This window comes from Sorex fumeus, unplaced genomic scaffold, assembly GCF_029834395.1.
Source record: "Sorex fumeus unplaced genomic scaffold, SorFum_2.1 ptg000008l, whole genome shotgun sequence".
In the NCBI taxonomy this organism is placed as follows: Eukaryota; Metazoa; Chordata; class Mammalia; order Eulipotyphla; family Soricidae; genus Sorex; species Sorex fumeus.
Genome location: NW_026606065.1, coordinates 3,375,752 through 3,519,930, shown reverse-complemented (window position 1 = coordinate 3,519,930; position 144,179 = coordinate 3,375,752). Strand labels below are relative to the sequence as shown.

Sequence of the window (144,179 nt, the reverse complement as noted above, 5' to 3'; positions counted from 1 at the left end):
ATGTCCCAGGATGTCTTGGTCCCACAGTGTCCACTCCACAATGCCCTGAACTCTCAGCGATCCACCAGTCTGTTTCTGGAATTCTGCTATCTGTTTCTCATTGCTAGGGGTACTTGTATCACTGTTTTGTCTTTGTTTTTGTTTTAATCTGTGTGTCCATGAGTCTGTGCTGCCCTTTGCTTCTGCCTTCCTTCTGTGTGTGGCTGTGGGGCCAGAGGAAAAGCTAGAGCAGGAGAGAGACTAGCTTTATCTCCTACCATACCGTTAGTTATTTCCTCTGCCCAACTAGTTACTCCCGTAAAGACAAGTTCCCTACCCCCCCTTAACTTTTAAATCATTTTATTTTAGGCACCAAGGCTTATAATAGGGTTTTATTGTTGAGGTTTCTTGCATAAATCATTCCAGCACCATACCCTCTACCGGAGTGTCCACTTCACTCAGCCATTATCCTGCAGTCTTCCCCCTTTCTATCCTCCTTCTTCATCATCTCTCCAAAAGTATTTAAAATAGCACATTGGATTAACTAGATAACTTGAAAATTTCAGCCACAATATATGGCCCAACATTCCTTCTATTTGAATTTGTATTGACCCTAGCTTTTCCTTAAGTCTAATCGCTGTCTTACTATGGAAGTTAAGAAATGAGGCAAAGTTTATATCTACGGATGATGTTCTGCTAACTTTAGTATCTCAACATTTGAGGTTATGGAAGTCTTTCAGAATCGCAAATACTTGATTAAATTTCTTTATTAGTAACAAAACTCTAAGCTTCTCTTTTTCTATGACTTAACAGAATCAAAGAACTTGCACTAATAGTCTATTTAAGTTACAGACACCAAATCTATTTTTTGACTCATTCATATGTAAATTATCTTCACTTCAAGGAATGGTTTGTGGAAATTTTATAATCTCTGTGGTTTTATAAATCATCACAGGAAATGATTCCTCATGAATTTTCTGAAATTATTAAGTTTAACATGATTAATGCCCATTAAAGGTTATTAAGAACTAAACATTATAAATATTAAATAGCCATTATGATAACTACTGACATTCATTCATAGTCATTTTTGCAATGATAAATGCTGTGAAAGGTCTCAAAAGGAAACAAAAAATATCAAAGTTAGGGTTGCCACTTTAAAGAAACCTTGAAATTCAACCAGTTTTCACTGAACAATTTTTCAATCTCACCACCCATTTAGGAGGGGGAATGTGAATTAGTCAACAAGCAACTTCTTGTGGTTTGTTTGACCGTATTTTTTTCTCATAGTCTTTTTCTGGACTTTAGTTGTAATATTCTAAGACTTAAGTAGGAGCCATGAAGTTAAAATAAGAGGGAAAGAAATGACGGTGAATTTTTTTAGATTTTGAAAAGTTTACCTTCCAATTCAAGAGTAGGAAAGAAATAATACCACCTTGTTAATAAAATAAATGTATAGAATTGATGTCGGAGGATCCCACAGGTGGCTCACATGAGTGGGGAGGAGAGAAAGACAGTCACTTTCCCCCCATCCACCTCTACCACCCGGGACCCAGGTTTACTGGGTTCTTGTCCCACCTCACAGAAAAGAATGTCAGGAGCAGACAAGCAGTGAAGTAAAATCGATTTTATTTGGAGGTTTTGAATGGAAGGAGACTATAAAACCCAGCTCCCGGAAGAGAACAGCACAGAGTCTCCTGCCCCTACGCCTGGCTGTCCTCGCCAGGGCCCCTTGGAAGGGGGCGTGTTGAGTTTCCGTCCCCTCCCTGACCAGAGCTCCGGCAGCCAAAGACCTCCAGAACCAGCCACACCATGCTGAGACCACTCTCCACATGCATGAAGGTACTGGCAGAGGAACAAAGGCATGCGGGTCCCGGGGCTGAGATCTCCAAGCCTACTCAGATCGGGGCTGAGCATCCTCTACCCAGATCCTCCATCTTCCAGTAGGTGGGGTCACACCCACCACCTGGCCCCCTGACGCCGTGTAATCCCATCAAAGGCCAAGACTCAGAGACTATAAAATTCAGCTCCTGGACGAGAACAGTGCAGTCTCCTGCCCCTGCGCTTGGCTGTTCCTCGCCGGGGCCCCTTGGAGGGGAGCGGGTTGAGCTTTCCTCCCCGCCCCGACCAGGGCTCCGGCAGCCGAAGACCTCCAGGACCAGCCACCACCATGCTGAGACCACTCTCCACACACATGAAGGTACTGGCAGAGGGACAAAGCCACGCGGGTTCCGGGGCCGAGATCTCCAAGCCTACTCGGATTGGAGTCGAGCATCCTCCACCCAGATCCTCCAAATTCCAGTAGGCGGGGGTCACACCCACCACCTGGCCCCCTGGCACCGTGTAATCCCATCAACGGCCAAGACTCAGAGACTATAAAACCCGGCTCCTGGAAGCGAACAACAGGAGGGTCGTGATCGTGATTGTGAAGGGAGGGAGAAAGGGATAGTGGGAGAGAGTAGCAAGTGCTGTGCTCAAGAAAGAACCCCTTCACACATCCCAGCATTAGAGAGGAAAGCATGAAAGTACACATCTCAAGAGGTGAGATGCAGGTGACACATGTGCTCGGGCACCACATGTGCTCGGCCACATTGGCACAAGCAGCATATGGGCTCTGGCAGCATATGCGTGCCCTTCCTTTGTTCAAGGTGGCTTTTATAGGGGTTTTCCAACATGCTTCAATGTGGGGCTTCCACCTAGGCAAAAGTCCTCTGCTTAAGATGATTACCAAGGAGGGTAGGGTTGGGAGTGGAGGTGTCTTCTTTGAAATTCCTTTTCTGGCCTTTTGTTTCTGCTGGAGCTTCTCTGGGTCTGTTGCTGGTGCCAGGTGAGGGTCTTACTGGGCCTCCGTTCCTGTTTTCTGCAAGGCTGACTTTTGAAATTTCAAGGCTATTACTTCCCAGGAAATTTACTGCCATTGCCTTGGGTGGGGGCCTTTCCTATCTGCCTCCCTTTCTACATCAGTATCACTCCTGCTCCTCTGCATTTTGAAAATCTACCCTTTTAATAGTCAGAGTTCAACAAGGAGCCCAGTCAACTCTGGGATGCTATAACAAGCAGCAGAATATCTTGAGCCACTTTTAGAATCCACAAGCAAAAGGAGCCCCAGACAAGATTATGTTTGTTACCCATTTAACGACATTTTAAAAAGGTGACAGAGACCAGAACAATGGAGCAACAAGGTACCAAAAAAATGTGAATTAATTCTGATCACTTTTCACAACTAACTTGCATCTTTTGCCAAGTTTGCCAGGGCTGAATTGAGGAAACTGATTATCACAACTCCTTTATTCAGAGGACAGCTTGGAACTTAGATGCAGCTTGGAAAAGTCAAGAATAAATCCAAAGGGAGATAATTTTTCAGTCTTTGCTCCTCATATCTTATTAGACACATGTTAAAATAATCACATCTTAAAAAGAATGCTGAAAGAAAGGGCAGATGTTAGAGGAGGAAGTCTCTGCTCAGAAATCTGGGATTCTTATGCAAGGTCACTGTGTATAAGTAGCCTTTCTACTCCTTGTCTTCCTTCTTCCTGAATATTCAAAACAGCTATCAAATTCAAGGTCAGAGTGATCTGAGTTTTATTCAAATGAATTCAGCTTTTGTGCAACTTTCTGGGAAGGCATTTTCAGGAAAACATTTTCTTTTCCTCGGCATTACTTGCTTCTGAGAGCCCAGGCTTTCACTGATTTAGCCAATTATGAAACTAGAACTAGCTCAGAAATACAACAGAAAAGTCATGAGCTTCTTAAGATAAATTTGAGAAACAGACAGTTCCCAACTAGATGTAGAGTCGCAGGTTCATGTCTAAGACATCCTTCAGAACTCACAATATCAACTTTCCGAAACCAGGCACTATGCTCATCATTTAGATCCAATGGTGTGCATCATATAGCAAGTTACTACCATACTAATCATATTCTAAACTTTTTTCATTGAGGTATTATAGTTTGCAGTAGGATTGAAGTCATTATCTTATTTCAGGGACTACCCCTGGCTCTCTGCTCAGGGATGACTCCTGTGGGGCCATAAGAGGTGCTGGGGATCAAATCAGGCTAGGCTACATGCATGCAAGGCAAGACCCTGACCTCTATACTATCCTTCTCACCCTGGATTTATTGTTTTATAATTGAGCTAAAATCCAGCCCCCGGACGAGACCAGTGCAGTCTCCTGCCCCTGCGCCTGGCTGTTCCTCGCCGGGGTCCCTTGGAGGGGAGCGGGTTGAGCATTCCTCCCCACCCCGACCAGGGCTCCGGCAGCCGAAGACCTCCAGGACCAGCCACCACCATGCTGAGACCACTCTCCACACACATGAAGGTACTGGCAGAGGGACAAAGCCACGCGGGTTCCGGGGCCGAGATCTCCAAGCCTACTCGGATTGGAGTCGAGCATCCTCCACCCAGATCCTCCAAATTCCAGTAGGCGGGGGTCACACCCACCACCTGGCCCCCTGGTGCTGTGTAATCCCATCAACGGCCAAGACTCAGAGACTATAAAATCCAGATCCCGGAACCGCACGGCCGCATTCATGGCCACGCGACATCTTATCAGGACATCTTTTTATGACATCTTATCCTACTTTGGACAACCTGGCAGGCTACGGAATGTAGCCTGCCCACAGGGCAGAGTCTGGCAAACTCCCCGTGGCGTACCAAATATGCCAAATACCAGTAACAATGATGGGTCTCATTCTCCTAAAGAGCCTTGAATATAATCTCAGGGCTAGGATGAAGGAGACGTTACTGGGGCCTGCTCGAGGCAATCGACGAATAACAGGATGATGAATGAATGAATGAATTGAGCTACTGCACCATTTCCTCCACCAGTGTTTCAAGATTCTCCCACAGTTCTTTCTCCTATCAAACATTCCCCTCAGTTCCCAGATCTATTGATCATGTTTCAGGATTTGTTTCCACTGGAGAAACAAATATCCAATCCCTTTCTTTGCTTTTTTATACCCCCATTTTGAGCAAGAGTATCTAGTATTTATCTTTCACTCTCTGACTCACTTCACTTAGCATGACACCTCCCAGTTCTCTCCAAGTTACAGCACACTACAGAATTTCATCTTTTCTTGTAGCCGAATAGTGTTCCATTTTATGCATATATCACACTTTTCACAATTTTTTTCATCCACTGATCTTTTGGAGAGGCACTTGAGTTGTTTATAGATATTATTTATTGTGAATAGTTTTGAAATGAACATAGGTGTACATGTAGTTTTGGATTAATGTTTTTGTGATCTTAGGGTAGGTTCCCAGGAATGAAATCATAGGATCATTTGGAACTTCTATTTGTCATGTTTTGAGAAGGCTCCAAACCATTTTCCAGAAATACTGAGCCATGCAACATTTCCACCAAAAGTTAATATTCTAAAACTTAATCATCATACATTCTAAATCTTTAAGATTACCAGAAACAAACGATCTTACATATCTTGCCTTGATTCAGCGATAAGATCTGGCAGCTTAAATCCTGCTGCACCAAAGGATACGTGCACATTTCCAGTGTGCATCAGAAAAAAGTCCAAGCAAAAGCTAAAAGGCTAAAAGAGTAGGGGTGAGTACAAGGACTTGGCTTCTGTTAGGTAAGCAGTTGCAGTAAAATGAGGCTCTTGAGGAGTGAAAATCGGATAAAAGTATAATCAGAAGCCTCCAGATCTGCAAACTACAAGGCCAATACCTGGTCAGGACTTCAACTGGAATTCGACAGAGACATTCTTTCTTGGGTGCGGAGGAGGAGAAGGAGGGCTTAGGTGAGGGTGAGGGAAAGAATCAGATGAGAAAGGCAGAGCCAGAGAGTGAAATGAAAGTTTTGAAGGCAGTGACTTCCTGGCGTAATGGTTCTTTAGCGGCCAAAGAGAATAGCGGTGGTAAAGATCTTTTTGCTATCATTAAATATGAAGGTTTATCTAAATGAAGCTTATTTGCAGTTCAGCTCACAACTGGATCCATAGCTCATGTCTAGACCTCAGATTCTATTCTGATGACAATATTTTTGATCTTTAACTAGCACATCATCTCAATGCAAGGTGAATATTTATCCTTTCACTTGAGTACTGAAGCGGCTGGTCAGCTTTTGGAGCTTCCTAGACTCTAGTCAAAATGTAAGAACATATTCTAGAACCAAATTCTGTTTCTCTTTGGCCAGGTTGAGGCAAATATTCTCCATTTTTTTCCCTCTCCCAAATCATAAAGAAACACTCCATCTGAACTTTCTTTGGTCTTGGGAAAATTTGAATATATGCTAATGATGGCAGAGTGGAATATTTGGTGACAGCAATCTTTAACATAGAGTGATCATTAATATAGAGAGAGTTGGAATCAAGTAATACTACATCAAGAGGAGGAAGTAATTCTTTCCATTCAAATGTAAGCGAGATTTTAAACAAGAACAGCTACATTGGGAAGCTTTCTGGCCATCATTCTGAGTACAAATAAATATAGTAGATGCTTGAACATATCGAATACCAAAGTTTTCAAAATGTATTTCAGATTTAAAGTTTGCCCTCATGTAAGCAGTTCTACATCCATATTTTCTACCAACATCTATAATAGTTTGGTTGTCTAGGTTATCCTACCAGGTCAAAGTAGTTCAGGTCAAAAGTCCAAGAAATTTGGATTTCTTTTTTTTTTTTTTTTTTGCAACTAAAAATGTTCACCCACATGCTTATTTATACTGCCTGGGCCATATGGCTTTCCTTCCCACCTCCAGCCCACAGAGAGTCTGTTTTAGGGGATTCCCATATGACAGGAAACCGGTTTTAGGAGTAAGAAATAATATCAGTGATAGATAAGGTCTGAGCCTTTTCTTATGTGACTTTCACAACTTATCTTATCCTACTTGTAACTCAACTGCTTCATCTTTAAAATGGGGATTTACCAGTCTTGTATATTTCTTATGAAGACTGTAGCACTGTCCTCCCATTGTTCATCGATTTGCTCAAGCGAGCACGAGTAACATTTCCTTTGTGAAACTTGTTGTTACTGTTTTTGGCATATTGAATATGCCACAAGGAGATTGCCAGGCTCTGCCGTGAGGGCGGGATAATCTCGGTAGCTTGCCAGGCTCTTCAAGAGGGATGGAGGAATCAAACCCCAATCGGCTGCAAACAAGGCAAATGCCCTACCCACTATGCTATGAGGACTGTCACTGTCCTCCTATTGTTCATCTATTTGCTCAAGTGGGCCCAGTCACGTCTCCAACGTGAGACTTTGTTGTTACTGTGTTTGGCATATCGAATATATCACGGGGAGCTTGCCATGCTTTGCTGTATGCTATGAGGACTAAACCATGTAATCTCAGAAAATACATTGTATGCTTTCAGACAAAAACCTATAAATCGCTTGTTCCTCCTCCTTCTAGGATGCCCCTGACAATATGAAGGCTGCTTCTTTGATTCTCTAAAGTCTAATCCTCATAGCCCATCTTCCACAACCTGTCATTAGTCCATCTGGTTTTTGAAAGGAAGACATTTTATTTATTTTTAATGTTGTGGGTTGATATTCAGGCCCCAATAATGCTCAAACCCAACAGTACTGAAACGCCATACAGGGCAGGGATCAAATTCACTTATGTGCTCTACCTCGTAACCCATGTCATCGGTCATACCCCAATTTTCAGGACCCTATGAGAAATGTGTGTTTACAAAATTTTCTTTGGGGACTTAGTTATCCAGTCTCCAGAGTACAAGGGGACTTAGTTATCCAGTCTCCAGAGTACAATGGAGATATCACCAGATGTTTCTCATTACCTGGAAAAAATCTTAAGATTTCAGCTCATCTGTAATACTGTTGTGTGCTACCACCCCTAAAACTATGATTTACTAGATAGTAGTTTTCTTAACCACAGGCCAGAATCTAGGTTATAGCTTACCTTTCTGTTTTCTACAGTTTGACTTGCATTTTATCAGACAGCACTCAGAGTAGTAGCAAGGGACTGCAAATCTGTCATGCTTAAGCCCAGGACACTGCTGGTCAAATACAGACCCTAATGCCTCTGCTGGAAAACTGCTATAACAAAATCCACATGGTAATAGGGCCAAGCTTTAGGTATGGAAAAAGGACAGTTTTTTAGGATATTCTTTTGTGTGAAACACAATTTGAAGACACAATATAGAGACACAGAACTTGAAAATCACTCTGTATATGGGATACCCAGTATTTCCTAAAAGTAAAGAATACAACCTCAAACTCTACTACAAAGCAGTAATAATTAAAACAGCATGGTACTGGAACAAAGGCAGAGCCACAGACCAATGGAACAGGGTTGAATATACTGACACATCCCACCAAATATATGATCATCTAATCTTTGATACAGGAGAAAGAAATGTGAAGTAGAGTAAGCAAAGCCTCTTTAACAAATTATGCTGGCAAAACTGGACAGCTACATGCAAAAAAATGGGCTCAGATCTCTACCTAATACCATGTACAAAAGTAAGATCAAAATGGATTAGAGGCCTCAACATCAGACCAGAATCCACAAGGTACATTGAGGACAAGGTTGGCAAAACCCTCCATGATATTGAAGCGAACGGTATCTTCAAAGATGATACGCCACTGGCCAAGCAAGTGAAAACAGAGATAGACAAATGGAACTGTGTTAAACTGCACCTCAAAGTAAACAGTGACCAAAATACAAAGACAGTCTACAGAATGGGAAAGGATATTCACCCAATACCCATCCAACAAGGGGTTGGATATCAAGGATATACAAAGCACTGGTTGAAGTTGCCCCCCACGAGCGGCTCTCCAGCACGGCCACAGCCCCAGAAGCACAAGGACTTAATGCAGAACCCAGCAGCTTGGAGCAGAAAAGTGAACGGACTATGCGTTAATCCAGACCATCATGTCTGTCCGGAGGGGAAAGGGTGTTGCCCCAGTCGCCTTCTCCTCTCTGGAAAGAAAGATGGCGGCCGCATGGGAGCCTTGTGGACAGCAGGTATGAGCCAGGGGAGTGGGGGCGACTAAAACCTCATGGGAAGGGGGGCGTTTCGGTCCGCCCTTCACACCCTACCGAGGCCACCAGTTGCCCCCCACTAGTGGCTCTCCAGCACGGCCACGACTCCAGAGCACAGAAACCAATTTCTTAACTATCTGACTTTCAGTAGAAATACTTCCAGGGTCAATAAGTAAAATAGCAGAAATCCAAAACCAACATTTAATTCTTGAACCCAGCTGTAGAAAGCAAATCACTTCACAATGCTTTTTCAGCATGTCTGATTTGGGGGGGGGTAAACTCTAAATAATAGTGGTGAATCTTTTATTGAAACAATGAATCTAATCAAAGCAGATAGAGTGTTAACTAGAATTCATCTGCCCCACAGGGACTGGGAGGGGTGGGGGGTGGGGTTTTATTGGGGTTCTTCATGGTAAAAAAAAAAGTATTGGTAAAGGGAAATGTGTTTGATATTTGCATGACTGAGACCTAAACCTGAAAGCTTTGTAACCTTTCCCACGGCGATTCAATAAATAAATAAATTAATTTTTAAAAAAAAAGCACTGGTTGAACTCCTGAAGAAGAAAACATCCAACCCCATCAAAAAATGAGGGGATGAAATGAACAGAAACTTTCTCAAAGAAGAAATCCTAATGGTTAAAAGGCACTTGAGAAAAACGCTCTACATTACTAATCATCAGGGAGATGCAGATCAAAACAGCAATGAGATATTCTCTCACACCACAGAGACTGGCCCACATCCAAAAGAACAAAAGCAGCCTGTGTTGGCGGGATGTGGTGAGAAAGGGACCCTCCTTCACTGTTGGTGGGAATGCCAACTGTTTCAGCCCTTTTGGAAAACAGTATGGATGATTCTCAAAAAAGTTAGAAATTGAGCTACCATTTGACCCAGCAATACCACTCCTGGGATTATATCCCAGAGAGACAAAGAAGTACAGTCGAAATGACATCTGCTCTTCTATGTTCATTGCTGCACTGTTCACATTAGCCAAAATTTGGAAAAAAAACCCCGAGTGCCCGAGAACAGATGACTGGTTAAAGAAACTTTGGTACATCTACACAATGGAATACTATGCAGCTGTTAGAAAAGATGAGGTCATGAAATTTACATACAAATGGTTCTACACGGAAAGTACCATGCTAAGTGAAATGAGCCAGAAAGAGAGGGACAGACATAGAAAGACTGCACTCATCTACGGAATGTAGAGTAACAGAATGGGAGTCGAACACCCAAGAATTGTTGAGATAAGTACCAGGAGGTCTGCTCCAGGGCTTGGAAGCTGGCAGCACATGCTGGGGGAAAAGGCAGCTCAGAGAGAGAAGGGAACACCAAGTAAAGGATGTTTGGAGAACTCCATCGGGATGCGAGATGCGTGCTGAAAGTAGACTATAAACAGAACACAATGGCCACTCAATACCTCTATTGCAAACTACAACACCCTAAAGGAAAGAGTGAGCAAAAGGGAATGCCCTGCCACAGAGGTAGAGTGGGGTGGGGGGTGGGGGGGGCCGGGAGGGCTACTGGGAGCATTGGAGGTGGAGAATGGGCACTGGTGGAGGGATGGGTACTTGATCATTGTATAACTGAAACCCAAGCACAAAAATTTGTAAGTCTACAACTGTAACTCATGGTGTTCCACTAATAAAAAAAGGAAGAAAAGAATAAAAATCACAGAAAAGCACAAAATTAGACTGCATACTTATCTTGCATTTCAGCCCAAATTTGTTATACTCGTAGTGTATGCTTTCATTTCAACTTGAGAAAGACATTCAATGGAAAAAATGGTATAGTTGTTCAAAATGTTAACTCCTTTACCTTAATATTCCTAAATGTTATTAAACAAAACGTCTCCCTTTCTTTTTGTCAAAAAAATGTCTGATCTCTGCATGGAACTAAGAGAAAACAGCGCCTGTCTATCTGCTTCTTGGGAGAGTTGAAGGTGTATTTGGTTTTTCTGTAAGTGATTAAGGGGCCTCTGAGTGTTGTAAATCATGCAAGCCTTGCATGCCATGCCCTGCTCTCTTCACAGCACTCAGCTGATCTTTTCTCACAGAGTTGTGACCACTTCCTCCTGAGGCCCTGCCAATGTGCCACTGCTGAGAGGTCTGGATGACTTGATGAAAAGTAAACAGTAATGTCTAAATAAATACCTGGCTCTGAACTACATCTGAACCAATAATAAGGGTGATGAAAGCCTTAAATCCCAACAATAGAGCATGACATCCTCTTCTGAAGAAATTGGGGAGGTTTAAAGAGAAAAGGCATGAGTTTAAGGTTGATGATTGAGGTTTTATTTCCTTTGCTATTTCTCTGCTACTTCCTTGACGGTTAAAACTCTAAAAGCCAAGTGCATATTCTCTCCTTTCAGTCACCTTTTCAATATTTTTGAAGTTTCCTAAAGTATTGAAAAATGGTTTCTTACTTTCAGTTTTCTGTGGTAAATGCAGTGTCTGAATTTTGATTCCCCTTCTTTGGGATTTAGATTCATTTTTATCTGGTCTCCCAAAAATATTCTAATCTTGCATGCCTTAATCTTTGTTTCTTTATTTTAAATGCAATTTTCAAATAAATTTTAGTTCGTGAACCTTTTTTTGTTGTGGAAGCTGTATTTAATTGAATCACAATGTGATACACAGTTACAAAGCTGTTCATGATTGGGTTTCAGTAGTACAATGTTCCAACACCCATCCCCCCACCCCCCCAACCTGTTTCTATGGCAGGCACTTTTCTTCATTCTCTCTCTCTCTCTCTCTCTCACTTGCTTGCTTGCTTTCCCTCTCTGCTCTCTCTCATATGTTCTCGCTCTCTACTCTCTCCACATGATCTCTCTCTCATTATGATTTGCAGTACAGGTGCTAAGAGGTCATTGTGTTTGTTCAGGGCATTCAATATTTTTTGGGGAACAGTACATCTGGAGTAGCTCATTTTCACTGGGTGGCATCTTGAGTGGGGTGGACGTGGCTGCTAGGACTTCTGGAAGTACAGGGAGCTGGGCAGAGGTAGCCCATCTTAACCCCCAAGAAAACCTGGGAATTTCAGTCATAAAACCCACATGCCTGAATTTTTCAACAGATTAATATCTCAGTGAGATCTGTTCCAGGACAGTGGAGTCTGGTTGGGGACATGGTAGTGATTTTGGATTGTGGGAGCAAGTGGCTGTCAGGGACTCTGTTTGGGCAGGTACCAAGTAAACCTGCCCCCATTCAATCTACTCGGGTCATTCATCCTTGTGTAGATCCAAGATCCCTGTGGCTTTTGATCTCTTTTGAGATTTATTTAGGGTTCTCTGAAGCAAGGCCAGTAGAAGCGCCTATATGGTGGCACTCTGTAAGCTTGGTTTGTATGTAAGCTATGTACGTTGGTTTTGTGGGAGTGACTGCTAGTGCTTGCAGGAGTATAAGGAAGTAGGGAAACTTAGGTGTCTTCATTTTCATTTTCTACTTTTTGCCCTTTCTCTCTCCTACACTAAACAGGGGACAGAGATATTTTAGGCCCTCCCGTTGATCGTCGATTTGCTCGAGCGGGCCCAGTAACGTCTCCATTGGAGACTTTGTTGTTACTGTGTCTGGCATATCGAATACTCTCGGTAGCTTGCCGGGCTCTCCAAGAGGGGCAGAGGAATCGAACTCGGGTCGGCCATGTTGGCCGCTTGTAAGGCGAATGCCCTACCCGCTGTGCTATCGCTCCAGCCCAGATATTTTATATAAACTTTTAAAATTACACCAGGAACTGGAGAGATAATATAGAGGTTAAAGTATATGCCTTGTAAGCATCAACCCCATTCTATCCTTGATAGCATTGGTTCCATCTGCAGCATCACTGGTGTGGTTCAAAAGGTTCCCAAAACTCCCTGGGGTGGCCCAAGTATTCCCCAGAATCTCAGTGTTCCAAGAACAATGCATCCTAGGTTTCTCAATTGAATCATTGGCCTGGTTGACCAATATCAGTGGAAGAACTCCTGGACCTAATAAGCAATGATTTTTTTAAAAAAATAATAAGTTTTTGTTTACTTTGGAGCCACACCTAGAGGTGCTCAGGGCAGACTCCTGGATTTGTGCTTGACATTCACTCCTGCCTATACTCAGGGACCACACGAGTTGCTGAGGATTGAACCTGGTTTCATCAGCAGCAAGATAAGTGCCCAAACCACTGTACTATTACTCTGACTCCAAATAAATATTTTAAATTTAATTTAATTCATAAAAATAAAACAGTAAGTATTCTAATAGATGACTGGCTAATTACTAATTCCAAGTTTTAATCTTAGGCCACAACCCCCAAAAATATCACATAAAATCTTGTACTGACAATTCTTTTTTTTTTTTGTAGGAGTACTGCTATTTATTCAGCCACTGATTAGCTGATTGAATTGGGCATGAACTCCACCTTAATTTTTTTATTTATTTGTTCTCTTTTTATATTTATTTATTGAATCACTGTGGGAAAAGTTACCAAGCTTTCAGGTTTCAGTCTCAGTCATACAATGATCAAACACCTTTCCCTTTACCAGTACTCATTTTTTACCAACAAGAACCCCAGTATACCCCCCCTCCCACCCCTCCAAATGCCTGTGAGGCAGATGATTTCTACTTAACTCTTCTCTACATTGATTACATTCATTGCTTCGACAAAAGATGCACCATTATTGTTTAGAATTTCCCCCCAAACAATCAGAATTGCTGAAAAGGCATTGTGAATATTTTGTTTTCTATAGCTGGTTATGAGAATCATATAATGTCACGCGGCCACGATTTTGGATTTCTGCAAAGAGCCAGATAATTACGAGATTGGTTTCTGTGTGTCTGGTGTTATGGCCATGCCAGAAAGCCGCTTGTGGGGAGTAACTCGTGACTTCAGTAGGGCATAAAGGACGTGCCCCCCTTCCCATGAGACTACAGTTGCCCCATCAACGCCAGCTCATACCTGGCTTTCCTATAGGCTCTGAGGCGGCAGCCACCTTGCTGCCAGGGAGGGAAAAGGCAGAAGAAAGCAACACCCTTTCCCTCCTGGGGAGGCATGGCTCCATAGTTTAACACATGGGCCATTCACTTTTCTTCTGCAAGCTGCTGGGCTCTGGACTAAGTCCTTTTGCCTCTGGAGCCATGGCCTTGCCAGAGAGCTGCTTGTGGGGTTGTAATGACAATTCTAATAAAAATCCTATAGCAGTAAATCCATTTCAGACATTTTAGGAGTAAAAATAACTCAACTCCATTTCTTTTTCAAAGTTATTTTTAATTATTTGAGTACAGTGATTTATAATGTTGTTAATAGTGGTTTTCTGTGTACATAACTCCAATACCACTAACATCACCAGTGCTCCCACATCTGTCTTCCGAGAACCCCAATGCCCCTCTCTTTCAACCCCTCACTCATCACCATCATAAATTCAGTTCTGTGGATCAATCAGTTCTGTGGATCAGTTTTCCTATTGTACTGCTTTTGGCCCTTTATTGCTAACTGTGTATCTTTAAGTTTCATATATGAAAATTATGATTTTATATATGATATCATCTATAACTATCTTTCCTTCTGACTTCACTCAGCATGATATCCTTTAGTTCCATCCATGTAGTGTCAAATTGTATGATTTTGTCCATTCTTAGAGCTACATAGTATTCTGTGTGTGTGTGTGTGTGTGTGTGTATACACACATATATATAACAACTTCTTGATCCACTCATCCATAGTTCAGAATTTGGGCTTTTTCTATATCTTGACTACTGTACTAAGCTCATTGCTTTAGGAATACCTTTTATACTTATGACTAAAGACTATAATTCATTCGATTCGATAAGAAAACTCTTTCAAAATAAGTTTTTCAAATGTGACCACACAACTTTTTATGAATCCAGTGGCTGGGTTTGTTGGTTTTTTTTTTTCAGGGAAGAAACAGAAACGTTTTTTGAAATGAAACTCTTTATCCAGGAAGAAACTTAGTATAGGAATAAATTAAATATGACTTGATTTGTGGGTATTTCATAGAAGAACTGGGTATTTGTGTTTTTTATCAAGTGACAATATTATTACAAAGAATGTGGGAACTCCCATTTGTTTACAAAGCATTCTGACTAATTTAGGACCTATCAGGTTATAAATTTGACCATTTATCTATTGGCCATTACTTCTTTTTTTTAATTTTTTTATTTATTGAATCACTGTGGGAAAGGTTACAAAGCTTTCAGGTTTAGGTCTCAGTCATGCAAATATCAAACACATTTCCCTTTACCAATATTTATTTTTTGCCATGAAGAGCCCCAATAAAACCCCACCCCCCACCCCTCCCAGTCCCTGTGAGGCAGATGAATTCTAGTTAACACTCTATCTGCTTTGATTAGATTCATTGTTTCAATAAAAGATTCACCACTATTATTTAGAGTTTACCCCCCCCCAAATCAGACATGCTGAAAAAGCATTGTGAAGTGATTTGCTTTCTACAGCTGGGTTCAAGAATTAAATGTTGGTTTTGGATTTCTGCTATTTTACTTATTGACCCTGGAAGTATTTCTACTGAAAGTCAGATAGTTGAGAGCCGCTCGTGGGGGGCAACTGGTGGCCTCAGTAGGGCGTGAAGGGCGGACCGAAATGCCCCCCTTCCCATGAGGTTTTAGTCGCCCCCACACCCCCAGCTCATACCTGCTGTCCACAAGGCTCCCATGTGGCCGCCATCCTTCTTTCCAGAGAAGAGAGGGCGAATGGGGCAACACCCTTTCCCCTCCGGCAGACTTGATGGCCTGGATTGGCCATTACTTCTTTGCATCCTAAAACTGTTCTTGAACAAGGTAAGTACCTAAGTTGATATTGTTGCATAACATACTGTTACTGTCCTTTTATCTAAATATATAGATAATGTACATAAATTGAATATTTGGAAACTTTAGCTATGAATTCAGCTTTGAAAAGAAGTTTCTCAATTGTACCTCAAAAGCATTATACTAAAAGTAAAGTCATTGTGAATTGGTCTAGAAACTTTAAGCATCATTTTTCCATTTTTATAGGGATAATGCACTATATTAAATAGTTTTCTCTAAATTCTTTGATTACAGAAACTAATATTCTCTAAATGATGAAAAAGTGAACATGATTACAGCTCTTAGACTCATTCCCATTACAGCCCTTACTATTTACTAATTTACTTAACCCAGTTCATTTTTAAAAACTTATAATAAACACATAAAAGTTTTAAATTAAAAAAGCTATATTTTTCAAACTAGACAGACCTTATTTGATATTGCGTATCACACATTTGTTTCCCTCCTCCCTCCCTCCCTTCCTCCCTCCCTCCCTCCTTCCCTCCCTCCCTCTCTTCTTTCCTTCCTTCCTTCCTTCCTTCCTTCCTTCCTTCCTTCCTTCCTTCCTTCCTTCCTTTTCTCTCTCTCTCTCTCTCTCTCTCTCTCTCTCTCTCTCTCTTTCTTTCTTTCTTACCACCTTCTATTTATTTATTTAGTTTTGGCTTCTTAGGTCACACCTGGTGATGCTCAGAGGTTACTACTGGCTCTGCACTCAGGAATCACTTCTGGCAGTGCTTGGGGATCGCATGGGATTGCCAGAGATCAAACCTGGATTGTCTGTGTGCCAGGCAAATACCATCGCTGCTGCCCTAGTGCTCTAGCCCCAGCCTATCACACCTTTCTAAGGCAGCTTTCAGCTGGCCTTAATGACTATGTGCTATAAATGTACTTGTAAATGTATAAATGTTTGCTCTCTTCTGTTCCATGTGTTTGGAAGAACACAGCTAATAAGACTTGTATTTTCATCTCTGGCCCAAGCTTCTTTGATTCATGAACAATGAGATAGACCTGGATCTGACTTTATCTGAATGAAGTAGTCCTATTTTCAACCCTATGCCATCAGGATTTGAAACTAATTTTTCAAATGAGTATGATGAATGAGCTGATTATTCAGAAATGTGAAGTTACAGAGGTCGCGAAGTTGTGTTTCTAGGCCCTTAAGAGGCTTTATGCAAAACAAGTTATTTTGTACTGTCTGAGATGAGAACAAATCAGTAGCATATTTGCAAAACAATAGCCCACACTCTTTCCTCATCCACATGGTCTTTATAATGATCTAATTAAAAATTTTTGTTGACTTAAACCTACAATTAAGTTATAATAAGAAACTCCCATTGACTTAAAACTAGAAATCATAACTCTGATTTTGAAATACCAAGCATGTCTGCATCTCTCTGATGATTAGTGATGTAGAGCATTTTCTCATGTAATGAGATATCATTTCACACCACAGAGACTGGCCCACATCCACAAGAACAAAAGCAACCAATGCTGGCGCGGATATGGCGAGAAAGGGACCCTCCTTCACTGCTGGTGGGAATGCCAGCTGGTCCAACCCTTTTGGAAAACAGTATGGACGACTCTCAAAAAATTAGAATTTGATCTGCCATTTGACCCAGCTATAGCACTCCTGGGAATATATCCCAGAGAGGCAAAAAGGTATAGTCGAAGTGACATCTGCAATTGTTTGTTCATTGCAGCACTCTTTACAATAGCCAGAATCTGGAAAAAATCTGAGTGCCCGAGAACAGATGACTGGTTAAAGAAACTTTGGTACATTTACACAATGGAGTACTATGTAGCTGTTAGAAAAGATGAAGTTATGAAATTTACATACAAGTGGTACTACATGGAAAGTATCATGTTAAGCGAAATGAGTCAGAAAGAGCGGGATAGACACAGAAAGATTGCATTCATCTGGGGAACATAAAGCAACAAAAAGGGAGACTAACACCCAGGAATGGCTGAGATTAGTACCAGGAATTTTGCTCCATGACTTGGAGGCCAGCCACACGTTCTAGGTGAAAAGGAAGCTCAGATAGAGAAGAGAGCACCAAATGAAGGGTGTTGTGAGGACCATCCCAGGGTGGGAGAAGCATGTTAAAAGTAGTCTATAGACCAAACATGATTGCCAATCAATGCCTCTTTTGCAAAACACAGTACCCAAAAGAAGAGAGAGAGAACAAGGGGGAATACCCTGCCACAGAGGCAGGATGGGACAGGGGGGATAGGGGGTGGGGGGATGCTGGGACCCGTGGTGATGGATGACGGGCATTGGTGGAGGGATGGGCACTTGATCATTGTATAACTGAAACCCAAGCACAAAATTTGTAAGCCTATAACTGTACCTCATGATGTTTCACTAATAAAAAAAAAAACACCAAGCATGTTCTCAACTTGATGTTTATTATAAAACTGTTCAGAGAAGTGAAAGATGGTATTTTATACTCTTTCTAAACTTATTAAGAGTATATATTTTACTTATAGCCTTGGATGAATATTATAAATTATTTTCCAATGTGTTATAAAACCTGTCACTGTCACTGTCCTCCCATTGTTCATCGATTTGCTTGAGCGGGCCCAGTAATGTCTCTGTTGTGACACTTGTTACTGTGTTTGGCATATCAAATACGTCACAGGTAGCTTGCCAGGCTCTGCCATGCAGGCGAGATACTCTCGGTAGCTTGCTGGGCTCTCCGAGAGGGGCAGAGGAATCGAACTCGGGTCGGCCATGTTGGCTGCGTGCAAGACAAAGGCCCTACCAGCTGTGCTATCGCTCCAGTCCATTATAAAACCAGAGTAGACAAACATAATAAAAGACAAAATGGTATGGGCTGTGTCCCTGCAGTCCATAGATGTGAGCTTTCATGACTACAGAAAACAGGAACTCCAAATTAGGGAGAAAATAATGTCATTGACTTATAAATATTTTTGATATAAAGTTTATATATTTTCTTGTATAATAAAATGGACTTTAGAAAAAAATCGGATGCTGGAGCAATAGCACAGTGGATAGAATGTTTGCCTTGCATGCGGCTGACCTGGGTTTGATTCCCAGCATCCTATATGGTCCCCCGAGCACCTTCAGGAGTGATTCCTGAGTGTAGAGCCAGTTGTGACCCCAAAAGAGAACAAAAATCGGATTTTTGTTGCCTAAACCTTAAACTAACAGTAAAAAAAATGAAATGCCATCCTCCATTATCCCATCCAATGCAATTTATTCATACATAGAAAAACTTCCTTTCATTTATTTTTATTTTGGGAGATATTTTTTATGTTTTTTTTTCTTAAATCACTGTATCTCATGGGAATTCAATAAAAAATAAAATAAAGTATAAAAATACATTTTAAAATATTCTTTTAAAATTGAATTACCGGGACATAGTTGCACAGCTGCTCATGATTGGGTTTCAGTCATTCCAACACCTATACCTTCACCAGTGTATATTTCCCACCACTAATGTCCCCAGTTTCTCACCTGCCACCTTCCTCCCAACCTCTCCCCCAGGCACTCCGCCCCGCCCTCATTCTCTCTCTGCATTATGCTTTACAATATCGATACTGATAGGTTATCCTGTTTGTTCTTTTACCTATTTCTGCACACAGTTCTTATCCAGAGTGATCATTTCTAACTATCTTTGTCATAGTGGTTCCTTCTCTATCCCAACTGTCTTCTCCCTATCACTTGACTCAGGTTTCCAACTGTCGGCCAATCCTGCTGGCCCTGGTTTCTACTGTCCTTGGTTATTAGTTATGCTTTTCCATGCCAGGCACAAAAGTCATATCAACGGGGATTAAAGACCTAAATATCAGACCTGAACCCTTAAGATACATGGAGGAAAATGTAGGCAGAACTCTCCATGACACTGAAGCTAAAAGAATTTTCAAGGTTGAAATACTGCCGACCAAGCAAGTGGAGGCAAAGGTTAAAAAAAGGTCTGGGGGTGGGGGAGGGACTACATTTAAACTAAGAAGCTCCTGCACCTCAAAAGAAATGATGAACAAGATGCAAAGACAGCCCAGATTGGGAAAAATTATTTATGCAATACCACCTGATAAAAGGTTAATATTCAAGATGTATATGACATTGGTTGAACTTTACAAGAAAAAAACAGCAAACCCCATCAAAAAATGGGCAGAAGGAACAGAAACTTCCTCAAAGAAGAAATAAAAATGGCCAAAAGACACATGAAAAACTGCTCTATGTCACTAATCATCAGGGAGATGCATATCAAAACGAGACATCATCTTACACCAGAAAAACTAGCACACATCTAAAAGAACAAGAACAACCAGTGCTGGTGCAAATTCGGGGAGAAAGGGACTCCCATTTCTTGTTAGCGGGAATGCTGACTGGCCGAGCCTTTTTGGAAAGCAATATGAGCATACCTCAAAAATCTCTAAGTTGAGCTTCCATAGTCCCAGAAATACCACTTCTGGGAATATACTGCAGGGCCCAAAAACGCAAAGCAGAAATGCTATCTGCACTTTTATATTCATTGCAGCACTATTCATGGTAGCCAGAATCTGGAAATAACTCGAGTGCCTGATAGCAGATGATTGTTTAAAGAAACTTTGGTGCCTCTACACAAAAAAATACTATGCAGCTGCTAGGAAAAATGAAGTTAGGAAGTTCTTTTATAAATGGTTGAACATGGAGAGTATCATGCTGAATGAAATGCGTCAGGAGAGGGATAGACATAGAATGATTGGACTCTTGTGGGATAAAAAACTTCTTTCTAATTTTAAAAACTCACTTTAGAATTTGATAGATAAGAAATTATCTGTAGTGGAATTCATGCCCAATTCAACCAGCCTAATCAGTGGTTGAATAATTAGCAATACTCCTACATTTTAAAAAAATGATCTGTAGAGTTTTGCAACTTAAAACATCATTTTCCAAGAAACTCAAAACCTAAAATATCATTTTCCAAGAACCTAACAAAGATCATTTCTGGCCTGTCAAGATGACCACATATCATACTCTTTCTCTACCTCTTAGCAGAGGATTTTTACTCAGATTTAGAAAACAAGACAGTCTTTCTCATTTTCTTTTACAGATATGCAAATTTACTTTTATTTATATTCATTTTCTTTATTCTCTTCTTTGATAAAGAATATTCTTGTGCCCTTTGAAGTTTCTCCTTCTACTTGCTGGAATGCATCTCCTTTGCCTTTTTTTTTTCCTTTGTTATAATTTTATTTATTGAATCACTGTGAGAGCAGTTACAAAGCTTTGGGGTTTAAGTCTCGGTCATACAATGAAACACCTGTCCCTTCACTAGTGCCCATTTTCCACCACCAAAAACCCCAGTATACCCCCATCCCACACCCTCCCCCTACCTGTGGGGCAGATGATTTCCACATTACTCTCTCTCTACTTTGATCACATTCAATATTTGGACACCAGACCCACCATTATTATTTCGGATTTTACCCCAACACTCGACCTGGGCCGGTTCACCCCTCCTTAGGCAACCTGGTGGTCCTCCACTCCCGGAGGGTCACCATATTGATGCTGAACTTAGTGCGGACACCCGATCGGCATAGCGCACAGTGGGTAGGGCGTTTGCCTTGCACGCAGCCAACATGGCCGACCCGAGTTCGATTCCTCCGCCCCTCTCGGAGAGCCCGGCAAGCTACCGAGAGTATTCGATATGCCAGACACAGTAACAACAAGGTCTCCAATGGAAAGGTTACTGGGCCTGCTCGAGCAAATTGACGATCAACGGGAGGGCCTTTACCTTTTTTTTACCTTATTATTAGTGGGCTGGAGCGATAGCACAGTGGTAGGGCGTTCACCTTACAAGCGGCCAACATGGCCAACCCGAATTCGATTCCTCTGCCCCTCTCGGAGAGCCTGGGAAGCTACCGAGAGTATCTCGCCCGCACGGCAGAGCTTGGCAAACTCCCCGTGACGTATACGATATGCCAGACACAGTAACAACAAAGTCTCCAATGGAGACGTTACTGGGCCCACTCGAGCAAATCGATGATCAACGGGAGGGCCTTTACCTTTACCTTTACCTTTACCCCAACACTCAGATCTGCTGAAAAGGCAACAGTAGACAATTTGTTTTCTATTACCGGTTATGAATAACATATGGATGTCGAGCTTCCACTGTAGTGGTTGCACAATTTTGGAATTCCAAAATTTTAACAATTAAATCTGGAGGGATTTCTGCCAAAACCTGCTGGGTTCCGAGATTTGTTCCTGAGTTTCTGGGATCATGGCTGTTAAGCAGCTTGATCAGGAGCCAGAGGCCATTCATGGGTGGTGACCTGGGGTCTCATTGGGGCAGGGAGGAAAGGGCCGGCTCCACTCCCATCTCATGAGGCCCTGTGTGTCTTGTCACTGAGGGCCCAAACCTGACTATCCAATGGCCTCTGGAGGATGGTGGTCACCGAGCCACCAAGCAGGAGCAGGCAGAGGAACAACACCCTACCCCCCACTGGGGTGGTCCGGTGCTGGTAACCCATTGCGGGGACCAGATGCATCTCTGCCAAAAGCCGCTGGGTTCTGAGATTTGTCTCTTGAGTCTCTGGGATCATGGCCATTAAGCAGTTCGATCAGGAACCAGAGAGGTCTTGCCTCCAATTATATAGCTGAGCTGGAGGTGTTTTGTGGGTGTGTCTCCCACATACCTAACTTTTGGCTGTTTACTTTCTTGGTAAACTTTGCCCCAAGCTTTTGGGGTCTGGCCAAAGGCACAGCAGCAATTTTGAGGTACCTGGAAGTCTGAAGGTGCCATCAGGCTGCTGATGCACTCACCTCACAGGTACAGATTGACCTGCTGGTGGCAGCATACCACCTCTCCTTTGCCTTTAGAAAGAAATCACTTCTGGCCTGAGATGGGTAGAGTCATTTGTTCATTTTGTTATTCAGCAAGAAATTTAACTTTTACTGTGTGTCAACTACAATTCTGGGCACAAAGAGTAGAGAGTTGACATTATTCCTGTATTCAAGAAGTTTACAAATAAAATGTTGTGAATTGTTGCATCTGGGTGTATTTGGACTTTTATCATGTAGATTTCTTTTTGTATCCAAAATTGATCTTTAGAGAGACTAAATTTTATAAATAGCATTAGAATCATGTTTGCTATAAACAATAACAAACAGCTCAGAAAATATAATTCCTACAAATTAATAGCTTTTATATAACTTTTCTTTAAAAACGCACCTAAAATGCATTAAAATTCATTTTAATGAATTAAGAATAATTCATTAAAATTAATTAAAATAATAGTAGCACTGTCCCCCCCATTGTTCATTGATTTGCTTGAGCAGGCACCAGTAACGTCTCCATTGTGAGACTTGTTGTTACTCTTTTTAGCATATGGAATACCTCACGGGTAGCTTGCCCCAGGCTTTTGCCGTGTGGACGGGATACTCTCAATAGCTTGCCGGGCTCTCCAAGAGGAATCAAACCTGAGTAGGCCGAGTGCAAGGCAAATGCCCTACCTGCTGTGATATTGCTCGTCCCGAAATAATAGTATTAATTATAACTAAAAATAATAGCATTGAATTTTAACTTAAAGAACAGAGTCAAATCTTGGACATATTTGTGGAAGCTAAGTACATTTTATAAAGGTGCATCTATTTCTAATTTTTTAAGACTGTATATTTGACTTAAAATTCCCAGTAATCCTTTTAAAAGTTTTGTATTCCATACAAATGAATAAATTTACATTTTATTATTGAAAAATTATTGATTGCTTCTTATTCACTTGGTGAAAAGTTAATGTCATAACAGAGTGTTAACTTGGCACACTTAACCTGAGTTTGGATTACGTTAGAAAATAGAAATAGTCTTCGTGTCAATTTGAACTAAAATTAAATATATGAATTATGTATTGAGTTTTTATTAAGAGAGTATTTGAAATTACAGATAGCTTGATGTAATTTTTAATAAAATTGTATTATATACTCCAGGAAGGAATAAGAACAAAACTACTGTTATCTTCTTTTGTATCTACCCTGAGGTGAAGAGAGTTATTCAAGTGTTTTATCTTTCTGACAGAACTTTGTGCAGACAGAAAACTTCCCATGGCAAATACAAATGCTATAGAATTCGTACACAGAGTGTCTTCTTGTTGACATTCCACAAGAATGCATCAGAGTAATTTGAGCTGAGTGGAGATGAGAGTGGAAAGAGTTTTTCTCCAGCAGTTAAAAAAATATACAAACACACACCATTAAGCCCTATCATAAAAGATGAAGGGAATATGCCCTTCTGAAAGTTACCCAATATCTTTTTATGTATTATTTCTCTTTTGTGAAGAAAAGAGTTTACATACATAATACTGTCCCCACAGACACCAGTCTGTGCTAGTATTTGGGTTTGGAAGAGGAGTGTTGTGATGTGTGGAGCATCAGAGTCTCAGAGCCCTACACTTTGACATTAATTACAATTTTTGTTTTCACGGAAGATGAAGAAATCCAGACTATGCCATTAAAACATGCATGGAGTTAGTCATCTGTGTAGATAAGTAGTAACAATGAAGATTGTCATAAAGAATTATCTTGAGGGTAAACTTTGGAACACACTGCCGTTGGGGTAACAGCAAATCTTAATTTAATTTTTAAATTTTTTAATATAGGAGTACTGCTATTTAGTCATTGATTAAGCTGATTGAATTGGCTGCAAATTTTTATTCTTAATCAAAGTTTTAATTAAAAAATTAAATTTTTAATTAAAAATTTTTTCTTCTTTTTTTGCTTTTTTTCGGGTCACACCTGGTGATGCTCAGGGATTACGTGATGCTCAGGGATTACTCCTGGCTCAGTAGTCAGGAATTACTCCTGGCAGTACTCAGTGGACTGTATGGGATGCTGGGGATCAAACCCAGGTCGACTGCATGCAAGGCAAACGCCCTAACTACTGTACTATCATTCCAGCCCCAACAGCAAATTATTAAAGAGCCAATAATTATCCTGCAGAGTTTTGTTTTTCTGAATAACAAGAGATTGCAAGTACCATTAGTTGCTGCAAAGAATAATAGTGAGAGACTTAAGAATATGAATTGGGCATGTATTCCGTTTGAGTGAAAGTGGACCTGTTGCTGCATTTAGGTTAGCACAGTCCTTACCTGCGTGAAAACTCTTTCCCACCCATCCTGTCTTGGAGGAGAAAGCCAAAGGGTCATCCTAGACCAGACTATCCTTCCTCTAGTCAGCTCAAGCTGTTGACGTTTTACTACCAGACCGTTATATATGAGTTTTCACATCTAACCCCAATTCTTAAGTGTTCGTCCCGCTATTTTCAGTCTCTTCCAATCATTAGGACGAAAAGAGTACGGCTACGTTACCTCAACTGATTTGTACCCTTCCTACATAGCCCAAGACACAAACAGATAATAAAGATTTGATGATTTCAAATATGGTAGCATTTTAAGTCTTTCCTTTTTGTGTCCTCAACACAAACCCTAGTACCAGCACCATATCCTGTATAACATAATAATTATTCTATATAATATATTAATTATTAGGTGCTCTCTACCTCAATGACATTTCATCTCTCTGGCCTGGGAAGCATGGCTTAAAGATAGATCATGTTGCCAGGATCGTACTATTAGTCCAGTCAACCAGAGATCTATTTAAAAACATTAAGACTAGTTTCAAAGTCTGAAAATTCTCAGCACGACCCAACTCAACTCAACTCACTGTTCAACACTTAGCATTCTGAGTCGAATAACTTCAACTATATTTCATTGGTCATTCCGATCTCTTTCAAACTGTAAGGAGAGGAAGAGAGTAAGAAAAAGAAAAGCTATGTGTAAGTCATTTCATTCCCACTCTCTCAAACACTATCTTCTTCCTAATACAGTACGGTATGTGGAGCATTTCCTGCTTCAAGGACCATCAGAATGAGTAAGTGCAAAGGGTGTACTATATTATAATCAACTTTGCATTCCAAGCCAGAAGAGACCAACATAAGTTGAAACTGTTTAATTTATTCAGAAATTTTTCTTAAGACAAGGATTCTAGTCTTAGGATTTTAGGACTGGGATTAAGAGGGAGAAACAGAGACTCAGGACCAAAAGAATGGAAGATAGAAATTTTAGTTAGGAAAATATAGTTAGAAATTAATCCATTTGGAAGCAACTAAAGAGAAGTTATAAATCAAGAAATGAGGACATTTATATGAAGCTGGGGTTGGCATTTGATGAAGGTTATTAGAGTCCATGGGCAGAGATGTTTTTGTTTGCTTGTTTTGAGTTTTTTGGACCAGATCTGTGGTGTAGAGGGCTTACTCCTGGCTCTGTGCTCAGACACCACTCCTGGAAGTGCTGGAGGTGACTGTCATATGGGTTGCTGAGGGTCAAATGGGAGTGGGCTGCATGCAGGGTAAGTGCTTCACCCCCTCTGCTATCTCCCCAGCCCCAAGGGATTTGAACTTTATGCCTGAAGTAACTTATAAATAGTTGGTGCAAATATCGAATTATATATAGTCCTATTGGACCAGCCGGCTGGAAACACACTTCTAGTCTGCTTTCCTGACCCCACCTCCATAAGAAGTTAATTTGTATTGCACAACTCAGTCTTCTGGCTCAGACCGAAACATTTCATTTTTTTTTTAGAAATTACCAAAAATATTTATAGCTTGACTAAGCTAATTTAAAACACATCACCAAAGCATGCCATGCCTTCCATCCTCTGGACTGCAGCTGTGGGAGTGGCTGCACATCCCTAAGTCAACTGATGGCCCGGTCAGAAACTTGCTATTAAAAGTTTCTATTCAGAAACACTCTTGCACAGATCATATAGGATCTCTTTTCCTCGCCAGGTAACCATAGGCCACGGAGATGCCTGTTTCCGGTCATGTTTTCTTCCTAACCTAGACTTTCAAGGCATCTGTGCCTTGAGCAAGATCCTGAGCTCATCTCAGGGTGAGGTTTTTCATGTCCTGACCCAGCAAAATATTTTACCATTTGTTTCCTAATCCAGGAAAAATTGAGTCTTACCCTTGTATAAACCTAAAATTTGCCTTGAAAAAATGAAAGCAATTAAAAAAATTCTGAAAAGATTTCCTTTGTTCTGATGAGAAAATTCAACATTTGACCCAAGGCGACAGCCAACCCAGCAAGAATCCTGACCACTTTAAGAAGGTGGCCAAGTCTGCTATGCATTTCTGAGCAACACTCCAGACCTTTCTGTGTCTTCTTTCCCCTCTAGTGGAAGCTTTGATTATTATTATTATCCTCTTTAACACTAAGAGAAACAGCAGACGATTTTCAAATCTCCCAAGTGTATAAAGCCTACAAATTAGAATACAGAACGAACCCTTATTCTTCTGATTAAACTAGTAGGTTCCTCTGAGAAACACCGTTTTGTTATACATCATGAAAAAGCATGCAGATACAACAACAACAAAATCCTCTTTTACTCTACAATGTACTCAGAGAAAAGGAAAAAGAAAGGGAAGAGGGGAGGGGAAACAGTAAGTAATGGATCACCAGTCACGATCATTCTAAAAGCTTCTTAAAGCAGATGTCGATTTCACAATTTGCACTTGATACACATATGCCTCCTGATAAAAGCAAAGGGAGCACATTACAAAATCCAAAATTGTCATCAAGATAAAAAAAAACTTGCAAATTATGATCTTAAAATAAGCCTTTGGGAAGCCTGGGCAACTTCACTCATGAAGGCCCTGTTCCTGTTCTCTAACTCCACTAATCTTCAGCATAGTGAGGATGGAGTTCCTACGAAGTGGAGTGATGTGATGCATGACATTTAGCAGACGAGAAGGGCCCTCTCCAGTAATGAGCCACTTGGTTGAGACAGGGCAGAAAATAGCCTGAAATGAGTCACACCGTGGAAGAAGGTACAAGAGATGATTCACCAGGTCCAAAGGAAAATAAATAGGAGTGAATGGCTAGTATGCCTAGGGAAACAGAGTCCCAGTGGGAAGAGTTTATTGGTCTAACCACACGGAGCCCCTTCACTGAGCTCAGTGATGAGATGCTGCTCCTGGCAATGTCATGGATGGCGGTGCAGGAAGAGTTCTTTTGAGGGCGGTGGCACTGCAGTGGCTCCTGGTTTTTAGTTAAGGATCTCTGTTGCTGAGGGATACGTCTGCACTAAGTGCTCTTGAGTGTATGATGTGAAATGATTTATCCAGAAGATTCCATAGCTGGCATCAGATAAAACATTTGGAATCATTTAGATGGTACGTTACCTAGCGGCAGCATTCCCTCTCCAAAGCTAAATTTAAACCATTCCAGTCATTTCAGACGCTAATGAAATCTGTTTCTCATAGGATGTTTCTGTCTTGGAAACAACATGTGACCCCCCCACCCCCCACCCTTGTAAAATGCAAGAAAATTTAAAGCAGATAAATGACCCACCCTTTTACTTCACTCTCCAATCTCTCTCTCTCCTCCATTTCCCTCTCTTTAAAAAAAATAATAATATTTAAGACAAGAATAAAGAATACATGGAAGTGATAAAGTACTTCCCAGGACTGGAGGAGCTGGTGGCTGCCAATAGCTCACAAGCGACAGTGTTGACTGACTCATGCAAAAGTCCCAGAGGGATCTTGGTTCCCTCGGTTACTTTCTAGAAGAAGAGGACAGAAAATGGGGCATGATAAATATTCCCACAGAATCACCGTTCTACTGATTCCAAGGGAACCTCAGCTTGCATTGCTGTTCTCCATGCTGGAGTATAAATAAGCTGATGTCCTACGTTGCCAAAATCCTAACAGAAAACTCTCAACACACATTTATGCTTGCATACACACACACACACACACACACACACACACACACACACACACACACACACAAACACACACATACCATGATTCAAGATCCAATGGGAAAGTTTCCATAATCTGATTGAGTTGTCCTGTATTTGAAAAGCTTAAATATTGAAATACTACCAAAAGTCCTCCAATATTTCCTGGTTTAATTTAAAAAGTAAGATCAGTATGTGAATATTAGAATCTATATCTCAACTACAGAGTTCAAAGCACTTCAAAAATTAACTACCAAGTTTAAGCAGAACCCAGGAAGTGTTTCCACGTTAAGTTCCAACAAAAATACCCTGCACAGACAACGATAACCCAGAATGAAAATTTGCCCATGTTCATAACTTATTGTATGTCAATATGTAGTAGAACAAATTACTGTTTTGTATAACTTTCCAAATTACCTTGCACTGAGAGGCCTGCACAGTTCAATTGCAAATACATCTACAGAATACAACCATAGTCCTAGTAACAAAGATGGCATTGCCATATTCTCAAGACAAAGTATTCTACACTGGCTCCATCCTAAAAATTAGACTAGTATTTACAAACATCACTTGGGCAGACTTAGCCCAAAGTAAATTTCTCAATTACTCAATCAAAGCCAATCTATTTCTTGCTTGGTTACCACTGTCTTTAGTTAAAATGAAAAAAAGTTTGAGTGGTTGCCTGTTGCGATTTAGAATGTAAAGAGAACCCATGTTTTACTTTTTGATTAAAACACATAGTAATTAGCAGAACCTAGCAATGCCTACCTACTTCATTGTTCAAATATTTTTAAAGTACCTCAAGATACTTCATAGCAAAAATTATGAAACTATTAGAGTTAAATATAAAGCTAGGTACAACTACTATTATCAACTGAATAATTATCACTGTGAAGCAAATTCAAGCTTTAATAAGTAGAGAGCTTTACTAAGGGAATTACTCAGAGCCAAAAGAGAACACAGGTCTGGCAGATACCATCCGAATACTGTGCAACTGGTCTCCATCTCAGGTCTGGTCTGAATTTGTATAAGTAAGCAACACTTAGAAAGTGAATACAAAACGAGCTGTTCTGTAACAAACAAAAAGAAGACATCTAGTTAGTTTCTAATATTTCGAGTTCCCTAGCAAAGGCTGGTTTCCAATAAATTTGGTTGATAGATGGAGAAGCAGTGCTCCTAACTTCAGTGTATTCCCTTTTATCCTCTAAATCCTGGAGCTATCAGGACTCAGTACACACAGAAGCAGTCAGACATGCAAGTTTACAGGAGGTGGGGACATGGGGTCTCAGAGCAACCCCTTGACCTTACAAACTCAGTTCAGTTTTCTATCTGTGCTTGGGAATTTGAAAAGACCAAAGGTTATTTGAATTTCTTATCCTCAAAAAACAACCCAGTAGACATGAGGGCATCATCAAGCCCACTGTCTCTTGCCCCTTCTTCTAGAATCTCATAAACATGAAGGGCAGATTCAGAGTGTGAGCTTTCGGATATTATTTTCATGTCTCAATGCAGATCTTGAGAAAACAATCCATTGTCTGCTGTGCCTCAACTATGAGGTATACCTGTCAGGATGGAGATATTTCCAGGAAACCAAATGTAAGTCAGTCTCTCTCTCTCTCTCTCTCTCTCTCTCTCTCTCTCTCTCTCTCTCTCTCTCTCTCCCTGCCCACCCCCATGTATGTGTGCTCACAGGCATGCACACAACACATGTGGTATAGTCTTTGCTATAATAAAAATTCGACGTAGCTGCAGACGGTAGCACTGTAGGGGTGCCAGATTCCCAGTCCATCTTGCCATTCCCACACAGCCACGGCCATGGGGCCGGTGTGCATCTGAGTCAGGGAAGGGCCTGGGGCCATGGCCATCTTCCTTAGGACGCCTCTGCTCTCCCCAGTGCTCAGACCACGCTGGGTTGGAGTCTTGGGTGCATGACCCGGTGCTTCCTGCACACCAAGGCGGCGGAGGAAGAGGGCGCCGACGGAGGTACAGCCAAGCTCGGCCTGCGCACGGCTCCGGCTCGGGCTCGCACTCTGAGGAGACAGCGGCAGCCAGAGTGAAACTCGGCGTCGCAGCTTCCGAGCTCTCCGGCGCGCAGAGGGACACAGCCACGCGGGTTCCGGGGCCGAGACCTCCACGCCTACTCGAATTGGAGTCGAGCATCTTCCACCCAGATCCTCCAAATTCCAGTAGGCGGGGGTCACACCCACCACCTGGCCCCCTGGCGCCGTGTAATCCCATCAGCGGCCAAGACTCAGAGACTATAAAATCCAGATCCCGGACGAGACCAGTGCAGTCTCTGCCCCCGCGCCTGGGTGTTCCTTCCCGGAGTCCCTTGGAGGGGAGCAGGTTGAGCTTTCCTCCCCACCCCGACCAGGGCTCCGGCAGCCGAAGACCTCCAGGACCAGCCACCACCATGCTGAGACCACTCTCCGCACACCTGAAGGTACTGGCAGAGGGACAAAGCCACGCGGGTTCCGGGGCCAAGACCTCCAAGCCTACTCGAATTGGAGTCGAGCATCTTCCACCCAGATCCTCCAAATTCCAGTAGGCGGGGGTCACACCCACCACCTGGCCCCCTGGCGCCGTGTAATCCCATCAGCGGCCAAGACTCAGAGACTATAAAATCCAGATCCCGGAACCGCGCGGCCGCAAATGCGGCCGCGCAACATCTTATTATCTCATTCCTACTTTGGACAAACTTGCAGGCTATCGAATGTAGCCTGCCCACAGGGCAGAGTCTGGCAAACTCCCCGTGGCCTACCAAATATGCCAAATACCAGTAACAATGATGGGTCTCATTCTCCTAAAGAGCCGTGAATATAATCTCAGGGCTAGGATGAAAGAGACGTTACTGGGGCCTGCTCGAGGCAATCGACGATTAACAGGATGATGAAATGAAATGAAATGAAATAATAAAAATTAATTACCAATTTCTTCTATTCACATAGGTCATGATTTTGGTTTCTTCTGACAGTTTATAATATTTGCTGTTCCCTGAGAGTTTTCAATGCTCCTGGTCAAGACTGCATTGACTTTCTACAGAGAAATTAGGATATCTGAAAGGACATTGACAGTGTATAAGAGGAACTTTGAGCTATGCCCTAGGGCCTGGGCCTAGAATACAGGTCCTGCTTTGACAAAAAGTCAATATTTTATATATATATATATATATATATATATAATATTCAGGTTGTTGGGGCCCCCTGGCTGAGCTCAGGGCTTACTCTTGGCTCTGTATTCAGGGATTACTCCTGGCAGAACTCAGGGAACTATACGGGGTGCCAAGGATCAAACCCAGATCAGCCATGTGCATAGAAAACTCTCTACCCCCTGTATTATCACCCCAGTGCCTGACAAAAAAAAAGTCTATTTTATAATAAAAAACATGATGGAATTCCCACTTATGTCAGAGAAGCTCAAAGAGCTTCTTTTATTTTTAAAACAATTCTTAATGGCAATATACTGAAATAGGAACAGTTGTCAACTGCACAGTGCTTAAGCAGGGAACTGTTTGGCAGGCAACAAGAGCAGGAAAATTGAATCGCTGGGGTTAAATATATTTTATCATTTTCAGTTTAGGTGTCACTAGGCTGACCCGCCAAAGCACCACTCTATGCATCAGCACACCACATACTTAATTAAATATATGAAACAAAATTCAGAATCATCTTCCTGGTAAACTAGTATTGTAAGACTTTGGCTATTTTAAATCCAGTTATTTTTAAAAGGCAGTTATTGTGATAATTGGTGCCACTTGGAATTTTGTTCTAATGAAAAAATCGATGTAAAATGGGGGGGGGGGGGACGGGGGGAGGGATACTGGGACCCGTGGTGGTGGAAAATGGGCACTGGTGGAAGGATGGGTATTTGATCACTGTATAATTGAAACCCAAGCACAAAAAAAATTTTTTCCCCTTTATTTTATTTTATTTTTTTTAAAGTTGTAGATTTACAATTTTTTGTGCTTGGGTTTCAATTATACAATGATCAGATACCCATCCCTCCACCAGTGCCCATTTTCCACAACCATGGATAATATCCCTCCCACCCCCATCCCCCCATCCCCCCTGTCTCTGTGGCAGGGCAATCCCCTGTGTTCTCTCTCTCCTTTTGGGTGTTGTGGTCTGCAAAAGAGGCATTGAGTGGCAAACATGTTCAGTCCATAGTCTACTTTCGACATGCATCTCCCCTCCTGGGAGGATCCTCCAAACATCCTTTATTTGGTGCTCCCTTCTCTATCTGAACTGCCCTTTCCTCTAGGATACCCGGCTGGCCTCTAAGTTATGGAGTAATCCTCCTGGTGCTGATCTCAGCTATTCTTGGGTATTAATCTCATACTTTGTTACTTTATATCCCCCAGATGAATGCAATCTTTCTATGTCTATCCCTCTCTTTCTGACTCATTTCGCTTAGCATGATACTTTCCATATTGTACCACTTGTATGTAAATTTCATGACTTCATCTTTTCTAACAGCTACATAGTACTCCATTGTGTAGATGTACCAAAGTTTCTTTAACCTGTCATCTGTTCTTGGGCACTCAGGTTTCTTCCAGTTTCTGGCTATTGTAAAGAGTGCTGCAATGAACAAACAAGTGCAGATGTCACTTCGACTATACATTTTTGCCTCTCTGGGATATATTCCCAGGAGTGGTATTGCTGGGTCAAATGGGAGCTCAATTTCTAATTTTTTGAGAATCGTCCATACTGTTTTCCAGAAGGGCTGAACCAGTGGACATTCCCACCAACAGTGAAGGAGTGTCCCTTTCTCGCCACATCCATGCCAGCATCGGTTGCTTTTGTTCTTTTGAATGTGGGCCAGTCTCTGAGGTGTGAGATGGTATCTCATTGTGGTTTTGATCTGCATCTCCCTGATGATTAATGATGTAGAGCATTTTCTCATGTGCTTTTTTGCCATTCGGATTTCTTCTTTGAGAAAGTTTCTGTTCATTTCATTGCCCCATTTTTGGATGGGGTTGGATGTTTTCTTCTTGTGGAGTTTAACCAGTATTTTGTATATCCTGGATATCAACCCCTTGTCAGATGTGTATTCGGCGAATATCCTTTCCCATTCTGTAGACTGTCTTTGTATTTTGGTCACTGTTTCTTTGGAGGTGCAGAAGCTTCTTAGTTTAAGATAGTCCCATTTATCTATCTCTGTTTTCACTTGCTCGGCCAGTGGTGTGGCATCTTTGAAGATACCATTAGCTTCAATGTCATGGAGGGTTTTGCCAACTTTATCTTCAATGTACCTTATGGTTTCTGGTCTGATGTTGAGGTCTTTAATCCATTTTGATCTTACTTTTGTACATGGTGTTAGGCAGAGTTCTGAGCCTATTTTTTTGCATGTAGCCGTCCAGTGATGCCAACACAATTTATTAAAGAGGCTTTCCTTACTCCACTTCACATTACTTGCACCTTTATCAAAGATTAGATGAGCATATGATTGAGGAGAGATGTCAGTGTATTCAACCCTGTTCCATTGGTCTGCAGTTCTGCCTTTGTTCCAGTACCATGCTGTTTTAATTATTACTGCTTTGTAGTACAGTTTGAAGTTCGGGAGGTTGATTCCTCCCATTTTCTTTTTCCCAAGAATTGCTTTAGCTATTCGTGGGGGCTTATTGTTCCATATAAATTTCAAGAGTGTTTGCTCCATTTCTTTGAAGAATGTCATGGGTATCCTTATAGGGATTGCATTGAATTTATACAATGCTTTCGGTATTATTGCCATTTTGACAATGTTAAGTCTCCCGACCCATGAGCAGGGGATATCTTTCCATTTCCTCATGTCCTCTTTTATTTCCTGAAGTAGCGTTTTGTAGTTTTCTTTGTACAGGTCCTTTACTTCCTTAGTTAAGCTGATTCCTAGGTACTTGATTTTCTGGGGCACAATTGTGAACGGGATTGTTTTTTTCATGTTGCTTTCTTCTCTCTCACTGTTTGCGTATAGGAAAGCCATGGACTTTTGGGTATTGATTTTATAACCTGCAACTTTGCACAAAAATTTTTAAGTCTACAACTGTACCTCATGGTGTCTCACTAATAAAAATTAAAAAAAAATACTATAAACCTAAAAAATAAATAAATGCTAAATTTGAAAGTTAGTATTTGTATATCATTAAAACTATCATTTAAATAGTATCCTGTACAGGATTTTGAAGCACTATTAAGCAGCTGATGAAAACGGATCTTTGTAAAATAATTCACTCTCAATTTGTTACAGTGTGCTTCACATAAAGTTAGACATGCTGAATATCTCTAGAAATCAAGTTAGGCTGTAAGATAGCATTTTTAATGTGTATGCATTTGACTTTTCTATTATTCCAATGGGACTAACTTACTGCTATAAGTGATAGTTACATAATGTGAAGGCAGCTGCAGGATTCTGAAGTAAGTTTTCTTTATCTCAGGAATGGGAAGGAAAGGCAGGTCTAGGAATAAGATCATCAGTATTTGTTCATATGACCATTCAAAGTTCAGCATGGTCACTCATAATGGGAACATCAACTCAACCTACTGGGCTGCTCCCAGTATCCCAAGGTGTAGAGATGCAATAAAAGGAAAATGAATTCACTTTTTTTAATGAAAGAGAACCTCCCAAGCTCAGGGGATTGAGAGGCATTTATGGTGATACTCCGGAGTGATGAAATAATAAGACCGATTCTAATCCCTGTGCATATAAGGAATGAGTCTCTGATCACAGAACTATCTCGTAGGCTCTAGAAACTTTTACTTTATATTTTTTCCTGATATTTAACTTTTATGATTTATTTTTTTGATACACCATGAGATATGGTTATGAAGTTGTACTCGATTAGGTTTCAGTCACACAGTGTTCCAACAGCTGACCCTTCACCTTCACCAGTGTACATTTCCCACCACCAATGTCCTCAGTTTCCCTCCCACCACCCACAACCTGCCTCTATGACAGGCATTTTTCCTTTCTCTCTCTCTCTCTCTCTCTCTCTCTCTCTCTCTCTCTCACACACACACACACCCATTCTCTCCCTCTCCCTCTTCCTTTCCCTCTCTCCTTTTGGGCATTATGGTTTGCAATATAGGTTCTGAAAGGTGATCATGTTTATCACTTTACATACTTTCAGCATTCACTTCTTGTCCAGAGTGATCATTTCTAACGATCATTGTCATTAGTGGTCCTTTCTCCTACCCTGACTGCCTCCCCCTACACCACTTGAAGCAGAATTCCAACTGTGGAGCAGTCCTCCTGGTCCTTGTTGCTGCTGTCCTTGGGTAATAGTCTAATACTATGAGAAATTCACTTTAAAACTCTCTTCAAAAGGGAACAAGACAACTACTGGATCATGGATAATTGGAAGCCCAAGTACCAGTTAAGAATGAATTGACACCGCTTTATTTTGGATGGGTTATACTGAGGTGATTTTTTTAAAAGGTTTTTTTTTTTCTTGTTCAAAGAAAAAAGTCCTAATTTTTCTATGAGCCCAGTTACTTCATCTCTGTGCCACCATTTACTTTAGAGGACTATGAAACTTACCTAGAAGATAGAGGCAGTCATCCACACACCTCAATCCCATGTGGATGTTTTTGAGAGCTTTCTCAGGCTAACGTATAAACATTGCTGCTGTATTGGCCTTGATTTTGGTGCCAGGGCCTTGAAGTACTGGGACATAGATGTTGGGAATCAAACCTGTGTCCTTGCGCAGGAAAATAAATGCTCTATTCTTCTGAGCTCTTTACTCAATCCCACACGCATTTTAAAAAGTTTTATCTTCAAATAATCATAAACTGACTAAAAATTGCAAAAAAAAAAAAGTACAAAGAATACCAAACAAAAACTATCCTTCAAATCACCTTTACAAATAGAAATATAAAAAGTATAAAGTATGGGGGGGGTTGGGATGGGGAGGAAAAATAAATATAAAATTACAATTATAGTGTAATACTGACATGAAAAATTGATAATATATTTACTAGACTATTCATTTTCATCACTTAAACCTATAATCATTTGTGTATACATACCTCTTTGAATCTTCCTCCTTTCATATTATTTCACATCCCACAACTCTATTTTCTGCTATCTCTATACTTTTGCCACTTTGAGAGAATATGCACAAAGCTATACAATGTTTTTGTAAGACTACTTTTTCCACTAAACCTAAGATTTTCAGGGCTATCGAGGCTGGTGTTTGTACCAAATTTCCTTTTCTTTATTAATACCCCACTCACTATATGAATGGTTGAGGTAAGTTTAGCTGAATAATAGAGAAGGACTACTGCCATTGGGCAACAACAAGTCAAAGGTATCTAACTCAGAAATTAAGAAGTTTTACTATCATGGTTGGCAGATAACAGGATAATACAGAATACCCTAAAGACTCCAAATAAAAATCTCAGAAACAATCAAGCAATACAGCAAAGTAGCAGGTTACCAAAAATATACACAAAAATCGGTGGAATTTCTCTGCAAATGAAATAGAAAAGGTAAGTAAATAGAAAACGTAGCAAACCAACAACCATTTAAAGGAGTGTCGAAAAACAGTAAGTACCTGGCAATCAAGTTTAAAAAAAAGTGAAAGGGGCTGGAGCGATAGCAGAGCGGGTAGGGCGTTTGCCTTGCACGTGGCCAACCTGAGTTCGATTCCCAGCATCCCATATGGTCCCCTGAGCACCGTCAGGAGGAATAATTTCTGAGTGTGGAGCCAGGAATAACCCCTGTGCATTGCCGGGTGTGACCCAAAAAGCAAAATAAATAAATAGAATAAAAAAATAAAAACAACTGAAAGGGGCGGGAGAAATAGTAGAGGGCAGGTTCTTACCCTGTGAGACTGACCCGGGTTCAATCCCCAGCACCCCAGTTGGTCCTCTGCACCCCACTGAGTGGTCCCCAAACATAGAGCCTACAGTAAGCCCTGAACACTGAACCAGTACACCTTCAAAACCAAAAATTGTCATGGAGATTTTTATGGGAATTGCATTGCATCTCATTATATGTTGGACAAAAAATCATTTTAACAATACTGATTATCCTAATCCATGAGCAAGTAATGTTTCCACTTCCTTGTATCTTCTCTTCCGAAGTAATTTACATTTTTTTCATTACAATGGGTTTTATACCTCCTTTGCTAAATTGATTCCTAGACAATTGTTAAATTGATTACTAGATTAATGATACAATTATCCACAATCATAAATGGGATGGTTTGTATTTTTGGTAGGGGGGTCGTCTCCCAAGTGGTGCTCTAACTATTGTTTGGATGCTACTTCAGTTTGCTGATTCTATCACAGCAGCCTTTCTATCCTGTAAGACTTCATTCTAAAGATCAGCTGTGACTTTTTTTTAAAATTTTTATTAGTGAAACACCATGAGGTACAGTTGTAGATTTACAAATTTTTGTGCTTGGGTGTCGATTATACCATGATCAAATACCCATCCCTCCACCAGTGCCCATTTTCCACCACCGTGGATCCCAGTATCCCTCCCACCCCAATCCCCCCCATCCCACCCTGCCTCTGTGGCAGGGCATTCCCTTTTGGTTCTCTCAGCTGTGACTTTTATGCGGGCTCCTTTATGGCTAACTTTGGGGTTTGATCTCACTGTTCTCAGAATAGTATCTATCTCTGGTTCTTGCTGTTTTAATTACAACGTGCTGTGATGTTTTCGTTTGAACTTATTATTTAAAGTTTTGTTGTTGCTTTTGTTTTAGGCCACACCTAGTTCTCCAGGCTTACTCCTAGCTCTATGCTCAGGGATCATTTTTGAAGGGCTTAGAGAACCAGATGGTGTGATAGGGATTGAACCCCACCCAGGGTCAGAGGCATGCAAGGCAAACACCCTACCCACTGTACCATTGCTCTGGTCCCTTAAATTTATTCTTAATGGAATTCTAGGCTTCATGATCTTCAGACTGAGGAAGTTTTAGGCTATTTTTCTTGTCAAAATTTCTCCCTTAATCTCGCCTCTTTCTGCGGCCCTATTACGTGGATATTATTTTTCTCCAGCCTTCCTATAGATCTGATACTTTCTTCATTTTTCTTTTCAAATCCATTAACATCCCCCTACCAACTGTCCTCCTCTCTCATGACCTCCAATCTGACCCCCTACCAACTAAAACTATGATTTCAGTTTCTTGTTTTTTTTTAGGTTCTTCACGTAAATGAAGTTATACCGTATTACTCTCACTTAACTCACTGCAGATACTCTCAAGACACATGTCTCACCTCTAACTCTTATTCATCTATCAGCACTAATCTTGGCCACTGTAAACACAACAGTGAATGTAGAGGATTATGTGTACTTTTAATAACTAGGCTTTTCTTAGGATATTCGGAAATTATTTACTTGATTTTATAGTGTATTATTAATTTACTGAGGCTCGCACATGCTGTTTCCAATGTGACTGCAAAAATTTACATTCCTACTAACAGTGTATAAGGGTTTCCTTGTCTTCATATGTGTTAACACTTGTTTCTAGTCTTTTTGATAAGCCAATCAACAGGAGTGAAGTGACAATCTAATTTTGGATTTGATATGCATTTCCCTGCCAATTAGTGATACTGACATCTTTTAGTAGTATCTGTCATCTGTCTGTATACTTAAGAGTGTATACTATGATCGTCTGTCCATTTTAAGTTGGACTTTTAAAAAACTCTGAGTTCTGTAGTAAAGATTAACCTTCTCAGATCTATGATTTGCAAATATTTCCCATTCAGTGAGTTGCTTCTTCATTTTAAAAGAAAATGGTTCCCTTTACTGTTCAGTTTCTAAATTTGATAATCTATCATCAAATAAAGCTATTTTGCCCCTGCATTTGGGGATCAGATTTAGAAAATCTATTTTCAGATGAAGTAGTTTAACACTTATATCTTCTTCAAGAAATTTCATGGATTCAGACCTTGTAACACAAAATTTTAATACACTTGAGGACTCAAGTGTATTTCTTTTGCAGCTAGTGCTGTTTTCCATTTACAGAAGGAACTATCCTTTCTCTTCTATATATTTGGGATCTTTGCCAAAAGTTAATTGACTATAAGCAGATGATTTATTTCTGGACTTATTTTCCATAACATTGATGTTTTTATGTAAACGATAGTTTGAATTACCATAGCTTTGTAACGTAACTTGAAATCAGAACTCTCGATTTTTTTTCATGACTTTCTTAGCTATTTGTGGATCCATACAAATTTTAAGATTGCTTTCTATTTTTATGAAAAAATGCCTCTGAGATTTTGATAGAGGTATTTCTATTCATAAGGAAAAATTCTTCCAACACAGATGTCAATATAGTACAAAATATAGACACACACGGTAGTGAAATGGATCAAGATTATATTTTATTGCACATTTGCTGAAGTCTGATGCTTTTGGATCAAGCGAAACCTCAACTCTTGAGTTAGTTTCAACCACATTTCCATCAACTTAATTATAGCAGTAAATTGCCTGTATGCACCCCGAGATTTCTGCCCCAGGAACTAGAACATTAACTTGTCTCAATACGTCTAGGTACTGTAGCAAGAGTAAACATTTGTTTTTGTTTTAATTTAAGCACTCCAAACCAAATCAAACAACACAAACTGTGAAGAAAATCTATTCGTATGACCCAGGCTCTGGGAATTTTATAAAGGTAAAACAACAAATCCAACCTTCTAAACTATTCATTTCCTGTATGTATAATAAAACATTTATTTAATTTTTTAACACTTTGATAAACTGATCTGCTCACAATTATGATCCCCTCTCCACCAAAAAACAACCCACAGTGACTACAAGTCTTAAAGAGTATTATCTTGGAGCTGTTAAGAGAGCATGTTCATATTTCTTTTTCACTGCACGCCGTATTTCAATGCAAATTGGAGAAGGTACTATTCAAACCCAAATATGGCATTTAAGCATTTCAAGTTTTAAATAGATATAGAATATTCATCGCCTGATGAAAAGACACAAAAGCTGAAACATACTACTAAAACAAAGATAAAATGTTAGCCAGTAACAGATCAGAAATAATGGCAGATGTTTTAGGTTTATGAAGGTCAACATAATAAAGGAGCAACAGATACATGGCAAATCCTAAACTAATGAAGTTATTTTCAATTTATCACTTTTAAATCTTAGACTTCATTCAGGTTTTCCTTCTAACGCTATTCAGAAGAAACGTTTCTATTTAAATTTAATGTAACAAGTTTTTCCTCACATTTTTACATGAAATATAACTAAAATCACAATTTGAAGGATTTTTTTTAAATCACACAAACATTACACTTCAATTGAGAGAAGAAACTACATGTCCTTATTTCATCTAGAATGAATCCGATCTTTCTTGTCATATTTCTAAGAATTTTCTTTTATATTTTTGAACTACCGCAATCCATGAAAAACGCAACTCCAACTGCAAGGCAGACTAGCATCCATGCTTATTCCACATAGGTACTGCCAGTGGTCCCTGTGGTGTCCTTTCAACAACAACAAATTCATCAGGGTTACCAACTGCTTCGTAGAAAACCAGTAAGTCCTGTATTGCATGCTCTTCAATCTGAAAGAACAAAAAGTAGAAAGAATTCCTTTACTCTTCAAAATTATAAACTGTGTACAATTGTATTAGCTTCCCACCACAGTGACTCCTTATCACTGTCCTCCCGTTGTTCATCGATTTGCTCGAGCGGGCCCAGTAACGTCTCCATTGTGAGACTTGTTGTAACTGTGTTTCGCATATCGAATACGTCACAGGTAGCTTGCCAGGGTTTGCCGTGCAGACGAGATACTCTCAGTAGCTTGCCGGGCTCTCCGAGAGGGGCAGAGGACTTGAACCCGGGTGAGTCCAGTTGGCTGCGTGCAAGGCAAAGGCCCTACCGCTGTGCTATTGCTCCAGCCCTCTGGACTCTTTATAGCAGAATTAAATGAGGTATTCTGTTATCCTCTTGTCAAAAGTACCTGCAGCTTAATTCCATCAGATACTTTTATCATTGTACAAGTCTCTGGCTCTCTGGTCTTTCAACTAAATCTGAAATTTCTGTTTGTATGTTCTGACAGTGCTCAGCGGACCATATGCTGGAGAGTGAACCCAGACAGGCCACAGGCAATGCAAATGCATCATTCTGTACTATTTCTCTATGCCCTATATCTGGAATTTTGTGTATGCTTTGGAGATCACTCCCATCTTGGTGCTCAGGGCAGCCAAGTAGTGCCAGAGAGCAAACTGAGGCAAACAACATGTAAAGCATGTACGCTAACCTTTGAACTATTCCTTTAGTCTCGTAAGTCTGTGGAATTTTAATATCCCGCCACCACACACACACACACACACACACACACACACACACACACACACTACAACAAATTCTTTTCCTTAGAGATAGTGTCTATTGCCTAAAAGCTGGGCATCTCATTCAAGTGTAGAGCTCTATTGTTGTCAAGTTCTCTTCTGGTCAATTCCTTTATTTTACTTTGTCCTATATCTGTCATTTTAAAAATTTACTTTCTTTAGGGGCCACAGCCGGGCAGTGCTCAGGACAGAAACAAGCATTTAACCCCCTGTACTATCTTTCCAGCCCACCGACTGGTCACTTTTAAAAGCTAAAACATTATATATCAGGCGTCTGAAAATATTTGCATTATCACAATTGTTCTAAATAACTATCCAGAGTAACTTCTACTAACACTTCAATTGCTAAATGTTTTATTTTGCATTTACATTTATTTATTGGGCTGGAGCGATAGCACAGCTGGTAGGGCATTTATTTGCCTTGCATGCGGCCAACATGGCCGACCCCAGTGCGATTCCTCTGCCCCTCTCGGGGAGCCCAGCAAGCTACCCAGAGTATCTCACCGGCACGGCAAAGCCTGGCAAGCTTTTCGTGATGTATTCAATATGCCAAACACAGTAACAAGTTTCACAACGGAGACGTTACTGGGCCCACTCGAGTAAATCTATGAACGACGGGAGGACAGTGCTACAGTGATCCATTTATTTATTGGTTTTTGTGACATACCTGGCAATGCTCAGGGGTTACTCCTGGTTTGGCACTCAGGAAATCACTCCTGGTGGTGATCAGGGTGCCATAGGAAATGCTGAGGATTGAATCTGGGTTGGCCACGTGCAAGGCAAATTTCAAGTTTCCTACATAATGGTATGTCTCCAGCCCTGCATTTCATTTAAACTTAGTATGTACCTACACAAACAATTTTCTGAAGACCTAAGATGAAATGCAATATCATTAAAACTTCCATAATCAGGGGCTGGAGCAATAGCACAGCAGGTAGGGCGTTTGCCTTGCACGCAGTCGACCCGGGTTCGATTCCCAGCATCCCATATGGTCCCCTGAGCACCTCCAGGGGTGATTCCTGAGTGCAGAACCAGGAGTAACCCCTGTGGATCGCCGGGTGTGACCCAAAAAGCAAAAAAAAAAAAAAAACCAACTTCCATAATCAAAACTTTCTAGGCACATCACTTACCTGAATCAAAGCCAAGGGTTTTTCTCGACTTCTGATAAGAGCTGCTTCCTGTTGTAGTTCTTCTTCTACAATGGATGCAAAAGTGACTGGGGGTGCCACAGATGGAGTAGTCAATGAAGAAGACAGCCAAGGACTGAAAAAATATTAACAGTTTTCAATCTTCCAAACATTCTGCAGGAGAAATTCTAAAATACTCTTTAAAAAACTTTAAAACAAATTTTTTTTTGTTTTAAAAAATTTAAAACCAATTTTTTCCAGTGATTTATAAAGTCCCTAGAAACTTTTACATCTCAATCATTGAATGAAGAGGTGAAAAACAAAAAAAATGGATAACTAATGTATTATTCGGATCAATACTATAAAGAATATTTTGGAAAACAACAAAAAGTGGAACGGATCAAACAGCAATTTTCTGACAAAACTTTCTATTCAGTATCATTCAGTTTCTAATTTCTTTCAGAGTTAAATAGCAACCTAGCTTTAGAGGATCCAAAGCTGATCAATTAAACTTACTTGGGACTATCTAGGAGGGGTAAATCTAAGATACGATTGACTTTTGCACCTAGAATACCATGAGAAGAGTTTCTAAAAGACAAATGCCAAAATGGGAAATTCAAGATCCTAGGAACATTCTAAAACTGCTTATTAACAGAAAGACAGGGGAAGAATTATAAGCCTGACCCAGAAGACAAAAATGTACAACGTTTTCAACAATAACAAGTTACAATTAAAAATCATCTTGTGTTCCAATACTATAGAGAGCTTTCGTAGTTGAGAGGCCTGAGGTAACTCTGGTAATTCTCAGACAATGAGGTTCGATGTGAAGGCAGAGACTGCTCAGGCACTATGGCTCCAGGAATTACCTGGGATACCTCAGCAGAGCTGTGCAGGGCTGGACCTGATGATGGTTGGGTGCATCATAAATAAATAACATGCAATGAAGGAGACTGAGTCAGGGCTGACAGCATGATGAGCAGAGCATCATGGAACATCTGTGTTAGTTCTCTAGCCACTAGGATTCTTAGTTTTAATAACATTCTAAGGCCTGAAACTTGCTGGATATCTGGTATGTATATATTCAAAGTAACCTCTGGAATGCATTCAAAACTTTTCAACTCAGGTGGGAAAAAATTAAGTCCTGAAAATTAACTAGAAAACTTTACAAATAAAGTTAGTATAGGATGATAAAACTAAGCTAGAATGACTCTAAAATGAAAAAAAAATATATATATATATGTGCGTGTATATGTATATATACACATACATATAATATAAACATTTTGGCTGGATGAAGTCTAAACTCAGATTTCCTAGGTTAGATTCCTTGAAAGATTTTATAGTAAATCCAAGGTTAGCAATTTAGAAGCTTTAGAGAGGATTAAAGTGCAACAGAAAAATAACAGATTTAAGTAGTGCTCAGAAATCATCATAGGATTAGGGATCAGTCAAAGGGTTTTGACACTCTCAAAGACACACAAAAATAATGTAGAGCCAATAATCATTTAACTGTTAATAAGCAGTTTACAAGCTCTCTTCAAAAACGGCATGCCCCTAGCTTACAGGACTGAATGTTATGACTAAAGTATCCTATACAGCTTTTATAATAAAAGGTTAAGGAATAAGAGCTGAAGTACAGCAATTTATGTATTATGATTAATAAAAATGATTCATATTATCAGATTTAAGAGCTATAATAAGTCTATATAATAGGAATTACTATTCTCATTTCATATTACAACTGATGCTTAAAAAGATTCACAGACAAGAATAAAATCTGTCTCATAAATTTATATCAGAATTCTTTCAAGTAGTAATTTGATTTTCAATGAATAAATTCACTATAAATTTAACCCAATCAACTAATTCTTCCAGAATTTTATTGTTAAAAAAATAAAGCTATGATTAAATAAGTATAAAAATTTTCCACCTTTTAAAACAAAGCATTATTACACTTTAGGTATTTGCAAAACAGAAGAAGCATTCCCAGTAGACAAATACATATAATATTCAGCCATTTGAAAATAAAAGCAAACTAAAATCTTTTAAAGAATTTGGTTTAAACTAAAGAGCATCAATCTGTCAAATTTAGACTTTAAGAACACCAAATAACATTTTCCCTCTTATAGTTGGCTTGAATAAATTTTGTATTTTAATTATAAATTTTTACATTAAGATTAAAGCAGATTTAAAAACAAAGTGTTTCACAATTTCTTTTGCTAATTAGAAACAAGATCATATTTTCTGAACAGAATTACATAAGGGAACATTTAAGTGAAAATAAAAATAGAATATATAGCATTAAACAAATTCCATAGATGCCCTTTTCTACATTTTTTTTTTCTTTTGGGGTCATACCCGGCAATGCACAGGGGTTACTCCTGGCTCTGCACTCAGGAATTACCCCTGGCAGTGCTCAGGGGACCATATGGGATGCTGAGAATCAAACCTGGGTTGGCAGCGTGCAAGGTAAACACCCTACCCGCTGTGCTATCGCTCCAGCCCCCTTTTCTACATTTTAATACTCATAAATAACAGTAACCCATGGGAGGAGCTGGCAGAGACATCACATTTGTCACCATGAAAACAAAAATGTATGATTTATGACGTTTCTTGAGTCTCCCTATTTCTGTGCCCCTTCCTAAGACCATAAGTACAACTACTGAAAGTAGTTAAGATTCAAGTCCTTTTTCCACGGTCAAGTTTTCACATGGCCTTATATGACTTAACCCATCATCATTTGTTACCTTCTCAGAACTACTAGCCTAATTTTCAATTAATATATTCCTTATGATTTCTTTAATACTGTCATGTCGTACTTTATTTTATACTTATTGTACTATATTTTATTCTTACTCTGTCATTTAACTCTCCTGTGTGCAGATTCAGACTTCTAGATATCAAACACACTTAAGGTCACACCTACATATAATGATACTTCATGTATACTAAGGAGAGGACACAAAAAAATCATGCACATTTTAGGTAGCACATAGTTTGATAAATCAGTATTTTATCATATTTTATTGCTTTCTAAAAGTTGATTCAGGAAAAAAAAATAAAATCAAAAGTTTACTTAGGACCAGAGTGATAGGGCAGCAAGTAGGGCACAAGTCCTGCACGTAGCTGACTGAGGGCAGATCCCTGGCACCATATATTGTCCCCTGAAGCTTATCAGAAGTGAGCACAGAGCCAGGAGTAAACCTGGACACCACCAGGTGCAGAACAACAACAACAACAAAAAACCAATTTAATCATACATTTTTCATGATTAAAAATGAAATGAGGGGCTGGAGCGATAGCACAGCGGGTAGGGCGTCTGCCTTGCACACAGCCAACATGACCATCACAGGCACGATTCCCAGCACCCCATATGGTCCCCTGAGCACCGCCAGGAGCAATTCCTGAGTGTATGAGGCAGGAGTAACCCCTGAGCACCGCCGGGTGTGACCCAAAAAGCAAAAAAAAAAAAAAAAAAGAAATGAATTATTTTGTGTCTGTGATTAGTGCTTTAAAACATAAGCTATGACATACTCCTTTATAAAAAGGTTCAAAGTAATGCAATACCATATACCATTTTTCACAATTGAAACTCCTGATGTCACAGCACACTCTAGTGACCAACTGTGAAATCACAGATTCTTAATATTACAAGAGGTCCCTATCAAATATTTACCCAAAGAAATGTTACAAAATAACATAAATTATAAATGTTCATACCTTAAAGATCTACCCTAAGTACGTGATATATGATTTACTGTATTAAAAAAAATGATACTTTAAACAAAGAAGCTATTTAATTTATTCATTTAGTCTTTCACCAAATGTTCAGAAAGCACCGACTACATATTTAAAGAACACTAAGCATTAGATACAATGATACAGCTGGATATGGCCATGAACAAACAAACAAAAATGTTTATCCAGCATGAGGAGTGTCACTCAGAGTTAGAGCACCTGCTTTGCTCTTAACTCTATAGAAGGACCTGGGCACAATTCCCAGCACCACATAAAAAATGAACAAGTAGGGAACAGAGCAATAGTACAGAGGGCAAGGCATTTGCCTTGCACAAAGCCCACCTGGGTTTGATCCTGGGCACCCCATATGGCACCCTGAACCTGCCAGGAGTAATCCCTGGGCACGGAGCTGGGAATAAGCTCTGAACACTGCTGGTTGCCCTCAAAACAAAAACAGGAAAAAAAAAACAAAAATAAAGTTTAAAAAGTTTATATGAAATGGAGAGCCCAGCAAGCTACAATGAAGAACAAAGAAATTAATTTTTACATAGTTGAATATTTTTTACATAGTTTTATTCAACATAGTTGAATAAAATACAGAACATTAAAGAGTCATAATAAAAGTACAAAGTGCCTTGAAGTTAGAGGGAAATGATTCAGTAAAGGAAGTCAAAGTTCTTGAACAAACAGAGATTGAAAGAAGACTTGATTCAATCAACTGGTCAACAAATAAGTGGGAAGAAGAAAAAGACATTTGAAACACCGAGAAGACCAAGATAGCTAGGATAAGATTATGTTGAAAAATAAAAAGTGAAATTTTCAGGAGATACAATATAGGCCTTCATGAAATCTAGTGAACACTCTGGTGGGTGTGTGGTGCTAGAACACTATGTGCATATAACCAATCATTAATAGTATTATTAATCAGGGTGTTTAAAAAGAAAAATGAAAATTCTAGCCTTTGTCTTAAGACTGTCAACAAAACAAAACAAAACCTATTTTAATAAGGAAAGGGAAAAAAAAAACTATGGGAAAGACCTATCAAAAGGCTACCTGGGAGGCCAGAGAGACAGTAGTGGGAGGTAGGTTGCTTTGCTTTTGTGGGGTTGACCCTATTCAATCCCTGGAAACACGTATGGTCCCCTAAACACTGAGTGATGCCTGAACTCAGTCAGGAGTAAACCCTGAGTACAGCTGGGAATGCTCAAACTCTTTCTTCACAAAATAAAAAATAGTGAGGCCACCTGAGTGAAAGACTACAGCAAGTTTGATGCTAGTGTAAATGAAGCTTATTATATGGTTTTGAGAGATCCTAAGTAAATAAAACTAACATGATCTGATGACACACTGAATATTGGTGAGGAAGATGTCCGCAACCAAGATTTGTAAATATCATCCATCCAGGATGAAATAACAGGAAGAATTGAATTTTATGTGCCTTATGTACAGTTTCATGTTTTCACAAGAAGATTAAAGAGAACATTATGTTTGAGTCTGAACATAAAGCTCTAGGTATTTCTGAATACACAAATAGAAGGAAACCTCAAGCAGACCACTTGGGGAATAACTGAACGTGAAACTCAGATGATAGATGCGTACAAGTAATATAAGCTGAATTACTCTTAAGTGTATTGATGATAAATAAACAGAGGCTTATAAAATAAACGGGCTGGAGCGATAGCACAGCGGGTAGGGCGTTCGCCTTACAAGTGGCCAACATGGCCGACCCGAGTTCGATTCCTCCGCCCCTCTCGGAGAGCCCGGCAAGCTACCGAGAGTATTCGATATGCCAGACACAGTAACAACAAAGTCTCCAATGGAGACGTTACTGGGCCCGCTCGAGCAAATCGACGATCAACGGGAGGGCCTTTACCTATAAAATAAACAGCACAGAAAGAAAATAAAATTGAAATACGTAATCTTAAGTATTAGAATTGGATACAGGATTTCATTTTTAAAAATGATTAAGAAAAAACGAAAATCTGTGACTAGTCACTATCTAACATTATTTTCAGCAATGGAAGATTTGAGGTCACACACTGGTGCTCAGGGCTTACTCCTGGTTGAGAAACCAAATGAGATACCACGGATAGAAACCAGTTAGTCATATGCATCCTACCCATTGTACTATCCGATTACAATAATTTTGTTTTTATTAAATTTTTGTTTAGTATAAAATATTTAAGGGATTAGTACTTTGGGAGAATCCAAATTCACAGAATAAAAAAAAAAACCCATATTTTTCATGACTTCCAGCCCATTTTTATTGAGGTGCCATGATTTTTAGAAGCATTAGTAATAACCTGAAGAAACTTGTCCCAATACCATACCAAACACCAGAATACACCACTACTCTTCCCCATACCCCAATCAGTTAAGTTTCCTTCTGTAGGTCAATTATCCAATTCTGCTGTCTTTTGCCACTGGTTGCTCCCTTAATATGTTTCTTGCCGCTCCCCCCCCCCCCCCCACCTTTTATAAAAATGGGCAGGAACCAGAAAAACAGTTCGGTGGGTTTGCCTTGCAGACAGCCAACCTGGGATCAATCCCCAGCATCCCATACGGTCAGTCTCTGAAGCACTACCAGGAGAGATTTCTGCGTGCAGAGCCAGGAGTAACCCCTCAGCATCGCTGGGTGTGCTACCTCCCCCCCCAACAAAAAAGATATAATCATAACTTTTTGACTCCAAAATTCCTTTAGTATTTTTTTAAAAAGAAACATAAATAAATGTGACTAGTTTTGTCAGAGAAAAAAACTGAAGGTACCCAAAGGTATATTAGCAAGTAAAGATAAGCAGGCATTAGTCATACAATGAAATTATCAGAATTATCAGTGAAAAAACAGAATGAACTAGTAAAATAAATACAACTAAATGAGTTTCAAGATAAATTTATTTATTTTTATTTTTTTTTGCTTTTTGGGTCACACCCAGCTATGCACAGGAGCTATGTTCTGCACTCCTGGCTCTGCACTCAGGAATTACGCCTGGCGGTGCTCGGGGGACCGTATGGGATGCTGGGAATCAAACCTAGGTTGGCTGCGTGCAAGGCAAACGCCCTACCCGCCGTGCTACTGCTCCAGCCCCTCAAGATAAATATTTTTAAAGCACTTACTTGAAGATGCCACTGATATAAAAACTCTATACTGACAATTTAAGTAGCAATTTAAACAGACAGAAACAGATTAGCAACTATATAGGGAGCAAATTGAGCAAGACAGGAAAAGACAAAGAAGCAAAAAAAAAATTCTGAGAATGATAGCTTTATTACTATAATTATTCAAGTATATAGCTGATGATCTTATGAATGTTTAGATGTCAACTCTGTATATAAAAGAATTCACAAAAATGTGCTTATAGAATTTTAGAGAGTATTTATGAATACAAAGTTGTCACAAAACATTTCAAGACGGAAGGCATCTACACTTATTACCTTGTAACTTTAGGAGATGGGGAATTTTCAGTTCCTTTAAAGCATACTTTTTTGACATGATCTCCTGAACCATGGTCAGTAATACTTTGTTTTTCTTCTACTAATAAATCCCGGAATGACTTGGATGTAACTGAATGTATAGAAGTCGTCCTATAAAAGACAACAGAGATCATGATTAAACATTCATTTTTCAAAAGGTCACTACTGAGAATCACGGGAGTACAAGGATGAGTACACAAGAATTTTCCAATGCTCCTTGCCACTCTTACATTTTCCAATACAGTACTGCAATCCATGTTTAACTCATGAAAAGGGGAGCACACACCACCCACCACAGCAGGTACCCCCACGACAACCTTCAACACCCCCTGCTCCTTCTTCCTTCCTCACCAAGCCAGAAAAGTGCTGTGAGTGGAGAACCCACTGCTGCAGGGAGTGACCCTCAACCTCCACCCACCTCTCACTCTAGAGGGCCCCATCACCAAACCACGACGGCAGGTTTCACCAGAGAATCTCCATCTCCCAGCTAGTAGAGAAGCAGAGAGCTGAGTAACTGTTGTGGCTTTACACGGGTAAAAAGGTCACCTGTTCCAACCTTCACATATAACCACCCTACACAAGTTCTGCCCTAGTGAAACCTTCAAAATATCTGGCCAGAGACCAGGACTATCTAAGCATGGGAGCTGCAAACACCTCCTCGGTCAGTAACCAGGTCAAAAGCAGCCACCACCATGGACACCAGGTCTGTGAGAAGGAGCAGCATGTCTGGAAATTCTTGGAGACCAGCAACTAATGAAAGGCAGACTAGTTCAAACATGCTATGATTGTGGTCAAGTACCAGCAGATGTGAATCCTGAAGGCTATCTGGTCCCCCAGCTGCAAAATGAACACAGACACTGCAACCCAGGTCAGCACACAACCATACCCTCACTACTGCACATAATGAAACATGAAAAAGCAAAGAAATTCACCCGCACTAATGGAGGATGACAAAAACCTTTGAAGGATGTCAGGCTCAGACCTCTCTAATCTCCCTGATGTGAAATTCAAAGTGACAATTAGTCTGATCACTGAACTGAAAACAACAGAGCTCCACCAAGAAAAAAACAAAGTATGAGAAAACATAAATCAGGAATCACCAATTGAAAAGCAAAGTAGAATTTAAAAAATACAATGGAGCAAATAAGCATCAGAATGACAGAAGCGAAGAATGAGCTGATGTGCTTAAAAACCAGATGCAGGAAACCATACAAAAGGAAGGGGGAAAAAAAAGCATCAAAGATGTATGGTATACATCCAAATAACAATATCCAAATAACAAGGGCTATAGGGGTTAGAAAAGAGACTGGAGGAAAAAGTTTAGGAATGAAAAATTAGAAGTAAAGCTCCCTCAATCTGAGGACTAAGACAACCAGATATAGGCAGCTCAAAGAATCAGAAATATCAAGACACATCATAATCACAATCCTAAGAGCTAGAGACACAACTCTAAGAGCAGCAAAAGCAAAGCCAAAAACTACATATGAAAGATCCCCAATAGGGAGGGATACTGGGAACACCGGTGGTGGAGAATGGGCACTGGTAGGGAAATGAGTACTCGACCATTGTATGACTGAAACGTAATAACAGAAAGTGTCTAAGTCTGTAATTGTATATCATGGTGTTTCGTTAAAAAAATTTTAAAAATAAAAAACAAAACTTAATCAAGAACATTTAAAAAAATCCCCAATAAAAATTACAGCAGTTCTTTCAAATGGAATTCTACAGGCTAGAAGGGAAGAGTACAACATATCCAACACCCTAACAGAAACAGATATCCAAACAATACTTTATCCAGCTAAATTGTTATTCAAATTTAGTGACACAACCAACAACTTCAGTAACAAACAGCAGTTAACATTGCTCTGAGTCATTTAATCAACACTGCAAGATATACTAAAGAGATCGTTTCATATAGAAGGCCAAAAATCAACAAAGTGACGGTACAGAGGGTAAGGTGCTTGCCTTACATGAGACTGACCCATGTTTGATCCCCAGGCACTACCAGGGGATCAAACATTTGTTTCCCTGAGTACTGCCAGGAGTGATCCTTGAGCATGGCCGAAGACTCACTTCAGAACCCAGGCTTAACTGTATACTATAGAGTTACTTACTTTAAAAAAAAAAAGGTATACACACATATAATCATTTTCTTAAGATATTAAACCATAGGAGACATTTTTATAGCTTAATAGTATGATGTATTCACATTTAAAAGTTATCCATCTTTGGAAACAGAGATAGTATAGTCACTGAAAGTGCCTGCCTTGTACATGGCCAATCCTGGTTTGAAGCCCCAGCATTGCGTATCCCTGAGCCCAGAGCAAGAAGTAAACCCTACCCACAGCTGAGTGTGCCCTCCAAATAAGTTATTCATAGTTACTGAAATATAAATATATGAGTATACATATATATATATAATCAGGGATGTGTCTCAAAAGCTAAGTGCATGTCTGTGTTTGACCCTAAATTCCACAAAAATTAAAAAACCTGTAATAAACACACATACAAAAGAGTAACTACTTGCCTCCTCCTAAAAGCACACATATCTGAAGGCTTTTATTGGCAAACAAGGTTAACTGTGATATAAAGTTGTGCATTGTAAGTCAGTTGGGAGCACTGTTGGAAAATATACTCGAGAAAATCCATTGTGTATACTCGATAAATAGCTCATGTCTCTAAATATGTAATCTTTACTTGATCTGTATAAAAAAAGTACGACTTTGTCAAGAGTCACACCAGGGAATTCGGAGGCTACTGGACCAGGTAAATATCTTTTACCCTAAAAAAGTTCTCTTTTTATAAAGATACTCATAGTAATATTTTCTAAGAATTCATATATGTGGAAATAAAAATATACTCATAAACTATCTTAAACGTACATGTCAGTGATCATGCACAATGCTGACTCATAAAATGTCTACACAGATTTCTTTAAATAAATTCTATTATTCTTTCCACTGATCATGCCACAATTTGAAACAGAATCTGATTTCTCAAAACTTTACTAACTCAGAGGTTCTGGATATTTTCCATCTTAGCAATCCTGGAAACTTTATGGTGAAGCATTTGTAGTCACATAAAAATTAATCCAGACTTTGTTCCAGACCTAATGTAGCCTGAAATTTTGCCTTAATAAAACTTCTAGTTCAAAAATATTACATGTTTCAAGTTACATTACTGAAAATGTTTTTGTAATTTATAGGTTAGTCTAAATGGAATTTGGAAGAAGTTGCATTCAACATCAAGCAAAGCCATAAAGGTTGCGCATTCTTCGATATAAGATGATTGGTGAAAAATGCTGCGTGATATTTCCAAGTAAAACACTGCATAACAAAAGTGGCTAAGCCCCTTAAGTATTTAGTGTTTTTCCGAGTAAGATTTAAAATTCAACTGGTTAGAATTCACTTAATATAAGAACAAGTCACCTTTAATATTCAACACCAGAACTTACCAGCAGAAAAGATAGGCAGCAGAAAGAGAACTATTAACAGAGTCAATAAACAAGGTAAAGGTGTACTAGAAACAGAGGACTGATTTTTGATTTGCTAACAAATTCTATATTAAATTTAAAATTAAGATTAACACAGTATAAAAACATCTAAAGAAAAATTGCATAAGATGATTCTTACGATTTATCTTTTAGAAGAATTAAGAAAAATTGGGGTCAGAGTGATAGAACAGCGAATAGAGCATTTGTCTTGTACACAACCAACCCAGGTTTGATTCCCAGCATCCTATATGGTCCCCCAAGCCTGCCAGGAATGATCCCTGAGTGCAGAGTCAAGGAGTGAGCCCTGAGCACAGTCAGGTGGGGCCGAAAAACAAAACAAAAAAAGTATTAAGAAAAATCCTAGAGATAAATCACTATAATAAGATTCAATGACTAATTTCACATTATTATCCTTCTTCTAGAACCGTTATTTGAATTATTACAATTTTTCTTAGACATTTATAGGTGATATTCACATTTATACCATAGGTGTGTAGGTGTGTGTGATTAAAAATGAAGGGATACTTTCAGCCTCCCAGGAATTTAAGGAAATAAAATGTTCAATAATCAAATTATAATTATTTTCATTAATACCAAGCATAAAATTCCTGAATAGCACACAACATAGTATGTGAATACGTTTTTCAGTTTGGGAGTCACACACAGCAGTGCTCAGGGGCTACTCCCAGCTCTGTGCTTGTATGCTACCTGTAGTACTGAGAAGGTCAGGTGGAGCTGGTTACTGAACCCATACTTCCTACATGAAAAGTACGAACACCAGCAAGGTAAGCTGTATCTTTGGCCCTTTACATACATTCTTAAGAACTAAAAAATGTTTCCTGATCTCCGCCAAACTTTGAATAAAATTTATTTAACAAAGCAACAATTACATGCATTTGTTTAATTATTTATTTGGAGAAAAAAATATCTTACAAACACTGGTGGTGGGATTAGTGATCAAACACTGTATGTAAAAAACCCAACTATGAATAACTTTGTAATAAAATAAAATTTTGAAAAATAAAAAAAAATTTAAATTTTAAAATATATACATTACATGTATTTTAGATACCTCATAAAACATTAATATATATATAATATACATATATTTTACAGTTACTTCAGTTTATTGTTCAAGAAATACAAATAAAAAGCAGTATAAAGATTATAAAGACCTGAAGGGCCAGAGCATTGTAGAGTAGGTAAGGGCACTTTCCTTGCATGCAGTCAACCAGGGTTTAATCTCTGATCACAAATATGGTTCCCCTAACCCCACCAGGAGTGATCTGAATATAGAACCAGGAGAAAGCCCTGAGCACAGCTAAGTGTGGCCTCAAAAAAGAATCTCAAAAGATCATAAAAAAATGCTGAAATGATTGATTTTATAACCACTCTGACACTTCTTGTTTGATAATTCAGAGTAAAATAATTAGTGATGGAACACTATGTAAAAAACACAACTATGCTTAAAAACATAAATGTATAATAAATATCACTTCTTTCATGGTCACCAAATAGATTTCAAAGGAAAAAATACCTTGGTTGTACTTTAGACAAGGTTTATAGCATTCTAGAATATCTAGAATTCTCATTAATAAGCCTTTAAGTCTCTTTTGAAATTTAGATAGTTATTTCTATATGGGAGCCTAAACTCATTTTGCTAATAACCAGGGCTTTTTTTTTTCTGTACATGAGGGGGAAATAATTGGAAATTTAAGCAAAGCAACTTCTTTAATTCTTTCCCCTGAAATCCCATATAAATGAATAGAAAACTAATCAGAAAAGTATAAAGTCAAAGATGGGGAAAAAAAACAAACCCAAGGCTTTAATGCAATAGCAGAGTTAAAAGTAGTAACACTGTTAGAGGATCACTGTCACTGTCACTGTCCTCCAGTTGGATTTGCTCAAGCAGGCCCAGTAACATTGTGAGACATGTTGTTACTGTATTTAGCATATTGATACATCATGGTCATGGGTAGCTTGCAAGGTTTTGCCTTGCAAGGGCAGGATACTCTTGGTAGCTTGCTAGGCTTTCCGAGAGGGGCTGAGGAATCGAACTCAGGTCAGCCGGGTCAGCTGCGTGCAAGGCAAAAACGCCCTACCGCTGTGCTATCGCTCCAGCCAGTTAGAGGATCAAAGAGAGTTAAAAGGGTACTAGAGGAATGGCTCAGAGCTTGAAATGACTGTTTTGCAGCCACAAGTTCAAAAACTCAGTGTCCCTCATGACTTCCCTGCTCTATCAGGAGTTCCAAAGCACCAACAGGAATGCCCCACCCACCTCAAAAAAAGAAAAAAAATAACTGACAAATGATCTAGAGAAATAAAGGAAATCTGATTATCAATTTAACTAGTACAGTTACAGGAAATGAAGTTCAAACTCAAAAGATTGTATATTAGAGACATCTATTAAATACCAATCCCTGAAGCAGACATGAAGCAGACAAGAAAAATTTTGATTCAAAATTTACTTGTGGAGTAGTTGAGAATTTCAGATGTCCTTCCTTATTTCAGTGTGGTCAAATAATTGTACCTCTTTACCACGGCATAAGAAAAATTAAAGGACACTTGAAAGGAGAAGACAGTGAACTGTTGCAGATGATGTGAAATCCATGTCAGAAACCTCAGTCCTAACCATAACCTCTTTAGTCATCAGCTTCCAGAACACTGACAACCAAAAACACACCTCATCAGCAAAAGATACTCTGGGATCCCGGGACTGTATTGTGGTTCAACACCCAGAATACAAAAACATTCATTCCAAAGGACAAATGCACACCATTATTCATTGCACTACTTATCGCAGGTTATGGAATCGACATAGGTATTTAACAACAGACAACTGAATTATTGTTTATACAGATATGAATACGTATATATACATACACACACACATATATGTGTGTATATAGAGAAAGAGAGAAAGAGAGGGAGCAGAGTATTCTGTAGCTATAAGGAAGGATAAAATCATGCACTTCACTGCAATATGGATGGAATGGGAAGATATCAAGTCAAGTCAGAAGAGGACAAATACCAGATGGTATCTCTTAATCTGTGGAATACAGAATGACAAGATAAGGGAATACAAGGTACTAAAATGGGAATATTTAGATCACTCTTGAGTCTAGAGGACAGGAAGGAGAAGAAGAGGAAAGTAAGAAATCGGGGGGAAGGAAGAGGAGGACAAAAAATACAGGGGGGAGAGATCAGGGGCTCTGGGCCCATCACTGGGGTGAGGGTGTGGTATGTGAACTTGTCTATCTAAACCAGAGAGCCAACAAAACTGAAGGCATGAAATCTAAATCACAACAACCGAACTCAAAAACAGCTTGACAAGGAGGCAGACTGTCAGGGTGAGAGGGAACTCTGGGGGACTCTCCACACCCACTACATAAATAAAACAGGCAGATAAATACAAGGAAAGTAAAAGAGTGAAACATCAGTAAACTAGAGAAATTTTATGAGGAATACCTAATGTGAATTCTAGAGAAAACAAAGAAAAGTATCGAAGTCGTATATAAGATGTTCTTTGAAATCAAAAACACATTTCCCCTCATTAAACGTCCCTGTACCAAAGAGAAAAGAAAAAAGAACTCTTCAAATGATCCTTAATTTAGAACATTGTTCCAATCTGTCAGTCAAGCAAGGGGCGAATAAAGAGTTTCAGAGTAGTAAGAGTTTCAAATATCCAATTGTTTCAAATACAAATGTAAAGCATTTATCAGAAAACTACTGGATTTTATAACATCAAAACAAAATGAAACAGAAAAAAAAAAATAACAAATGGGGAGCAAACACTGGAGATATGGGGGGAAAAAACCGAAAAGCAAAATAAAACAAAATTCCCAGGATTACAGTGAAGTAAAATATCAAAACGACAGATTCTCAAAGCGCAGTGAGGAATATTCCTCCAAGAAAACAAAATTGGCAGATTATCAGGTATGTTTTACCATAAAGAAGAGCACTAAGTTAGAATTTTGGGAGGGAGATTAGTGACGAGTATCAAGATAGAAATGCTAAGACAGAGGGAGGGAAAGCAATCATATTCATATGTCTGCTGGGAAATTAAAAATCAGTCACAACAAAAGGAAGGTTGTGGTGCATTAGTCTGCTGTCTTTTATTGTAAGTCTTAGAGAACTATTACGCTACTGTATTTCTAAAACTGCTTATTTTTCAGTTTGATCAAATATTTTTTCTTTGAGTCTGAAAAGAACTTCTTTTGAAACTGATTCTGACTCCAAAAAAATACAGGAAACTATCCATTAAGCTGGATTCCCTAACTGAAGTAAATATACCATTGTTCATTTATCTTTTGTTTCTAAGTGAACAAAAACTAATTTAAGGCGTGCCTAAAGTTTTCTCACTAGAAAGGTCAAACGATCCAAATGTGATTTTCACTCAAATAGCAATACCTTTCAGTTCCAACTCAATGTCACAGTGTCTTCTCTATAAATCCTTCAGGAGCGGTAAACAAACCAGCTAACATACTGCCTTACCACAAGAAACCAGCATAGGCTCTGCATGTAGGAGGCATACACCAATATTCCGATGCTTCATATAAAACTTAAGATAGCCATTCTCTTGAGTTTTGACCTTTATTCTTTACATCCTTTATTCTTTACATATCTTGTGATCATGTTTTATCTCAACGAATGGATCTGAGAGTCACTGACTGAGTACCACTGTCCATATGTGCGTGAGCGATCTTTAATTAAAAAATAATGATTTTAATCCTGACAAAAATAGAATGGTTTCTTGAGATACATGGCAGTCTCTAAGATCTTCCCTCAGTTCTTATGTGGACAACAGGTTTCTACTGATCTCTACCTTGTCCATCACGCTCCACTACAGCTGATCTCAAATTATTATATGTTCGAAAGAAATGAGAGGAAGGGAAAGGGAACAGCAAGTATATTCTATTTTACATATTCCAAAATTGCTATGTGATCTTTTTTAGAGAATCTTAGGATTAATACTAACATTATGAAACTATTCTAATAGAGGAAATACTGGACATACCCTGTTGTTTTTTTTTAAATAAAAAGACATGACAAACTTGGATTTTTAACTACACAAAGACATTCATGATGCATAAAGAAAAGGACATAGAAATTTGGATGGTAAAAAAAGGTTATATTTTTCTTATCAAACTATTTTAAAATAGATTTTACTTATAAAATGTAAAGTTAAAATTTAAATAAAATATAGTTAGAATGCATTTTTAATTTGCTTATACAATAAACACTAATTAGAATACCAAAAGAAATCATACACGTACAAAAACAAAGTGAAAATCATAATGCACATTCAAAAAATAAAGACAAACAAAAAAAGTCTTATTTCCCAAGTTCAATTTTAGTTTGAGAGAAATTAAATATCTGGGAAAAAACAGAAACACAGGAGAAAATAAAACCTAGAAACTGAGGACTTACAAATTAATGCACGGACATAGCTTATTTTAATAAAAACTAGAGCATACCATGCCTTCACTGGCTTGGGAGGTTTTGAAGAAATAGTTAAAGCTGTTTCCATGCCATTCATTCCTAAACTACTTTCTTTAGTAGTCATTGCGATAATTTTTCGTTGCTTCTGAGAAAGTTTAACTCCATGAGGATTCATCTTGCTAGAAATTAAGGTAAATTAAACAAATTAGTTTCACTGCTTCTGAGAAAGTTTAATTACATAAGAAATAATTTTGCTAGATATTAAACTTACTAGCATTAAGTTTTGCTTAATAAGATTGCAGATAGTTATATACTGGATGTGATTTTACTATTATTAGCAAACATGGCCTCATATTTCAATAGTGATAAGGCTAGTTTATACTATCAATGATTACTTGAGTTACATGAGTCCTCCTACCAATCCACATCTATCAGAAAGAACTCAGAACAGATATTTAGAGACAAGATTCTATGGCCGAGGACTTACAACTGGAATATGTACTATTTGGGTTCTTTTACTGGTTTTATGCCCCTTACTCCTGGTAACTACTAATCTGTTTTCTGTTATTTATGAGGTTGGCCATGGTTTTCTGTTTGTTTAATAAATATTTTTTGGTAACTAATTTTGTTAACGATGGATTATATGACTCCTTCTACTAACACACATACATGAGAATTAGAACATAATGATCCATTTAGAGACAAACTTTTACCACTGAATAAGTACTATTTTGCATAAGAGCTGAACAATCAACCTAACTCATTCTCCAGCATTCAGGTACACATTTTAAACATTTTTAAGAAATCCGTATTACACAGAAAATAGCTCACAATTAACTGTAATATCAAACGCAGAAAATAATAGGAAAGGCCCAGGAAATATTTCCAATTGTGTAGGGCAGAAATATAATAAAAAGTATTTCCTCTTTTTGTTATTTGTTTGGGGGGAAATAGTGGATACACTGACAATGTGTAGGGTTTATTCCTGGATCTATGCTCAGGGGATCACACGTAGTACCAGGAATCAAACTAGGATTGGTCACATGCAAGGCAAGTGCCTTAATTCTTGTATTAACTCTCTGGCCCCAGAATCCCAACAACCCCTATCCCCCGCCCAGCCTTCTTGTATTCTGGGTCACATCTAGCAGTGTTAAGGGCTTACTCCTGAGTCTGCAATCAGGAATCTCTCTCCTGGGAGTGCATATGAGGTACGAGGGATAGAACCTGGAATGGATGAGTGCAATGAAAGCTCCCTGATTGCTTTACGATCTCCCAGGTCCCAATATTTATGCTTATATAATTTTTTTTCAAACAAACCCCAAGTTTGTCTTCGGTGTTGTTCCACATTTTTGTCTATTTTCTTCAATTTGCATTATGGTTCTCAGATCTGTGACAGGAGGACTGACAGGACTGAAAGACAAAAACACCTGCTTTATATCATATTGGTTTACCTATAAAATCTAACTCCCAAGCAAACTTCACTGAAACTGTAGATCAATAATATGAGGACGGTTTAAGTCTATTTCATCAGCTGTGACCAACTTCACATATGTAAATAATACCTAACTACACCCAATGTCATGTTAAATGATATAACAAAACAATCAAAGAAAAAATATTCAATAGGAAAAATAATTCAGTGAACTCAGTAGAGCTCAAAGTCATATGTAAAATTATATTTTAAGTTGAATGAATTAAATACTGTCGTATTTTTAAACACATTCTTACCAATGTTGATAAAGAATATATAATTGGAGATGACTTAATAATCCTAGAGACCCACCAAGTTTTACCACAATTGTATAGTTTTTTAAGAACAATTCTATAGTTTTTTTGAAATGGGCAATTTTAACATAAATAAAATATATAATGTAGCTAAAAATGTTAGTTGTTTGAGAGAAGAAGCTATAGTACAGTAGATGGATAGGGTGCTTGCCTTTCATGTAGATTGACCCAGGTTCAATCTCCAGACCCCATAAAGCCCCCCTGTCTCCTGCCAGGGACAATCCCCAAGCACCGCCAGGTATGGCTCCAAAACAATTATTGTTTATTCTTAAGAGATGTTATTTTTCTTTCCTTTCATTAAGTTAAAAAATCTATTTATAATTCCAGTGAACACTTTGAAAAGATTACTTCAGTTTGATTTATATCTACTTTATTCTGTTGTAACTGGCTGTGATCAATTAATTGTAAATATCACTGTAGGGGGTTTGCAGCCAGCCGGGTTTGATTCCTCCGCCCCTCTCGGAGAGCCCGGCAAGCTACAGAGAGTTATCTTGCCTGTACCGCAAAGCCTGGCAAGCTCCCCGTGACGTATTCAATATGCCAAACACAGTAACAACAAGTCTCAAAATGGAGACGTTACTGGGCCCGCTCGAGCAAATCGATGAACAATGGGAGGACAGTGTTTTTCTGTGTATTCTGTTGTAAAAATGCTCCATTGCTGGGACCAGAATAATAGTATACAGGATAGAGTGTTTGCCTTGCATCAGGTTGGATCCCTGAGCACTACTGGGTATGGCCCCAAAACAAAAAACAAAAAGTTCCATTCAAAGAATTTATTTTTTAAAGAATTAATATTTTAAAGATCTGAATATTTTAGTTAATATTCGAATACGTTTACTTTTCTATGTATTAGAAATTTATATATTTTAAAAGTATGGTCTCCTGAGCACCAGTCAGGAGTAAGCCCTAACCACAGCCAGGCATGGCCCAAAACATCAACCCACATGCCTCTTCATTTCTTTTCACTTGACTGAAGGTATCCCCGACGAACGGGTAGAGCAAAAGAATGAATATCCTACCTGAAAGAGCCAGTAACCCAACTGGAAGAGCTTGTAGTATCAATTTGGTTCCTAGGAATGGGCTGTGGAGCAGATATTTTACGTTTTGGTGATGATTTTAAATCTTCTCTAGAATAGGCAGGAGGTGTACCATTGATATACGGTTTACTTTTTCCCTGGAGAAAAGAAAACAAATAAATGATAGCAAACGCCTAGCATAGTGGGCAACAATGTCTAAACTTATAGGTCAAACCATCTCCCAGAGTCAAGGACAAACATCTAGCATTTTCAAGTTAGTTCTACAGTTTTACGCCTTAACCACTGTTCAAACCACATCAGTGTCTATAAATCAATTACTATGAGGTTGGGGAAAAACTTTCAAGGGAAACAAGTATGCATAGTAAATTCTAATTTAATTGAGTCTTAAGGAAAAATGTTAATGAAAAATTTGATAAAGTGACACGAAGCAAAAACTTTAAAATTAATGACCATGATTTTAATCTGAAATAAAATAAAATCTCAGTTAAAAAAGTCATAAAATTTAAATAATCATAACAGTACTTAGAAACATGGACACTTCAAATGGAACCCTAAATCTAGTGCTATTTACAATACATCAAGAAAATTAAATGAATGTCATGTTCACTGCCAGGACAGATTGTACTTTTACTGCCAGAAGGTCACAGTATACTTTCAACTTTCCTATAAACCTTAATTATCTTCTATATCAACCTCAGTTAATTTAAACTGTCCCCCAAAATTCTACCCTAGATTCAAGCAATCAATTAACCAATACTTGATAGAAGACACCATGAATAAAGGAGAAATTTTCCTTTCTCTCATGAATTTCTAAAAGTTCTAACATGGTTTTGTACAGTAAATGAATAAAAAATGACTAGTAATTTAGGCATTTCCTCCCCTACAGATTAAGAATGGAATAAATGTTAAGAGATATCTACAAGTGATCATAATATTAGGGATTTTGCAGCCCAGTGTAAATAGTGTTAAACTAGAAAAATGCCTTTCCATGTTATTTTTGCTCCATTTAACACAATGGGCGACCATAGAATAGTAAGTTTACACTATATTTTAATTAAAAATTTAAAAAAATAACAGAAAATGATCAAATCGGCCATTAAAATTTTAAAAACCAAAAACATGCAAATTAAGAAAATGTCACTATACCAAATTTTAAAAAATTCACTCTACCAATACCAGTCTCATTCCCCTGACCCTGAAAAAAAACTCCAATTGTTGGGAAAGACGAGTAAGGAGAGGCTGCTAAAATCTCAGGGCTGGGACGAATAGAGATGTTACTGGTGCCTGCTCGAGTAAACTGAAGAACAATGTGATGACAGTGATACAGTGATAAAGTGGTAACATCTACCAAAATACTACCATAGTATTTTCTCATATACTATGGAATTTTTTAAATAATAAATTAATAAAAAATAAATAAGCTGGACATGAACCTAAATTTCGAGGTTCAGAAAAGAGCACATTAGCAAATAAACACAAACCTCAATCTTATCCAAATGAAATCCTGTTGTGAAATCAGGGGACTGTAAATCTCTAGGACTGCCTACTCCTGCGTAGCTTCCTTCAGAATCCGATGTTAATAGCTCTGGAAGAGATTCCACAGAGTTGGTCTTATCACACTTTAATAATCCTGAAATACAAAATTAAAATATAAAAACACATGCACATTAAACACATATTACATTCAATGAACAAAATAAAGCAAAAAGTTACCATTTACCCATATTTAGGAATATTTAAATTTCATTTGCTGTAAACAACCTTTAATTTTACTGGAGAATAAATTGGGGAGAAATCCCTCCAGATTGAAGTGTTAAAATTTCGGAATTTCAAAATTGCGCGGCCACTACTGCAACCACACGACACGTTACTGGGCCCGCTCGAGCAAATCGATTCATAACCAGCATTAGAAAACAAATTGTCTACTGTTGCCTTTTCGGCAGATCTGAGTGTTGGCGTAAAATCCCAAATAATAATGGTAGGTCTGGTGTCAAAATACTGAATGTAATCAAAGTAGAGAGAGAGTGGCATGGAAATCATCTGCCCCACAGGTAGGGAGTCAGTGTGGGATGTGGGTATACTGGGATTTTTGGGGATGGAGAATGGGCACTGGTGAAGGTACGGGTGTTTCATTGTATGACTGAGACTCAGACCCAAAAGCTTTGTAACTACTCTCACGGTGATTCAATAAATAAAATTATAAATAAAAAAAAACCCTTCAGAGTACTTATCACAATTCTATCATTTGCTGTTTTAAGGGTCCCAGTTGAAGGCATTTAACACATTATTATGTAATAGATGTTAAAAGAATTAGATAACTAACAGACATAAAAGATCAGATCAGAATATATATCCTAAACACTTTTGACTAACCTGTGGATGGTGGGCTCTGAATAATATCTGAAAGATTATAACCTCCTGAACTATCTGAACGCTTACGGGGTTTCTTTTTTGCTTTTGCTTTTGCCTTCTTGAACATACTTTCACTAGAAAATAAGCAAACATAAAAACAAGTTAGAGATGAAGCAGCAGAATTATTTATTTTAACCAACAGATGTTGCAACATTTTGGTCAAGATTAATGAATCAGGATGTGTTTCTAGTTATATCTATATGGCATGGAATGACATGGCTGGAGCGAGAGCACAGTGAGTAGGGCGTTTTGCCTTGCACACGGCCAACCTGGTTGACCCGAGTTTGATTCCTCCATCCCTCTCGGAGAGCTCAGCAAACTACCGAGTGTATCTTGCCCGCACAGCAAAGCCTGGCAAGCTACCCGTCATGTATTCGATACGCCAAACACAGTAACAACAACTCTAACAATGTTACTGGGCCCGCTTGAGCAAATGGATGAAAAACAGGAGGACAGTGACAGTGACAGTGACTTGGAACAAATTACTATTAGTTGTTCTAACTCTAACATTTGCTTTAAAGTTAGAAACATGATGGCACAATTATAGGGAATTATTTTGAAAAGTAGCCCAGTATATATATTCACATAGGAGCTACGACAACTATAATTTTAAGCTAAAACAATAGGTAATAAACGTTTAAACAATTTCTGAGAATACTCAATACCCATTATTACCTCATTCCTACTTTGGACAAACTTGCAGGCTATCCGAATGTAGCCTGCCCACAGGGCAGAGTCTGGCAAACTCCCCGTGACGTACCAAATATGCCAAATACCAGTAACAATGATGGGTCTCATTCTCCTAAAGAGCCGTGAATATAATCTCAGGGCTAGGATGAAAGAGACGTTACTGGGGCCTGCTCGAGGCAATCGACGATTAACTCAATACCCACAACTTAGTATTTTTAATCAAAAGGAGAACACTTATGAGAATAAAGATTGTTTTCTGTTACCTATTATATACAAATATTATTGGTCTTATTACCAATTCACCTACAGTCATATAGGTTAGCTGTGAACATTATTTTGTAATAACTAATATATGTCCAATGTTGATTTTATCATTAATTTTACTATAAGATGTTATAGCCTATGTCAGATATCTCTATTCCAAATTCTACCAAAATCTAGAAAGAGAGTTTAAAAAAAAAAAAAGGGTATAGAACCCCTTTGGAAGACCCAAAACTTTTACGCTCTTATCAGTAGAAGTAATTCTGTAACCAGATCCTAAATGAGGTTAAAAAAAACAACTGGAAGGGGGCGGTGGGAAGGAAGGAACCTGGAAATTCTAAGCAGGGCTTGTGAAATGACCTACCCCAAACTCGGAGGGTACGGTTGAATCTGGGAGACTGTTAAAGGGCTCCCAGTGCTAATGATCCCTAGAATTTTAAGCAGCACTGTTATCAACTGCCCAGCACTGAACTACCCAACCTGCCAACTATTCCCTGGAGCAACCTGCCCCTTGAGCACTCTTAGGAGGGTCATACCCATATAAATCATTACTGCTTAGCGATCATTCTTCAAATCCTGAAACTGCTGATATCCTTTTTCTGTTCTACTACACACAGTCACTGTCCTCCCGTTGTTCATCGATTTGCTCGAGCGGGCCCAGCAACATCTCCATTGTGAGACTTGTTACTGTGTTTGGCTTATCGAATACTCTCGGTAGCTTGCCAGGCTCTCCGAGAGGGGTAGAGGAATCAAACCCTGCTCGGCTGGGCTGGCTGCGCGCAAGGCAAACGCCCTACTGCTGTGCTATCACTCCAATGGCTTTTATATTTCTTTACCATAATCTTAGCAGTATTTGGGAACTAAGATACATGAACTTAATCAACTCAACATTTTTAATCTTAAGCTAGGTTTCCTTGATATTTAATTATACAATAAATTCTACTACTCAAAAAGTCTGTTATAGGGGCTGGAGCCATAGCACAGCGGGTAGGGCATTTGCCTTGCACGCGGCCGACCTGGGTTTGAGTCCCAGCATCCCATATGGTCCCCTGCGCACCACCAGGGGTAACTCCTGAGTGCAGAGCCAGGAGTAACACCTGTGCATTGCCGGGTGTGACCCAAAAAGCCAAAAATTTTTTTTAAAAAGTCTGTTATATTTACTAATACTAATTATGCATGTTCCCTTTATCCCAAAGTTAAGAATGAATATAATTAGTTCTTATTATCGAGTTTCTCATTTTTTTCCTGCCGATGTCAGCAAAAAAGTATCAAGAGTTTGCAAGATTCATGTAGGTAAGCTGGAAAAAAAAAAGAGGGAGAAAATACAGCTTACGAATAATTTTGCTCCGTATTCATCTCTTCTTTGAAAAATATATCTCCATCTTCTTCCAAACGGTTAATATCTGGTCCATCTGGGTATGGTGTGATGACTCGCCTATCCATTGCTGGAATCTGTAGGGAAAGATGTTAATGTTCTCACAAAATCTGTACGGATTTTTTATGGACTCGTGTGATGCCCTAATTGTTTTAATATGCAGTCGTACTAGCCATAAATATCTAGAATGCTGGGCCAGAGCAATAGTGCACTTGCCTTGCACTTGGTCGACTGGGTTCAATCCCTGGAATCCCACATGGTCCCCTGAGAATGCTAGAAGTGATTCCTTACTGCAGAGCCAAGAGCAACCCCAGAGCACTACAGGTGCAGCCAAAAAAGAAAACAAACAAAAAGTATGAAATGCTGACTAAATTACACAGGAACAGAAGACTTTTATTAGATTCACCAGTTTATTCCATGAAAAATACTTTTAAAAAGCTCTAGTTTATTATAAAATATACACGAATCCATTTCTTTAGGATCATCTGATTTCACATTTTTATACCTGTCCTAAAAATATCTGATTAATATAAAAAGTGAAGACTTAAGATCTTAGTAATCATCATTTATAAATTTGATTTTATAATTATAAATTCATACTTAAAATGGTTCTAAAATAACCAACATTTATAAATGAATTAAGTACGTATTAACTTTATAATTAAATATCTTCAGGTATTTTTTGTCTTGCTTTTATTTTGGAATCACACAGGGTGATGGTTCAAGGGTACTCTGGGGTCAGTGCTTGGGGGTCAGTGCAGGCACTGCTCAGGGGACCATTATTGTTTTGTAATGGGATTACTGTTATTATTGTTGTTGTTGTTGTTGATGGAATTTGGGGATCAAACCCAGATCCGTACACAAAGCATGCACTCAGCCATTAGAGGTAGGTCTCGAGCCAGTCTTTTCCGTTTATCCCACTGTATCTATTAAGAAACTCCATGTCTGCATTAAAAATCATTTGGGGATTGGGGACCTCCTCAGTGATGGTTCACTGCTAGGGCCTAGAGATGAGATGCTAGACTGAGTCAGCAGTTCTTGGAAGGTCATGCAGTGCCGGGGATAAGCTTGAGGCCTCCAGAATGCAAGGTATGTACCACCAACCCCATATCCTCATTTCGAAACAACCTTCCTAAATAGAATTCATTAGGAAATGTCTCAACACAAAAGCCTAAGGGCTAAATGGCTTAGAAACCTGGCTTACAGGCATGAGGTCTCGAGTGCGTTCAATATTTGGAGTCGTAATATGTGTGAAGTGTGATCCTGATCAACTGATAATTTGAACCTGGCTAGTTTACAGCCTGTGGTCTTATGGCACTAGAGGCAATTTCCAGTCACTCTGCAGTCAGGGGTGTGTGACCTTAGATGAGCACCGCAATGTGAAAATACACAAGCACCACAGTCAGAAAGAGCATCAGCGACCCCTGATAAGCACTGCAATTAACATGTGCATGACACCAAAACAAAGGAGCACAAGCTGCAGCAAAGGGGTATGCAAGCACCAAAGCTAGAGGAGAGCACTTCAGTGGGCATTTCTACATGTGCAAGTACTAAGGCCAGGCACGGGCAGGACCCCTGGTTACGGCAACATCATCTACAGCAACAACAATGAAGGGATGGAAAGAGAAAGAGGACATTTTAAAAAATGAATGAAATCAAAGAATTATTTTTAAAAATTTTTTTCAGTTTTGGGGCCACACCTTGCAGCACTCAGGGTTTATTCCTGGCTCTGTGCTCAGGGGACCACAGATCACACCAGGGTCATTTCCACGCAAGGCTAGCATCTTGACACCTGTACTATTTGGCACAAAAAATTATTTTTGTTTGTTTTGGGGTCACAGCTGGTTATGCCCAGGCTTATTCCTCCTGGCTCTGCATTCAGGAATCTCTCTTGACAGGCTTTGGGGACCACATGAGGTGTCAGGGATCAAACCTAGTTTGGCTGCATACATGGCAAGTGCCCTAACACTCTACTATCTCTCTGGTCCCTACAAAAAAAAATTTTACGTGTGACCTAATATACTTCTGAGGATATCAAAGCCTGTCTTCAGTAAAAAACAAATACAAGTCTTACACATCCAAAAGAACAAGAGCAACTAGTACTGGCGTGGATGCAGGAAGAAAGGGACTCTCCTTCACTGTTGGTGGGAATGCCAAATAGCTTTTACAGAAAACAATATGGACATTCCTCAAAAAACTAGAAATTGAGCTTCCCTTTGAACCAGCAATACCACTTCTAGGAATATACCCTGGGGGCCCAAAAACATACAGTAGAAACATTATCTGCACATCTATGTTCACTGCAGTACTATTTACAATAGTCAGAATCTAGAAACAACCTGAGTGCCTGAGTACAGATAATTGGATAAAGAAACTGTGTCACATCTGCACAATACAATAATACTATGCAGCCTTTAGGAAAAATGAAGTCATGAAATTTTCTTATAAACAGATGGACATGGAGAGTACCATGCTGAGTGAAATGAGCCGGAAGATATAGAATGACTGCATTCATTTGTGGAATATAAAAAGATAAATGGTACACATACACACACATATACATATATGTATACATATATATGTATGTATTTTTGGGGTGAAGGACGTTTATTTCACAGTCACACATCTGTACACTTTCTATAAATAATGCGGAGTGCGGGTATTTACAACCATCTCTTGGCCCCTCCCAGGCCGTGCCTCCCTGCTCCCAGGCCCAGAGCCACCAGACACAGATGTGTGCGCTGAGCTGGCCTGTCCCCACCTTGCTCTGGCTCTGGGTCACGGCGGCCAGAGACCCCCCCAGGACACTCCTGACCCCAAGCACAGGAAGGCAAGGCCAGCTGCAGGGAGGGTCACAGTGCCGCCCAGCCCCTGGGGACTCCCTGACTGGGGGAGGGTGCAGGGGGTGCGGGAGGAAGCGGGGAGGTGGCCGCTCACTCTGCCAGCACCCCCGAGTCCCAGGGTCAGGGCTGGAGTGCTGCGCGGAGATCCCAACACCAAGACAAGAACCACAACACAGGTGTATCACGAACAGTGCCAGCGGCTCACTCTGTGGCGCACACCTTTCCTGAGAAGCCACTGGCCAGACAGACGGACAAACAGACCAGACCAGACCAGACCAGACAGAGGAACAATCGGGAGCCCTGAGGCGACAGCAGGCTTGGGGGTGAGGGGGACAGGCGCATGGAGACACGCTGGAACCGTCACCGGGAGTGCGAGCATGAGCACTCGCCACCCAGGCGCGGGGGCATCCCCAGCCCCCTCCATCAACTCGACACGGGCCGGGGTGGGGTTCTGAGATCTTCCTCACTGCTCCGAACCGCAGCCACGTACGAGAAGAGACACAGCACGGAGTAGCATATATATGTATATACATATATATATATGTATATACATATACATATATATGTATACACACATATACATATATATGTATACATATATGTATATGTGTGTGTATATGTACGTATGTATGTATATAAGACTAATATGCAGGGCCAGGAGGATTAGTCAATGGTTGGAAGCTTGCCACAAGAGTATCTGGGGAGGAGAAGGGCAGTTATGATGGAGAAGGGACCAGTATGACAGTAACAGTTAGAAATGATCGTTTTGGACAGGAACTGAGAGTCGAAAGTAGCTAAAGGAATATACCTGATATCTTTCAGTACCTGCACTGCAAACCAAAGCCGAAAAGGAGTGGGAGAGAGTGGAAGAGGGAGAGGAAATGTGTGTGGGGGAGGACGGTGGGGGCGAGAGAGGGAGGGGAAAAGTGCCTGCCACAGAGGCAAGTAGTGAGGGGGACAGGGAGCAGGAGAGAAACAGGGGACATCGATAGTGGGAAATGTCCACTGGGTGTTGGAACAGTCTGAGTGAAACCCAATTATGAAAAACCCATCATGAACAACTTTATCTCACTGTGATTCAAATTTAAAAAAAAAAAAATACCAAGAAAAACCATTCAGAAGAAAAAAAAAAAAGTCTTACCATTTTTCGGTAAAACACAGAAAGATCCTTTAAAACTTCATCACTTAAAACATCAAGAGACCTAAAATATAAAACACAAAATTCTACGTTAGGAGGCTTTTAACTTAAACTTGTCAGTATTTTTAGAAACATTCACATTTCACGATGCTTAGTAATAGTTTACGCATTAATGAATCAGCTGTTTAAAATACTCATTTAAACAGGGAACACACTAAGAACAAAGAAACCTCAAACAGCTTTACAACTCAGTTCTTCATACAATTAACGTTACTATCAAAAACTTGAACCGCCCTTAGCAATTCACTTCTTTGGGCTACGGTATCTTCATGATCAGAGTAGTTGTCTTCAAAGCAGATTTCAAGGAATTCTAGTTCCAAAAAAGGTACTTACATTTTAATCGAAGTTTACATTCTAAAATACATTTTAAACTAATGCAATATAACCTAAATACTCAAATTTGTTTTGGGGAGACACACCCTGCTGTGCTCAGGGCTTCCTCCTGGCTCTGTGCTCAAGGACCACTCCTTGTGGTGTCCTGCAAACCATCCGTGGTGCAGGGTATCAAACCCAGGTCAGCCCAGTGGAAGGAAAGCAGCCTCACCCAATGTGCTAGCTTTAGCTTCTCTGTCCCCTGGATACTCAAATCTATATAAGCCAGTACAGAGTTGAGGAAAATTTTAAAGTTAATTAGCCTGTGATGTTACACCTATTCTGGATCAGTCCTTTCCTTAGAAAATATGTCTGAGTTCAAAAAGCGTAGGTGCGTGGCACACGCTTTCAGTGGCCATGACAGCCTCCCCACACTGGCGGACACATGAAGGAGGGAACAGGGTTGTCAAACTGTTCAGTGATCAGTCACTGTTTCTTCCAATCTCCATCTCCATTCCAGACTCACACTCCCCATCCACTTTCACCCTCCCCCATTCCTGTCTCCCAGCACTGGTTTAAGAGCAAAAAATTCAAAGGTTCCGGATAGCATTTACACATATGGGAGGAAGCACCATCAACATATGTAAAGCCCTTCTTCCTTCTTGGGAGGCCAGGGCAAAATCCCATCCAGATAAGAGATCCCCCGCAGGGCGAAATTTCAAGTAAGGGCATACTTCTCCTTTTTTTTAGCCCAAATCCATTTAAGCAGTCATTTTAAATTTAATAATATTTCTAGTAATTTTTGTATGGACATAGTAAGAGACATATTAAACTTAAAGGGTGGCTTTCCTGGGGACATTTCACTACATATCCAGACAGACTACAGCCCTCAGGCCAGGTTAGTCCTTCCTAACCCCACAGGGTCCTTATCCAGTTATTTCTTTCTGGGTCATAACATGTGTCTCTTTGTGTCTGTCCACGGCTATGCTCTTAACTTGAAAGTTTTATGGTACTTGGCATCTCCCTTTATGATGTCAGGGCAGTTTACATAGTAAAGGGACGACACATCATATCAACAAACAAGACCCCCTAATTTTTCAAGCCATCTGCTATTGTTTAAATTTCACCAAAGAAATAAATACCAAGACAGAAATCCATCAGTAATAAATTTGATGATTTTTCATATTTAATTACTGACTTAATATGTAATACAGATACAGAGCAGTCTAATTAGGACCAAAAAAAAAAAAAAAAACAAAGATATATTTGTGAAAGTACTACTCCAACTGGGCTGGAGCGACAGCACAGCGGTAGGGCGTTTGCCTTGCACGCGGCCAAAATGGCTGACTTGAGTTCAATTCCTCCACCCCTCTCGGAGAGCCCAGCAAGCTACCAACAGTATCTAGCCTGCACGCAGAGACTGGCAAGCTCCCCGTGACGTATTCGATATGCCAAACACAGTAACAACAAGTCTCATGATGGAGACATTACTGGGCCTGCTCGAGCAAATCGATGAACAACGGGGAGGACCGTCACTACTCCAACTAGAATGCAAAATCAACTAAAGGATTTTTCTGTGTTTTGTTCATGTTTACATTTATATTTTCATTTTCACATTTTATTTTTCAAATTATTTACATTTGAAGTTGACATTGATGGTGACTGGTGTTAAAACTTCTATGCCTGAGACTCAACTAGGAGAAACTGTAAATCATAATGCCTTAATAAAAAGTTAATACAGAAAAATTAACTAAAATAGCTGCATAAAAATATATATAGTTGCTTTGTCAACAAACTGTAAGCATAAAGCACTAGTTTCTTAAACTAAGTTGCACCCTGTATGGGGTTATATAACTTTTAAAAATTTTGCTTTAAAATATTATTTCCTTACCCGAGAGACAGCTCAAAGGAATGAGCACATGCTCACATAGCTGAAGCCCAGTTTCAATCCCCGGCACTACATGGTCTCCTAAGCAGCACCGAGCACTTAGGAGTCACCCTTGAGTACACTGGATGTGATCCAAAACAATAAGAAAAGTTGCCATTCATAGGCTATGAGACCCTTAAAAATAAATAAATACAGCTCTTTCTGATTATCAGTAAATATTTGATCTGTATACCTATTACATATGTGTGTGTGTATACATATACATATGTATGTATCTGCAGGGTTGCATGCAAATTTCTTGGCTAAAAAGCATTTGCAATTAGAAAGTTTAAAAAATCTTTATTAGTGTATGACACCAACCTACCTTGCTTCAAGTAAAGCTGACATATTCAGTCCTATAAACTGTAAACAAGACAATTTCAACTGGTCAGCATTATACATTGCAGCAAATTCCAGGAGCATAGCAGCATTCTTAAGAGTAACTACAAAGGAAAAAGAAGCACAAAGGTGAAATGAAATCCAAATTCCATAGCACATTAAAATACCATTTCTCAAGTTGTCAGGTTTGGTTATTTAGATAGAATAAGGAAAAACAGGAAAAAAAAGAAAGAACTTAAATTACAGCACACATAGAACCTATCTTCCAATCTAATATGCCAAAGTAATTTTAAGCAACTGTTTGCAAGAAAAATAAATGTACATGTAAAAACTATAAGCAAAAGAAAATACATGAAGTTCAATACAGTATGACCAAAGGAAAACAGAATCTTCTAACACCTAACATTTTCGATTATTTAGTTTAGTTTAGTTCGTTGTTTGGAGCCACATCTGGCAAAGCTCAGGGCATACTCCTGACTCTGCACTCAGGAATCACTTCTATCGAGGCTCAGGGGACCATATGGGATGCCAAGGATGACTTTCAGCATGAGCTGTGTGCAAGCCCTACACGCTGTACTCTTGCTCTAGTGCAAAAATATCTTGCATTTCCATGGAGAACTTTCCATTTCATTTATAAATAAACTTAAGGAAAAAAAGGCTAAGAGTAAGAAGTTGATAACAATCACTTTATACTGCATAATTTATGTGGGTGTAGGAGATGCAATGCATAGCATGGCTATAGCTAATACTGTATTGTATATTTTAAAGTTGCTAGGAGAATAGATCTTAAAAGTTCTCATCTCAGTTACAGTGAGTCTAAAATAAAGGAAATATGATCCCCCACTGCCAAAATCTATCCGATTTTTTTGTTTTGTCTGAGGAACAGTGGGTGTCTTGGATCAAAACGAATGATGCTCAGGAGACTACAATGATGCAGGGGTTAAGCCAGGGTCTGTGCATGCATCATCCCCATCCTGTATCTCCAGGATCCTTCAGTTTCTGTCAGCTCAAAGAATTTGGGTATAGAGTCAAAATAACAAAAAGGAATTCAGGGTTTCAAAGTTGAGTGCTCGGAAGCATAGTTATGCAATTTCTTAAATAAAGAACAGAAAAAAAAGAGTTCAAAATAAAAATGAGATGTTTCAGTCAGATATATTAGAGGACAGTTATATAAATATTTCAGTCAATAGTTGAAAACAGGCAAGTAAAATAATTACAAGACCAGTGCCAGGGTAAAGATGTCTGTTCTCAAGCTTTCATATTTGGTTTTTCAAAATAAACTATACATCTTTGCTATTTAAGCTTTTACTATATTTTAATGGGCTGGAGTGATAGCACAGCGGTAGGGCGTTTGCCTTGCACGCAGCCAGCCTGGCCGAGCCAGGTTCAATTCCTCCGCCCCTCTTGGAGAGCCTGGCAAGCTACCGAGAGTATCTCGCCAGCACGGCAAAGCCTGGCAAGCACCCCGTGACGTGTTCAATATGCCAAACACAGTAACAACAAGTCTCACAATGTCACTGGGTCCACTCGAGCAAATCACAACAAGTCTCACAATGTCACTGGGTCCACTCGAGCAAATCAATGAACAACGGGAGGACAGTGTGTGTTTGTTATATCTTAATAAAAACTAATATATTTTAATCATATGACACAAATATGTTCAAATGTTCAAAAAATGTATGACACAAAAATATCATTGTGAGTTTTACCACAAGATTTTTCTGGTTTTGTTTTGGGACCACATCAGCTGTGCTCAGGTGTTACTCCTGGCTCTTCTTCGGGGATCACTCCTGGCAGGACTTGGGGGACCATATGGGGATCGAACCTAGATTGACAGCTTGCAAGCACAGCGGGTAGGGCGTCTGCCTTGCACGCAGCCAACATGGCCGACCCGAGTTCGATTCCTCTGCCCCTCTCAGAGAGCCCGGCAAGCTACCGAGAGTATCTCGTCTGCACGGCAGAGCCTGGCAAGCTCCCCGTGACGTATTCGATATGCCAGACACAGTAACAACAAAGTCTCCAATGGAGACGTTACTAGGCCCGCTCGAGCAAATCGATGATCAACGAGAGGGCCTTTACTTTGGCTGGAGCGATAGCACAGCGGGTAGGGCGTTCGCCTTACAAGCGGCCAACATGGCCGACCCGAGTTCGATTCCTCCGCCCCTCTCGGAGAGCCTGGCAAGCTACCGAGAGTATTCGATATGCCAGACACAGTAACAACAAAGTCTCCAATGGAGATGTTACTGGGCCCGCTTGAACAAATCGACGATCAACGGGAGGGCCTTTACCTTTACCCCTTTAAAGGATTATTTAGACCCCATTACTTAGCAATATAATGTGACTTTTAAATGTTAATCTTGAAACACCTGAAAATAACTTAATATTATAATTTTAAAATACTCACGTTTTTCAGTTAATGCTACTTCACAAATTTCTTTTAATCGAGTTATGAGAAGTTGATCAGCCACCACAAGAACCCTACATATAAAATCCACATTTTGAGATTCTGAAACAAAAGACAAAGGATTACTTACTCTTTATTGCTGAGTCAGTATTACACCTAACAAATTTTAAGTAATTAGAACACTATGAAAGAATTATTGTGTTACTGCCTTAATATTGCAACGGCAACTATGATAACTTGTAATAATCAAGTTATTTCTGAATTTAACTTATGTGGGGGAAGCACACCTGGTGATTCTCAGGGCTTATTTTTGTCTCTGTACTGAAACGTCACTCATGTACCTGTGCTTACCCCTGGCTATGTTCAGGGGACCACATGTAGCTGGTGGTGGAACCTGGGTCACCTGGGTCACCCATGTGCAAGGCAATGAACCTGACCTGCTATACTACCTCTCCGGCCCCATATTTCTGTTTTTTAAATAGAAAACTTCAAAGAAACACATCTAAATATCCTGGTTCACACTAAAACCATAAACTGGGCTATATAAATCAATCTTCTTACTCCAGAGGGCTGATAAACTACATGATTTCTTAAAATTCCCCTCATCATTTGACAAATGCTTCTCAAACTAAAAATGGGGGAAAAGTAAAACCTCAGGATAAAACTTGGTATACATGTGTATGTTAAGTACATGTAACACATCCGTGTTAAGAGGGTAGGAAGTAAAATACTGCTCTTTGCCTTATTGAAAATAAAGCTGATTGCTCCAGAGGACTTTTTAAAATTGAAGTTCCTACTTTAAAATAGCCTTCAGCTGAATAGACACTTTATGGCCAAGAGATACATGAAAAAAATAGTCTCAACAGCAAGGCTCTGCAAAGAATCTGTTAAGGCACTGCCTTGCAGGTGGCCAACTTGGGTTTGATTCCAAGCACCACATACAGGTTCCCTGAGCACCACCAGAAGTGATCCCTGAGTAGTACAGAGCCTAGATTAAGCCCTGTGCACTGCCTGGTGTGTACTCAAAATGAGTGATAACAAAACGCTCATCATCCTTTATGGTCAGGGAAAGGCAAACCCATAATACAATAGGCTAACATCTCACACCTCTGAGAATGGTCTAAATTCAAAAAGGTCGGAAACAAAAAATGTTAGGAGTGTGAGACTTAAAACGAAAAAAAAGAACCTCACTGGTCAGAATGTAATCTGGTTTTTCATAAAATCAGTATGGAGACTTTCCAAATAATAACAGAGCTACCAAACAACATAGCTACCAAACAACTCATTCTGCTCATAACTTATCCAAACAATGTAATAGTCATTTGAAAACATACTCATATCTATGCTTACTGCAGTTATATTTACAATAGCCAAGACTTAGAAACAACACAAGAGCCAGAAATACCCCAACAGATAAAGAAGATGTGGTACGGCTACATCCTATTACTCCACTATTAGAAAAGATGAAATCATGCCTTTCATGACGATAGGAATAGAACTTAAAATGGAAAGACTAAGCAAAACAAATGAAAACAAAAAACAACAGGCAAACTTTGTAACTGAGAACTCTGGGTTCAACAGAATAGGGAGCCCACATCCCCCTGTCTCCGACAACTCAGCAGTCACACCCAAAAGCCACCTCTGGTTGGCACCAGATAATCTCGTCCCTGGCCACCATCCAGATTGCATGTCGTCCTCCCACCATCCAGATTGCATGTCGTCCTCTCCCGCAAGGGAGCATAACCATGACACTTGCCATAACCATGCTGCCAGATCCCATGCCAGGCTGTTTCGCTCAGGGAGCCCAGAAAGTGGGCCGGAGAGACTCCTCCCCGCTACAAGGGACCCAGTGCCAGCAGCTGAAAACTTCCAGAACTCAACCACCATCCTGCTCACAGCTGCTCTCCATAGCTTGGGCCGAGCCTCACCCCCAAGTGAACCTATTCCTGGACCACATGGCCACAGATACAACTTATACCTCACACCACCCATACTCCAAGAGTACCACACCACATCTGGTGGGGTTCAAAGTAGGAGGCGACCAATCTTAGAGGGAGTTTATTTTTTCAACAACACATTAGTCATCTCTTATAGAAGGGCTTAATGGCCCCTGGGTGAAATACAACAATCTTCACACTCTTCCCTCTAAGAATACTTTTTTTGTAGCATTTTTAGTAGTTTTTCATAACAAACAATACAAAATATGTTATGTTGGTTCTACCTTGGGGCAGGGATTGGGTTTCAGGATGGGAATATCTGAAATACGGTGGTGGAAAGGTGTAATGGTGTTTGAATGGTGTTTGAATGGTGTTTGAATATTAAATGTAATCAAAAATTGTGAATTATTTTATAAAATAAAAAACTTAAAAAAAACAAAAAAAAACGAGCAAAAAGGGAAAATATGGAATAAACTCACTCATATGTGATACATAAACAAAGCAAGGGCATAGAAAATGTCTAATAAAAATGGTTTCATTAGACTTGAAGGTTGTGTAGTTGAACCAACAGGATTGAGATTAGCAAGGTGCGGGAATCCAGTAGAATATGGTAAAGGGATAATGACACTTGTGAACCAATGTTATCTCAACATTAAAGTAAAATTATTAAAATAATTTTTATTTTATATGCACTATCGGCTATAAGCAAAGGCCCTGAGCAACATGGACAGAAAAATTACATTAAAAAAATCCATCAGTGAGGGGCGAGAAAAAAAAAATCATCAGTAGTAAGTACTAGAGGAAAAAAAAGATATGGGAGAAAAACAGGTAAGGAAAAGGTTGTTTTGTTTTTTTTTAATTTTTAGCTCACTGAGATTTGCAAACAAAGAACGACCCACAATTTTCTCCTACATAAAAGCAATAGTAATCAAGCTTGTTTTCACTTGCTCCGATTCAAAGTTTAACCAAAATCAACAGTGTTTTCCCCCAGAGGTATACAACCAGAAGCTACTGTCAAACACTGGAGTGGACCAAAACAATTACAATAGCTGCAGCAAACATAAAGCAGATTTAAAAAAAAAAAGTAAAATCAAAAAGAATAGCTAAGGGAAAAAAGGCTGTCATGACAAGTGCTTCCTTTCCCCCTAAATTTATATGTTAAAGCTCTAATTTGTAATTATTTAGTCAGGAGATTTTTTTTTTTTTTTTTTTTTTTTTTTTTGCTTTTTGGGTCACACCCAGAGAAGCTCAGGAATTACCCCTGACTTGGGGGATCATATGGGATGCCGGGATCAAACCGGTGTCTGCAGCCACATACAAGACAAATGCCCTACCGGCTGTACTATGGCTCCGGCCCCTGGCCGTGAGATATCTAAGGAAGCATTAAATGTAAAATGATGTTATTGAAGTGAAGCTCCAATCCAACAGCAAACCAATTATGGTAAGGGGTTAATATACAAAATATATAAGGAAGGAGTTTTCAACTCTAGAGAAGCCCATTGTTCTCTCTTAAAAGCTCACTTTCTCCCCTTTCACGCTTTCCTAAAGAATTTTAAATAAAGCTATTGACTTCACTTTTTAAAAAATCATATAAGTCAACAGAAAAATAATTAACTTTTAAAGTGGGTAAAAGATCTAAATAGACATTCTGCTCAGAGCCAGGAATACTCCTGAGCACTGCAGGGTGTAACCTCCCACCCACCCAATAAGATAGACATTTCTCTGAAAAATACACTCAACCAAAAGGATGTTTTTAAATGTGCTCAACATCAATAATAACCAAGAAAATAGAAGTCAAAACCACCATGAAATATCACCTTAGAATGCAGTCATCAAAAATAAATAAAAAGTAGCTGCTAGTGAATATGTATTCATTCTTCATAATTTGTAGTTCATTTTAATTCTTTCACCTCAAATGTTATCACAAGAGTAGAAACAGATTAGACAGAACTTAATTGTAGAGAACGTCAAAACTATACTTCCTATATCAATTATCTTGATCACATAAACAGCTAGATGTGATAGTCTTAAAGACCTAACCTTGAGGAACCATTACATCTAATTCTTGAGTTCATTTTCACACAGGTAATAACTTTTTCTCTTTTTCTACTTCCATACTGTCAGGGATCATCATCGCTGCATATAAGCACATTATAATTGGGGGAAGGGGGACCATAACCAGCAGTGGTGAAGAAACACTCTCTGCAGGGTTTCGGCAAACAAATGGTGCAAGAAACCAAACTCTGGGGTTCCCATACCCAAAACACCGTAAGGTTCTTTGAACATTCTCTGCCCCCTATAAAGTCTAAAGCCTCTGTTGATGTATGCATGTTTCCTTTTTATTTTAAACAAATTTTATTTATTCTCTAACTTCTTTATTGAATCACTGTAAGAAAGACAATTACAAAGCTGTTCATGATTGGATTTCAGTCAGACGACAGTCCAACACGCATCCCTCCCCAGTGGACACTTTCCCAGGTTCCCGCCTATCTCACCCCACCCCCCACCCACCTCTAGGGCAGGCCTCTCCCTCTCTCCCCCTCCCCCTCTCCTTCCCGCCCTTCTTCCCTCTTCCCCCCACCCCCTTTTTGGGCCTTGTGGTTTGCAATATTGATACACTGATATTGAAAAGTTATCAAGAATATCCTTTGCCAAACTGTCTGCCATAGAGGCTGGGAGAGGGGTGGGACAGGGATGGGGGTTGGGGATGGAAACTGGGGACACTGGTGGTGGAAAATGTGGAGGGATGGGCGTCCAATCACTGTATGACTAAACCTCAAACATGAAAGTTTTTTAACTGTTAAAAAAAAGGATTTCCCTTACCTACTTCAACCCTCAGATCTTGTCCGGAGTGATCATTCCCAGCTATCACTGTCATAGTGGTCTTTTCTCTATCTTACCTACCTACCCTCAGCCCCACACACACTCGTGGTTAGTTCCAACCACTGACCAGTCCTCCTAACCCCCGTTTTCCCTGGCCATGAATATTATTCTTCTACTCTCTATATTTTTTATAGAAGTATGTGTATTTCAAATGAAAATCACGATCATTTTATCATTCTTTCATTGTATCCCTAAAACGTTCTCGTGTTAATACCTTTTATCACCACAGCTTCATCGGTATAGAGGTAGTCCAAAACAACTTTCAGAATATCAGAATGGATTGGCATTTCCAGAGCTGCACAACTGGAAGCCTAAATCAAAAAAGTAAAGTAAGATTATTTATTATAAACAAACACTATTACATTCTGATTTGGTTACTGATATAAAAAAAGTTAGCAGGAATTTATATCAATTTTTTTTTAAAAAAATTGTAACATTTACATGGGAGCATAGTGATAGCACAGCACAGAAGGCATTTGCCTTGCACACGGCCGACCCGGGTTCGATTCTCAGTATCCCATATGGTCCCCCAGCACCACCAGGAGTAATTCCTGAGTGCAGAGCCAGTAGTAAGCCCTGAGCATCGCCGGGCGTGAACAAAAAAAAAAAAAAAAAAAAGTTGTAATATTTACAAAATGCAAAGCATTAAACTGAGATGGATTTATCTTTAAAATAGCACATATATAGGGCTGGAGCAATAGCACGGCTGGTAGGGTGTTTGCCTTGCATGTGGCCGACCCACGTTCAATTCCCAGCATCCCATATGGTCCCCTGAGTACCGCCAGTAGGAATTACTGAGTGCATGAGCCAGGAGTAACTCCTGTGCATCACCAGGTGTGGCCCAAAAAGAAAAAAAAAAAAAAAAGCTCATATATAATATCGATTTGCTCGAGCGGGCCCAGTAACGTCTCCATTGGAGGGCTGGAGCGACAGCACAGCGGTAGGGCATTTGCCTAGCACGCAGCCAACATGGCCGACCCGAGTTCAATTCCCCCGCCCCTCTCGGAGAGCCCGGCAAGCTACCAAGAGTATCTCGCCCGCACGGCAGAGCCTGGCAAGCTGTCCGTGACGTATTCGATATGCCAAACACAGTAACAAGTCTCACAATGTTACTGGGCCCACTCGAGCAAATCGATGATCAACGGGAGGGCCTTTACCTTTACCTTTATATAATATAAATATTAATATAAAAAGATTAAGAAAAATTGAGAAAAAAACACTAGCATTCTAAACACATGACCAATCAATAATGGGAAAATTCTGATTTAAATGAGTTTTTTTATAACAACTATTTCTAAATGTTGCTATTTTCAACATGACAGTGTTTAATACAATGAACATATTCAATATAATGTTATGTTTGAGGCCTGGATTCAATTCTTAGAACCACACACACACAATTAGATACAAATGAAAACCTGAGTTAAGAGTATCAGGTTTCCAATTTTCCTTCCAAATTTCCTTGATAGTATAGTTACTGCAAATATAAAAAAAAAAATTTACCAGCTTGTACGGTTTCTATCTTAAATCTTACCTCAATCCAAGAGCTACTCAGCATACTATGAAAATATTCTGAAAGAAAAAAAGTACAGTTCAATAACAGTAATACAATATGACACTAATAAATAAGCAACTAACAAAAAGCTTACATACCAAGTCTAGCACAAAGAACACATTTATGACAAGGAAACTCCTTTCCATCCACTGATTTCATGGTCACATCACACAGAAACGAACTGAGGGGATAAAAAGTACAACTGAAGCAATTGTGATTACTTTACCATAGTTATCAACTAAGACAAATTGTAACAGGATTGGTTTAAACTTGATTTGTCTTAATTAAAGGAGAAAATAAACAACTAAAGGATATAAAATAACTAGATAAATCACTTATTCTATGCTACATACTGCCAGTTTCTCTCGTTTTGAAGTTTATTACATACAGTACAAATACTGAAAAATAAAAACTTTTAATAATATACTAAGAATCGAATTTAATTAGAGCAAAAAGCTATGCTTAGTTATATAAGTGATATACAGAGGCAGGCTTACTATGTTTTGTAGTGGGATACCATCTAATTACAGTAACACATAAAATTCAGGCAAGAAAAGAACTAAAATTTAAAACTCCTTTAATAAAAAGTAACCAGGTAAACTGGGCTGGAGCGATATGTTACTATGTTTTGTAGTGGGATACCATCTAATTACAGTAACACATAAAATTCAGGCAAGAAAAGAACTAAAATTTAAAACTCCTTTAATAAAAAGTAACCAGGTAAACCGGGCTGGAGCGATAGCACAGCGGGTAGGGCGTTCGCCTTACACGCGGCCAACATGGCCGACCCGAGTTCGATTCCTCCGCCCCTCTCGGAGAGCCCGGCAAGCTACCGAGAGTATTCGATATGCCAGACACAGTAACAACAAAGTCTCCAATGGAGACGTTACTGGGCCCGCTCGAGCAAATCGACGATCAACAGGAGGGCCTTTACCTTTACCTTTTAACCAGGTAAACTACAATATTAATGTACTGTTAAGCAATTATTATTTTATACGTTATCTTTTACAGTTTTTAAACATTTCAAATAGCTAGGACTAGAAAAGTTTGAGAGGGTATCTACCTAAACTGTCTGGATCTGAGAAAGAACTGGCTCCACAATTAGCTGCCACTACCTATGGAAGAAAATTCTATCTTCATTTCCTAACTTACCATTTTTTCTGGTTTAGCTTTGGTTTACTCCCTGGTTTCTTGGCAACAACAATAATTTTTTCATTTTCAAGTTTGACTCCATCCAACCTATCAAAATATGCAAAAAACTGGTTAGATACTTTCTCCTATAAAACAAGCAAATAAGGACTCAACTTACATCTGAACATAACTATCACTTTTATCACACGGAAAAGTATCTCAATGAATACCCAGTCCATGACAAAGAAATACACATTGTCCATCGATTTTACTTAAAATTCAAACTAGACTAAATATGTATATATGTGTATATATAAATATGTACAAAAAACAAGTCAAGGCCAGGGCACAACGTCCCCAACTGCTTTTAAAAAGAAAACAGAATATGCATTCTTTATTTCACTCCTTAACAATGATTATACTGCCAAACAATCTACTTCAAAAAATAATACCCCAAAATAATGAGAAATACTGTTAAGTATTTCATATATGCTATATGACAAAATGACAACAAAAGTGAAGTTAACATGATTCCTCCTATTATTTTATACCTCCCAGATAGTAAAAGTAGTGCTAATGAACAATCATGCAGAGGTGTTTGTAAATTCAAAAAAAGACAGTACTCTTAATAGCCCACAAACTGCCCTTCACTCCAGATACCTGTTACAGACCCATACTAGAGTTCAAACCCACTACTAGTGGTCTTTCCACCCATTAAGATTTTAGTTCAAGAAGTCCCAAAAGAGACAGCAAAACATGAAGGAACAAAACATGGACTTCCTATCGCAAAAGGAAGGTAGAGAGAGAAGAAGTAGGAGAGGCATGCATTAAGCAACAAGAGAGGTTTTAAAAGGTAGGAAAAGGTAGGACAAAAACTATTAAGGAGCCATACCTACTACTCAAATTATTGAAACCAAATTTCTTGGCAACGCTTTGCAACATTCTTATAGGATCCTCTTCCCCAACACTTTTTCCTTTTTTGGAAGATTTGGGCTTGTTTTTCTGCTTTTCACTAGTTGTATGAGCTTGGATACTTTTATAAACTTCAAATGCCGATTTCTGATTATCTTCATGGCAATTAATTTTATTGATTTGCGAGTTTGGAGTACCCTGACAATCTTCCGTTTTTCTGTTTAAGTTTATTCTTGGTTTGAAGCCATGAGTTAAAAAATCACAAGTATCTGTGTATATAAATTGTAAAAGGTACTCAAACAAGTCAGGATGAACCTTCTCTACCACAAAGAGATGGCAGCCTGCAGAATCTTCATCTTTCTGGTAAACATCTATGAAGTCTAAAGTACTATCTGAAAGAAATAATTTCTGAAAAAAGTCAGAGCGCACTGCCAAAACAAATTTATGTGCAGGGAAGATTCTGTTACCAACTTGAAAAGTCACATCATGGATATTGTCCATTTCATCTGTTTCCCTCAACAATTTACCGAATTCTTCAAAGAAGGATGATGAGGACACAGCCGGAATTTCATAAAGGCTAAAATTGAAACAAAAATGATTTTTACTTTCAAGTAAATTTTTTAAAGCATCTCATGCATAATCTTGCAAAACAGAAGATCCTTTTATTTTTCAAAGGTGAGTTTTATACTTGGTATTTCATATAAGAATATTTCATTCTTAAAGATGGCATCATCCTTTGTTCCTTTTATTTTTTTCTACTTAAAAGACTTAAATTTGTCTTTAAAAGATATTTATTTCTAAAAAAAAAGTAAGATTTCTACAAGGAAACACTAAAAAATGATTCTCGTTGAAAATTCTAAAATAACCATTAAAACATGTATTTCTCACCCTCTTTTAAATCTTATACAAATGAAGAAAACAAAATTATATGGAGAACTAAGCAAATACTACAGGTCCCAGAACCAGGAAAACATGTGAAACTCAAGAAAATGGAGATAAATATGCACATATTTAATTAGGCTGTGTTTCTACTTCTTTCAGTACTAAAGAAACATAGTAACAAACATAAATACACATATTAAAGAAATGTAACAAATGTAATAAATAACACTTCTCGGCCTTTTTCATCTTCCAAATTAAGAAGTCAAAGCTCCTGGTTTGCTTAGGAGTAAGGTACTTCACAGGAGACAAAACTTCCATTGCTAAAAATATGACAAACCGGAGAAATATAGGATGGATGGTCACCTTTCTTCGAGAGCTCTTCCTTGTTCAATGTTTTATCTTGTCATCTCTCTAATGTGAATCAGCAAATGCAGGGAGAATTATACTGCCCTAAAGATGACTCTATACTGCTTACCTCTTCTGTCATTTCCTGTTTTATTCACAGACATAAAAACTTTGAAACTACATAAATGTTTTTCAGAATCTGGGAACCAAGTACACATTACAAAATATTATACACACCATAAAATAACAGATAGGAATTATGTGTGTTACTAATATTGTCAACAAGTATCAGTTTCCAAAATAAACGAAATTCATCTTTTACACCTTTGAGTTACTTTGGTAACATGAATATATATCCAGGCTACGAGATTTGGTGAAAGGTCTCTGATTAAATTTGCTGTACAAGTGAGTGCAGTGACTGCTTTTCCTAAAAATGAAATGCAATAGATACGCGTATACCTTGCTTTAGGATCTGACTGCAAGAGTGCAAAGTTGCATCCACTTGGATCTGTGCTGACACTGACAGCTCTATGGGCAAAAGTAAGTTTCTCCAGACGAATTCTTTCATACACACTATTTATGTCAGAAACACAAGACACATCTGAGGAGGAATTATGAAGGTTTGATAAGACCTCTGCTAAAAGAAAAAAAAAACATTAATCAAGTCTATTCAAATTTCTAAATGATTTAGGAATAATTGGAATATGAATAACTGGAAGGGCCATGTAAGTATTTTCCTATGCATTTAATCCTTTAAAGAAATATATTCTCTAACACACCTTAAAATCTATAGATTGATTTAATTACAGAGCATACGTTAATAGGTTAAATTCTCAATTGCAATGATCTTATCACATTCCAACAGGTACATTTTCCACACCGTAATTATTATCTTTCTGGAAACAAAAAATAAAACCTAATGTTACACCAGCTTTTAAAATTCCTCACCCCCTCATTAAAAATGTATAACTTAGTGCTTTCGTCATCTTATTTTCTCTCTCCCTTCGTCCATAGATTTTTCTCCCATTGTTTCAGCAGAAACTGACCAGTCGAGGCTGTGAAACGATTTTCATAAGTCTACTCTTGGTGTTATGGTAGTAAACACATCCCCTACCTGTCCTAAAGAGCACACAATGAGCTGAGAAGACTTATGCTTACATGATTATTACCAAGGCTATTAAAGAAAAGTATAAAGATCCTTTGAAAAGTCACTTCAGAAGTAAAAAAAAAAATGATGCATCTGGAGACTAAAACAAGGCTGGGCAGAGTTTTTCAGAAATATTTCAGATATAGCTAAAACATTGAGCCTCTCTTCTCCCTTAAATATGTATCTTGCAGCGTTGGGAGGATCCTCCCAGGATGGGAGAAGCATGCTGAAAGTAGCCTATAGACCAAGACTGTGACCCATTGCCTCTTTTACAAACCACAACACCCAAAAGGAGAGAGAGAACAAAAGGGACGACATTTAAAATGAGCAAATCTGGAGACCAGATTCACAGTACAATAGATGGAACACTTGCTCTGCATGCAGCTAACACAGGTTGGACTGCCAGTACCCTGTATGGTCCTCCATGCACAGAGCCAGGAGTAAGCCCTAAGCACTGCTGGGTGTGTCCCTCCCCCACCCCCCGCCAAAAAGAGCAAAGCCAAGTTAATAAGCAATACAAATAATCCACAAATTTATAAATGTATAAACAGGTAATAAAATAAAATATATATAATGAACATACCCTCTATTTTCAGTGTTACATCTTGATTAAGACTAAATTGTTCTTGGTTATTGGGTCACACCCACTAATGCTCAGGGGATACTCCTGGCTGTGCACTCAGTAATTGCTCCTGGCAGGATTTGGGGGGACCGTAAGGGAAGCTGCGGATTGAACCAGGGTCAGCCATGTGCAAGGCAAGCAACCTACCTGCTGTACTATCTGTTCTTTATATTACCAAGCAAATAGAGCTTATCTTTAATAATTCGGCCACTGTTTAATTCATTTATTTATGCACTGAAAAACTCTCCATAAGCATGAAAACTTTACTCTTTGTGAGATTTTCTTACATGTCACAACATGTATTTCTTTAAAATTGTTTTGTTTATGGTTTGGGGGCGACACCTAGCAGTGCTCAGGGCTTACTCCTGGCTCTGCACTTATGAATTGCTTCCGTTGATGTTCAGGAGGCCAATGAGATGCCAGGTATCAAACCCAGGTCGGCCACGTCGGCAAGGCAAACACCCTACTGTTGCTCGGGCCCCAAAATTTCAAACTTAGTATTGGGGATACAGGTCAGCGGTAAAGCTCACACCTCATTATATTCAAAGCGCTGGACTGGATCCAGGCACCAAAACAAAGCAAAATATATAATTAAATATGTAGCACTGCAGCACTGTCCTCCCGTTGTTCATCGATTTGCTCGAGTGGGCCCAGTAATGTCTCATTGTGAGACTTGTTACTGTGTTTGGAATGAGGATAGCTTCCCAGGATTTGCTGTGTGGGCGATATATTCTCAGTAGCTTGCCCGGCTCTACGAGAGGGGCGGAGGAATCGAACCTGGGTCGCCCGGGTCAGCCACATGCAAGGCAAACGCCCTACCAGCTATAATTAAATATGCAGGAATAAAAAATTGTATATATATCATACATGTATATGATACATGATATATATATTTATATATATACATGTCTTCTGCTCCCGCACCTGGCGGTCCCCACTGGGGCCCCTTGGAGGGGGAAAGGTTGAGTTTCCCTCCCCGCCTCGAGCAGAGCCCCGGCAGCTGAAGACCTCTAGGACCAAGCCACAGCCATGCTAAAACCACTCTCCACATGCTCAGACGAGCCTCACGCATGAAGGAACTGAGAGAGGAATGCAGGTGTGAGGGACCCGAAGCTGAGATCTCAAAGCCTGCTTGGTTCGGGACTGGGCCTCCTCCACCCAGATCCCCCATCTTCCCGTAGCTAGAGAGTTACACCCACCAACTGCCGTGTAACCCCATCAATGGCCAAGAACCAGAGACCATACAACCAAGCTCAGGCATTCACAGCCGCACGACCTCTCATTGTCTAGTTCTCGCTCTCAGAGAACCCGGCAGGCTACCAAGAGTATCCTGCCCACATATATTCCTGACTGGGAACACCTGTAAAAGTGTTTAGAGGTTGCCCCAAAAGTCTTCATCCCTCTCGGAGAGCCCGGCAAGCTATGGAGAGTAACCCGTCCACATGGCAGAGCCTGGCAAGCTACCTGTGGGGTACTCAATATGCCAAAAATAGTAACAATGATGGTCCTCATTCCCCTGACCCTGAAAGAGCCCCCCAATATGCCACTGGGCTACACTAGCACGTGGCAGGGACGATTGGAGATGTTACGGGTGCCCGCTCGAGCAAATCGATGATCATCGGGATGATAGTGATAGTGATACACATCTACTATGTAACATACACGCACGCATACACACACGCACGCACGCACACACAACATGATCAACTCAAATCTCGATCTGGAACAGACTAAAGCCATAAGGGAATCTTGGAAGTCCTAAAATTCATTTTCTGTTATAGGGGCCACACCCAGTGAGGCTAGGGAGAGGGATGGAGCCACTCCCAGGCTTGTGGGAGTCACCAGGACTACAGTACCCAGTAGTACTACAATACTACATGCCCCTCATGGCAAGGGGCACGAGGCAGGCAAAACTAGGGGTCAAATTCAGGACCTTCCCCAAGCTAGGGAATTGCTCTACCACTGTAGCTATCTCCCCACTTTGTGAGTAATTCCTTCTTCAAACCTACACTCTTTCTTTTATACTGCCGATTAGCAGTAACCAACTCTGCTACTGATCTGGAAAGAACACGACCCCTCAAGACACACTAAGACAGAAAACAAAAATTAAAAGCAGTAACCTTAAATGAATTGGATAGTCCCTCGGTTAATGTGCATAGGCCAACAAACAAACATTTAAAGACATGGCAGGATAAAACTTTTTGTCAATTAAACCTGATAATAAATGCTTGTGAATATGACCAAGTGAATCTACATTTTTCCCACTGCAGGGCAGGGGACCAAAGTCTCAAGCGCGCAAGGTTTATGTTCCATCCTGTAACCAAAAATATGCCAGGCCCTGTATTTTTGAAATGGAAGGTTAGTTATTAAAGTATATGTGAACTGACCTTTCTTTTCAGAGCTCTTTCTTTTTTCTTCAAACCATTTCCCTCTAAATCCTTCTCCGTCCTGCGTGACGAAAAAAGCTTCATTTCTATTTAAAGCAATATCGGAAATGAACACTTGGCGCGGATAGGCCCACCGGCACTGCTTCAGAGAACTGTTGACTGATCTCCAACAAAATACCTAGAATAAAACCAACCGAAAATTGAAACAAGAAACTTGAAACGTTTTTAAAATAGAAGCTCTGATTAATTTTCGTCCTTCCACAGGTTAAAAAAACAACAAAAAAGAATTGGTCAGAGCCTATTTAGGAATGAAATGGAAGATGAGATACTGAGCTTCCCCATTCAGTCATACCCAGAGAATTAATCTTACCTTTATCATATACTAGTATTTCAGGTAAAATTTCATTTGAAAAATATACTGTTAGATTCCCTCATAATTAAGATACCTAACATACAAAATAATTTCTATATCTGATAGTCAATATCTTTATCTGAGAGTCAATCAAAAGTTTTATACCCAAAAGACAGTATCTATATGATTAATTCCTTCACAGTACCTACATCGTTGATTTCTTTAAGCGCGCACGCGCGCGCACGCGCACACACACACACACACACACAGTAAAGGCAATAATGAGGGCCAAGGAATTCCAGCAATCCTCATGCTGGTGATAGTCAGGGACCACTAGACCCACACGTGGAAGTGACTGGGGCTGGCCCATGTGACACGGATCAAACAAGTCATACCTCTAAACACTATATTTTTAAATTAACAATTTTAGCTTCCAAGATCAGATGAGATTGGGAGCACTCAGGGAATTTTATTAGAGAAATGTACTAATATGTTAATACAAGGAAGTGAAGTTATTTGTCTAATAAAAGAAGAAATAAAAATATTTTAAAACTGACATAAAATAGTCATCTTGTGTATAAACAAACATACAAAAAGTAAAGTAAAAAGTAAAGGCCCTCCTATTGATCATCGATTTGCTCGAGCGGGCCCAGTAACGTCTCCATTGGAGACTTTGTTGTTACTGTGTCTGGCATATCGAATACATCACGGGTGGCTTGCCAGGCTCTGCCGTGCGGGCGAGATACTCTCGGTAGCTTGCCGGGCTCTCTGAGAGGGGCGGAGGAATCGAACTCGGGTCAGCCATGTTGGCTGCGTGCAAGGCAAACGCCCTACCGCTGTGCTATCGCTCCAGGCTGTCATGGACCCAGCCTTGGCAGCACAGTACAAGCACGATTTAGAGGTTGCTCAGACAACTGCTCTCCCGGATGAGGATGATGACCTGTGAGGAGATGAAGCTGGAGCCCAGCGTCAGAAGTCTAGTTTTATAGGCAACTGTCCTGTGATGTCAGTGGTGCGGCGTGTTTGCCACTTTATTGTATAGCTAATGCTGAAAGAGATGAATGGGCTTCGAGTGAAAAACTTTTTTTTTTGGACCTCATATTTAGCTGTTTTGGAACTTCAGTTGTCTCCTTTGAGTTTCAGATCAAAGACTGCTGCAATCACACATCACAATATTCATTGGTGAAACAAACATACAAAACAAAGAAAATTTTCTAATTATGCTTGAGTTTTACTTTTTTAAGGAGAAGTTACATAACACATCTCCTATCTGTACAGTTTGGTATTATCATTAAGTAGTTCATCAAAATTCCTTATTTCCATTTAAGCATAAGAATACTAAGGTTTGCAGAACTATCCGGGAGCCATTGAACTCTCATCTATTGCTACTATTTTGTTTGAGTTATATATTTAACTAGTATCAATACTGAGCAACATTAGTTATATGTCACCATACTTTCTTTGAAACACCAGCTTCACACTAATTCTCACTAATGTCAAAAACAAGTAGGGAAACAAAGCTGATAACAGAAACTGTGACTATCACAGAAATATTCATACGTCATCAGGTCCCCTACAGCTATCCATTGATTTCTTTGGATCCTAGATTATTATACTCTGACATAAATTTACTTACTCTTCCAGCTCCGTCCATTGCAAGAATGCAAATTTTTTGACCCCCATTTTCTTTCAAATGTTCAGGATCAACCTTGTATTCCATTCGCCCCCCTGAGACAAGAACCTTTTTCAAGTTTAGTTGTCTGGAGTTTAAAAAAAAAAAAATGCATTAGTTAGTTTTATAAACATGGTATCTTTTAAAAAAATTATTGTGAAAGGAAGTAAGATGATTTGGCTCTTGGAATCCCCTCTTTCTATAAGTTTACTCTATACAACTGGCAGTTTCTTCCTTTAACAAATCCTACCAAACCATCAACCCACAAAGACATATTAAATACTTAAAACCAAGTTGCTAACGCCCACATGACCTCTAGTTTTATGGTAGTAACTATATCTGTATTAGGATTCTAGTGGAAAGACTAAAAATCCAGTGTGTATTTATATTTTAACAGAAAATAAAACATTTAAACCTCAAAATAAAACAGAAACACTTAACTTCAAATATAGGCAGCTCTAACCAGATAAAGCTACCCTGAAAATCCTTCTTATTGCAAATTTATTAATTTATCCATTAGTCACACATTTCATTATAAATTGCCCATCATGTCAGTTAAGTAGTATGGAAAGCTTTTCTCCAATAATTCTACTGCACTAAATTTCAGATACTGCCTGCATTAAAAGAACTAACTAATTTTGTTTAAGTATTACTGGTAGCAAAAAAAGTTCTCTTAGGGGCTGGAGCGATAGCACAGCAGGTAGGGCGTTTGCCTTGCACGCGGCCGACCCAGGTTCAATCCCCAGCATCCCATATGGTCCCCCAGCACTGCCAGGAGTAATTCCTGAGTGCAGAACCAGGGGTAACCCCCGAGCATCAAGCATGAGCATTTGAGAGAGACCCAAAAGAGCAAAAAAGAAAAAAGTTCTCTTACTGAAAACTTAAATAACATAGCTTTTATGTGTGTATTTAGTGTTATCAAGGCAATTTTTATAAATGTCAAATAAAAACAAAAAAATTATTATCTCCTGCATAGAAAAATCACCGGTCAATTCCATAACACGTTTGTTCACATTTGCACATTTCTGTAACTGAAACATAGCTTACACTGATAATTTTCCAATTGTTTTAACTTAGAAGTTTAACAAATTTAGAGCACACACTTTCTATTCACAGAAAGTATCTGCATACGAAATTACATTTATTCACATTAATAAAAACATATTTTGCTACATTTAATTTCAACTCAAAACCCCAACTTAAAATTTTACACCCCTACTTTTAAAGTTAGATATACAATTCTAAAATTCCTACATGCAACTGCTTCCACTAATCAAGTTATACTTTTGCAGGCATCTCTGCATGTGTCTGCAAAGATTTATCAGCTTGCATACATTAGTATACTTAAAATAGTAAGCCAATGAAAGAGTCTTCATATAAATTGTGACAACAAATGAGCAAAAACATTGCTGTCAAATCAATTATGGATTAATCAAACACAAAAGATGGAAAGCTTATGAAAAAGATAGTGCTCTGTACTTCACAATTTTTTTAAGCACTTGTCCTTTATGCTGTCAAAATGAAATCATAAATGAAGCACTGTTAAATATAGTTTATTCAGAGAGAAAATTCCAGTTGATCCATAGATACTTAAATATAGATACTATTAACTATAGATATGCTCTTAATTATAGATATATAGATTCTATTTGTTAGAAAAAGCACATAACATTATAGCTAGACAGAAACTAAGGAACCAAAAGTTATAATGAACCTATGCATAAAAATAAAGTTAAATATAACCTACCAATACTACATTTTAAATTTTTTTTACCTATATCTGGATTCAGGCCAAAAGACTAAGATCATATAAGGCAAAAATTTCTGTCTATTCGATGTTTCCCTTTCCTTACTTCAAGGCCTAACATAAAGCTGCTTCCCAGATATTTACTAGAACAGTTAAACTCTTAATAGTTGTGTTTCTTCCTCAGAAATACACATACTTAGAAGCCAGTTTCTTGCACTGATAGTCTGCAAGTAAGTAAATATCACCCTTTGTGGTAACACAGACAGTGGCCCCATCACTTGCAGCAACCAAAGACAGAGCAATGTCCTTATGATGAAGGGCGGAGACTTGACGAGGAGCAGTTATACATTTTTCTCCATTTGGATCCAGTAAATAACCTTAAAAAAATAAACACAATAAATAAATCACATACACAGAAGAACGTCTAAGAATCTCCACTTACTTTTTAGAGATTGTCAAAGATTTATTGAGGGAGGAAGGTACCCTTTTCCCTCCTCTCTTTGGGATATTTCATTCTGAACCTCTTTCTGCTTTCTCTTCAACACTATAGATATTTACATTTTTCGAAAAAGTTTCCTTGACCATACCTTCTTCGAGTTTCTCCCATCCACTTACAAACAGGTTTTTTGACAGTAATTCAACAAATATCCACTGATCTTTGAAAAACATGTCATGTAAACTGGTAAACAAAATAGTCCTTGCCTCCAATACACTTCTAGCCTGTTGGACTACACTGGGTCATCCATGCTCCTCCAGAAAGGAGCTTAGGTTTATTGAGTTATTCCCACAACGATGCCCGAGGCACAACCAATTCCATCAAGCACTAATAATCCTATACTGCTTTTCTCTTTCCTTTATGTCATTTGCATGGTTTAGCAATGTCATTTTGTATAGACAGAGGAAGACAGTTGATGCTATGCTTCTGTAACATGGGAGTTAACTGACTCCGAATAATATTTACTCCTGGGCATCCATCCTATTTACTTGACTTAAACCTTAGTTGCCTTTACTTCCTAATACCCAAAAGGAGGGTCCCGACAAAGGGTGTGGATGGACCCAGGGCAAGCTGTAAGCTACCCTGGCATCAAAAGGGATCAAGGTAAGCGCCATAAGTATAATAAGTTAAGAGCACGGTCGTGGAATAAACTCTGTCATGACCCAGAAAGAAATAACTGAGTAAGGACCCTGCTGGGTTAGGAAAGACTAACCTGGCCTGAGAACTATATAGTCTGGGATATAAAGCTAGATGGGTGGAGCGATAGCACAGCGGGTAGGGCGTCTGCCTTACACGCAGCCAACATGGCCGACCTGAGTTCGATTCCTCCGCCCCTCTCGGAGAGCCCGGCAAGCTACCGAGAGTATTCGATATGCCAGACACAGTAACAACAAAGTCTCCAATGGAGACGTTACTGGGCCCGCTTGAGCAAATCGATGATCAACGGGAGGGCCTTTACTTTACTTTACTATAAAGCTAGATGTCCCCAGGAAGACCAACCTTTAAGTTTAATATTACCTCTTACTGTGCTGAGACAAAATGACTAGAAATATTATAAGAAGTAAATTTACTGATTGGTTAAATGGATTACTAGCTGAGTAAAAAAGAAAACAATAGACCCTAGGTGGAATCCCATACTTGAGTGGATCTCCCAGTAATCTTCAGTGCTGAACCCTCAGAGGAGATCTTGTCCTTGAGTTAATCCTCTAGAACTTTCCAGGAAACAGTGGTTTTACCTGTTTGTTGCTATAACAATGTTCAACCCCACCTATGTGTACCCTCACCCTTCATGATTTCTAACTATGCTGTAAGGGGGACTAGGATGATAGAGACTAGGATGATAAAATGAGGATGACTGGGACTAGGACCAAACTACAATCAAACCATGATAACTATTGTGCTGTAAGAGAGAGATAGGACTACAACGGGGAGGAGAAAGAAATAAACTGTCTACCGACCAGCCTGGGTCCCTGTTCCTCCATCCCCCGCATCCCCAATCCTTCAATCGTCTGTTGCCATGGGCCGGCCAGGGGAACGGTTCTTGGCCACCAAATAGTCTCACATTAGCCTGATCAAGGATACACACATTTGTAGCCCAGATGTCATTAAAGATTTCTTACCTAGTTGCCCACCATTTAGTCCCATGGTGTAAACAGCATCTCTAGTCCATAACACTGTATGAAATCTACCTGCTGCCACTCCGATGATTGTCTTTCCTTTCAGATATTTTGCCTGCATCTATTTGAAAAAGAAAAAAAACAAAAACAAAAACAAAAAACAGACTACAGTTTATAATACATCTAAAAAATAGTACAATTCTGCAAAGATGCAGTAAACCAGAATGGCAATATATGGCACATTTGCTGCCACTGTACCTTCAAGTGTAATGACAGCATCACTAAGAGATCTCTAGGGTCAGAGAAAGAGTACAGCAGATAGATAGGGCACTTGCCTTACACTCGGTGATCACAGATTTGATCTCTGACACCATTTATGGTCCCTGAATACGGCCAGGAGAGATTCTTGAGCAGAACCAGGATTAAGCTCTGAGCACTGCTAGGTATGGCCCCCAAACCAAAAATAAATCTAAAGGGCATAAATTTGGGGCTGAATAGTACAGCTGGTAGAGTGCTTACCTTGTATATGGCAGACCTGGGATAGATCCCTGGCATGCCATAAGATCCCCTAAACCCCATCAGCAATGATCCCTGAGCACAGAGTCAGGAGTAGGACTAAAGCACAGTCAAAATGGTGACCCAAAAAAAAAAAAAATTAAAATAAAAAAAAAACCCTGATATCAGCATTAACTCTGAATATCTAACTCTTCACAGAATATAATGTTTTAGAACCTGAACAATAATACAGTGCGTGGGGGACTTGCCTTGCAGGTTCAATCCCCAGCACACCATTTAGTTCCTGGAGCCCTACCAGGAATGAAACCTGAGTGCAGAGACAGGAGTAAGTTCTGACTACTGATAGTGTGGCCAAAAAAAAAAACCCTCCTCACCAAAAAAAGCCCCCAAATAACCCAAACCCATAAAGAAAACAACATTTTGATACAACCACTTTCAGTTTTAAAGACCGACATGATATAAACATCAAATCACTGAAGTTTTATTAACATGTAACAAGCAGTCATTCTTACTAGAAAACAGAATGCATTTAACTGTAAAACCAAGGAACTGAATTTGACAAAAATCGTAACAGCAACACTGTTAACATTTTGGAACAGAAAGGTTTTTGTCATTCATAAATGACTGTTTTGTGCACTGAGCGAGCTTTAGTTCCAACCCCTAGATTCGAATCACCAGGTGTCAGTGTCATCATTCCCATCCCCGCCCACAGTTGATATAACTAAAACTCTCTACACATTGCCAAAGTGCCCAAGGTCAAAGGCTGGGGAGGGAACGATCCCCACATGCTAAGGCATATCCATTGACCCAGAGAACTGAGCTGAGAATGAAGACAGGACTAAAATCTATCATTCCTAAAGATGCCCATAAAAAGGATTCACCATCCACAACTGGCTTGAGAGAATGGAACTGCTAAAACATACCAGAGATTAGACACTACTTCTGATTATTGTGAGGTAATTCCAGTTGGTTAATTAACTACCCAAAATTAAAGTGTTGGGTTTAAATGCTTATTAATCAAAAAAGGTACACCATCAATAATTTATTTTTTGAAGTAAAATAGTGTTTTGCTTTGTTTTTTTTGAGAAATACTACAGTGGGGGGGTACACATTTCTAGGTTAACACACAGGAGATGTACCTATCAATAATAATTTAAATAAAGTGAATTAAATCAGTGAATAAATTTAATGTCTGGAAATGCAACATTTATGTGCTGAAAACATATTTGTTATGAATAATCATGTTAGGAACATATTCATTTAGAGTATCAGTCCCAGTTCTTTGCATAAGTTATCCATGAAGTTGAGGAAAGTATAACTTCTGGTTGTGGTAAAATGGAAGGGAGAATTACAAAGAATGGCTTTGGAACCTGTACCTCTCACTCTCACATTCCAGGCATGATTTCTGTGCAGAATCAGATTTATCATAAAGCTAAGTAGGCTTAGGCTTCTGGGTACCTCACTTAGAAGGTCCACTTCTTACTTTATAATCTTTCTGATTTTTGTTTCTTGATGGAGAGATTCAAAAGTACTTGGTTTGAACCCCCTGGATTCTCGTTTGTAAATACTGAAAGTTTGGCTTTAAGACTGTTTGGTGTCTCATTTCTCAAGTGAATTATTTCTTATTCCAAACATAAGGTATGATGATTGTACCATATGTAGCGACTATTAAAATTATACAGAACTGAATATAAGTAATGTAAGTTGCTCTGTAATTTCTTTTTGTTCATATTTGTTTTATACCAAAGAGTTACATTATTGTTTAGAAAAAAAAGAAAAGAAAAGAAAAATTTACCTGTCTGGGTACATTGCAACTGGAAGGTGGAGGAGTAATTCCTAATTGATGAAAAATATTTAGACCAAATGTATAAACACATCCATCTTCAGTTAACACAACAGTATGATCCTTAGCAGCTGCTACTTGAGAACAATTTTGACCACTGAGTCCTTCCACAAGCCGAGGGACCTACAAAATAAAAATCACTTTAATATATTAAATATTTAAATAGAAAGGCAAATAGACTTTGGTATTATGTTAAAAAATGATATGACATATCACTATATCGTATATCACAGGTAACCTCTAGAAACTACTCAAATCATACAATTTGCTGCAACCTGGTGGGAACTGGAAGATATAAAGTTGAGAGAAGTAAACCAGACAAAGAAAAACAAACAGGATAATTTCACTGATATGTGTCATAGAGAACACTGGATGAGGAAATCTAATGTAAGGATGCCGAGACCACCCCTGACTCCAGTGGTTAAAGAACAGAGGGCAGAGAAGGAAAAAAAAATCAAGTGAGGAAGAAGGGAATGGGGAGGTAATGGGTGAACAGGGGTCAGAACTTCAGTTAGATGAGTGATATGGGTAAGTGGTATAGCCATACAATCAAAATACAGATTCAACACCGAAAACATGAGACCTAAGCTGCATCCACTGGAATTCTGTAATGCACCTGTCAAGTTCACAGGAAGAAGACTGGGTGGGGTTTGGTGGTAGAGATAGAATATGGGAACACTGGTAGAAGAAAGTTGAAACTGGTGGTGGGATCGATGTTAGAATATTATACGCCTGAAAGTCAACTATTAATAACTATGTAAACCAGATTATTTAAATTTTTAAAAATTAAGTTAAAAAATAGAACATAGACACTGTTTTCTGAGCAAAACAATTGTCTCAGTAAAATAATTCAATAAAATTTGATTCAACAAATGATTGTATGGCATTTATCATACATCAAGTTCAATTTTGTGGGGTATGAATAAAGAGAACTTTCCAGCACAGTATTCTTTGGAATACTGCAGAAGGAAATAAAAACACAGGAACTGAAGGACAGCCTTTCATCAAGTAACTCAATATCAGCATTTCTTTGGAGTCCCCAGTCTAGACCTCAATCTTAATTCTGCCATGTATTAGCTACCTGATCTAAACCAAAATTCTTAGCTTTTCTGTACCTTATTTTCTCTTTGCCATAATACAAGTTTTAGATAGTAGGCTGGTATAAGAAAAATAAGTATAAAAAACACAATAGCCTCTGGCAAAGGGTAAGAAACCAGTAAATGAATGCTATTACCACTACTGTGTCTAAAATGAGTATAATGCCCATTAAATCACAGAACTCTGCGAGGGTTAAATTAATGATACTATATGAAAAATCGTGAACAATGCCTAGAACATAATAAATTCTTTTTAGAAAAATAGGCGAGCTATTTTATCTTTCTCTCTTTTTTAAAGAATCCTTTAATAAATAAGTATACCAACAGACCCTTCCAAAACAATTTTACTTTAAAAGTGACTTTGGAGGGGCTGGAGAGAAAGTACAGAGATTAGAGTACTGCCTTGCATTTGGCGGACTATGGCTGAATTCCCAGCCCTGCATGTTTCCCAAAGGCTCCCCTCCTACCCCAAGCACAGAGCCCGGAGTAGCCCCTGCATACAGATGGATATGGTTCAAACACTTCCCTGACCCCCCAAAATAAATGCATAATAACAGACTGTTTTCTGCTGTGTATTCATGATCAGGTCTCTTAATTCACAATAAATTTCAGCAGCTTAAATGTCAATTTTGCAATTATGTTATAAGAATATTGGTTAAATTTTTAGACCAAATCATTGAGAAGTTAAAAATTAAAAATCTCAAAGTTTCTCAGAAAAAGAACCATATACTCAGCCTGATATTTTAAATTTAAACCGTGATTGATACATTTTATTTTTTTACACATTTCCTTGACTCAGTATTTGCAGGAAGCAAAACATAACTTTTGATCAGTCACAGTCCTCCCGTTGTTCATCGATTTTCTCGAGCGGGCCCAGTAACGTCTCCATCATGAGACTTGTTGTTACTGTGTTTGGCATATCGAATACATCATGGGTAGCTTGCCAGGCTTTGCCGTGCGGGCAAGATACTCTCGGTAGCTTGCCGGGCTCTCCGAGAGGGGCAGAGGAATCAAACTCGGGTCGGCCATGTTTGCCACTTGTAAGGCAAATGCCCTACCGCTGTGCTATCGCTCCAGCCCTTGTTGTTGTTACTGTGTTTGGCATATCGAATATTCTCGGTAGCTTGCAGGGCTCTCCGAGAGGGGCGGAGGAATCGAACTCGGGTTGGCCATGTTGGCCGCTTGTAAGGCGAATGCCCTACCGCTGTGCTATCGCTCCAAGGACCAGCCCGCGGCATAGCGGTTAGGGCACTCAGCTCCCAGGGCAGAGGCCCACGTTCGATCGCTCCATCTAATTTTCTTAAAAAAAATAAAAAATTTACTTAAATCTATTACCAATTAAGTTTATTATTTTCTCGCTAAAACCGGTTTAAAAGACTTTTCAATAACCTGAAACTTCCAGTTTATCAAAATTTTACTGAAGTACCTAAACTGGGTAATGACATTTCAATTACCAAGCAAGTCTGTTCATCTCCGTGACCTAAACGTCCTCCAGGACCATGACCACAAGTATAAACCTGTCCTTTCTGAGACAGGAACACTGAGTGAAATTTACAAAGCACCACCTATGGAAAAAAGGAAAATATTATTAAACTCCTCGAAATATTCTTTATTGTCAATCGTTTAAGCAGGATAATTTCCAATATCTTAAAATCCCAAACAGTCAAAACTGAGCAAAAGAACATAAAGTATAAAGATCACTAAACAGCAATAAATATTATTAGTGAAAATAGTTTAATATAACATTATTACCTATGCATGGGGAAAGAGGAATAGGTAATATGTCTTTTTAAAATCGAACTTTATCTAGTAACGTTTTTTAAAATTTTTGGAGTATCATATTCAGACCAACAACCTCACACATACAAGCATGAATTCTGCAACTGAACCATGTCCCCAACCATAATATATCTTTAATATCATATGATTTTAAATAATACATTTATTTTTTTCTTATTTCTTTATTTGCCTTCTTCCCAACTTTCTCCTCATTCTGATCACATTCAATTATATATTTACACACTGTTATCAGAAAGAGTACAGAATCAACTGACCTGCATCAGTAGACTGCAGTAAAAGAAAATGAATAGCAATTTTAAATGTCTGTGAACCCTCCAGTTCACAGCAGTATTTTTCAACGTAGCTTAACTACAATTTCTGACTTCTGCCATTAAACCATCACTATCTGCCTTTAATCTTTCCAACTTTCATGTTTCAAATTTTTAGTTATTCTTGGGGTTGGAGCGAGAGCACAGCAGGTAGGGTGTTTGCCTTGCACGCAGCCCCGCAAGCTACCACGAGCATCCCGCCCATGCAGCAGAGCCTGGCAAGCTCCCCGAGGTGTATTCAATATGCCAAAACAGTAACAAGTCTCACAACGGAGACATTACTGGTACCCACTCGAGCAAATCGATGAACAACAGGAGGACAGTGCTACAGTGCTATTTATTCTTTTTTATGTATTTAGCGTAATACTACAAAAAGTTATTCATGATTGAATTTCAGGGATGCAACATTTCAACACCAATCCCTTCACCAATGTCCACTTCCCTCCACCGACGCTCCCCCTTTGCATTCCCATTTGCTTCCCACCCTTTTACGAGACAATTTTAAAAAAAAAATTTTTTTTGTATTGCGATTTACAGTACTGTAGCTGACACAGTTTCATACCAAAGCTTCACCATCGTTCACCATCACCATCTCCTCTTGTTTAAACACTTCCCTCCACCATAAACCTTGCCCCCGTCCTTGTGCTATTCCCAAACGGTCTGTTTCCTACTAAACACCAGCTCTCATGACCTTTGTTTCCACTGCCTTTGGGTATTCATTATTCCACCAGTTTCTTTATGTTCCACATATGAGAGAACATTCTGTGTAGACCTCTCTCCCTCTAATTTCACTCAGCATGATTTTCTCCAGATCCCTCCCTGTAGCAGTAAACTTCATGACTTTATCTTTTCTGATGGCCGTATATTTCATTGTGTATCTGTACCATAATTTCATGATCAAGTCATCTAAACTTGGATACTGGGGTTGTTTCCAGATTCTGGCCATTATAGATAGTGCTGCATGGAAAGTAGGGGTACAAATTCCATTTTTTTCTCCATTTTGTTTTGGAGCCTGTGGGGTATATTCTAGTAAGTGGGGTGCTGGGTCACATGGAAGCTCAATTCCTAGACTTCTTTAGGAACGTACATATTGTCACCCAGGAAAGCTGGCTGGATCGAATGTTCGTCCCACCAAACAGTGAATGCAAGTCCCTTTCTGCCTGCAACCACACCAGCACAGCAGTTTCTTGTCTTCTTTTTGATCTGTGCCAGCCTCTGTGGCATAAAATGATCTCTCATTGTTTTTATTTCCATCTCCCTGATGAAAAGTGACAAAGAGCATTTTTTCATGTGCCTTTTGGCCATCTATTTTTTGTTTGTTTGAACCTTTTGTGTTGCAACTGGCAATGCTCAGGGGTTACTCCTGACTCTGCACTCAGAAATTATTCCTGGCATTGCTCAGGGGACCATATGGGATTGAACCCACGTGGTCACATGCAAAGCAAATGCCCTACCTGGTGTACTATGGCTCCGGCCCCTGTATTCCTTTTTTTTAGTAAGTTTTTGTTCATCTCTTCTCCCCATATTTATAGATATTCCTCTCTCTATAAATATATGTATACATAGTATATAGTATATAGTATATATAGACAACAGTATATATATGTATATATAGTATATAGTATATATATCCTTTGATAATTAAGAAATGGTGTTCACTATATATACTATATAATTAAGAAATGGTGGTCACTATATATATACACTATATACTACATATATATCCCTTGATAATTAAGAAATGGCGTTCACTATCTCTTATCTTTTTCTGCCTTAAGTCTATGTCATTTGATACTAGTATAGCCATCCTGGTCTTTCTGAGGGTGCTGTTTGCTTGAAGAATTGTCTTCTAACCTTCCACTTTCTGTTTTTGCTCTAACTGTTCAAAAGTGTTTCTTGCATGCAGCAGAATGTTGGGTTCAATTTTCTAATCCATTCTGCCACTCTGTGTCTCTTAATTGGTGCATTTAACCCATTGACATTTAAAGAGATTATTATAGAGATTTTTTTTAATGCAGAAAGATTTTGTGCCATCTTTCTGAGGAGTTTGGCATATTTCTGGGATTCATGGTGTCTTAAATAGCCCCTTTAGTTCTTGTAAAAATGGGTTTGAGTCAATGAAGTTCTGGGTTGTTTATCTGTAAAGTTATGGACTGTTTCTTCAAATACTCAATGAGAGTCTGGTTGGGTCAAGTATTCTTGGTGAGGTGCTGATTTTATTAAATTTTGTCACTATATCCCTCCACTGTCTTCAGGCACAGAGGGTTTCATTTGGTAAATCTCCTATGAATCTTAGTGATGCTCCATTGTATATAATTTCCTTCCTTGATCTTGCTGCTTTCAGTATTCTTATCTCTATGGTTTTCCTCATTTTGATTAGATGTCTTGAAGCATTTTTATTTGGATTTGTTTTAACTGGAATCCTTCTGGCCTCCTGGATCTGGGTATATGTACTCTCCAGTTCTGCAAATTTCTCTGTAAAGGTTTGACTGTTGCTTCTTCAACAGGGTTGGCTTTCTGGCCCTCTAGGACTCTGATGATTCTTGTGTTCCTCTTGAATTCATTCCAAAATTCTTTTCAGCTGTTTACTTTGAGTCTTTATCCTATCTTCTGCTGTTGTCTGAAGGTTTTCTGCACCTCTCTCTCTCTCTGTCTCTTTCTGGTCTCCCCACCCCCCATAGCCCCCACCACGGGCTCTCCAACTGTCCCTCCCTCCGTCTCTTTATAATTCTGGTCCATTCAGATCCTCTTTCCAGTGATATATCTCAATGACACACCAAAACTCTAGCTTTTATAACACCATTCCGATAGTCACTAGGGTTTTTGGTATACTCAAACTGTCTACAGTTCAATTCTTCGGGGTTCTTTGTTGTTGTTGTTATGTTTTGGGGTCACACCCAGTGGTTCTCAGGGCTTATGCCTAGCTCTGCACTCAGGGATCACTCCTGGCAAAGGGGGAAATCATATGGGGGCGCCAGGGACTGAACCCAGGTTGACATTTTGACATTGATATTTTACATTGCACACAGTCCACCTGGGTTCAATCCCTGACATTCCATGTGATCCTCTAAGCAAAAAGCCTGGAATATGCCATGAACACAGATAGTCAGGAATAAGTTCTGAACACAGCTGGGTGTAGCCCAAAATACAAATCAAACCAACAAAATAAAGCATCTCAGCTTTATGGTGTTACTTCATCTCAGTCTACAGATGATAGTCTTAGTCTTACTACGAAAATCTAAAATACAAGTCGCTATTAGTGACTTTTTTTCTTTACTAAAATATTACTTCACCTTCAAAAAAAATCAACATAAACAAAACAAAGTAATTATCAACATGAAAGTATTTGGAACATTCATACTGTAATTCTCAATACCTGCTTGATATAAATCCCACTCCTGGAGAACAGATCCACCAATTCTGGATGATGTTTGCTATTCTGACTTCCATGTCCCAAAGTGAAATTTGTGTTATCTCCCCATGTATAGACATCTGTAGGATCTAAAATGAAAATAAGTTTTTAAGTTCTTTCATATTTTAAAATGAATTATTTTAATTCCATTATAAACATGTTACACAGCTTATAAAAAAACATTACTTTTACAGGAACTAGCTTAACTACCATATTTAGAAGATTTTTTAATACTTTAAAATATTATTATTAATCTACCAGTGAAGATGGCATACATCAAAAAGACTAGAAACAACCAATGTTGGCATAGATTCAATGAGAAGAAAAAACTCATTTGCTATTGGTGAAATGTTTTTGGTTTCTCCTCTGTGAAAAATAATACGGAGATTCCTCAAAAAAAAAATAAAATAGAACAGAACTCCCACACAATACAGTGATTCCAACTGTTGTTATTTAAAAACAAAACGAACATACATTAATCTGAAATAATAAATGTACACCTATGATCATCACTGTGCTAAATCTAATAGCCATGGGGCTGGAGAGACAGCACAGCAGGTAGGGCGTTTGCCTTGCATGCAGCCAACCCGGGTTCGATTCCCAGCATCCCATATGGTCCCCTGAGCACCGCCAGGAGTAACTCCTGAGTGCAGAGCCAGGAGTAACCCCTGTGCATTGCCAGGTGTGACCCAAAAACCAAAAATAAATAAATAAATAAATAAATCGAATAGCCAGAACATGGAAACAACCTAAATATCCAATGAAAGGTGAATTAAGAAGTTGCAGCATATACATGAGGAATATTACACAGCTGTAAGAAAAGACAGAATCACACAGTTGGCTGCAAAATGGAGGAAATGGGAGGGTGTATACTATGTGACAAAAGTCAGAGGGAGGAGGACAAATACTGAATGATCTCATGCATTGTCTACGGAAGAGAGAGAGAAAATAAAAGAACCGGCAGTACTGGACAATGACAAATCTTGACCTTGGATTACAAAACATTACCAAACACTGTAGGGAGTGTAGAGACAGATTGGGACAGAATCGACAAGGGCACTGACGAAAGGGTCATGGGTACTTTCTTGGTGATGATGCGGTATAGGGACTTTGTCATCAATAAGACCAAGTTTAATGCTATTATATAGTTCTATTAATATATAATTCTAGTAATAAAAATTTAAAAATAAAAAATCAACATAGGTCTTTCTCAGTTAAGCAAAAAGGTATGATCTTTGCTACCTTCATAGCTAAACTGCTAAATGAATAAAATACCAACTGCCATATTCACTTTATTTTACACATTATTTCACATTATTTTCTATGAAAATAATACAGCTATTTAAATATACATATGCAGAAAGTCCTAAACCAGACAAATTGTTTTAATTTGTTATTCCCACAAAAATATTAACCTGTTACTCCCCCCTCCCATATTAGGGAAATAGAAAGGTTCATTGGAAAGTAGATGAAAAGGAAAAGAAACCCCCAATCAGGGAAGAACTTACTAAAGGATTAAGTTCAAAATGTTAACGTTTATAGCGTATTCTTGAATGCAAAAAAACACATGAGTGCTTCTGGGAATAACCAATATACTTGGATAAAAATCACAGAAAAGTTTATGATATAGTAACTCCATTCTTTTTTTTTTAATGAATCATCGTGAGATACATTTACAGACTTACAATGTTCAAGTACCCATCCCTCCATCAGTGCCCATTCTCCACCCACAGCGTTCCCTACATCCCTACATCCAGCCCCACCCCTTCCCACCTCCTGAGTAACTCCATTCTTAATCTGAAGGCTAATAAAGTCACTAAATGAAATTTTAACCCTAAGTTGAAAAACAGTTTCTTGGTAAAAAACTAAACACTGTTCTTGTTTACTAGATAAGTACAAATCACAGACTGTTCTATTAATCTCTTGCCCCATTCTACCAATTCCCATTTCTAAAGTTCAAAGAGTAAATAAATTTTAGGGATAGGTGATGATAGTAGAATATATTGTTATAAGAACCCAATTCCTTTTTCTCTTTATCTCAAATGCTAAAGTTACTTTCCAGATGCACATTAAGTACCTTAAAATAATTACAATTGCAAATTCCTACTTTAGTCAGTACTTTTACTCTTAGAGACATAATACAAATTGTAGCACGGTAGCACTGTCCTGCCATTGTTCATAGATTTGCTCGAGCGGGCCCAGTTACGTCTCCATCATGAGACTTGTTACTGTTTGGCATACTGAATACATCATGGGTAATTTGCCAGGGTTATGAATGGATAACCAAAAATATTAATCAATGAATATATAACTAAAAGTTCTCTATTCAAATATACAAAAGATTTTCCAACAAATTCTATGAATAAAATTTAATTAAAAATTTATAAGCTGGACCTTAAATGATATATATAGCATTTTCTTACCGGTATTTTTGAATACAACATGAGCTGGTCTATCTTTCATTACAAGATCCAAAGCTGATAAGCCTTCTTTATCTTGAATATACAGACTGACACCGTGCTTAAAGAAACAAAAAACACGTTTTTATATATATATATGTGTGTGTATATATGTACAACACCTAAATTTTATATTTATTTTTATGTGTTAACCATCTTTGTATAAGTAACTTCTTAAAAAAAATCCAATATATGAAGAAAGTGTTATAAATATGCTAAGACAAGCATCAACCTCAATGGGGAAAATCTGAGAGCCTTCCCTCTAAGATCAGGGCCGAGACAAGGATGCCCACTCTCTCCACTGCTGTTCAATACAGTACTGGAAGTACTTGCAATGGCGATTAGGCAAGAAAAAGATATTAAGGGCATTCAGGTAGGAAAGGAAGAAATCAAGCTCTCACTATTCGCAGATGATATGATACTCTACTTAGAGAACTCAAAAATCTCTACGAAGAAATTCCTAGAAACAATAGACTTGTACAGTAAAGTTGCAGGCTATAAAATCAATATCCAAAAGTCCATGGCTTTCTTATACACAAACAGTGAGAGAGAAGAAAGTGACATGAAAAAAACAATCCCATTCACAATTGTGCCCCAGAAAATCAACTACCTAGGAATTAGCTTAACTAAGGAAATAAAGGACCAGTACAAAAAAAACTACAAAACGCTACATCAGGAAATAAAAGAGGACATGAGGAAATGGAAAGGTATCCCCTGCTCATAGATCGGGAGAATTAACATTGTCAAAATGGTAATACTTCCCAAAGCACTGTATAAATTCAACTCGATCTCTATTAGGATACCTATGATATTCTTCAAAGAAATGGAGCAAACACCCCTGAAAGTCATATAAAACAATAAGCCCCCCAACAATAGCTAAAGCAATCCTTGGCTAAAAGAAAATGGGAGGAATCAACCTCCCGAACTTCAAATTGTACTACAAAGCAGTAATAATTAAAACAGCATGGTACTGGAACAAAGGCAGAGCTGCAGACCAATGGAATAGGGTTGAATATACTGATATCTCCCCCCAAGCATATGATTATCTAATCTTTGATAAAGGAGCAAGAAAAGTGGAGTAAGGAAAGCCTCTTTAACAAATTGTGCTGCCAAAACTGGACAGCTACATGCAAAAAACTAGGCTCAGATCTCTGCCTAACACCATGTACAAAAGTAAGATCAAAATGGATTAGAGGCCTCAACATCAGACTGGAATCCATAAGGTACACTGAAGACAAAGTGGGCAAAACCCTCCATGACATTGAAGCTAATGGTATCTTCAAAGATGTCACACTGCTGGCCAAGCAAGTGAAAACAGAGATAGACAAATGGGACTATTTTAAACTAAGAAGCTTCTGCACCTCAAAAGAAACAGTGACCATAATACAAAGATAACCTACAGAATGGGAAAGGATATTCTCCAAATACACATCCGACAAGGGATTGATATCAAGGATATACAAGGTACTGGTTGAATTCCACAAGAAGAAAACATCCAACCCCATCAAAAAGTGGGGCAACGAAAAGAACAGAGACTTTCTCAAAGAAGAAATCCAAATGGCTAAAAGGCACATGAGAAAATGCTCTACATCATTAATCATCAGGGAGATACAGATCAAAACAACAATAAGATATCATTTCACACCACAGAGACTGGCCCACATCCAAAAGAACAAAAGCAATCGGTGCTGGCGCAGATGTGGCGAGAAAGGGACACTCCTTCACTGTTGGTGGGAATGCCGACTGGTTCAGCCCTTCTGGAAAACAGTATAGACAATTCTCAAAAAATTAGAAACTGAGCTCCCATTTGACCCAGCAATACCACTCCTGGGAATATATCCCAGAGAAGCAAAAAAATGTGTAGTCGAAGTGACATCTGCACCTGTTCACTGCAGCACTGTTTACAATAGCTAGAATCTGGGAAAAACCTGAATGCCCAAGAACAGATGACTGGTTACAGAAACTTTGGTACATCTACACAATGGAGTACTATGTAGCTGTTAGAAAAGATGAAGTCATGAAATTTACATACAAGTGGTACAACATGGAAAGTGTCATGCTAAGCGAAATGAGTCTGAAAGAGAGGAACAGACATAGAAAGACTGCATTCATCTGGGGAAAATAAAGTAACAAAATAGGACACTAACACCCAAGAATAGTCGAGATAAGTACCAAGAGGTTTACTCCATGGCTTGGAGGCCAGCCGCACATGCTAGGAGAAAAGGCAGCTCAGGTAGAGAAGGGAGCACCAAGTAAAGGGTGTTGAGAGGATCCTCCCAGGATGGGAGAAGCATGCTGAAAGTAGGCTATAGACCAAACATGACTGCCACTCAATGCCTCTTTTGCAGACCACAACACCCAAAAGGAGAGAGAGAACAAGGGGGAATGCCCTGCCACAGAGGCAGGGTGGGATGTGGGGGGCCGGGGGGTGGGAGGGATACTGGAATCAGTGGTGGTGGATAATGGGAACTGGTGGAGGGATGGGTATTCAATCATTGTATAACTGAAACCCAAGCACAAAAATTTGTAAATCTACAACTGTACCTCATGGTTTTTCACTAATAAAAATCCAAATTAAGGAAAAAAAAAAATATATATATATATATGGGCTGGAGCGATAGCACAGCGGTAGGGCGTTCGCCTTACAAGCGGCCAACATGGTCAACCCGAGTTCGATTTCTCCGCCCCTCTCGGAGAGCCCGGCAAGCTACCGAGAGTATTCGATATGCCAGACACAGTAACAACAAAGTCTCCAATGGAGACGTTACTGGGCCCGCTCGAGCAAATCGACGATCAACAGGAGGGCCTTTACCTTTACCTTATATATGATAAGAAATAAAATGGGGGCTAGAGCACTAATACAGCGAGTATTGAGCTTACTTTGCATGCGGCCAACCCAGATTCAATTCCCAGCATCCTATATGGTCCCCTGAGCACCGCCAGGAGTAATTCCTGAGTGCAAAGCTATGAGTAACCCCTGTGCATCGCTGGGTGTGACCCCCACCCTCAAAAAAAAAAAGAAAGAATAAAATGAATTAAATATTAACATTTTCCCTGTTACCAAATGTTTGATTATTAAACAGTATCTAAGCAGCATGCTTATAGGCCTGTGAATTTACACCAACACTGTAACAAGTAGCAGATGAAGGTAAGTCATTATTTTTCCTTCACAAACTAGTGTTAGGCTATTGAAAATGTCTTTCAGGAAATAAAACCTTTTATGTTTTGACTGTCCTCTTTAAAAGTAAAACAATAGGGGCTGGAGCAATAGCACAACGGGTAGGGTGTTTGCCTTGCATGCGGTCGACCTGGGTTCGATTCTCAGTACCCCATATGGTCCCCCAAGCACCGCCAGGAGTGATTCCTGAGTGCAGAGCCAGGAGTAACCCCTGAGCATCAGCTGGGTGTGACCCAAAAAGCAAAAATAAATAAATAAATAACAGTAAAACAATATAGACAGGCATTCAGATAATTTTCTTGGGAAGAGATACTAGAAAATGTCAGTAAGAAATCAAAAGAGTAAAAGGAAGGTAGAAAAACCTGACAACAGTGAGTTACATAGTAGATCATAGTTAAGAAGTCTTATGAAAGATCCTACCAGGATATTCTGGGACTTTGATAAAATATAAGTGTTTGATCAAAAGACAGGAAGAAGAATTTTGAAATATTTACACTACTTCCCATTCTTCATTAGCAAAGAGCATGGTTAACTCACTATATTTTGGATGGTCAAGCATGAGTGAGTGCTAAGGCCTAAGGCTCAAAATACGGTTTTGAGGTAAGAGGTATGCAATAAGAGGAATGCAATACTTGCCAGAAACAAGGTGCAGATCACAGACCAGACCTACAACTAGCAACTAACAGTTTGTGCATAATTCCAATTTGGAATAAGAGATGAGGTCAGGGGCTGGAGAGACAGCACAGCGGGTATATATAGTATATATAAGATCTGAGCTCTCTTATATTTTTGCCTTGCACGCGGCTGACCCGGGTTCGATTCCCAGCATCCCATATGGTCCCTTGAGCACCGCCAGGAGTAACTCCTGAGTGCAGAGCCAGGAGTAATCCCTGTGCATTGCCAGGTGTGACCCAAAAAGCCAAAAAAAAAAAAAAGAGAGAGATGAGGTCAACACAAATGCTAGGGGAAAAGGCAGCTCAGATAGAGAAGGGAGCACCAAGCAAAGGGTATTGGGAGGATCCTCCCAGGATGGAAGAAGCATGCTGAAAGTAGACTATAGACCGAACATGACTGCCACTCAAGGACTCTTTTGCAAATCACAGCACCCAAAAGGAGAGAGAGAGAGAGAGAGAGAGAGAGAGAGAGAGAGAGAGAGAAAACAAAAGGAAATGCCCTGCCACAGAGGCAGGGTGTGATGGGGGGCATGGGGGGTGGGAGGGATACTGGGATCCGTGGTGGTAGAAAATGGGCACTGGTGGAGGGATGGGTACTTGACCGTTGTATAATTGAAACCCAAGCACAAAAATTTTTTAAGTCTTAAAAAAAAGAGAGAGATGAGGTCAAAATGTTTTAGGTGATTTTTAGCAGAAGTACCTAATCACTCAATTTTCCAAACTGGTTATAAACTAAACTGAAAGCATTTAATATTGTTCTCTGGCTAGTGCTGCCCTTTTACTGACCAAAAAAAAGTTAAGATCAAAAGAGTATTTTAAAGTTACATCACTGCCAGTGGGTTAAATATGTAAATAGTCAATTCTTCTTTCAAGTTTAAGCCTTTAAAAGTTTTGAATAGTAACTTTTGCTTAAACTGGTTAGATGCCCTCCTTCTAAAAACACACAGAAAACATTCTTTTATAACACAAATTTGACCAATAGCTATTTTTAAACTAGGACATATGATAAATTTGTTGTGTACTGTCTCAACAACTGAACGTTAAGGTCTAGCACATTCCCTACCAATGAGCACATACCTAACCTTAGGATGTTTAAATTTTTTGCATCATCAAAAAAAAAAGAAAAGAATAAGGAGTATATATGACAATATACGTTAAATAAGTCATGGGTGGAGGGTCTTAAACACGTTGATAGTGGTGAAGTAAATATGCACACCAAGGTTGTAAATGACAACACCACTGTAAACATATTACCTAATATAAAAATATATATAAAGAAAATATAAAGGAAAGTATATATAAGATCTGAGCTCTCTTATATTTTTTCTTCATAGGGCCCAGATCCAGGGGTGTCAGGTGAGCTCACACTAGGTATGTATTCTATCACATAATTTATATCTCCAGCCCAGGACTTGTTTTCTGAAGTTGGACTACACAGTAAAGAATATAAATAATAAAAACCCAGTTAAATACATTTTTTTAAATTAAGAAACACATCTGTTAGACCAATTACTTTTTTGATCAGAGGGAGCGGTGGTAGGCATGGGGGTGTGGGGGCAAGAGGGAGTTGTTGGGCCATAAATGGTGGTACTCAGGGGATATTCTGGTTCTGAGCTGAGGAATGACAAATGACACTTACCTTCAGTAGAGACCAAACACAATCAATATGTCCATAAAAAATGCTTCTGTGCAAAGCAGTCCATCCTGATTCCTTGTCTTTCACCAATGGATCCACTCCTTTCTCAATAAGCCAGTTTAGCACTCCTTTCTTTCCACAGGAGGAAACAAGGTGAAGGGCATTTCTGCCAAAGGCATCCTTGATAGTTGTAGCATTGTAACAATGACTAGAAAGAAAGGCCTTAATCTGGTTTTCACTCCCCTTTGTTATTACGGAAAGGACATCCAATGCATGCTTCAGTGATCGACACTTCGATGTACAGTCAGGAATGGAAGAACTCATCCTGTTTCTCCTATTCGGACTTCTTCAGAAAAACTAAGACTAATTTTAAAAATTGAAAAAAGTCAGGACACTAAGGTGCTACTCAAGATTCATAGAGAATAAATGGCCTGTTCAGGATTACAGTGTAAATCCTTGTAATAATAGTGTAAAACTATATATCTCCATACAATTTATTTTTTGACACGTATTCAAAAAATTATAAATAGCTCTAAAAAGTTTGTATCAAATAAAGTTCTTTATTTAAAAAGCTTTCCACGGTTTATAAATTATTCCTAGTCAAGCACCAAGGGGGAGTGAGGAGGGGAACTCCCCCTCCACACTGTCTGATCCTTTTAGATATCCATAATTGCAAGGGTGACCTACAAGAGAAAGAGAAGAGCAAGTAAAAAATACAAAATATTTCTTTTACTATGCTCAACTATCTCCACACTTAAGTGCTTCTAGCTCCTATTTCCACACAAAGTGTCAATTTTTAGTTCTCATAACTGTCTCAACAAAATCTGTTTCAGTTATCCTATCCTCATTTATTCCAAACTCGTATTTAAGGTAGGGTTTGTATTCAATTCTACCTCTTTCCTTCTAGAACTACTTTCATTCCTTCTTTTTTCTCTCTAAATATTAGTTGTCTCCACAGGTCATAACACACTTCAATCAAACATCTTTATGGAAATCCCATCCCAATGCTTTATCCTTTAAAATACTTTATCACAACCAGCAGCACCAGCACCACCATAACAACCAACATTCCCATCACTGGGGATTTAGTTTTTACCAAGTACCAGGCATTACGCTAAAATTGTTCTCTACCCATAAGGTCTTTTGCTGTATAAGGAGAAGAGAAACAATGAAGATCAACTGGACAGTACTCTGTGGAGAAAAAAAAAACCTTAGATATGTTTTTTTTTACAATATAAATTCTAGATGGTTCAACCAGAAAAAAATGACAATAGAAAAACACTCTTTTTTTATATTCTCAAAGCACAAAGGCCCAAGTATGAATCTCAATGAGAAAGTTACATTAAGAATTAATAAGTTTAGGAAAGTTCATGAAAATAATCTTAAAGACAGAAAGAAGAAAATTCTTTTTTAATGTGGTTTCTATTTAATATGGCCTCTATAAATCACTGAAACCAACACAGTGTGATCTAATATGACAGCTCTATTTTTTAAAATGTAATATTTCTAAAATACACAAAGGGGTAAAATTTAAGTGGATTTTTTTTTTTTTTTTACTTTTTGGGTCACACCCGGTGATGCTCAGGAGTCATCACTGGCTCTGCATTCAGGAATTCCTCCTGGCGGTGCTTGGGGACCATGTGGACTATATGGGATGCTGGGGATCGAACCCCGATTGACCCTACGTGCTGTACTATCACTCCGACCCCTTAAGTGGATTTTTTAAAGAGGTTTACCTCACTCAAAAGAAATATATATTATCACTATACAGAGACACCATTTTTCAGAATGGCAAAGTTCATAAAGACTGGTCTTACTATATACTGACAAGTTTGTTGCAGAAAAGGAACCCTACCCCATTACAAGTAACTTTGAATGTGCACAACTTCTAAGATTTACTGATGTCTATCAAAACATAAAATGCACATTCCTTTTAACCCAAACAATTTTACTCCTAGAAATTTATGCCATAAAAATAGATCCGTAAATGAAAGGGCAAAAGCATAGGACATTTATGGATCAAACTCATAGTTTAAGAAACTAGAACTAGATTAATTCTTTTTTACACCATTTTTGGACCACGCTGCAGTGCTCAGGGATCACTCCTGGCACTGTGCTTAAAGATCACTGCTAGCAGCGAACTATATAATTATTAAACCTTCCTAGCTACAGATATGTTTCTTTGAATCTCCTCTTAAACGACACAGTATTTACAAAACTTATACCAGTCCAAATTGTTGGTATGAATCAAAACAGATATACAAAAGGGGGGGAGGGGGGCACGAGGGGGATTGTAGTTAGGGACACAAAGAAAAGGGTATCAAAGTCTCAGTATTTAAAATGATGAAACTAGCAATCAAGATATACAGCAAAATAGTTGCACATAATTTCATTCTTGAAAGTTTATAAAATTTTGCCATTTTTGTATTTTAAATGCATTCATACTACAACTGAAAGAAACTAAGGGTGAATGATCAAACACTGTATGGAAGATACGATAAAAAGAATGGCTTAACTGGTTAATATATATTAACATAAAAAGGAGGGAAAGAGAATATTTAATATAAAAGTGGTACCTACAATATTATATGCAGAGATAAGCATATACAGAATACTATAATCAAAAATATAGATATGACTAACACCTTTTCTTCAGAATCCTACCTATTTGGATTCAAAAACAGCAATGCTGTTTATATAACCCTAAGAATTACATAACCTCTCCAAGCCTTCAATCTTTCCATCTGAAAACGAAGGCAATGTCACCAACTTTACTATTATTATTATGGCTTTGGATAGTACCTGGTAACACTATATACTCAACAAATAGCTCTGATTACTATTATTTAATAATTAAAGGTAACAATTAAACCCAAAATTCATATTTTTATCTTCAACAACTTTACTATGAAGTTTCTTTGAATATTTTTTCAATAAAACAATATTGAGTTTACCAGGTTACTAACGATCTTCACAGTCCCAAATATTTTTGGCTATTTCAAGTTTATCGTATTTCCCTGTTATTCACTTAATAGTACATCCTCCAAAGGATTTAGGAAGGGTTAATATAAAGGTACAAAGACCACTAAGGCATTTAAGTACAAAATCTCTCTTTTATATCACTCCTGAATCAGAATTTTATCCTTTTCTTGAATCTTCAAATAGTGAATTTCTTTAAATGTTACAAACTCAGTTGTCTTCCTTGCCACTTTTTTCTCCTATGATAACTTCAATGTCATGGTTTAAATTTTAACCTTCATGTTCCTAATATCCTCTGTTTGCCCTGCCCTCACATTTCACATAAATTTCAGGGCCATATTTTTAATATCTATATGTATATAAATCTTATAATATAAATCTTGTGCATTCATTCAACTGAATGCTTACAGAAAACAGACCTTGTTTACTATCTCTCCAGCCCTAAACATATTTACTGTTAATGCAGAGTTCCATCCATAGTCCTAGGAAAAAATTTTAAGCACTTGTACATACTGGATACTTTGCATCCATATTTCTCAACTGGGGACAAAATATATCCTGAGATATTCCAAGGGTGCTGCAGGTGAAAATCACATAAAAAGGAGGGCAACATCATAAAACTAGGGACCTAACTAATTGGACAGGGAGGGCCAAAAAAAAAAAAAAAAGAAAGAATTAGAATAAGGTTACAGTTGAAAAAAAAATTGAGAAATACTGCTTTATATCAAAGAGATGAGGCCACCCAAATCATATCACAGTACAAGAGTTAGAATTCAAACACAGTCTGTTTAACCGTAAAGTCTAAGTTATTTTTGCTGTACCATATTGTCTCTTCTCGGTGTGTCTATATAGGCACTGGAGATACAAACATAAATAAGACTTAAATATTGTACACAAAATATTGAAATACTGGTTCTTGATAATTAGATGAAAGGATGGTTTAACAAATGAACAGGATAGTTTAAGAACTGTATTCATTAAACAAAATGTATTATCTACTGCACAGTCCTTAACATGAAAAGGTCACAGTCTAATAGAAGAGAATATTTAATAAAAATATTACACAACTACCTGCAGGTAATGAAATGTAACACGACTCTGGTAAAGATAAAAGAAACAGTGCTATGGAGACATAAAAGTGACTCATGAAGAGTGGACATGAGAAATTAGGGAAAATTTCCCACTGGGAAATGTATAAACAAAACCTTAAGATGAGTAATGTATGCTGGTAATGTGGAAAGACTTTCAAACCATAAATAAAAGAGTTGCATACAGTCTAGTATGTGCAAAGATTATGGCCAAGCATAATAGCCTTTCTGTAGAAGTAAAAGTAGACTATTAGAGACATAGAATCTTGACAAGATGTAACAGTATCTCCAGGGCTTCCACCTAGGAACAATCAGGAAGAACAGAAAGGGCAAATATATAAAAATCAGATAAACATATCAACAACTTAAGGTGAGAATTTGTTTTGACAGGAATATCAAGTGTTGATTGGAAACCAAGCTGGATGAGTGTACTTAGCTAGAGCAATTGCTCAGTCTTAAAAATTGGTCCACAAAAGGGCATTGTGCCACTATAAGTTAAGTCCTCAACAATGTCTCACCACTCTTCTATTTAACCTTGGTTCAGAACAGTTTAATTATCTTCCTAAAACATAAATCTGACCATGATATTCTCTAACATCCAAGACCACAGTGGAACCAATAACTACATTTCATGCATTTAGAAAAGCCTGTCACTAAGAAAAAAGATCCTAGTTTGTTCTGGAGACTACAGATTTAAACTTTAAACTGAGTTCAGAATACCAGATCTAGTAACCCAGGTACACCACTAACTAGATAAATGACTCAGGGCGTATCACAATTTCTAACCTTTAATTCTAGCTTGTAAAACAGGGATAACACTATCTCTTGAGTGACTCTGAAAAGCAAATGGATATTCATTTGTTTGCGTATTCATATGCAAACAACCAACAAAAATCCAAGGAAAAAAATGGAAAGGAAAAGGAGGGCATTACGGTGTACAGGTCAGAAAGTAGCTTATGTACAATGCAGTTCTTTCTTTTCAGAATGTTTTTCACCCATCTTTACAAGATTACAACTTGTCCATAGCTTAACTTTCATTTTTAATCTTCTAATGGCTTTTGGGGTTGCACGCAGCAGTACTCGGTGCTTACTCCTAGCTCTGCTCTCAGGGATCACTCCTGGCAGGGTTCAGGGACCTTGTGGTGCCAGGGACCTAACCTAGGGTGCAAGGCTGGTGCCCTTAAGAGTACTAGCATTCTAGCCCACTTACAAAGATATCATCTACTATCTTTGAATATTCTTATGGATATCATATTGGTTTACATAATTAACTAATCTAATCCATTTTCAGCTTTATTATTTTAAATATATGTATATGCACATAGAAAGTATTCACTTTACAATGAGGAAACTGATGTGAAATTTTAAGTAACTTAATCAAAACTGTACAGATATTCTAGATTATAGCTCTGCTACTCGATCTAAACATCTCTCTCAAAACAGGAATTATTCAGGGAGAAGCAGTACAGCTCAGGGTGGGAACTGGAGATTGCAGCTCAAGGCAGCCAACCCAGGTTCAACCTCTGGCACGCCACAGTTTCCTGAGCTCCACCAGAAGTGAACACTGAAAACCACCAGGCGTGGCTCCAAAACAAATAAAGAAGGAATTAAATTGAGGATATGGCCTTGCACGTGGCAGACCTGGGTTCAATCCCGGGAATCCCATATGATCCCCCAGCACCGCCAGGAGTAATTTCTGAGTGCAGAGTCAGGAATCTAACCCCGTGTATAACCCAAAAAGTCAAAAAAAAATTTTTTTAAGAAGGAATTAAATTCTTACTATTTAAAACTATGGCCAAGTAACTTAATACACCTAATCCTCAATTTCTTTGCCTGCAAAATGTTGATGACAACCTGTCTTGGAAGTGTGCATGGTTGCCCATAAAGAACTTACACTTATTAAAGGGGGAATGGGAATAAATGCCTTTCTGTTTAAAAAAAAAATAGTATATATATTTAGTAAGTAGAACTTTTAAGTGGCTCTAAAGCAGAAGTATCTTCCTCACAAACTGGTATCTACAGTATATTTAAATAATATTTAAATAACTGCTACTAGCTACTAGCCTAGAAGTTACAATGGTTTATAATAAAAAGTGTTGCAATTTAAAATGCTGCCAGTCTTGAAGAGAGTTTTAAATACTATTTCAGGAACTTCACTATTCCGTTTTAGAAATTCCCAATTCACAATATTTTATTTCAATGTTCTCTAGCTAGAAGAGATAGAAATTTCAATACTTTATCAGTGCAAACCCCAAATTTACAGTTTAAAAAAAAGGTTCCCAAATTTTAGAGGACAAGCACCTCTGCAGATGTGGCAAAGTACTGCACTATTACTGATAGTCAACTAACTTTGAAATCATTTATAATAATTAACCACTTAATACTCAGTTCCTTTCTGCAACAGGAAAATTCACTTACTGTCTATAGAGCTTTATGGTCCCTAAGCATAAAGTAGTTTCAAAATGCATCAAATTCCTTAGAATTCAGCAATCTGGAAGTCCTTAATAAATTCTTTAACAACGTCTTGTTTGGTTCTTAAAAGCTTTTTAAATAACGAAAATTCATTTTTTTTTTAGATTCCAATTCAATTCTGCGTTCAGTCGTTTCTACAGATATCCTTAATCCTTCTAGAAAACATTTCTTCCTACCCTCATTTAATATTGTCTAAGAAGTTTTTGAAAAAGGAAGAAAAAAAAAACAGAAGAATAGAAAAGAAAGAGGAGGGGGAAAAGATCATGAAGGGAAAAACGCAAGAATGGGAAAGTGTCCATCCCGGGTCCATGCATGCAAACTCTCCGCAGTCCATTTCCCTTCCGCCTGGATGCTACTTTGAAGCGTCCGATTTCGCTTCCCACAATCTGTCCTGTCAGGAGCTTAAAACCGTTTCCAAGTTTGAAGAAGCGGGAGCGGGTTGTGGGGAAAGCCCCGGTGGGGGGGAGGGGGGGTCAATGAAACTTATTTGCAACGGGGGCCTCCCCGAGTGCGAGAATTGACGGTTCTCCCCCAAAATCTGGGCTCCTCCTCCCACCCCCCCCAAAAAAAGACCCAGTCCCTCCTCACACAGTGACCAGCTCGCCCACAACTTGGGTTCCAACAACCCCGAGGGTCGCTGACCGTGCGACCCCCAACCCAGGCGACTGTGGGGGGTGGGAGTGTGTGTGTGGAGGGGGGGGGAGGAGACAGCAGCTTTTTCGAATCCCCCCGGCCGGGCTCGGAGGGTCGCGGGAAAGTGGCCCCCGGGCCACTGGCCACCAGCCGGGGCCCGTGGGGCGCCCCGCCAGCTGGACGCGCCTCCGCGCGCGACCGGGCCGGGCCCTCCCTCCCTCTCCCCCGCGGCCTCGCGGCGCCCCCCGGCGTCCGCCCCCTCGGCCCGGCGCTCCCGTCGCCCGTCCCCGCGCTACCACCGGGGGTCCCGCCGCCTCAGCCCCGCTCCGCACCCGCGGGCCGCGCCGAGCCCGCCCGCCCTCACCAGTCGCTAGTTGAAAGTCCGCCGGGCCCCTCCGCGGACGGCGCACACGGTCGCGCGGGGACTCATCCTCAGTGGGGGCGCAGGGACAGGCCGGACGGCGCCAGGGGGACCCGCGCCCCAGACCCGCGTCAGCCTCTGGAGGCGGCTGCAGCCACGGCCGCGACTACGGGCGCCGGGAAGGGGGCGGGAGGGAAGGGCCGGCGCAGGCGGGACCTGGGAACAAGCCGCGCTCTGATTGGCTGGAGCTCGTGCATGCCGCGCGCTGATTGGCTCAGGGCAGCCCGGCCGGCCTCACGTGGCTGCTCCTTGGTCCGTGGCCTTTCCCCGGCGGCCCCGAGAGGATTTGACCCAGCCGGCCTTGGCGCAGTTGGCACCAGGAGTGGGCGGGGAAACGCCAGCCCGGGGCACTCGGGGGGCAAACTGCGTGGTGGGTTTGGCTTGGGCGAGGTGGATGTGCCTCTGAGGAGTGAGTCGGCGGGGGACGCCGGAAGAAAGAGACGTCGCGCTCCCTGGACTGACTGGAGACGTGGACGGCCTGGGGACGTGGACGGGAGGGTCAACCCGGAACGGAGAGCCCGCTGCGATGACCGGGCGGGCTGCCCGGGTCACCCAGTACCCAGGCTGCAGGAGGCAGAGGGATCGCCATCCGGCACCAGAGACTTTTCCTCCCGCCTCAGATGTTGTGCCAGGAGTCGCAGCTCGACCCCTCCCGGGGTTTGAAGAGTCGCTCTCGGAGGCCGGCGGGGTGGGGGTAAGGGGGACGCCTGTCAGGCTGGCACGGGCCAGCGCTCAGCTTTTCCCCCTTCGACGCTGCAGCCAGCTTTATGGGTTTTTCCGAACTGATGGATCCGGGGAAGGAGAACTGAACGTGGGGTCGTCGGGGACCGATCCCAGGAGACCGAGGGTGGGTGGTGCTGCCAGGTCAAGCCCAAGCGGCGCCAGGCACAAGGCTGGTGCTGAGAGGCGCTGGGCCCAAGACCAACTCTGGGCCTTGGCCAGCAGCCCCTGCCACGTAGTCCACGGCCACACGCCACCAAGAGCAGCTTTATGGAGTCTCGAGTTCCGTCCGCAATTGAGGATCGCCTTCCTTGGCAAAGCCTCGTCGAGAAGAAATAAGGGATGATTAGCCAGGGATGAGGTCTCTGTAGTGTCCTTTGGGTCCCTTACGGAGCCCCTCCCTCCGGTTGGACATGGAAGGAAAGTAAGTTTGCAGTGGAAGGAATTGTGTGCAGTTCGTCAATGAAGACGGCAAGTAATGCCAAAAATTGAAATAAAGGCTGTGATATGAGCTCAAATAACATGTTCTTTGCTTCTATCTGGATACCTTGATTAGCTGTTTTTGAAGTCTCCCATTTCCTCACTTGAAAAGGGGGCAATAATTTATCCAAGAGTTGTGAAAGCATATTGGTGTAGCTGAAGAAATATAGCACTTAGCAAAGTGTCTAGTTCATAACACTTCAAAAATAGTGTTACTTTTTAAAAAGAAGTATTTCTTTAGCAGCATTATTTCAAGCAGTCCATCATTTATTTTAACAATCGCCAAGTGTTACCAAGGCTCTTATAAACTCAGGGGATTCAGTAATGAACAAAAACATCAGATAATGAGAATGGATTGCAACTTTTTCAAGTACTGTGGGGAAAAAAATGCTGTGATCAACTTAATTTTGTAAGGAAGTGCTACTGGAATTAAGATTTGAATGATGAAATAACTAGATGAAGAAAGAAGAAAATAAAATGACATTCCAGACCAAGGGATAAGGAGCTGTTCCTCATTTCTCTGGAAAATTAGATGCCCTCAGAGACACTGGCTATTTGTAGAGCAGAATATTAACGTGATTAGTACAAATGAAATTAAGTTAAGTGGAAAATTTATGTAGATAGGAGATGAATACATCAAAGCTAGTCATTTTGTTATTTTTTTCCTCTGTATAGAAGAAATATACATGCAAAGATTCAGGTGCAGTAAGTTGAAAGGATGGGGTCACATCCTAAAAAACCATTGCTGCACAAGTCACCATAAGGGGTTTTTTAGAGGAACAAGGAAACTCTTGAAGAAGAATAAAGGACTACAAGTAGGTGTGTGGCAGAGTGATGAATTTCCTCCTGACTGGTCCTTTTGAAGGCAGTAGGCCCCCTGGGTGGCTTATGTGAGGGAGGATGGAGAAAGGTCACTTATTCCTGATCCACCATGAACTCGCTGAGAAGGTGGTAACCGATAAAGTCTTCTATGAGCCCCTGCACAAAGTCAGTCCAAGGGCTTACCCAGGGTTTCGGGGTCCTTGTCTCATCTCACAGAAAGGAATTTCAGGAGCAAATGAGCAGTGAAGTAAAAGCAGGTTTTATCTGGAGGTCTTATGAGGAGGAAGAAGGGAGAGAAAGTGAGAGCAACACACTCAAGGGATAACACATCTTCTCCAGAGACCCTACACTCATCCCAGCATTAGATATGAAAGTACACATATCAAGAGGGAAGATAGGGATGCTAAATGTGCTATATATGTGCTATACAATACTATATGAGCTCGGACACTTCGGCCCAAACAGCACTTGAGTTCAGGCAGCGTATGCACATCCTTCCTTTTTTCCAAGGTGGCTTTTATAGAATTTTTCCCAAGGTGCACCCCGTGAGGCTTTCTGGCTAGGTAAGAGTCTGTTGCTAGGGTGGTTGCTGGTTGCCAAGGGGGTAGAGTTGGGAGTGGTTTTCTTTGAAATTCCATTCCTGGCCTCTAGTCCCCACTAGAGTTTCTCTCAGAATGGGGTACAGCCTTCTTGGGGGTCTGTCACTTGTGCCAGGAAGATCCTATCAGGCCTAGGCCTTAATTCTTGCAGCATCAGGGCTACTGAATTTATTACTACTCAGAAATTCCTTTGCCATAGGGGCCCTTCCCTGTCTACTTGCCTATGTTACCTTGAGGCACTATTATGTCTGCAAATCTAAGAGATTTCTGATAAGTTCTACTGTCTTGGCCTCAGGCTTTTTTGGGAACAGACAAATCAAGGAAAACCTTCCCTGCTCAGATCTTGCTGGTTTTTGATTAAGAAAAGAAAAATCTTAATTTGGACAGTGTTGGAACTGTTTTGGAAAGAAGTTACATAACTATACCTATAGTTATGATTATCTCTGAAAGACTCATGGATGAATACAAATTTCTATCATTTTGAAATTTGTAGTTTATTGCTCATTGCAATAAATTATAAATGATACTTGAATAAATTTTAAAATAAAAACTGAGGATGTAGCTCAACTGCAAAACACATGGTTTACATGCAAAGATGTGTATGCAGGTACATATACATACACACACACAATGACAATTGAAATTTCTGAAGTAGAGATGGCTTTAGAAGATTGCAGTGATTCAAATGTGGAAAAGTATAATTCAGGCATAGAGCTTGAGATGATGGAAGAGCAGAGCACTTGAGAAATATTTGTAAACAATACAGAATTTGTAATAAACCCCTTAAATTATTTTTCCCAGAATAAATTCATGATGCTATTCTTCATAACCAAAACTTATTATGCTTTCATTCAAAATGTGTAAATAACATCAGACTATCACATTTCAGCTGGTGGCAGAATAGAGAATACTAGAATATATGGTGAAAGGGATCAAAACCAAATTGGATTTGGTTCTACAATGTTTATTGTACAAATTCAAGAGTACAACTGACCTAGAGATGACTGGAATGTTATTTATTGTCCCTGTTCTCTTCTACTCCAGACTATCTTCCACAGGACACTTAGCTGAAAGTGGATCTTCAGAAACTCAGCTTTGTCTCGGCTACTAAGCACTCTTTCTGAAGCTCAGAAATTGCAGAAGACCCCAAATTTGCTCAAGTTGGTTAAAATTGTGAGAAGTCAAAGTCATGATGATTTACAACTCTTATTACAGTAATAAACTTGGATCAAAGAGAGAAGTAATTCCTTTTTCTTGGAGTTTTGGGGTCACATCTGACCAGTGCTCAGGGCTTACTCCTGGTTCTGCACTAAGAGATCACTCCTGGTAGCTTTGGAGTATCATATGCACTGGCAGGGATATAACCCTGGGTCAGGCACGTGCAAGGCAAAAACCAAACCCACTGTACTACCACTGTACTACCTACTACCACTCTATCACACTAGCCCCAGAGTAGTAATGATTTAAGGAAAAGCAAGTGGCCTTCATTTAAACACACAAGGCCTGTCCAAGCTTTGGGGTTACCTGGCAGCCCTGAGTGAGCTCCCAGGCTAACCATTTATTCCATACAATTTCACCCTCCCATCCTGGTTCCCAATTTGTGAGTCATTGGGAACATTGAGTAAGTTGACAGACTTTTAGAACGGTTCTTAAGCTCATTGAAATTCAATGGATACTTTAAGAACAGAGGTTGGGTTATTTCACATAGCCAATCAGAAGATATCCTTAAAGTATAAAGTCATGACAATTACCTATTCTGTTCTTGCCTATGTTGCTCTCGACATCTAAAAGACCCTAAATTGTTTTATTCTATCCTTCCCTCAGCACAACTTTTCTACCCTTTCATCTATTCTATTCTTTCCTGGGTTTTGTACTTTTGTTAGGGGGACATATCCCGCAGTAATTCTTCAACCCTCCTTACAAATTCAGGATCCTTCTAGGTAAAAGGTAAAGGTAAAGGCCCTCCCGTTGATCGTCGATTTGCTCGAGCGGGCCCAGTAACGTCTCCATTGGAGACTTTGTTGTTACTGTGTCTGGCATATCGAATACTCTTGGTAGCTTGCCGGGCTCTCCAAGAGGGGCGGAGGAATCGAACTCAGGTCGGCCATGTTGGCCGCTTGTAAGGCGAACGCCCTACCCGCTGTGCTATCGCTCAACCCTCCTTACAAATTCAGGATCCTTCTAGGTAGGCAGGTAGAAAGTTCTCAGCAATGAAACTTGGTCAACAAAACTTCTGGGAGGAAAATTCTAAGGTTGATCCACCCTGTGGATACTGATAAGACCTTGAGCAGCAATGGACCCTGAGGAGATTGGACCCCTCTCCATGGAGGAAATTCTTCGAATATCCTTGAACCTCTCCCTTAAACTGATTTACTTTAGTGGTTCAGCCCAAAGAAGACTGTCACCACTCCCAAGCTCCCTGGTAACTTCCTTAGCAACGGACTTTTACCTAGGAAGAAGCCCCACATGGAGGCAGTTGGAGAAACCCTATAAAAGCTACCTTGAACAAAGGAAGGGCATGCATATTCTCCCTGAGCCCATGTGCTGCTTGCACCCATGTGGCCAAGCACATATGGTGCCTGAGCACATATGTTGCCCGAATTTCCCTCTTGAGATGTGGACTGTCATGCTTTCCTATCTGATGCTGAGATGTGTCTAGAGGCTTTCTCTCCGCTTTGGGAGAAGCCCGCGTTCTCTCTTGAGCGCATTACTCTCTCCCCCTCAAAAATCCCCCAAATAAAATCTATTTACTTCACTGCTTGTCTACTCCTGAAATTTCTTTCTGCGAGCGAGACAAGAACCCAGTAATCCTGGGTCCCAGGTGGCAGAGGCAGATCGGAAGAAAGTGACCATCTTTCTCCTCCCCACTTCACATGAGCCATTGTGGTTTTCTGAATAGCTTTTTTCCTCTTTCCTATTGGTAAAGTGGTAAAAGGCCCTCCCGTTGATCGTCGATTTGCTCGAGCGGGCCCAGTAACGTCTCCATTGGAGACTTTGTTGTCACTGTGTCAGGCATATCGAATACTCTCGGTAGTTTGCCGGGCTCTCCGAGAGGGGCGGAGGAATCGAACTCGGGTCGGCCATGTTGTCCGCTTGTAAGGTAAACGCCCTACCGCTGTGCTATTGCTCTTTCCTATTAATTCTTTTAATTATTATTGCTATATTTTCATCAGTCATATTATTGTATCACAAGACATCTTTTTTTAAAATTAGTTTTGCACATGGATGCAGCGAAAGCAAAGACTTTGTAGAGAAACTGTATAAATATAAAATTTTACTCCCTGTCTGTGTTGCAAGTTGCATACCCCTCCTATCCCCAGTTTCCTTAAACAGAATTTACAGCATTGTACTTTCTTCATACAGTTCTTGTAAAATTTCAATGAAATGATGTAGGTTACCACAACTTTTCGTATTTATGTAACAGTTGAACTAACTCTGCTGGGGGGGTGTTTTCACAATAGCACTTGAAGGGTAGGATGGGAAAAGCGCACAAAACCCACAAGATGGCAGTGTTTGAATGTAATTTTAGAATTACCTTTTAACGTTCATAAATTGAGTCCATTGGTGTTATTCAAGGCAACATATTCCATGGAGAAACATAAGGTAAATTAAAAGCCCACATGACACAAGCAAACAAGTGAGAAGTTGAACTTATGAATTTGACAAGATTTTCATTCTACTGTAATTAGAATGATATGAACTCTTTATAGTCTCACGTTTATTATGACTGAGGATTTATAGCACTTCTCTCAACCTATCTTATATTTGCTTATGTTCCCTCTTTAGCTAATTAAAGAACTAAATCATATTCTTGACACTTCTTTATTAAAAAAAAAAAGCAGAGATGAAAACAATGACAGTCTCAATGACAAGAACACCAAGAGGCTGGAGAGCTTTTTAAAGCAGGTAAAGCACTTACCTTGCATGCAGCTGGCCCAAGTTCAATCCTGAAGACAATATGAACTGCCAGGAGTAATCCCTTAGCAAAAAGCCTGGAGTAAGCCCTAACACAGTCAAATGTGGCCCAAATTGTGGCCTGCCCTTAACCCCCTACCAATGGCACACTAAGTAGATAATTCAGTCTCCTTTTCATGCTTTCAGTCTTGTAAGCCTGACAGAAAACACAGTTTAAGTCATTAAATTCTGAAATGAATTTGAAAAACAAGATTAGCTATTGATGATCAAAAAATTTTTGAGGATTCCTAGAAAAATTCCTAGAACTGGGACAGGAAAAAAGAAGAATAAAAGCCCCAAACAACAAGAAAAATAGTGCTAACTAAGATATTGCAGCACCAAAAAGTGTTCTGTAGCTGGAAGTGACATGAAGAACTGCAAAGAGTGTTGACTAAGTCATAAAGCAACTAATTGGGGTTTAAGAGCAGGAGCAAGTGAGGTTGCTGAGCCTCCTTTGCGTAATTCAAAATAGCAAAAGCATTATCTGACTCTAGGCAGAATATAGGGCCCTCGGTTTCAAAGATAGGACAAGTTCATGAAACTGGAGGAAGTTGTATTAATTGGAAAACTCTTATATCTTGAACCCTAGCTTTGACTCTATGGACCACCCTCTAGAACCTCCAAAGAAAGCTAGGTGTTCCAGTGCTGATCTAGTTCCCTCCCTTTCCTCAAGGAGAAATTACAACAGAGAGAGCTTTCTCTGTAAATGTTTATGTTTGTTTTCCTTTGAGCCACACCCAGTTCTGCTCAGGGTTTACTTCCTACAGGGTCAAAGGCCACTTGGTGTGCTTGGGTCAGCTGCATGAAAGGCAAGCACCTTAACCTCTGTACTATCTCTCCAGTCCCTGTAAGCATTTTTTTTTAAATCTGACATATTATAGATAAGGATAAAACCAAGAATTTCTGGGATTGGAGAGATAGTACAATGGTTCGAGCACTTGTCTTGCAAGAGCTCACCCAGGTTTGATTCCTGGCACCATATATGGTCTTCTTAGCCTTGCCAGGAGTGTTCCTTGAAGTCAGGAGTAAGCCATGAGTACCACTAGGTGTAGCCCCAAATTAAAATGGAAATTAGAAACAAGCATATAAAAGAACCAAGTGTATGTTATCTAAAAGAGATTTGCTTTAAACATAGAGACAAAGTTACTTTGGACAACCTGGCAGGTTACTGAATGTTACCTGCCCACACAGCAGAGTCTGGCAAACTCCCCGTGGCGTACGCAATATGCCAAATACCAGTAATAATGATAGGTCTCATTGTCCTAACCCTGAAAGAGCCTTGAATATGGCACTTTTTAAAATCTCAGGGCTAGGACGAAGGAAATGTTACTGGGGCCTGCTCGAGGCAATCGGCGAACAACAGGATGATCTTTATCGTGATAAATATGCAAGCATTATGAAAACAAGTTATTATAATCACATTAAATAGACTAAGACTGAAAGTGTCATCAGAGATAGAGACATTTAATAACAATAAGTCATTGATTCAACCCCTCTCGGAGAGCCCGGCAAGCTACCGAATGTAATTATAAATCTATGTTTTTGATAGTTGTATATTACTGAATTTAAAAGATAAATGGACAATTATTTTATCAAAGCAAGAGATTTTAACACCCATCTCTCAAATATAGAACAACTATACCAACAAAATACAGAAAGTCATGTAATTTTTAAAATACTATGTGATCTTTTAAATGACTAATTTTACATGTCAACTGAACTGAATCATGATATGTCCAACATTTGGGCTGGAGCGATAGCACAGTGGGTAGGACGTTTGCTTTGCATGTGGCCAACCAGGGTTCGATTCCTCCATCCCTCTCCGAGAGCCTGGCAAGCTACCAAGAGTATCCTGCCCGCATGACAGAGCCTGGCAAGCTACTGTGGAGTATTCGGTATGCCAAAAACAGTAACAACAAGTCTCACTTCGTGTTCCCGGAGCGAGCAGATGCTATTGGGCTACACTAACACAAGAGAAGGACGAATGGAGACATTACTGGTGCCCGCTCAAGCAAATCGATGAACAATGGGACGACAGCGCATTTCAGTGCAGATCTTTTAAGTGACTAATTTTATGGTCAACTGAACTGAACCATGATGTGTGTCCAACATTTGGTCAATCATTATTCTGGACTGTTTGTGAAGGGGTTTCTGGTTGAAATTAACATTTACATCAATAAAGTATAGCAGAATATTCTCATATATGTATGATCCTCATCTAATCTTTGAAAATCTGAGTTCCCTTTTAGTTAACAAAAGGCTGAGTAAAAGGGGATTCCTTCCTGGGCTGAGCTATCATTTATTTATTTTATTCTTTAGGACTTAAATTGAAACATCAGCTTTTCCTAGGCCTACTGCCTGAGACATTTCATTCTAGAATTTGCTCCATTTTGATTATCCTATTTCTCAGGCCTTCACGCTGTGACTGGAACAACATCATTGTCTTCACTCTCTAACTTGCAGACTGAAGAATTGGAATTTGTGAGATTCCATCATCATAGGTGCCAATTCTTATAAAAAATGTATGATAAATTTATTATGTAAAAAAATCAAAAGTAGATAATTTTCATAGCACAGCGGTAGGGTGTTAGCCTTGCGCATAGCCAGCCTGGCCGAGCCAGGTTCAATTCCTCTGCTCCTCTCGGAGAGCCTGGCAAGCTACCGAGAGTATTCAATATGCCAAACACAGTAACAAGAAGTCTCACAATAGAGATGTTACTGGGCCCGCTTGAGCAAATCAATGAACAACGGGAGGACAGTGACACACAGTGACACTACATTTATGAAAAAATCAAGAATGCGAAACATGTGACACAATTGAGATTGTACCCCACCTCCGAAACTGACAAATCAGTTGATCACACCTCCATGGACAGTTGTTTCTCAACAAGAATAACAATTATAAGTCTCAAGAATGAAAGAGTAGCTATTACTAAAGAAGCTACAGACCCTATTTAAAAGGGAAAAAATGAGAACATCATTACCAATAGTGATACATATGCATATATATATATATATATATCGTCTTTATATACCAATAGTGGTTTAAGAAATCCAAGCAGTAGCTGCTGTTGAGGAATTTGGGAGTTTGTGATTACCACTTATCACCACCACAGTTACAATGAAGGATAAAGAATATGGAAAATGTTAAAGATGTAATCCTGTGAATATATAATTGTTCATAAAAAAAGTTCTGACAAGCTTGTGTCAGTTTAAAATTTTTGAAATAAAAACGTGGAGGTAGGGGTTGGATTAATAGTACAGTGATGAGGGTGCTTGCCTTGCACCCAGTTAGGAGTCATCTCTGAGCACAGAGCCAGGAGTAAGCCCTGACCACTGTTGGATGTGACCCAAAAACAATCAAACTAACTAACAAAATGATTAAAAGTGGAGGTAAAAGAGAGTTTAAAAACATAAATCAATTACAATGCACACACATTTTTTTGAAACATGTTGTGGACACAAAAACTGTCCTGTCCTGTCCTCCCGTTGTTCATTGATTTACTTGAGCGGGCGCCAGTAACGTCTCACAACAAATTGTGAGACTTGTTGTTACTGTGTTTGGCATATCAAATACGGCACAGGTAGCTTGCCAGGCTTTGCCGTGCAGGCGAGATCCTCTCGGTAGCTTGCCAGGCTCTCCGAGAGGTGCGGAGGAATCGAACTCAGGTCGGCCATGGTGGCCATATGCAAGGCAAAAGTCCTACCTGCTGGGCTATCACTCCAACCCGGACACAAAAACTAAAATATAGAAACTCTAGGAGAAATTTGAACACTGACTAGTGTTCAAATAGTTACTTGCTAACTATTTTTAGGCCTTTGCAAGTAGATGCTATGAAACAGTTCTTAACACTCTAGTCCCTCATTATTACTTCTTAAATGTATGGTACCAGTAACTTCATTGCCAGAAACTTTGTCTTCAGAATTTTTCTGCCTGTTCAGCTGCTGATTATGTGACTGCAAAAAATGGAATGGCTCATACTTGTCAGAAAGACTTCTGTTAAAGTATAACTTTCAACCTTCCCTTTTTTCTCACTTTCCCCACTTCCATTAGTGCCTCCACCTCTAAAATAAACTATTTATACCTCAACTCTTTGTTTCAGTATTGGCCTAAAAGGAAATCAAAGTGTGACTTGGGTTTATGGAATTTTATTTTATTTTATTTTATCGACTTTTGGGCCAGTCTCAGCAATGCTCAGTGCTTCCTTCTGGCTCTACACTCAGGAATCACTCCTGGTGGGACTCAGAGGATCATATGTGGTTCTAGGGATTAAACTTGGGTTGGCCTAATGCAAGGTGAAGATCTTGCCCACTCTACTTACCTCTCCAGCCCTGGGATAATGGCATTTTAGTTCATTTTTATTTATTGAAAAATTTTAAGTAAAGAGTTTTATTTAGAAAAACTTAAGCTGCAGGAGCCTTATCTAATTTTTCATAAGTTTTATGCCTCGCAGCACTTAAGGGCCACACATGCAACACACATGTACTGGGGAGTAGAAGTGAGCACGCACTGCTGGAATCAAATTCAAGGCCTTGCACATGTTATAAATGTGCTCTATCACTTGAGCAGTATATCCAGTCTTTGTCATGTGCTTTTTAAAAAATATTTCTTAAGTTTTAGAAACGTACCGAAATACTAAGAGAAAAAGCTTAAAGTTTGATATTTTTTTCAAAATCAGCATAGAGTACAGAGATAGGACAAGAAGTAGGGAACTTGCCTTTCATGCTGTTGCTTAGGCATCAATGCTGTATCGATCCCACTCACCTCATAGGGTTCCCTGAGCTCTGCCAGGCATGATCCCTGAGCAAGGAACCAGGAGTAAGCCCTGAATACAACTAGGTGCATTCCCCTCCAGAAAACAAACAAATAAAATTCAATAAGCAAAGGAAAGGTCAGTGTATATGCCAGTCAATAATGGCAGAATAATAATCGTTGAAGATCAGTAATGAATATTGACATTCATTCTACACTGTCTCCTTGGTACATTTGTCTCCTTGTCAGTAGGGGACGGGAAGGATAGCTCACACAAATTTTAAGTTGTGGTGCTTACAGAAAACTGGCTGTGGTACAGTTGGATTGCTTACAGTACAAGAGGTCACAGACAGTATTGTTGGCCTGACTGAGTTTGGAAACTGTAAGTGACCCTGGGGATTAAGCTCACAGCCTCACACTTTCAGGCAGGAGCTTTAGCTAAGCCATCCCTGAGTCTCAATGTATCTTGATTGTGATGGCAGTTTTATGAATCAATACATTTGAATAGAACTGTATGAACATATATTCATGAATAAATAAGGGCATGTAAAATAGTGAAATCAGAATAAAATCTCCATGAATTGGACAAGGTCATTTTGTTTTGAATTGTGTATAGTTATTTAAGATGTTGCTATTAAGGAACATGTGTTTCTGTAACTCAAAGGTTATTTCTAAACAGTTTATCATCTCCATAAGATCTTTTCCTATTTCAACTTTTTTTTTCTAAAAAAATATTGACAAAATGCAAATAAAGCATTAAAAAGGCACCCAGAGTTCACAGATAGCTATGGTGAATACTCTAACAGTTTAAGTTCACATGCAGTTTTAACACATAGAAATACAACCTTCTTTACTTTATCCAGCAGTAGAAAGGGTAGATTATTCACTGGAAAATTGAATAGTTTAATTATACAGGTCATGAAGACTGTAAATCTAATACATATAAGGTCCTATTGAAGGTTTGATAACTGCCCAACATCTAATAAATTCCTCTTTTTCTTTAAACTAGACAGTGTGAATTTTGTTATTTGCAGCTTTGAAAGCTGCAGGTTTTTATTCTTGTTCAACCACTTGTCTTTATTTTCTGAGGAATTTTTAGCATTGATAAATAAAACTCAAAGGTAACTCTATACTCTGAAACCATGGATGAAATTGATATATCAGACTAGAATGCAGTAAGTTGATATGCAATACTCCGCAAGAATTTATTTTGAATGGAATTATAACTGCTTAGTTACATCTGAAGGCAGAGAGAATAGAGCTTGTATTGTTTTGCAGTTATTTATTTATTTGGCTTATGGGATATACCAGGGTGTGCAAAGGGCTTACTCTTGGTCCTGTGCTCAGGGATCACTCCTAGGTGGCTCTGGGGATCGACTCTGGGGATCGAACCTTGATCAGGTACAAGGTAAGCATACTACACACTATGCTATTGCTCCAGCCCCTTTGCAGTTGTTGATGGCACTCACTCTTTACAGGTTTCTGTTATTTTGTAAGAAATAAAAACCCAAAACTTTTAGATGTTAGACTATGTTCAGAATATGGATTTTTTTTCTACATCTTCCTACTGACCTACTCATATACAGTACTATCTATCGTCAGAACATCTAAGAGTGACTCATGCTGGTTCTTAGGTAGAAGGAGGGTAGCACTGCACTGTCCTCCCGTTATTCATCGATTTGCTCAAGCAGGCCCAGTAACGTCTCCATTGTGAGACTTGTTGTTACTGTTTTTGGCATATCGAATACATCACGGGTAGCTTACCAGGCTTTGCCGCCGGGCTCTCCAAGAGGGGCGGAGGAATTGAACTCAGGTCGGCCATGTGGCCTGCATGCAAGGTAAATGCCCTACCCAGTGTGCTATCGCTCCAGCCCAGAAGGAGGGAAATACCCAGAAAAATTTTGTGTTAAGTCCAGCATAATAAATGCTCTGAAGAGGGAGCGGGTGATAGCTTTGCAATTAGCTTGCATTGTAAGAAAATTAGGGGTGGATTAGAAGACAGGAAAAGAATCAGAAAAGAAAGCAAGAGAAAAGAATGGAGAATGCAGGCCAGAAAAAAGAAATGATAGAAAGTGGGGCCGGAGAGATAATACAGGAGTTAAGGCACTTGCCTTACAAGTGGCTAAACCTAGTTTGAATTCACAATAGCACATTTTGTTTGCTGAGAATAGAGGGGTAACTTCTGAGAATAGAGCCAGGAGTAGCCCTTGATCACCACTGGGTGGTGCCCACCCCACCTAGCCTCAAAAGGCTTATATAAATTATCTTGGATTAAATGAAAGAAGGAAGACCCTTAGGAATTTTTTAAGGTCTCCACTGTTAACATTTCCCCTTATTATTTCTTTGTCTTAATAGTATATGAAGGCAAAATTTCTTGTAGGCATTAGAACTAGTATATAATTTATTTAGGTTACAATATAAAGAATTAATTTATAAAATTTATAATGGTGGAACCTCAAGATTGAAAGAACAAAAATTTGTAAGTCTACAACTGTACCTCCTGGTGTTTCACTAATAAAAATTTAAGAAAAAAAAAAGTTGGGTTCAAAACAGAAATGAGCAACAAAAATGTACACATGTTTCTTGATCCAAGTTTTGTGTTTTTCAGTAAAATGTAGCTGAATAAGCACATTCAAAATTTGTGTTCTATTATCTGATGGCCTGTTCAAAAATAGAAATGATGAAAAGGCTCCTCAGAGTATGTATAATGATTATTTTTATAGTAATGTTCTCGTCATAGCTTTGTGATTCTTCTTTTTATATTTTTCAGTTTTTTGACACTCATCATTTTGCATTTTAACAAAGCAAAACTCAGGGAAGCTGAGATAGCTATGGGTCTGATAAAGACCACTGTTAATTATTATCATCATTATTATACAATTTTTTTGTTTTACACTTAAGAGAATACACTTTGTTTTGTATTATAAATTTGAATCCCTAAAATATCCCAAGAAAAAAGTAGAGACATAAGGTAATAAAATTATATAAAAATTAAAAGATGCTTCAGAAATGAGTTGAGATTTGCTCAAGTTGCTGGACTAGTAAAAAAAGATTACTTATCACTCACAACAGATAAAAGAAGTAAGCTGGCTACATTCTCAAACCTAACAAATTAAATGAGAGAAAGAGAGCCCTGAGGAAATTTCTCTAATCTTCCTACATTAGCTGAATAGCACAGATTGCCTTCTATTTTCCTTCAAATCCCATTGCACTTGCCATCTGTAACATTCCCTTGAATTCTTCCTCGATTTTTGCCTTGTCTTGCTTTTCAGAGTTTAGTAACTGACTTAGGTGAATTGTGTGCGTGTGTGTGTGTGTGTTGGGGGGCGGGGAAGGAGAGAATTGTCTAATTACAAAGTACATGTATTGGAAGCCTAGAGTTAGCATAATACAATGCTTGCAAATGCATTTTTATTTGAATTTTTATATAATGAAATTTAAAAAAAAAACTACATATGGAACCTAACCTCATCAATACACTGGCTCAGCTCTTCACACACTACCTGTCTGAATGCAAGGTTTTGTTCCAGTGGAAAACCAGCAAGACTGTTCTACTGTATAAGAAGGAAGACATCCACGACACTGGCAACTATCACCCGGTCTGCCTGTTGTCTGTCATCTACAAGCTGTTCACTCAAGTCATCCTGAATAAGATTGACAGAACACTAGATGAAGGAAAACCATGTGAGCAAGCCGGGTTCCAAAAAGGATTCAGCATGATGGACCATATCCACACGGTAACCAAGCTCATTGAGGTTTCTCAGGAGTTCAAGATGCCACTCTGTCTAATGTTCATTGATTTAAAGGCCTTTGATTCTGTTGAGATGGAAGCGGTCATTGAAGCCCTAGCCAATCAAGGCATTCAAACTCAATACATCAGAATCCTCCGTGAGCTGTATTATGGATTCACTACCAGGATCTCACCATTCTACAAGGAATTGGTCATCCATGCCAAGAGAGGGGTTCGGCAAGGTGATACCATTTCACCGAAACTCTTCAGTGCCACCCTCGAGAACATCATGCAACAACTGGAATGGGAAGGAATGGGAGTGATGATAGATGGTCGGCAACTACACCACCTCTGCTTTGCTGATGACATCGTTCTAATAATACCAAACATTAGCCAAGCGGCACAAATGCTGGCCGACTTCAGCTGTGAATGTGGAAAGGTTGGACTGCAGCTGAATCTCACTAAGACAATGTTTATGAGAAACAAACTCATTCCTGATGTTCCATTTGCTCTCAATGGAATGAACATTTCCCAGTGCAGCAGTTATGTGTACCTAGGTTGAGAACTCAACATAATGAATGACCTGACACCTGAGTTGTGCAGGAGGAAGAGATTGGTTTGGGATGCCTTCAAGAGCGTCGAAGAAATAGCTAAGAGGACAAAGAACCTCCGGCTCTGGGCACATCTCTTCGATTCCACTGTTCTTCCTGCATTAACATATGCCTCAGAGACCTGGGCCCTATGAAAACAGGATGAGAATGCTATTCGAGATTCCCAAAGAGGAATTGAAAGAGCTATTCTTGGAGTATCATGTTCATTCAAGTGAGAGAAAGAATCTGGAGTTTCGACATCCATCGATGATCAAGAATCAGGAATGCTGTCTCGTTTGCCAGGGCATCAAAAATTAGATGGGCTGGACATGTAATGTGATTTGGAGATGACCGCTGGACTAGAGACTTTACTGACTGGATTCCACGGGATGTCAAAAGATCGTGTGGCCGCCTATCTAAGAAAGATGTTCAGGCTTCTTCATCAAGACCCTGAACGAACGGTTTGAGGCTCTTTGTGTTCCCGGAGCGAGCAGACACCACTGGGCTACACTAGCTCTTGATAGGAGCAAATGGAGACATTACTGGCACCTGCTTGAGCAAATCGATGAGTGACATGACGGGATGTCAAGTGATCATGTGAAGTGATGGAACCTAAGAAGATACGAGAAAAAATTCAAGGTCTAATAAAGGTCAACCAAATACTTCCATGTCTTTGTATTTGAAAAATAAGTATGAAAGCTCGTGGTGGCTCTCTCTTTCACTGCCTGACTTTGGTGATCTCACGCTGCTTCCCTCACCCCGGGACAATTGATGGCGATGGGCAGACAAAGGAGGGAACAAAGGCCAGGCTGGTTGGTCTCAATTGCAGTTTATTTCAATCTCATCTCCATTCTCCTCTGATTCTCCTCCAGACCGTCCCTCCCTGATCCCCTTCTGTGTGTTTTCAGAAGGTCCAGCAGCACTCTGTCTCTCCCGCCGCCCACGTTCAGTAGTCTCAAGCGGTTTCCCCCACCCCAGGGAGGTCAATGGTGATGGGCAGGCGAATGAACAAACGAGGGCCAGGCTGGTCAGTATCAGTTGTAGTTTATTCCAATCTTCACTCTCACCTCTAACTCTGCCCTCTGGAGCCCAAGCTTCTGAGCCCGAGCCCGAGCCCGAGCCCGTGCCTCAGCCTGAGCCTCTGCCTAAGACTCAGTCTCTGCTCTCTCGAACTCAAGCCCCCTCTGAGCTCACAGTCTTAGTTTATATAGCAGTCACGTAGGGTGGTGACACAAAGGTGGCTTGAACATTAACAAATCAGCAAAGAGAGGTAAAACCACTCCTCGAGGAGATTAACTCAAGGATAAAATCTCATCTAAAGAGATTATTCCAGATTACTAGGAACTCTGCTCAAGGGTGGGATCCCAACAAGGGTGTGTTTTTTCCTCAGCTAGTAATCTACTTAAATAGTTGTAGTAAATCTACTTCCAATATTTCTAGCAATGTCATTCTGTATGAGCACAGTAAGAGATAAACTTAGTTTGATTCTTCCTGAGGACATCTCACTATATGTTCCTCTCTCTCTCTCTCTCTCTATATATATATATATATATTACAGTTCTCACCCAGGTTAGTCTTCCTAGCCCCAGCAGGGTCCTAGTCTCGTGGTTACTTACTTTTGGATCATAACAGCATTTGTCCATGATCGTGCCCTCAACTTATAGTTGAGTATCGTGGCACTTTGGCCTGGCCCATTTCGATGCCAGGGTAGGTCACAGCTTGCCCTGGGTCCATTCAGTCCCTCGTCGGGACCCTGCTTTTGGGGTGCTAGGAACTAAGGGCAACTGAGTCAAGAAAGCAGATGCCCAGGAGTAAATATTCGAAGTCAATCAACTCCCAAGTTACAAAGCATAATATTAACTGTCTTCCTGTGTCCATACAGAAAGGACATTGCTTTAAGGTAAACTATGCAAAGGACATGACTTACAATACAAGTTCAGTGTCCTTAGAAGGATCTGATCTTACAAGCTAATAGAATCTGATTAGGGACAAAAGGTGATTAACTGACTGGGGAGGAGAGCACAGAGAAGAGTTTACAGATAAATGGAGGAATGGGAGTGACTCAGGAGCACTGTGATGGTTGTAACCCGATAAACCTAAGCTCCCTGTGGCAATGTTATTCTACAGCCTTCATCATCCTTTTGGGATCCTGCTCCTTCATGCTTCTCCTTTTTGCTTCTACCTCCCCCAGGTCACTCCTACAGCCTTAGTTAAATCCCAAATCATGAGGGGGTGGGTTAATAATTACACATAGGTGTGGTCATACAATCAACAGAGGTAAAGTCCTCCCTCAAGGGAAGTTTCCTCTAGGACAAATTCAGCAGAATGACGCACCCAAGAGTGAAATTCCATCTATGGCTGTTTCTTCTTTCCTTAGGCCAACAAACATATAAACATTCATAATATTAGTCATTTTGTATGGACACAGTAAAAGGTACATTAAGTTTATAGGATTGCTCTCTTGGGGCCATCTCACTATAGATCTCAGACTACAGTACTCAGGCCAGATTAGTCTTTCCTAACACTAGCAGGTCATTCATTCATTACTTTTTGGATCATGAAAAAATTTGTCCATGGCCATGCTCTTAACTTATACTTAAGTATTGTGGCACTTTGGCCTGGCCCATTTCAATGCCAAAGTAGCTCACAGCTTGCCCTGGGTCCATTCAGTCTCTCGTCAGGACTCTGATTTTGTGGTGCTAAGAACTAAAGGAAACTGAGGCTTAAGTAGAGAAAGCAGATGCCCAGGAATGAATATTATTCATAATTAACTCCCAAGTTACAAAAGCATAATATTAACTGTCTTCCTGTGTCTATACAAAAAGGACATCATTCTGAAGTAACTATGCAAAAGACAGAAGCAGAGGAGAAAAACAATATTTCACTTATGAATACAAGTCAAGTGTCCTAGAAGGATCTGACTTTACAAGTTAACAGAATCTCTGTATCACTGTCATCCAGTTGTTCATCGATTTCCTCAAGCAGGCACCACTTTGTCCTAGTCCTTAGATTTTAGCAAGTGCCACATTGGAGGCTCTTTCAGGGTCAGGAGAATGAGACTCATCATTGTTATTGGGTTTTGGCATATCGAATATGCCACAGGGAACTTGCCAGACTCTGCTGTGTGGGCAGGATACTCTCGGTAGCCTGCCAGGTTCTCTGAGAGCAAGAACTAGACAATAAGAGGTTGCACTTCCAGGAGCTTGGTTTTATAGTCTCTGGGTCTTGGCTGTTGATGTGATTACATGGTGCCAGGCCAGTTGGTGGGGTGTAACGCCTAGCTACTGGAAGATGGGGGATCTGGGATCTGGAGGAGGCCCAGTCCTGATCCGAGCAGGCTTGGAGATCTCAGCCCTGGGTCCTGCACACCTGCATTCCTCTGCCAGTTTCTTCCTGAGTGAAGCTCATCTGAGCATGTGGAGAGTGGTCTTAAGCATGGCTGTAGTTGTGTTTCGGACATCTTCAGCTGCCAGGGCTCTGCTCAGGGTGGGGAGAGGAACTCAACCCATCCCCCTTCAAGGGGCCTTGGTGGGGACTGCCAGGTGCGGGGGCAGGAGACTCTGCACTGTTCTCTTCCAGGAGTTTGGTTTTATAATTTCTGTGTCTTGGCCATTGATGGGATTACTTGGGTGTTGGGGGCAGTTGGTGGGTGTAATGCCTAGATACTGGAAGATGGGGATCTGGGTGGAGGAGGTCCAGTCCTGATACAATCAGGCTTGGAGATCTCAGCTGGAGCGATAGCTCAGTGGGTAGGTCATTTGCCTTGCATGCAGCCGACCCGGGTTTGATCCCCAGCATCCCATATGGTCCCCCACTCACTGCCAGGAGTAATTCCTGAGTGCAGAGCCAGGAGTGTCCCCTGTGCATTGCCAGGTGTGCACCCCCCAAAAAATATAATAATGGAGCAAACACAGGAATTTGTATTCCTGTGGGTTATAGTAATAAAACAGAATATAATTAGGGAAAAAAAGGTGATAGATGGGTTGGGGAAGCAGAGCACAAAGAAAGGTTACAGCTGGGGGTATGGTGCTGCCAGCAGGTCACTCTGTACCTGTGAGGCGAGTGCAAGAGTAGCCTGAAGGCGCCTTCAGATTTCCAGATACCCCCAAATTTCTGCTGTGGATTTGGCCAGACCCCAAAAACTTGGGGCAAAGTTTAGCAAGAAAGTAAACAGCCAAAAGTTAGGTATGTGGGAGACACACCCACAAACCACCTCCGGCTCAGCTATATAATTGGAGGCATGGCCACTCTGGTGAACTGCTTGATGGCCATGATCCCAGAGACTCAGAAACAAATCTCGAAACCTTGCGGTTTTTGGCAGAAATGCGTCCAGTCCCTGCAGTAAGTTACAGGCACTAGGCCAACCCAGGTGGGAATAGGTTTTGTGCCTTGGCCTGTTCCCCCTGGTGACCTGGTCGACGCCATCCTGCAGAAGCCACTGAACAGTCAGGTTTGGGCCCACAGTGACAAGATACATGGGGAATCACGGGATAGGGGTGGAGCCGGGCCTGTCTTCTCCACCCCAACAAGACTCCAAGTCGCCGCCCACTAACGGCCTCTCTGGCTCCTGATTAAGCTGCTTAACGGCCATGGTCCCAGAGACTCAGAAACAAATCTTGAAACCCAGCGGCTTTTGGCAGAAATCTCTCCAGATTTAATCATTAAAATTTTGGAATTTCAAAATTGCACAGCCATTACTTCAGCCACGTGACATTATATGTTATTCAAAATCAGAAATAGAAAACAAATTGTCTACTGTTGCCTTTTCAGCAGATCTGAGTTTTGGGGTAAAATCTCAAATAATAACGCTTAGTCTGGTGTCAAAATATTGAATGTGATCAAAGTAGAGAGAGAGTAATGTGGAAATCATCTGACCCACAGGTAGGGAAAGGGTTTGGGATGGGGGTATACTGGGGTTTTTGGTGGTGGAGAATGGGCACTGGTGAAGGTACAGGTGTTTCATTGTATGACTGAGACTTAAACCCGAAAGTTTTGTAACTGCTCTCACGGTGATTCAATAATTAAAATTATTTTTCATTTTTCATATAAAAATTAATAATCAGTGGCTGAATAAATAGCAGTACTCCTACATAAAAAAAAGAGGTTATAGATAAGCAAAGGAATAGGAATGCTGTGGTTGTACTGTGATGAGTGTAACCCGATAAACCTAAGCTCCCTGTAGCAAGAAAGAAAGGACAAACCAATGTTATCCTATACACATCTTTCGTGTCCATCACCATAATTGAAACCATTATTTTACCCAGGCATTTAGTTTTCCAAACCTTCTTGTCACACAGTTAGATTGGTAGACTACGTGTTAGTCAACCTTCTTCTCTCCTTACATGATCTGGCTAGTGATAAGGTTAAATGCGATAGAAATATTAGCCTACTCTTTTGTGAATAATAAAGGGCATTTAGATTAAAAATGTCCAAAGGTAAAATGAGCCACAAATGAGGTTTTGTCTTGCAGCTCAAATAATGTCCACAAAAATCAATGTTTTTCCATCTTTTTACTCTGCCTTCCTTGGGTTGTCTCCAGGGAGACATTGCTCACCATCTTCTAGTTTTCAGTGGTTTCTGTTCCCAGTCCTTAATGTGTAACCTAATTTTTCCACTAAATTTTAAAATTTCAAAATAATACTTTTTAATTCATACCCTGAAGGAAAAGTAAACGTTTATTCCATTATTCAGTAAAGTCATAACTAATGTCACAATCAGTTTGGCCAAATGTATGGGATTATATAATAAATTAATCATTAAAAAATGATAAATTTATACACTACTACTTGCTTTCATTTTGGAGCTGAGAGTGAATTAAACACCTTTAGAATCATGTGGGTTCAAAATGCAAATTAATGGGCTGGAGTGATAGCACAGCGGGTAGGGCATTCGCCTTGCACGCGGCCGGCCCGGGTTCAATTCCCAGCATCCCATATGGTCCCCTGAGCACCGCCAGGAGTGATTCCTGAGTGCAGAGCCAGGAGTAACCCCTGTGCATTGCCAGGTGTGACTCAAAAAAAGCAAAAAAAAAAAAAGTAAATTAATAACTATGGGAGCAAAGGAAATAGATGTATAAGAATAGCAAACTTGGACTGGAGTGGGTAGGGTAGGATACTTGTCTTGCATGCTGCCAACAGGGTTTCCACCCTCAGCACCTCATCTGGTTCTCCAAGTCTACCAGGAGTGAAACCCTGGGCCCAGAGCCAGGAGTAAGCACTGAACACTGCCCGTTGTGGCCCCCAAACAAAAAATATCATTTGTATACCTATGCTTTAATTTATCTTGACTGATGGTTGTCAAAAGAAATCAGACTAATGCAGACTGGTGAAAAGCTGAAATTTCCCTTTAAGATCAGGTACAAGACAAGGATGCCTACTCTCAGCCACTTTCATTCAACACAGCTTTGGATGTACTAACCAGATTAGGCAAGAAGAAGAAATTTAAAAGCATCCTACAGAAAAGGAAGAAGTAAAACTGTCACTATTTGTAGATGACATAATATTAAAGATAGAAAACACTTGAGTGTTGCATCAAAGAACTGTTTAAAATAGAAACTTAGTTCAATAAAGTTACAGGATACACGATCAATGTTAAAAAACTATTATATATCTTGCAGGCTATCCGAATGTAGCCTGCCCACAGGGCAGAGTCTGGCAAACTCCCCGTGGCCTACCAAATATGCCAAATACCAGTAACAATGATGGGTCTCATTCTCCTAAAGAGCCGTGAATATAATCTCAGGGCTAGGATGAAAGAGACGTTACTGGGGCCTGCTCGAGGCAATCGACGATATATCTATTTACTAATAACGAAAATCTGAGAAAAATTAAGAAAGTAATTCTTTTTTTTTCTAAAAAAGAATAAAATATCTAGGAAAAAATTTAATCAAGTAGTAAAAGATATGTACACTAAAAAGTTATCTGACTTTGATGATAGAAATGGGAGAAGCCACAAATAAGTGGAAAGCTATTTTGTATTCATAGACTAGAAGAATTAGTATTAGTCTCACAATCACCCAACTAATACTCTAATTGAGTAACCGGTTCTCTCTAAGACTTTCTTACTGAAGTATTCCTCAGTTTCTCTTGATAAATATTCTCTCTTCCTACAGTAAGTAATAAAACCCTGGATAAAATAAAAACTAAAGTTTTTTTTCTAGCTGGAGGGTGTTGGCAGTTTTTATTATACTCTTGGATGTATTCACTAAATCCATTAAAGTATCTTTAATTTCTCTTTATTATTCCAGCATCCTCAAGATGATTTCCCAGTATAATTTCCTCTAGTAAATATTCCAGAATCCTTTTCAGTGATCTTTCCAAAGCTTATATCATACTAGGTCACTTTCATGCTCTCATATATTGAGCGAGCGATAGCATAGCGGTAGGGCGTTTGCCTTGCACGCAGCCAACATGGCCGACCCGAGTTCGATTCCTCCGCCCCTCTCGGAGAGCCCGGCGAGCTACCGAGAGTATCTCACCCGCACGGCAGAGCCTGGCAAGCCACCCGTGACATATTCGATATGCCAAACACATTAACAACAAAGTCTCCAATGGAGACGTTACTGGGCCCGCTCGAGCAAATCGATGAACAACGGGAGGACAGTGACAGTGACATATATCTTTTAACTTGGCGTGTGACTTCTTTCAAACATTCCTTCTGTTTGTTGGTCAACACCTCCCAAACGAATTCCATACAAAAGTCTTGATGAATTTTCTTGAAGTGCTTTCAAAGCATATTTCTAACATTTGACTTATCTTTTGAATATCTTTAGTGCCTAGAAAGTTTCTTCATCTGACTAATTTTGCTTTGCTCTTAAAGATGGGGCTCAAACATTTCTCCCTCTCTAAAGTCTTGATGAAGATCCTCATAAGGCATTGGTTTGCATTTATTTCCTCTATGAAATGCATCACAGTTTATAGCATTTGCCTATGTGTTTTCCTTGTGAGGCTACCAATTTCTTGGGGTCCACATCTTTGTCTTATTCATACTGATACCTTCTGGCAACGAATGACACACAGTGTTTTGTCCAACAATATTTGGAAATGTAAGTGCGGACTAAGGTTACATTGCTAGAGATGGAAAACTGCTTTGTGAGTGATATCCAGAAATAATTAATGCTTAGCAATATATTGGGAAAAGTTCTGCACAAATAATGATGTCAAATAACTGTTTTACTCAAAATACAATAGTTTCTTCATAAAAACACATACACACATACACACACACACACAGAATCTTGATAGGGGAGCCAAAGAAACAGTACAGTGGGTAGGGCACTTGCCTTTCATATGGCTGACCCGGGATCAATCCCCAGTATCTTATATGGTCCCTTGAGCACTACCAGGCATGATACCTGAGCACAGAGGCAGGAGTCAGTCCTGAGCAGAACTGGGTGTCAGATGTCCCCCACCACCACCAAAAAAAAAAAAGGAATTTTGATAGCTGTTGGTTTATTGAAGGCATGAATAAATTAATATTATTGTATAGTAAAATAATGGGTAAACTAATAAATAACTAGGGAGAAAAAAATCGTGAGCAATGTATTCGTAGAGAAAGGTAGGAGAAACATCAACTGGAAAAAATAGCACCAATACCAAAATGAGAGGTATCAATTGGAAAATATTTGCTTTGACAACTTAAAAGTTTTTCTGGGTCATATTTGCTGTCTGTTCCTTTGGGATTGTAAATTCAAGGTGAAACCTGAATT

The 144,179-nt window shown here is 39.5% G+C and overlaps 1 protein-coding gene across 3 annotated transcripts; it reads right to left on the bottom strand.

Annotated features, from left to right (window-relative positions):
- Positions 1 to 39,763: 39,763 nt before the first annotated feature.
- Positions 39,764 to 119,879, bottom strand: IBTK (inhibitor of Bruton tyrosine kinase). Of its 3 annotated transcripts, none has more exons than XM_056109798.1 (28): positions 119,768 to 119,879; positions 112,235 to 112,914; positions 106,708 to 106,804; positions 104,249 to 104,373; positions 100,219 to 100,329; positions 97,620 to 97,790; positions 95,312 to 95,429; positions 93,393 to 93,573; positions 91,414 to 91,537; positions 89,426 to 89,603; positions 85,729 to 85,906; positions 84,023 to 84,619; positions 83,152 to 83,238; positions 82,098 to 82,180; positions 81,979 to 82,016; positions 80,659 to 80,755; positions 75,625 to 75,726; positions 73,207 to 73,324; positions 70,586 to 70,646; positions 66,560 to 66,678; positions 64,237 to 64,349; positions 63,345 to 63,493; positions 61,846 to 62,000; positions 60,359 to 60,451; positions 59,077 to 59,220; positions 50,068 to 50,217; positions 42,901 to 43,033; positions 39,764 to 40,981 (listed from the first exon to the last, which is right to left on the bottom strand). In XM_056109798.1, the coding sequence occupies exons 2-28, from the start codon at positions 112,553 to 112,555 to the stop codon at positions 40,850 to 40,852; spliced, it is 3,975 nt and encodes a 1,324-aa protein (XP_055965773.1). In that variant the 5' UTR covers positions 112,556 to 112,914; positions 119,768 to 119,879; the 3' UTR covers positions 39,764 to 40,849. The 3 variants fall into 3 exon arrangements, with proteins under 3 accessions (XP_055965773.1, XP_055965774.1, XP_055965775.1); XM_056109799.1 differs by having other exon boundaries at positions 85,729 to 85,903; XM_056109800.1 differs by having other exon boundaries at positions 85,729 to 85,870.
- Positions 119,880 to 144,179: the final 24,300 nt, after the last annotated feature.

Excerpts from the sequence above, each read along its gene's own strand:
- IBTK (XM_056109798.1), bottom strand. The coding sequence starts at position 112,555 with ATGAGTTCTTCCATTCCTGACTGTACATCGAAGTGTCGATCACTGAAG. Across the intron at positions 93,574-95,311 it reads ACTAAATGGTGGGCAACTAG|GTTATTTACTGGATCCAAAT; the intron begins GTAAGAAATCTT and ends TATTTTTTTAAG. Across the intron at positions 59,221-60,358 it reads ACACCGAAGACAAACTTGGG|CAAGATGAATCCTCATGGAG; the intron begins GTTTGTTTGAAA and ends CTTAATTTCTAG.